Here is a 121,896-nt window from a genome sequence, read left to right on the forward strand (position 1 = left end):
GCTAAGGAGCAGTAAGATAGCTGAACTTAGATAAGGCAGGATGGAAAAGAAAAGAGCCAGGGTAATGTAAAATAAGCAATTTTCAGTGGTTGCCCAAGAGTAAAAGTTGGGGGTAGAGTGACTACAAAGGCTTATCAAGAGGGAGTTTTTTGTGGGGAGAGGGATGAATTGTTCTATACCTTGACTATTACGGTAGTTACATGACTCTCTTTTTAACTGAAGTATAGTTGACTTACAATGTTGTGTTAGTTTCTGATGTTCAGCAAGAATATATATACATATCTTCTTTTTCGTATTCTTTTTTCAATTACAGTTTATTACAGGTTACCGAATATAGTTCCCTGTGCTATATAGTAGGACCTTGTTGTTTATCTATTTTATATATAGTAGCTTGTATCTGCTAATCCCAAACTCCTAATTTATCCCTCCCTCACTCCCTTTCCCTGTTGGTAACTGTAAGTTTGTTTTCTATGTCTGTGAGTCTGTATCTGTTTTGTAAATAAGTTCTTCTGTATATTTTAGATTCCACATATAAGTGATATCATATGGTATTTGTCTTTCCCTGTCTGACTTATTTCACTTAGTATGAAAATCTCTAGGTCCATCCATGTTGCTGCAAATGACATTATTTCTTTCTTTATTACAGCTGAGTAATATTCCATTGTATATATGTACCACATCTGCTTTATCTATTCCTCTGCCAATGGACATTTAGGTTGCTTCCATGTCTTGGCTACTGTAAATAGTGTTGCTATGAACATTCGGGTGAATGTATCTTTTTGAATTAGAGTTTTCTCTGGATGTATGCCCAGGAGTGGGGTTGCTGGATCATAAGGCAACTCTATTTTTAGTTTTTTAAGAAACCTTCATACTGTTTTCCATAGTGGCTGCACCAATTTACATTCCCACCCACAATGCAGGAGGATTCCCTTTTCTCCACACCTTCTCCAGCATTTGTTATTTGTAGACTTTTTAATGATGGCCATTCTGACCAGTATGAGGTGATACCTCACTGTATTTTTGACTTGCACTTCTCCAATAATTAGTGATGGTGAGCATCTTTTTATGTGCCTATTGGCCATCTGTATGTCTTTTTTGGAGGACTGTCTATTTAGGTCTTCTGCCCATTTTTTGGTTGGGTTGACTTTTTTGTTACTGAGTTGTATGAGCTGTTTGGATATTTTGGAAATTAAGCCTGTGTAAGTTGCACATGGCTCTTTACTTTTGTAAAAACTCATAGACCTATATACCAAAAAGAATAAATTTTACTATATGTAACTTTTTTTAATTGGAGGGAAAGGCAAAAAAAGTATGCAATTCTCAAAGATAAATCAGTTTATAACAACATGAGAAGGGAAACTTACTTACTCTTGGACATTCATTCATTGATTCAACAAATAAACATTGAGCACATACTCCATGCCAGAAACAATGCTACGTGTTGGAGACATGGTGAGAAACAGGCCGCATGCAGCCTACAGTCTAGTGGAAAAGACACCTATTAAATAAATATTTCTATAAATTCAATTACAATAGTGATAGGAAGAAATAAAGAATAACATATTATGAAAGCATGTAACAAATCATCCTTGAAGCAGTGATATTGAAGTTAAACCCTGAAGGATAAGATTGAGTTGACTGAAGGTGAAGAGGGGTAGTCAAGGGAAAGAACAGCATTTTGGAAGACCCTGAGATAGGAACCCTCACATACCCACACACACTCTCACATGCTCACACGTGCTCACAAACACCCTCACAAACTCACCTATTCATTTACACTTTAAGACACTTGGTGTTTCTATGAAATTGAGTTGTTTGTAGTGAGGTGGATGGACTTAGAGTCTGTCATACAGAGTGAAGTAAGTCAGAAAGAGAAAAACAAATACCGTATGCTAACACATACATGTGGAATCTTAAAAAAAAAAAAAAAAAAGGTCCTGAAGAACCTAGGGGCAAGACAGGAATAAAGATGCAGACGTAGAAAATGGACTTGAGGACATGGGGAGGGGGAAGGGTAAGCTGAGACGAAGTGAGAGTGGCATGGACGTATATACACTACCAAATGTAAAATAGATAGCTAGTGGGAAGCAGCTGCATAGCACAGGGAGATCAGCTCAGTGCTTTGTGACCATCTAGAGGGGTGGGATAGGGAGGGTGGGAGGGAGACGCAAGACAGAGGGGATATGGGGATATATGTATACATACAGCTGATTCACTTTGCTATACAGCAGCAAATAACGCAACAATGTAAAGCAATTATACTCCAATAAAGATGTTAAAAAAGAAAAAAAAGACACAGTGTTTCTAAGATCCTATATGCTGTGTAACATTTCTATGATAGAAACTGGCAAAGGCTTTCTATAGACCTCCCATATCTACCACTTACCAGATGTGTCACCTCAGGAAAGTTTTTTAACCTATTAGTACTTCAATTTTCTAATCTCCAAACAAGATTAGTAATTATAATATTCAGGTAGTAATTAGTACTTGAAGATTGGGTTATTATAAAAAATAAATTGGTTAATAAAAATAAATCCTTAAGAACACCATTTAGGGACTTCCCTGGTGGTCCAGTGGTTAAGACTTCACCTTCCAATGCAGGGGGGGCAGGTTCGATCTCCTATTGGGGAGTTAAGATCCCACATGGCTCTCAGCCAAAAAACCAAAACATAAAAGAGAAACAATATTGTAACAAATTCAATAAAGACTTTAAAAATGGTCCACATTAAAAAAAAAGTTTTTAATAAAAAAAGAACACCTAGAACATTAAGTACTCAATAACAGTAATTTATTATTACCAAAACTACTACTACACAATTATTTTTAGAGACCCTCTTTCAATTTCTTAGAGAGAATAGATGGCTCTTAGACTCAATTTTTGGAAACAACATAGAGAAACTACACTCGACCCCACCATACTAACTTCCTATGAATAGGGCCAGTGTCCTGAGCCATATGACGGGGTTCATGACTACTAAAAATGCTTTTTCAGTCCAAACAGAAGCTTTGGGGTCCCTTTGGGGATAAATCCATTCGTCTTTACCTAACTGAATCCTTAAGAGCACATCTTGTAAACTTTCACTTCCAGATGTGGAGCAACTGGTATTGGACTAACCCTTCTGTTATAAACAATAAAATTAGAGATAGTGCATGGGGCAATTGTTTTTAAACATTGGACAATAGGAAACACAATGTTGTGACCCTTGAGAGAGGAGAAATTCATAAAGTGAGCCCCATGATTTCCCTGGATCTCTACCTGGGCACAATTATCCAACCATGACATAGCAAGCTAGAATCCAAGCAGAGCACAATGATCCCGCTGAGCTGAAGAGGCAGAGGTCAGAGTCCAGGAAAGCGGAAGCAATCAGAATCTGCAGGGCAAAGCATCAGAAAAGAAAGCAGGTATGTAGGGGCCAGAGAGAAGGGAGAAACCCAGAAGTTGTGCAGGAGGTTGGTTCTCTGTGAATCCTAAGATGCACGTGTCCCTGGCAAGAGTACCTGAGGTTGGTAGTAACTATACAGAACAGTCACCATAGAGACAAGAACAGAATAAAGATACTAGATACCAAACAGTGCTAGAAGACATGGAAGTTCTGGCCAAGCCAGAATGGCAAGACCTTGTTAGCAATTTGTTAACACAAAAGGCATGTATCTAGGATACCAGAGAAGACTAGAAACATGCTTCAGGGTAAGGTCCACTCCATGCCCACCCTAACAAGGTCTAAAACCAAGCCTTTAAAAGATCTTCAGTGAAAGCTGAATTTAGAGGTTGAGACCTGCAAAGGTAGAAGGCCTTGGGAAACATGTTGAATTTTCCAATAGGTGTCCCCTAGCAAAGCATAAAGACAAGCCTACAGAGTGCAAGGTAATCAACCAGTAAATGAGCTCCCTAATAGAAGAAATGGTAACACTTCTCAAAGGAAGACAACAAAAGTACAGAGCCTATACAATGCACCACCAACAACGTGCAGTACACAATTTTAAAAATTACTACACATAAAAAAGAGTCGTGTACCACAATGTTCACTGCAGCTCTATTTACAATAGCCAGGACATGAAAGCAACCTCAGTGTCCATCGACAGATGAATGGATAAAGAAGATGTGGCACATATATACAATGCAATATTACTCAGCCATAAAAAGAAACGAAATTGAGTTATTTGTAGTGAGGTGGATGGACCTAGAGTCTGTCATACAGAGTGAAGTAAGTCAGAATGAGAAAAGCAAATACCGTATGCTAACACATATATATGGAATCTTTAAAAAAAAAAGGTCATGAAGAACCTAAGGGCAGGATGGGAATAAAGACGCAGACCTACTAGAGATTGGACTTGAGGACACGGGCAGGGGGAAGGGTAAGCTGGGACAAAATGAGAGAGTGGCATGGACATATATACACTACCAAATGTAAAACCAATAGCTAGTGGGAAGCAGCTGCATAGCACAGGGAGATCAGCTCGGTGCTTTGTGACCACCTAGAGGGGTGGGATAGGGAGGGTGAGAGGGAGGGAGAAGCAAGAGGGAGGAGACATGGGGACATATGTATATGTATAGCTGATTCACTTTGTTATAAAGCAGAAACTAACACACCATTGTAAAGCAATTATACTCCAATAAAGATGTTTTAAAAAATTTCTAGACATGCACAAAACAAAAACAAAAAAAGGCAAAATGACCCATAGTTAAGGGAAAAACACCAGTCCCAACATTACTGAGATGATGGATTTAGAAGATACGGGCTTTAAAGCAACTACTATAAATATGTTCAAAGAATTAAGAAAATAGGGACATCATGAGTTAAAAAATAGGGACTCTCAGCATAGAAATGTAAACAATAAAAAAGAGATAATGGAAATTTTAGAACTGAAAAATTACCATGACAAAAAAAATAGCAGTAGATCAGAGATGAGAGGAAAAAAGTCACTGGTGAATTTGAACTTAAGAAGGCAAATCTATAGCAATTATCCAAGCTAATGAATAGAGAGAAAATAGATTGAAGAAAAATAAACAGATCCTTAGAGACCTGTAGGACAGCAGAAAATGGCCTAAATATATGTAATTAGAGACCTGAAGGAGAAGGAGGTGAGAAGTAGGGCAAAATAGACTTTTTTAAGAAATGACAAAATGGCAAGCTACAGACTGAGAGAAGTTTTAGTAATATCAATGCGTATATGACACTGGGCTTATAGCCAGAATATAGTTTAAAATTTTTACAACTCAATAATAATAATACAATCTAATTATTTTTTGATGGGCAGAAGACTTGAACAGACACTTCACCAAAGAAGATACATGCGTGGCTAATAAGCACAAGAAGAGATGTTAAACATCATAGTTATAAGGAACTTGCAAATCAAAGCTAAGATCAGATACCACTACATATTCATTAGATAGATACCACTCCACATCCTTTTAAAAGGCTGACAATACCAAGTATTGAAGAAGATTGAGAACAGTTAGTTATCTTGCTATTGAGGGTGGAAAATAGTACAAGCACTTTGGAAAACAGTTTGACAGTTTCTTTTAAAGTTAAACATACTTATCATATGAATCAGCTACTCCACTCCCAGGTATTTACCAAAATGAAAAAAGAACATATATCCACCCAAAGACTGTTCATAGCAACTTTGTTCATAATAGCCCGGAACTGGGACAACCCAAGTATCCACCAATAGGCTAACAAATTGTGTTATTAACACAGTTAAATATTATTCGGCAATAAAAACATAAATTACTGATAAAGGCAACAATGTGGATGAGTCTCAAAAACCTCATGCTGAGTGAAAGGAACCCAACACAAAAAATATGCATACTGTCTGATTCCATTTATATGAATACTAGAAGAGGAAAAACTAATCTATAGTGATAAAAATGAGATCAATTGTTGCCTGGAGCAGTAGTTGGAAGCAGAGACTGACTGCAAAGGATGTACATGAGGGAGCTTTCTGGTGTGAGGAAATGTGCTATATCTTGACTATGATGATGGTGATGTGAGTGTATACATTTGTTGAACTGTACACTTGAAATATATGTATTTTATTATATGTAAATTATACCTCACAAGGTTGACTTTTAAAAGAATATTTGCATAACTCTTTAAATTAGGAGGCTTATTTTCATCATCATCCTGTAATGAGTCATTTAACAATAAATTTTATAAGGAACAAGTTCTTTTTGAATCATACACAAGCCCCCCAAATGAATGTCTAACCATTCATTTTTGTTAAAGGTGTGTGGCTGGAGAAACGGAAGCCCGTAAAACTAAGGAAGCTCCTGCCCATCATCTCTGATTCTAAGCTGCAGAAGAAACTGTAACCTCAGTACTCATCTTTCTAAGCACCCTCAGTAACTATTTGTTGACCGATTCCGAAAGTGAGTGTCTGGATTTATTTTATAAACAAGTTCCACCATCTGAAATCTTGGCTGCTGCAGAGTTTAGGGGAACATTTCCTACAAAATCTGCGCCAGTCTCATAACAGAGGTAAATAGTCAGAGTCTGCATAGTGAACCAGTTCTACTGCTGGTCAGATAGGCTGTCCTAGTCACCCTCCTCAAGGACCCTCTTATAGGACCCTCTTATAGAATTTTTTGCACAAGGACCTTCTTATACACTTTTTTGAAAACATAGGCAATAGGGAAGCTGGACTTTCCTTTTCTTGAAATTTTCCTATTTGTAGTGGGAAATTGAGGGACAAGAGAGAGGTGTCATAAACTAAGGGCACTGCTAGCCTGTGCAGTGACCATGTGTGTTAAGACGAGTGCCTCAGTTTACTGGAAAACCTCTCTTACTGATTTGGAGCCTTAATAAAAATAGCAGGATGCTCACTTCAGCAGCACATATACTAAAGTTGGAACAATACGGAGAAGATTCGCATGGCCCCCACACCAGGATGACGCACAAATACATGTAGTGTTCCATAGTTTTATATATGAAGGCTAAAAAAACCCCAGACTCATAGAAAAAGAGAACAGGTTTGTGTTTACCAGAGGCAAAGTGGTGGGAGGTAAGAGAATTGGGTGAAGTTGGTCAAAAATTACAAACTTCCAGTTACAAGATAATTAAGTACTAAGGATGCAATGTACGACATGATGACTATAGTTAACACTGCTGTGTGATATATTTTAAAGCTGCTAAGAGCGTAGATCTCAAAAGTTCTTATCTCAAGGGAAACCAAAAATTTTTTATCACTATATGAGGTGATGGATGTTAACTAATCTTACTGTGATAATCATTTCCCAATATACGTACGTCTTAGTCAGTATACTGTACACGTTAAACTTATATAGTGCTGTATACCAATTATACCCCAATAAAACTAAAACCAAAAAAGAAAGAATAGCAGGAAATGTGTAAAATTTCACTACAAGCTCAAACCCTGTGTTACCTACTGTATTAGTTTTCTATTGCTGCGTAACAAATTACCACAAACTTAGAAGCTTATACCACCCCCCATTTATTATCTCACAGGTCAGACGTCTGGGTGGGCTTGGCTGTGTTCTCTGCATGGAGTATCACAAAGACAAATTCAAGTGTCGACTGGGATGAGCTCTTATCTGAGGCTCTGGGGAAGAGCTGCTTCCAAGCTTATTCAGGTTGTTGGCAGAATTCATGTCCTTGGGCATGCAGAACTGAGATCCCGTTTTATTTCTGGCTATCTAGAAACTATCTGGATTTCTCGGCTTATGGGCGCCTTCCTCCATCTTCAAAGCCAATAATTGTGGGTTGAATCCTTCTTAGACTTAGAATCTCTCTGACTCCCTCGTCTATAACCAGCCAAAGAAAACTCCCTGCTTTTATAGGGCTCATGTGATTAGATCAGGTGCACCTGGATAGTCTCCTTAGCTTAAGGTCAACTGACTAGCAATCTTAATTACAACTGAAAAATTACTTTTGCCATGTAACATAATATAATCACAGGAGTAACACCAGGGGCAGAGGTCATGGGCATCTAGAATTCTGTCTACCATACTGATGCTTCATCTCTCCAGCACCACTAACCTTCCTTGTTTCCCTAGTGATACTATTCACCCAAACATTGTAAAGTTGTCTTTAAAAACAAATGCTGCTAGTCAGTGATTCCGAGTTCACTTTCCAGGTTACAGTAATTAAGACTGGGATACCATAAAAATATCATATTTAAAGTTATAGGAACTGAGTTTAAATTCCAAGAGTTCAGAGAAGAGAGAAGTCAGTATGAACTGGGGAAAACTTCATAAAGGAAGTGGCAGCCAAGCAGAGCTTTCAAGAATGCACATAATTTGGGGAGGCCAGAGCATGACTAGAGACAGGAATAAAAAGTGCATCTATTGAGCAGTGAGGAGACCCACCTGATAGCTTGTTGAGGAATAACGGAAGGTAAGGTTAAACAGCTGAGGGAAGCTAAAGTAAGATGGCTTTGTGAACCAGGACAAGTGTGTGCACTTGATTCAACGAGAAATACTGAGCCTTTGAAAACCCTTTTAGGTTTCTGTAGGAGTATGCTAAATGGTTGGAAATTTTTGGATTGGAGAGAAAAATGAGATTACAGAAAGAATAATTAGAAAGCTATGGGGGACACAAATTTCTTACCTATTAGAGACACACACTGACATTCTATGATGAGTGGGTTGGGCTTTAACATATTCCAGAAAGAAAACAAGGGGGAAGAATGGCAAGATGTTTATAATTGTTGAAGCTTTATGCCAGGTACATGAGCATTCAGTATAATATTCTCTCTACTTTTGAATATGTTTGAATTTTTCCATAATAAAATGGGGTTTTTTTAAAGCCAATTGTAGTAATCTGGAAAAACCTAGACATGGGTGGTGACAGGAAATATAGAAAGAAAAAAAAAGACTGGCTAATTCAGCATACATTTGACCTTGATAACAGATTTGATATAACAACTTCAGCTGAGGGAAGAAACAAAACTGACTGATTTCTATAGCCTTGGAAACAGAATAATGTCATAAAAGAGAACCTGTCAACTGTCTATAAATTCCTGAACTTTAAACAATGTACCTCATTGGACTGTATGATTGGAATGTGTATGGAAATTAATAAACTATGTAAGTTAAATTTCTGTCTATGGACCTCTTACTCTGTCTAGTGCACCACATGAAAAAACTGGACAGATTTTCATCAAATTTAGAGGGTCTGTTTGGAAAAATCTACCTAATATAGCCCCATTTGCTCTATACAAAAAATCATTTTGTGGGACCCTAGGTGTGTCTCATTCATTTATTTTTATTCTTAAGGTAATATAGTATATTATTTTTCAATTTTCTACAAGTTGAGTCCAGGAATTTACCTTTTTAAAAAGTTTTCCAGGGCTTCCCTGCTGGCTCAGTGGTTGCGAGTCCGCCTGCCAATTCAGGTGACATGGGTTCGTGCCCCGGTCCGGGAAGATCCCACATGCCGCGAAGAAGCTGGGCCCGTGAGCCATGGTCGCTGAGCCTGCGCGTCCGGAGCCTGTGCTCCGCAACGGGAGAGGCCACAACAGTGAGAGGCCCGCGTACCGCAAAAAAAAAAAAAAATAATAATTTTCCAAGGAATTCTCTGGTGGTCCAGTGGCTAAGACTCTGCACTCCCAATGCAGGGGGCCTGTGTTTGATCCCTGGTCAGGGAACTAGATCCCACATGCCGCAACTAAGAGTTCTCATGCCACAACTAAAGATCCCACATGCCACAACAAAGATCCCATATGCAGCAACAAAGATCCCGCATGCTGCGACTAAGACCTGGCATAGTCAAATTAATTAATTAATTAATTTTAAAAATAAATAAATAAATAATAAAAATTTTCCAGGAACCTGGAAAGATTTGAGTAGAAGCACCCAAAAGGTTCAAATCCTTGCTTGTTTTCCCAAGTGATATATTTTAAATTTTTTTAGATAGACATAAGAAGTTACACCAGACAAAATTGCTATCCTGAAGATTAATAATTCTTATTTCCATATATGCAAGAGCCTAACAAGGATAATTTTTTGACAATTTTAAAGTAATTCTGGAAGGAATACTTCTTAGGAGCAGAAAGGGAGAGAGAGACTTTTTAAAAAATGAATGAAAGTGATATCTAATGTAAAAAATATTTGGAGCTGATTTGGAAAGAGAGCCAATTTGGAAAGAGACAGGTCTCTTGGGGAGGATCCCACTGAGATGACTGCCCAAACTAAAGAAACTTAAGTCCACAGAGAGAGGAGCAGTTCACTTGCAGAGCAGTGAGTCCCCAGAGACTTCCAGGAAAGCCAGTCAGGAGGGACTCCACACTCTCATACAAGTACTTGAAACTAAAATCCTGCCTGAGAGATATTGGCTGCAAATACAGAGAAGGACATGTGAATTAAGATACCATGAACTAAGAAAATAAATAGCAATTTCAAGCTTAAGCCCCAAATCAATTAAGCTAAGGAATCTAGTAGTATTTCACAGTCTGAAATGTGTCCCTATTGTCAAGCCCAAAGATACTAAGCTGTTGCAAAAGGAAGTACATGCTGGATCTAATTACCACATCCACAGAACTACTGAAATCTTTATTCAGATTAATAGGCAGAATCCTTTTCACTTAGAAAAGTAATATCTAGGCCTAAAAAAGTATATTTTAATGGAACTTGGCAAAATGGATCAATATGTATTGTCTGAAACCGTGGATTTCCTTGATACTTTTCACTTCCAAGCTTCTGCAGTTTCCAGTAAGTGCTTACACTGGTGTTATCATTACAAGGTCAGATGGTCTAAAATGCAGGCATTTCATCTGTGATCATGTTGCTTCCCACATGGGCAACTCTAGATAGTGTGATCCAAGGTGAAGAGTAGCAGGTTTATTCATATGTGTGCCAGAGAGTAAAATGACTAATGATCATCAAAGATTTGTTATAAGTTTCAAACAATTAAAGCTCTTTAAATCATTATGGTAATTTTTAAAATTTTATCTGAATAATTATTTTATTGTTTCTATTAAAGTTTATCAATGGTATATGAGTCTCCTGGTCAATGCCAGGTGTTACAGGTGATAAATGAAATGGAGATGACATATCATACATTAAATCAAAAATTATGTATAAGAGATGCTCATAGATTCTGAAGACAGACTACAGGATTGCTCAAAAAGAAGTAGTCATCTTAATCACTTTGAGAGAAATAATAGTAGCAGAAATGATGATAAAGGCTCTTTCCCTAGGGGTTAAATGGTACCCCCCCCAAAAAAAGATATAGTCATGTCCTAATCCTCAGAACCTGTCAATGTGATCTCAGTTGGAAAAAGGGTCTTAGCACGTGTAATTAAGAATCTCAAAATGAGGTCATCGTGGATTATCTAGGTGGGCCCTAAGTCCAATGACAAGTGTCCTTATAAGAGACACAACAATGGAGGGACTTCCCCGGTGGTCCAGTGGTTAAGACTCAGGGCTTCCACTGCCAGGGCACAGGTTCCATTGCACATGCTGCACGGTGCAGACTAAAAGAGAAAAAAAGAGAGACACAGTGGAAAAAAACAGGGAGAGGAGGAGAAGGCCATATGAAAATGGAGACAGAGATTGGAGTTATAATACTACAAGCCAAGGGATGCCTGGGGCTGCCAGAAACTGAAAGAGGCAAAGAAGGATTCTCCCCTATAGCATTTGGAGACAGCACGGTTCTGACACACCTTGATTTCAGATGGCTGGCCTCCAGAACTGTTAAGAGAATAAATTTCTCTGTTTTAGGCCACCAAGTTTGTGGTAATTTATTACATAGTCCTAGGACACTAGGACTAAAACCTGTGGATTAAAAGCCTGATGACCTTAGAAAAGTGTTTTCTGAGAGAAAAAAAAAAAACAGCTTAGGTGACTCATGATCTCTCCTTCACAGCTAGTTTCTATAACACAGGATCAAACATGTCTGGCACGTAGCAGGCATTCATCAGTTTGCCGCCTCATCCCCATGGGCATTTCAGCAACCCATTCTGTTACCACCATACAGCTACCGCCCAGCCGCAGGTACTCTCCAAAGTCTGCATTTCCTAATTAATTTAGACTAAACTGTGCACTAGAATCATCTTCACATGTACCTGTTGGAAGCCCTAAAAACCCTGGAGATTCTGATTCAGGGCATCTGGGGTGGAGCCAAGGCATTTGCACAATTAACAAGCTTCACAAAAGCTTGGACTAGCTGTCTAGCTACTCTACCCCAAAATCTTCTTGGGCTGATAGGCAAAGGGAATAGTGTGATGGAGGAAGCAGGGGGCAAGGGGTTGGAGGAAAAAGGACACACATAGGAAAGCTAGACACACTGAGAGAAATCTCCACTTAGTCCTCCTGGAAATGTGCCACCCATGCAATGTTTCTGAGTCTGCAAAAGTAGAGTGAGGGGACTGAGAAGATAAAGTGAAACCAGACTTGGTGTATAGCTGAAGATAAGTCTTCTGGGATTAAATCATAAACTCCATGTGAATGATAAAGTGTTTATACATTGAGGTATAAAATATACTGTGAAAATATAAATTAAAAAGGAAGTCATGAAATTAAATTCAATTTAAGAAATGTTTATTGAACATCTCCTATGTGTCAGATACTGTGTTAGGTGCGGAGCCTCTGATGAATAAGACGGCCATTCGCCTCCTCTCAAGGACAAGTCCAGGGCACTAGCAGGAAAACCAAAAACCCAGTAACCTGGTTCTAACTAATGTAAAGCCTTGTACCCAGGCCTGATCTCAGAGACACAAACAAGAACTTAGTCATTGAAGTTGATTTCTTCATGGAGTCGTGTTCAATACAGAACTGATGTTAGAAAATGAAAGTCGGTGGTACTGAGTTTAAGAAGTTGACATTTACTAAAGGTTAGAGGAATTTGAGGAAATTCTCCACTCCTGATTAAGTAAGAATATAGAAAGGATATTAAATGTGACTGATTTGATTAACAAATAGAGCTGAAGATTTGGTTTCTGACACTTGAGGGAATTCCTTAGTGAAACACCAAACTACATTATTAGAATTAATCCTTTGCACAGAAGGACTACCTGATTTTTTTTAAAAAAGAGTGCCAGCTATGCCACTTTTCATTAACATATCATTGATATCATTCTTATATGGCTGAGTTAAATTAGAACCATGATAGTCATTAACTCATTAGTACTTTATAGTATATCTCTGGCTTGAAACACCACTTGCCCCAAAACCAATGATCCCAACCAGGATTGGCATACATTCATTCACTCATTTAACCAGTATTTTATAAGTTCCTACTCTATGCTAGGCACTGATGTTGCAGCAATGAGCTTGTAGTCTTGGCTTCTATGAGGGTCATTTTTTTCCTTTTTTTTAATAAATGTATTTATTTTATTTATTTATTTTTGGCTGCTTTGGTTCTTTGTTGCTGTGCACGGCTTTCACTAGTTGTGGTGAACGGGGACTACTCTTCGATGCGGTGCACAGGCTTCTCATTGTGGTGGCTTCTCTTGTTGCGGAGCACAGTCTCTAGGTGCGCAGCTTCAGTAGTTGTGGCACGCGGGCTCAGTAGTTGTGGCTCGTGGGCTCTAGAGCGCAGGCTCAGTAGTTGTGGCACATGGGCTTAGTTACTCCGTGGCATGTGGGATCCTCCCAGACCAGGGCTCGAACCTGTATCCCCTGCATTGGCAAGTGGGTTCTCAACCACTGCACCACCAGGGAAGCCCTATGGGGGTCATTCTTTAAGGAACATTCCATCAAGAACCACCCTCTATACCCACACAGCAGATATTCGCTAATCAATTACAGTACCCTCTCCTGCCAAACCCCTAGACTCCCTGAAGATCTTTCTCAACGTGCTACTCATGAGAGTATTACCAGTTAGAGGTAGAACACAAGATGAAACTTACTGGCCGTCCAAATGCTAACCAAGCTACAATGAATCACTTGTGGTTTCTCCCAGAATACTATTGCCTTGGTTCATGTCGTTTTCTGTTTCATTCACCTCCCTCTCTGCTTGTATGAATATTCAAATTGACTCTTCTGAAGATACAGCTCAAATGCTCTACCTTGAAGTCTCCCTAGTGCTCCCCTTTCAGATATAGTCTTCCTCTTTAGAGTCTTTATATTTCTTCCTCTTTTTTTCTAATATAGTACATGCCATGTCTCCCACATATGCATCTTAAGGATGAGAAATATGCCTTTTATGTCTTCGAATACCTCATACTATCTATCAGACAGCTTTGCATGCACATACACACACACACACGCACACAATCACATACTTGCTAAGCACTGGTTCAGTTAATTAATTATGAGAGAATTTGAGATTAAGAGAGAACATGTAAGCTCACTTGGGAAAAAGCTCACAGTATATCTATGTTCAATGGAGGTATATCATTTCCACTGTTCTGGTAATCAGGTTGCATTTGCAATACAAACTGCTCTTGAGATTTCATTTATATGAGAGAAGAAAAATTATACTTGATGTACAGAAATACAACTACAGTACATTCTTTTTTTTTTAATAAATTTATTTATTTTATTTATTTATTTTTGGCTGCACTGGGTCTCTGTTGCTGCATACGGGCTTTCTCTAGTTGCGGCAAGCGGGGGCTACTCTTTGTTGTGGTGCACGGGCTTCTCACTGTGGTGGCTTCTCTTGTTGCGGAGCACAGGCTCTAGGCATGCAGGCTTCAGTAGTTGTGGCGCACAGGCTTAGTTGCTCCGCAGCATGTGGGATCCTCGCGGACCAGGGCTCGAACCCGTGTCCCCTGCACTGGCAGGCCGATTCTTAACCACTGTGCCACCAGGGAAGCCCTACAGTACATTCTCAACCTGTGAGTCATGGGCCCCTGGTGGTTGTGAAACCCCTGATATCGTAAACAGCATTTGTGCGTATACACACACCAGATTCTCAAAAGAGTTTACAGGAACTAGAATACATGTGCAGTGATTGACTGATGTTGACAGATGTTGATGTGTTTATTCTCACTTGTCAAAATGGCATGTTGGGAAATGGAGGGACCCCATTTACTGCTCTTCCCAGGTTTACATCTCTCGGAATGATCCTGGTAATCTCTAAATCGTTTTTTCTAAGTTCACTGCTCCCGCAAAATAAAGTATGAAAAATACAGTCATAAACATAAAGACATCTTTTTTAGCACATAAACTTCTATAGATCAACAATAGCTTTTAAACTTCCATGATATTTTCAGAACCTAGTAAATCTCTACTAAAGAACTTGGCAAAGAGTTTTTTCATGTTAAATCTTATATAACTTCAGGAAACTCATTCTCAAAAAAACCCAAATTAATATATATTGGCTAATTTAAAGGATTTAGATTAGTAATTAATAGCACTTTTCAACCTTGTGAAACATAAATAAGGGACTAGGAAAAGAAAATGCATATCCTTAAGAAGAATAGTATTACTGAATTAATGTTTATTTAAAGCCATGCATGAGTTTTTCCATGAGTGTGAATGGACAGTTTCACATCACAGCCATACTTTCAGATACCAAATAACTATAACTAACTTTTGTCCACAAGACATACTGGGTCAAACAATGTGATCGGTCGAAAGGTTATCTTTTTTTCAAAGGATTTAAGCACTTAGCTACAAAGATGATTAGTCAGTAAATTGCTTATGAGACTTCTCATTTAAAAGAAAAAAAGGAAGGTTGAGGAAGATGGCAGAAGAGTAAGACGCGGAGACCAACTTCCTCCCCACAGATACACCAGAAATACATCTACACGTGGAACAACTCCTACAGAACACCTACTGAGGGCTGGCAGAAGACCTCAGACCTCCCAAAGGCAAGAAACATCCCCCCACCCCACGTACCTGGGTAGGGCAAAAGAAAAAAGAAAAAGCAGAGACAAAAGAATAGCGACAGGACCTGCACCAGAGGGAGGGAGCTGTGAAGGAGGAAAGGTTTCCACACACTAGAAGCCCCTTCGCGGGCAGAGACTGCGGGTGGCTGAAGGGGGAAGCTTCAGAGCCACGGAGGAGAGCGCAGCAACAGGGGTGCGGGGGTCAAAGCGGAGAGATTCCCACACAGAGGATCGGTGCTGCCAGCACTCACCAGCCCGAGAGGCCTGTCTGCTCACCCCCCGGGGCGGGCGAGGTTGGGAGCTGAGGCTCGGGCTTTGGTCGGAACACAGGGAGAGGACGGGTTGGCGGCGTGAACACAGCCTGAAGGGGTTAGTGCACTACAGCTAGCCGGGAGGGAGTCCGGGTAAAAGGTCTGGAGCTGCCGAAGAGGCAAGAGACTTTCTCCTGCCTCTGCTTCCTGGTGCACGAGGAGAGGGGATTAAGAGCACTGCTTAAAGGAGCTCCAGAGACGGGCGCGAGCCGCGGCTAACAGCGCGGACCCCAGAGACGGGCAGGAGACGCTAAGGCTGCTGCTGCCGCCACTAAGAAGCCTGTGTGCGAGCACAGGTCAATATCCACACCCCCCTTCCGCGGAGCCTGTGCAGCATGCCACTGCCAGGGTCCCGTGATCCAGGGACAACTTCCCCCGGAGAACACACGGTGTGCCTCAGCCTGGTGCAATTTCACGCCGGCCTCTGCCGCCACAGGCTCGCCACGCAACCGTGCCCCTCCCTACCCCCGGCCTGAGTAAGCCAGAGCCCCTGAGTCAGCTGCTCGTTTAACCCTGTCCTGTCTGAGCGAAGAACAGACGCCCTCAGGCGACTTACACGCAGAGGCGGGGCCAGATCCAAAGCTGAACCCCGGGAGCTCTGCGAACAGAGAAAGGGAAATCTCTCCCAGCAGCCTCAGGAGCAGCGGATTAAATCTCCACAATCAACTTGATGTACCCTGCATCAGTGGAATACCTGAAGAGACAACGAATCATCCCAAATTGAGGAGGTGGACTTTGGGAGCAAGATATATTATTTTTCCCCTTTTCCTCTTTTTGTGAGTGTGTATGTGTATGATTCTGTGTGAGATTTTGTCTGTATAGCTTTGCTTTCACCATTTGTCCTAGGGTTCTATCCGTCCGATTTGTTTTTGTTCTTTTTTTTTACTTTTAAAAAAAATTATTTTCTTAATAATTATTTTTTATTTAAATAACTATTTTATCTTTATTTTATCCTCTTTATTTCTTTCCTTCTATATTTTTTCCCTTTTATTCTGAGCCGTGTGGATGAAAGGCTCTTGGTACTCCAGCCAGGAGTCAGTGCTGTGGCTCTGAGGTGGGAGAGCCAACTTCAGGACACTGGTCCACAAAAGACCTCCCCACTCCACATAATATCAAACAGTGAAAATCTCCCAGAGATTTCCATCTCAACACCAGCACCCAGCTTCAATCAACAACCAGCAAGCTATAGTGCTGGACACCCTATGCCAAACTAGCAAGACAGGAACGCAACCCACCCATTAGCAGAGAGGCTGCCTAAAATCATAAAAAGGCCACAGACACCCCAAAACACATCACCAGACATGGACCTACCTACCAGAAAGACAAGATCCAGCTTCATCCACTAGAACACAGGCACTAGTCCCCTCCACCAGAAAGCCTACACAACCCACTGAACCAACCTTAGCCACTGGGGACAGACACCAAAAACAACAGGAACTATGAACTTGCACCTGCAAAAAGGAGACCCCAAACACAGTAAGATAAGCAAACTGAGAAGACAGAAAAACACACAGCAGATGAAGGAGCAAGGTAACAACACACCAGACCTAACAAATGAAGAGGAAATAAGCAGTCTACCTGAAAAAGAATTCAGAATAATGATAGTAAAGATGATCCAAAATCTTGGAAATAGAATACATAAAATGCAAGAAACATTTAACAAGGACCTAGAAGAACTAAAGAGGAAACAAGCAATGATGAACAACACAATAAATGAAATTAAAAATACTCTAGAAGGGATCAATAGCAGTATAACTGAGGCAGAAGAATGGATAAGTGACCTGGAAGATAAAATAGTGGAAATAACTACCACAGAGCAGACTAAAGAAAAAAGAATGAAAAGAACTGAGGACAGTCTCAGAGACCTCTGGGACAACATAAAACACACCAACATTTGAATTATAGGGGTCCCAGAAGAAGAGAAAAAGAAAAGGACTGAGAAAATATTTTAAGAGATTATAGTTGAAAACTTCCCTAATATGGGAAAGGAAATAGTTAATCAAGTCCAGGAAGCACAGAGAGTCCCATACAGGATAAATCCAAGGAGAAACACAGCATGATACATATTAATCAAACTGTCAAAAATTAAATACAAAGAAAACATATTAAAAGCAGCAAGGGAAAATCAACAAATAACACACAAGGGAATCCCCATAAGGTTAACAGCTGATCTTTCAGCAGAAACTCTGCAAGCCAGAAGGGAGTGGCAGGACATATTTAAAGTGATAAAGGAGAAACACCTACAACCAAGATTACTTTACCCAGCAAGGATCTCATTCAGATTTGATGAAGAAATTAAAACCTTTACAGACAAGCAAAAGTTGAGAGAGTTCAGCACCACCAAACCAGCTTTACAACAAATGCTAAAGGAAATTCTCTAGGCAAGAAACACAAGAGAAGGAAAAGACCTACAAACACAAACCCAAAACAATTAAGAAAATGGAAATAGGAACATACATATTGATAACTATCTTAAATGTAAATGGATTAAATGCTCCCACCAAAAGACACAGACTGGCTGAATGGATACAAAAACAAGACCCACATATATGCTGTCTACAAGAGACCCACTTCAGCCCTAGGGACACATACAGACTGAAAGTGAGGGGATGGAAAAAGATATTTGATGCAAATGGAAATCAAAAGAAAGCTGGAGTAGCAATTCTCTTATCAGACACAATAGACTTTAAAATAAAGACTATTACAAGAGACAAAGAAGGACACTACAGAATGATCAAGGGATCGATCCAAGAAGAAGATATAACAATTGTAAATATTTATGCACCCAACATAGGAGCACCTCAATACATAAGGCAAATGCTAAGCATCATAAAAAGGGAAATCGACAGTAACACAATCATAGTACACGACTTCAACACCCCACTTTCACCAATGGAAAGATCATCCAAAATGAAAATAAAGAAGTAAACACAAGCTTTAAATGATACATTAAACATTATGGACTTAATTGATATTTATAGGACATTCCATCCAAAAATAACAGAATACACTTTCTTCTCAAGTGCTAATGGAACATTCTCCAGGACGTATCCTATCTTGGCTCACAAATCAAGCCTTGGTAAATTTAAGAAAATTGAAATCGTATCAAGTATCTTTTCCGACCACAATGCTATGAGACTAGATATCAATTACAGGAAAAGATCTGTAAAAAATACAAACAAATGGAGGCTAAACAATACACTACTTAATAACCAAATGATCACTGAATAAATCAAAGAGGAAATCAAAAAATGCCTAAAAACAAATGACAATGGGGACACAATGACCCAAAACCTATGGGATGCAGCAAAAGCAGTTCTAAGAGGGAAGTTTATAGCAATACAATCATACCTTAAGAAACAGGACACATCTCAAATAAACAACCTAACCTTGCACCTAAAGCAATTAGAGAAAGAAGAACCAAAAATCCCCAAAGTTAGCAGAAGGAAAGAAATCATAAAGATCAGATCAGAAATAAATGAAAAAGAAATGAACGAAACGATAGCAAAGATCAATAAAAGCAAAAGCTGGTTCTTTGAGAAGATAAACAAAATTGATAAACCATTAGCCAGACTCATCAAGAAAAAAAGGAAGAAAACTCAAATCAATAGAGTTAGAAATGAAAAAGGAGAAGTAACAACTGACAGTGCAGAAATACAAAGGAACATCAGAGATTACTATAAGCAACTCTATGCCAAAAAAATGGACAACCTGGAAGAAATGGACAAATTCTTAGAAATGCACAACCTGCTGAGACTGAATGAGGAAGAAATAGAATATATGAACCGACCAATCACAAGCACTGAAATTGAAACTGTGATTAAAAATCTTCCAACAAACAAAAGCCCAGGACCAGATGGCTTCACAGGTGAATTCAATCAGAGAAGAAAAAGAAATAAAAGGAATCCAGATCGGAAAAGAAGAAGTAAAGCTGTCACTGTGTGCAGATGACATGATACTCTACATATAGAATCCTAAAGATGCTACCAGAAAACTACTAGAGCTAATCAATGAATTTGGTAAAGTAGCAGGATTCAAAATTAATGTACAGAAATCTCTGGCATTCCTATACACTAATGATGAAAAATCTGAAAGTGAAATTAAGAAAACACTCCCATTTACCATTGCAACAAAAAGAATAAAATATCTAGGAATAAACCTACCCAAGGAGACAAAAGACCTGTATGCAGAAAATTATAAGACACTGATGAAAGAAATTAAAGATGATACAGATAGATGGGAGAGATATACCACGTTCTTGGATTGGAAGAATCAACATTGTGAAAATGAGTCTACTACCCAAAGCAATCTACAGATTCAATGCAATCCCTATCAAACTACCATTGGCATTTTTCACAGAACTAGAACAACAAATTTCACAATTTGTATGGAAACACAAAAGATTCCGAATAGCCAAAGCAATCTTGACAAAGAAAAATGGAGCTGGAGGAATCGGGCTCCCTGACTTCAGACTATACTACAAAGCTGCAGTAATCAAGACAGTATAGTACTGGCACAAAAACAGAAATATAGATCAATGGAACAGGAAAGAAACCCCAGAGATAAACCCACACACATATTGTCACCTTATCTTTGATAAAGGAGGCAAGAATATACAGTGGAGAAAAGACAGCCTCTTCAATAAGTGGTGCTGGGGAAACTGGACAGGTACATGTAAAAGTATGAGATTAGATCACTTCCTAACACCATAGACAAAAATAAGCTCAAAATGGATTAAAGACCTAAATGTAAGGCCAGACACTATCAAACTCTTAGAGGAAAACATAGGCAGAACACTCTATGACATAAATCACAGCAAGATCCTTTTTGACCCACCTCCTAGACAAATGGAAATAAAAATAAAAGTAAACAAATGGGACTAAATGAAACTTAAAAGCTTTTTCACAGCAAAGGAAACCATAAACAAGACCAAAAGACAACCCTCAGAATGGGAGAAAATATTTTCAAATGAAGTAACTGACAAAGGATTAATCTCCAACATTTACAAGCATCTCATGCACCTCAATAACAAAGAAACAAACAACCCAATCCAAAAATGGGCAGAAGACCTAAATAGACATTTGTTCAAAGAAGATATACAGACTGCCAACAAACACATGAAAGAATGCTCAACATCATTAATCATTAGAGAAATGCAAATCAAAACTACAATGTGATATCATCTCACACCAGTCAGAATGGCCATCATCAAAAAATCTAGAAACAATAAATGGATAAAGAAGATGTGGCACATATATACAATGGACTATTACTCAGCCATAAAAAGAAACGAAATTGAGTTATTTGTAATGAGGTGGATAGACCTAGAGTCTGTCATACAGAGTGAAGTCAGAAAGAGAACGACAAATACCGTACGCTAACACATATATATGGAATTTAAGAAAAAAAATGTCATGAAGAACCTAGGGGTAAGAGAGGAATAAAGACACAGACCTACTGGAGAACGGACCTGAGGATATGGGGAAGGGCAAGGGTGAGCTGTGACAAAGCGAGAGAGCGGCATGGACATATATACACTACCAAACGTAAGGTAGATAGCTAGTGGGAAGCAGCCGCATAGCACAGGGATATCAGCTTGGTGCTTTGTGACCGCCTGGAGGGGTGGGATAGGGAAGATGGGAGGGAGGGAGATGCAGGAGGAAGGAGATATGGGAACATATGTATATGTATGGCTGATTCACTTTGTTATAAAGCAGAAAGTAACACACCATTGTAAAGCAAGTATACCCCAATAAAGATGTTTAAAAAAAAATCTAGAAACAATAAATGCTGGAGAGGATACGAAGAAAAGGGAACACTCTTGCACTGCTGGTGGGAATGTGAATTGGTACAGACACTATGGAGAACAGTATGGAGGTTCCTTAAAAAACTAAAACTAGAACTACCATATGACCCAGCAATCCCACTACTGGGCATATACCCTGAGGAAACCATAATTCAAAAAGAGCCATGTACCAAAATGTTCATTGCAGCTCTATTTACAAGAGCCAGGACATGGAAGCAACCTAAGTGTCCATCAACAGATGAATGGATAAAGAAGATGTGGCACACATATACAATGGAATATTACTCAGCCATAAAAAGAAATGAAATTGAGTTATTTGTAGTGACGTGGATGGACCTAGAGTCTGTCATACAGAGTGAAGTAAGTCAGAAAGAGGAAAACAAATACCGTATGCTAACACATATATATGGAATCTTAAAAAAAAAAAAAATGATCATGAAGAACCTAGGGGCAAGATGGGAATAAAGACACAGACCTACTAGAGAATGGACTTGAGGATATGGGGAGGGGGAAGGGTAAGCTGTGACAAAGTGAGAGAGTGGCATGGACATATATACACTACCAAACGTAAAATAGATAGCTAGTGGGAAGCAGCCACATAGCACAGGGAGATCAGCTCAGTGGTTTGTGACCATCTATAGGGGTGGGATAGGGAGGGTGGGAGGGAGACACAAGAGGGAAGAGATATGGGAACATATGTATATGTATAACTGATTCACTTTTTTATAAAGCAGAACCTAACACACCATTGTAAAGCAATTATACTCCAATAAAGATGTTAAAAAAATTTTTTTAAAGAAAAGAAATAAAGAAGGGTTTTTCATGAATCAAATTTATTTCAAAGAATTAATGTACAATCAAAGCCAAATACATTCCTCGGGGTATGCCAGAAATAAGCAAAATAATATTATTAGAATTAAAGTTACTAAAAAATTAGGCATTTTTTTTCTGAATGGTAATATGAAACATCATGGTACGTTATCATTATTTGACAACAGAAAACCAGTAAAACATGTTTCAATATTGACTTTTTGTTGTTCTTATAAAGGTAAAACAAACATTCCAACAGAGCAAGTAAATCATAAACTCTAGAAAGTGAGTCATAAAAAGGTGTTCTCTTTAACAGCATGCAATTCCCTACAAATAATGTATCTCATCTCAAAGCATATTTACAATTCAAACAGAGCTCTGCCAGCCACTAAAGGAACAACTCTCCACCCGTTTCATCCACAGAGATGGTGATTACACAGCTCCTCTGTATGCATATGATTTTTAAAAATAGTGAAAATCCACTTGTTCTTTTCTGGTTTATTGATTTACACATTTCAAATTTGGCCATGTTAATGACCAATGTACAAATATTTGTATAAATATTTTAAAAGACAAAAATAACAATTATATACAGTTTGCAAAGATCAAACTTTAACCGTGGTACCCTCCATCTAGTCCAACGACTAGAGACTTTCCAACACCAATAACTATCAGGTACTGCACCAGGCCAAACGAAGCCTCAACACTACGTCCAGATTTATTTTTTAACTTCCAAATGCTTTCATTTTTCTTTAAAGAAAAAGTTTACAATTCACCTCCTTTTAAACTGGCAATAGCTACATAAGCAATGCCTTATGCCACAAATCAAAGCCTTCTCCTACCCAAAAGCTACTGTTAAATTGAAGTCAATTTTACCACTCAGATTAAATTCAGATGTCTAGATCCCAGATACCTGGGTATGAAATATTAAAATCTGCCAAGAGGAATTAGATATTTTTCTTCTTTTCTTTTAACATAACCCACTATATAATAGTGAACTAAATATGTTTGTTTCATAGAAACAACTTACATTTGCCAATACAGAGCAAATGGTCTATGTACAGATACATTAGGACTGCCTAACTGACAGTGAGTATTGCTGACCAGGCTCCCAGCCAATGGAGCTAATACGGTGGAGCTCTCTGCTGAATGGACTTTCCCTTCAGGATACGTCGGATCTGGAAAGGAAACCAATAGGATTTGTAAGGGTTTTTTTTTTTCTACAACCAAAGTACCACATCTCCTTCAGTTTCTTTGTAAGTAAGTATATGAAGAAATATGCAACAGTATGTGTCAAGATTTTAAGGGGACAAATAAAAATACTACAACTCCTTTTAAAGTTTACTACAGACCTGCTATAATGATCTTTGAGTAAAAGAAAGTAAAGCATCTCCATTAAAAATTATCTGAGGCCGGGCTTCCCTGGTGGTGCAGTGGTTGAGAGTCCGCCTGCCGATGCAGGGTACACGGGTTCGTGCCCCAGTCTGGAAAGATCCCACATGCCGCAGAGCGGCTAGGCCCATGAGCCACGGCCACTGAGCCTGCGTGTCCGGAGCCTGTGCTCCGCAACGGGAGAGGCCACAACAGTGAGAGGCCTGCGTACGGCAAAAAATAAAAAATAATCTGAGGTTGAAAATCTCCAAAAGTTTAACTAAGACCTATATTCTTTTCCTAATCTTTACTGTTATTTGTGAGAACATTTAATATAATGCAGTAATCATGGTTATTATAATATCTCACCTACCTTGATGTCAGCCTCAACCAAGAACCAAGAGCCCACGTTACACACACAAGTAAACTATAATGCCCTTCGAGTCAAGATAGCTGTGACATCCAAGAATTAAAGCATCTGTGCATGACTATATGGATCACAGGAAACCCCCAGGCTCATTCAGAGTCTAGTAATTGATTTTATACCCCAGCCTGACAAATTTTATGGTCTGTCTCTCAGCCCACAGCAGATAAGAAGTAACAAATTAGAAGAAAGAAGACTGGAGTAGGGGAAACAACTGACAGCTGCTAGAAGGAGACACAATGACCATGGTCTGACAATAAAAGCAAAGGAAAAGACCCTCCCTCCACACACAGAGACACAAAAAATACAAAAGCAGGAAGGAGAGTAATCCAAGAACATTTAGCAAAGAGTCAAGCAGCTCTCCATGCTCAGTACTCCCTGAGAACATCACTCTATGACTGCACACCACAAACAGCAAACCAGAAGTGAACAGTGCGCTTAGGACTCTGCCATTTACTATTTAATGATGGTCCCTATGGCTGGACCCACTCTGAGTCTCAGTCTTCCCAGGTGAACCTTCACCCTGCAAAGTTTTCCTAACTATTAAGTGGTATAATATACAGGAAAACTCTACAAATCATCAAGTGATTCGTTTTAAGCTATAAAGAGCTCCACAAATATGAGTTACTATAATATTATGGTCATAGCGAGGGCTGTAAATCAAAGGCAAGGCTAAACTGCATTCCATATATTTTATTTTGTGATTATTAAAGTATGTAACGACCCACAGCCACAATCTCTTGTTTCCTCCAGGGAAAGAGTTTCATCAAAAATATTTTAAGTTCTTCCAAACGTATGGACACCAAGGGGGAAACTGGCGGTGGGGGGTTGGTGGTGGTGGGATGAATTGGGAGATCGGGATTGACATATATACACTAATAAGCATAAAATGGATAACTAATAAGAACCTGCTGCTTAAAAAAATAAATTAAAAATATATAAGTTCTTAAAAAGAGTCAGTTCTTGTTATCAAGAAAAGTTTATAGTCATATGAAACTGTTCAATCCCCAAATATAATATATTGGGTTGGCCAAAAAGTTCATTCAACTTTTTCGGAACAGCTTACAGTGGAAACTGAACGAACTTTCTGGCCAATCCAGTAGAACCATATGATGAGAAAAGCATAATTTTATTTAAAGTATAAAATATTTCTAGGTTCTAAATTATATAAATAACCTTCCCATTTTTTATTTAGGATCAGTTAGTAGATAGAAATCATTGTTAACAGCTAATGTTTACTGAGCAGCACCCACTTATGTGCCTGGGACTATTCTGAATACTCTATAAATACTGACTCATTTAATATGCACAATATTTGAAGGCTCATCACTTACTCACAAAACTAAGATTCTCTTTCTTTAGTGTGTGCAGGAACCTTGGTTCCTCCTCTTTCATCAACTTCCAAATGTCAAACCATTCTGACTTAGCCCAAACCCAAGTTTGTGTCCTGGAAGAAAAAGAAAGACTACCTGACTTCTGACCATTTGGGGTCCATGGATAAACTCTCAAATTTCTTACTTTTCCTCTGGAGACAAAGCAACTGACTCTAAAGGGCTACAGTGACCACTGTTGAGACACAGATGTTGATAAAGCCCACCTGAAGAGTGCCAGCTGGCCCCTGCCCCTTATGTTTCAGAACAATGCCTCAAAGTATTTCTTCTCCCTTCTGTGGCCCTCACCTGTTCTCCCACAGGGCCATCAGGAACCAAATGTACTGGCTGTTCATTCTCCAAGTTCCGAGTACTTGGGTCTGCTCCCTTCCTCATCAACAGGCGGACTGCATCCAACTGTGTCACCCGATATTGCAGGCTGGCAGCAACATGGAGGGCGGTGTTTCCATTGTAAGCCTAAAGACAAAGAGACAAAACGACACCCATCAGGAAGGGAGACTTTCATGAAAGCAGCTCAAAAGCTTGAAGAAGGTATAAAGAAGGTTATTCCAAATCTTGTGCAGTTCTTGAACACTTCTAAAAGTACCTTTGCATTCACAAAAGACAGGTAACTGGGCAGTTCCAAAAAGAGGCGAATGAGTTCCAGATTTGCTTCTTCAGCTGCCAAATGCAGGGCTGTGCGGCCACTTTTACGATCCTTGTCAAAGGCAAGAGGGGGAAAAAAATGAACATCCAGAAACCATGCCCTGGATATGCTTCTCACCCAGTCTCTCATATGTCTGGTTCACCCTTGGAGACTCACTCGGAGTGCCCCCTTCTCCACAAACCCTTACTGCAACCCAAGTTCCATGGAATCTCTCAGTCCTCCTAATTCCCTTTTATCACATCTACGCTTGTATACCGGGTGGCCATAAAATATAGAAACATAGACTATGCTGTTTTATCATGTGCTGTAATATAAGAAATCATTTACTGTGTATTCGCCTATGTTTCCAGACTTGGTGGCCACCCTGTAGACTTAAAATTAGCTATATCTCTCACCATTTCTACTAGACAGTAAGCTTCCCAAGGACCCAAGTGGCTTATGATTTAGGTATTTTCCCCTAGGGCCCCTAACTCAGTACCTCAGCCTTGTACACAGCAAATACTCAGCAAATAAACCTCAAATTTAAAGATAGTAAAATATTTTCCAGTTTAAAAAACAGAAGATTAAGTCCAGATCCAACAACAATGAAGAAACCCTTACAAAATGCACTACCTTTAGTATCTGTGTATAACAATGGAAGCAAAATGAAAATATCAATTTCAAGCACTTTCTTTTCCTTGCAAATAAAGACATTCGTTTCACAGCTAAATGATCTTTTGAATAATAATCCATAGATTAAAAGCAAATCAAGAAAGCAGATGAGGTGATCTTTTAAAATCTAAGCTTAACTATCCATACATTGCTACTCCATTAATTTAAAAAGATGGCAGAAATAAAATAAAAAGGGGGAAAAGTTTTAATCTACACTTGGGAAGAAGGTCTTCGGCTATAACCACGTCTCTCCCACATTCTATTTCCAAACTCTTCTGTGAATTTTACCTTAGCTTCCACTGCGGCTCCCATTTGAATCAGACACTTAATTGTATCAACTAGACTCTTATTCTTCAGCAAAAGCTCCTGAACTTCAGGTGAATGGGGCTGTTGATTTCTCTGGAGTTCGTGAACCACAGCATTGTGCGCCACAACTGCACAGTGTAGAGGGGTCAGGCCTAGAAAAAAGCATAAGAAAGCAGTGGTCAAGCATCCCATCAATTCTTTTAGTTGTTCTATAATTACAAACCTTGAGGGTGGCCTCTCACATGACCTACATATGGGCTCCACAAGAACTAGTAAGGTAATCTGAGTAATCCCTCCATTGGGTCTTAGTGCTAATTTTATCTATAGAATATTTTAGCTTTAATTACCTCCCTTCCTTATTGGTATTGAACTTAATACCCTTAGAATTAATGGGCCCCTCTCTCTGAATGTTTCTTCACCCAATAATGCATCAATCACTTACCATCATAGTTAGTTGACTCCAGATCCACAAACTGATTGCTCCCCGCTGCTCCCTTCTGAATTGCCTGCAGAATTTAAAAACAGACATCTATCAGCAAAAGACAAACTACACAAATACTTATCTACTACTGTTCCAAGAAAGGAGTAAGTCAACTCAAAAGAGAGCATTGCAACAGGCAATCTACATCCAACCCCTAATATCCAAGCTGTACCCCTTTGGCTCTATGGTAATGGGAGCCTGGCTCTCTGCCTCCTACCTGAAGCACCTGGGAGTGGCCCTTCTCAGCACAAACATGCAGGGGGGTTCTTCCCCAGCAGTCAGTCGTATTCACCTGGGCCCCAAGGTTCACCAGATCCTGCACGATGAGGTGCTGATTGGCAGCCACTGCCACCTGAAAGGCACTCTGTGGACATTCAGAGGAAAAAAATATTTTTTAAAACCCATAACACTATAGTAACAAAGAATATGAACCTAAACTAAGACTGAGGGGAGAAAACCCCACATAGAGAGAATAAATCCTGTTAATAAGCAATAAGATACTGTAACACAAGGAAACTAAAATAAGCTTAGGGTGCAGCTTTATTATACCCAGTTAGTCTTTGGTCAAATAACTACAAAGTTAAAGTTAATAACTTCAAGGTTGGCAGTGACAAAGAGTCAACATCCAGAAGTTAATATTAACTAAACTCTCTTGGTCTGGAACTCTGAAATGATCTACACATAAATATGAGACCGGCCGTCATCTTGTCCCCATGACCACACTTTGCCATTTCCCTCTGTCAAGATCCTCACCTGTCCATTGTGCTCTTTAATATCCAGCATGTGAAGCGCATTCATCTTTCTTGCAAGGACATAGGAAAGTGCCCTTCTCCCCTGGGCAACAGCAATATGGAGGAACCTGGGGAAAAACAAAAGGAAAAGAAAAGAAGTGAATTATTTATTTCACTAAGTTCATCCTTTTTTAAAAAAAATTCTTCCTTTAGCCCCTTTCTTGATATGTTGGTGTACTCAAATCAAACAGTACAGAGCATAATTTGTCTTTTCTGCTATGCTGACAATACATCTGAGTTGCAACAAGATGAATTAGGTTACCAGAAAAAAGAAGTACGCCAGGCACCATGCTGATTGCTTTAAATCCATTATTCTTAATGTTCATAAAAACCCACTGAGGGAGGTATTATCATTTTACATGCCCAGAGACTGAGGCATAGAGAGGTTAAACAATTTGCCCAGGGCTTCCCTGGTGGCGCAGTGGTTGCGAGTCCGCCTGCCGATACAGAGGACACGGGTTCGTGCCCCGGTCCGGGAAGATCCCACATGCCGCAGAGTGGCTGGGCCCGTGAGCCATGGCCGCTGAGCCTGCATGTCCAGAGCCTGTACTCCGCAACGGGAGAGGCCACAACAGTGAGAGGCCCGTGTACCGCAAAAAAACAAAAACAAATACAAAAACAAAAACAACTTGCCCAACACCACAAAGATGTCAGAACAGATCAGTATTCAATCTACAAATCAACTCACAGTTGATCATGACCAACTAACCATGATCTAACTGATTTTGCTCTACAGACACAATCTATGCTAATCTTTCAAAACCAATTATTCAAAGACATGTACATTTTTATTAATTTAGAACAGGTAATTTGTTCAGCCAGAAAAAAAAAAGAAAGGAAAACTCTCGCTTGAAATATGAGCTATCATTCTACGCCCACTAGTCATCTTGTTTAGCCAACCACTTACTCAGATCTAAGCTGGCATCCCCTAGAGAAATTCTGTGCCCACTATGTCCAGCAAGCATGGCTTACCAAATCAGCTCAATGAGATAAAGGGACATACTCACGTGTCACCATCTGCATCCTTTGAAAGAAACTGGTCTTGGGAGATATGTGCCAATTTGCTTTCTTCCTGCTCTACTTGCCACTGAAAAAATGACTTCCCTAACTGTGTGGTGTTCATTGGATTTCCGACGATGTTCGGGAAGGGCAGTGGTGTGTTTAAAGGGGCAGAGCCTGCATCATGCCTCGCCAGGGCCTCACAGGCACTGTGTGACATCATGTTGAAGTTCTGCACGTGGGCATCATTTTGCTGCTGAACGCTGGGGGCAGTCTGTGGGGGAACAGCAATATTCTCAGATTCCCTGGGACCACTTAGAAGGGATGCAAAACTTTGGTTCAGGCAGAACTGTGGTTCTTGATGTTTGAACTGTGGTTCAAAGATGTTTGGTTCGTAGCTGGGGGACTGGGAAGTTCTGGAATAAGGACTGTATTCCAGAGCTGGGCTGTGGGTGTAGTGCTGTTGCGGCAGCTCCTGCACGTTCTGGTCCTGTGAAGAATACTCATACATGGAAGCCTGATCCATCATGTGTGGGGAGCTGCTGACTTGGAAGGGTTGGTATTTCTGAGGTGGAGAGAAGACCTGCCCTCCGTGGAAGTCCTGACACTGCTCATGGGGGGAGCTTGGAGGGACCCCCACAGGGCGCATCCAGCTAACTTGGACGGTGTTCAGGGAAACCAGGCTGCATTCATTCTTAATGTTGATAATGCTCTGAAGCAGATCAGCACTGCTGTCCTGTTTGGATTCATTGTGATGGACATCTTCCATGCTTTCCGCGGGTGTGGGCGTTTGAGGTGGCGTCTGGAAAGGGAGAAAAAATAAGTTGCGCACTTCCTTCCAAAATTATTCCAGGAATAATTTCCAATGGGTATTCAGAGGAAAATAGTGAGATACGTACCAAAAACTGGGTATGTAACAAAGCTGGTCTTTTGCAAGCTGGTCCATCAGATGATAAATCAGGGCCTTTCCTTTTCCCACTATATGATACTGTGTTCTTCAATTCTATACCCAAGAAAGGAATATGGAATCTGTGATAATTTTATTTCACAAATTTTTACCCATAATCACACTACACTGTTTTACCCTACAGCCCCCATGATATTATAAATAGAGGTAACTCTTACCTGTGAATTGCTCTCTGTTCACACCTTGTGTCTATAAGGAAAAAAAGTTTCCAATTTAGTGTGTGATAAATGGTTTCCTGATTAACATACATCAACAAACAGACTTATCTCTACCCCTCTTTACAGTTCACCATAAACCTTTGACATAGCTATTCTAGCAATATTTATTTCCATCCTATCTTGCAACTTCCCCCATTTGCACTTTCACCTTAGTTCAACTCAGGTTAAGATAAAATTAATAAGGCCACTTGAGTTTTCCCTTTCTAGTCAAAATGTTCCAATTTAACTGAACCACATTAATTTCCTTGCCCCCAACTTGCCTTCATTTATTTATTCATTAAATTTCTCTTGCACACCTGCCAAGTACCTAGCAGTGGGCCAAGTGACAGCAATATAGCAGACAGCAGGACAAATATGTTCTCTGTACTATGGACTTTGTGGTCTACAAAAGACTTGCCCAACCTAGGTTAGCAGAGTAATAACACTGACAGGCTAACCTCCCTATCCCCCAACCCAAAACAAATAAATTAGGTGCCACCTTAAAATCATCGACGGCTTGTCCGGAAGCCTTCTGTTTATGACTTCGGATGTGCAACAGGAGTTCCTTCACCGAGTTCTTCACGCGAACACCTTGAAAGGGTCCTCTCTGCTGCCTTCCAACCCCCATATGGGGCTCAACTGTTCAAAAAACAAAACAAAACAAAACATATCCCAATTAAGTGTCTTCACAGACATGAATATTAATAATCTCAAAAGCATAGCTATCCAACATGATAAACTTCCCAACTAACAGACCGCAAAGCCTCTTCAACTCTCTTGCCTCATACCTTTCCCCACCAGGAAGCCTAATGAATTAAAGCTCATAAAAATATTGTTTCAGGGAACCCCAGAGCCGAGAGATAAACCCAAATTAATTCTCTGTCTCTCGGCCCTATCCACCCATGAGACAGGATCACAGATTTTGCCACCCTGACTCTCATAAATCTGTAATTATTCTAGACTTTTGAAAAACCTTGGGGGAGCAAGGAATAAATGATGAATTTTTAGCTTTTCAAACCAAAGGCTTTATGTCCACATAGAAATTTTAAAGTCTATCAATTCCACTCACCTAAGAAGGTACAAAACAAACTTCTCCCAAAGATCTCAATGTACCAAAGCCTAACATTTAACAATGTCTCAGTTTATTATTTCCCTCAGTTCAGCTACGCCAAGAAAGCTACCTAAATTCACTGAGCTTAAACGCCTTTCCACATATGCACACAGGATTTCCCCTCACTGACTGTTTTTGATCACATAGGCCTTCTAAGTAGAAAGGAAATAATCTCATTTCATATTTAAGCTTTAAAATACACTTTAAAATGCAGTACATGAGGGCTTCCCTGGTGGTGCAATGGTTGAGAGTCCGCCTGCCGATGCAGGGTACACGGGTTCGTGCCCCGGTCTGGGAGGATCCCCCATGCCACGGAGCAGCTGGGCCCATGAGCCATGGCCGCTGAGCCTGCGCGTCCGGAGCCTGTGCTCCGCAATGGGAGAGGCCACAACAGTGAGAGGCCCGTGTACCGCAAAAAAAAAAAAAAAAAAATGCAGTACATGAGTACAGCATTCTACTCTGACCACTACTATGTCACAACCTCTTGGGATGAGCTGAACACAAAGTAAACACACAAAGAGTCAGGAAATGAATAATTCAGCAACCCCATTGAGAATGGAAAAAAATAAGATGGGACAAAAAACAAGGCATAATTTTAAATATATAGATATATACACACATATATATATATATAATCAAATACATGAGAGAAACAACTCAATGATAGAGCAAACTAAACACTAGTTAGGTTTATGTTTAAGTCTAAGAATATCTTGCCAGAATCTAACACGGCATTTCTCTGGAATGACAGTAGTTAATAACTCAACGTCACAGGGAGAAAAATTCAGTTTCAGAAATCCCCTACGGTAAACCAAAGAACTAACAAAATAGTTTCAGCCAGATGAAGGCCAAATGTGGAGGGAAAAAAGGGTCTAAATACACACACAATTTTGGCATTTGCTACACACTTAACATACAGGAAGCATGTTATACAACCGAGTGGTTTAAATCACTTTTTTAAATAAAAATGACAAATCACATTTTAAACTAAACGCAAGCAAAAAACAGGAGTGGCCAGCCGTGGGGAATACCTGAAAGAGAACGCTCTTTAAAATCATGCTGAATAGATTTTCCAAAATTTGAGATTATCTAGACGTTCGTTGGTTCACCTACAGCGGCATCCTGTTTTCCCCCTAATTATGCAACTCCGTTCATTAAGAAAAGAAGCTAACAATTCACAGCCGCAGAACGGAAACGTTACGCCTTTCTCTGCTACAGACGGTTCAACCATTCTAAAGCACACAAAACAAAAACCGAAGAAATTCTGGGCAGACTTCGGAAAATCACAGACTCAAGGTATAAACCGGTTTTCAGTCCAGCTTCACCTTACATCTTAATAATATCGGCTTCTTTTCTTTATAAAGTCCTTTTACTTAAAATTTCCACAAATACGTACTTAGAAAGAAATAAATCACGACCTTCAACCCAGTACCCAAACCCTTATCGCCGGCTACAGCCTTTCACTAAAACAGCCACAAGAAAAAGGTACACCTACATCAGATCCAAAATCTCGCCATAGTATGTGAATTATACCTTAAGAAAAGTGTTTTTTTAAAAAAAGAGAAAACCCAACGTGGTCCATTCCCCCCCACCCGAAGTTAGAGCTGTGTGTTTCAAGTTACCAGGCCAGCTAAAGGCGCCCAGATTTCACAGACGGTCAAAGGGCATCGAGTGATATTCAACGCCCAGCACGGGGCAAGGGATCCAGTAGTGGCCTAATAATAATGGCCAGTGTGATTATGTACCTCCGCTAAAGCAGGCGCCGAGGCCACCTAACACCTGGCCGAGGTACTTCGCTTCTGGGCGGCCCAGATCCCCCCCCTCCCCGCGGGTGGGCCGCCCCCAAACAGGGGTCCTGGGGCCGCCCCGCCGGGGCCGGTGGGTACCTTGCAGCCGCTCGGCACGGGCGCCGCCTCTCGGCCGGGACTCTACCGCCCCGCAGGAGGACACGGACGAGGCAGAAGAGAAGTCGGACGAGTCGGAGCCGGGCGAGCCGGGCGCCGAGGGCCCAGACGACGAGCAGCCGGCGTCGCAGGCGCCGGGGGCGGCGGCGGGTGGCGACGCGCCGTAGAAGTAGGCCAGGTTGAGTGGGCTAGTCATGAGGCGGCAGTCGCCGGCCGCGTCCAGCAGCCCCTCTCCGCCGCGGCTGTCGTCCAGCAGCTTGTCCACGATCATACTCCCGGGCTCGGTGCTCGGGGACCCCAGACACCTGCGCCACCGGTTCGCTGCGCGCGGCTGCCTCCCGACTGCGGCTGTGGCTGTGGCTGTGTTGGGTTCGGGGACCTATCGGCTGGAGGACTGCGCGGGCACGGGCGTGGCCCCGGGCTGCCCGACTATTTAACCGGCCTTCGAGGCCAGGGGCGGAGAAAAGAGGCCTCCGCCTTGCCAGCCTCCCCCGCGCCCGGCCGCGCCATTGGCGGCGTCTGGGCAGCCTCCCGGCCCCTCCTCCGGATGCGCCCCGTTTCCAGTAAAATGTACAGGATGAGGCAATGTGCCCTCCGCCCTCGCTCCGCCCTCCCGGCCCCGGCCAGACCGACCGGTTGTTTTCCTGCCCTTCACCTAGAAACCCCGATGGAACGCGGCCTCCTGGCCCTCGGACCCCCGACCCGGCCGCCAGCCGACGGATGTCGGGGCCGGCGCAGCCTCGGCGCGCTCCCAGCCTGGCCTAGGCGCCCGGGAAGAGGGCGCGTGGCGTGGGCCTCGCCCTCATTGGGCGGCGAGGAGGCGGGAGGCGGCGGTGGGAACAGGTTGGCCTGGTTCCGTGGCGTAGGAAAGTGCTGGAAGGTGCGCGCCGCGCAGCCCTCCCGCCGCCGTGCGCCGAGCTTCTCGCCAGCCCCAGCCAAGGCGTCTCCCAGCCAAGGCGTCTCCCAGCCAAGGCGTCTCCCAGCCAAGGCGTCTCCCAGCCAAGGCGTCTCCCAGCCAAGGAATCTCCGGGAGGTTCTTAAAGGCCCGGCTCCTCTCAGTTTAGTAAGCGTTTGCCAACGTACCTTTTGGCCAAATCCCAAACTGAAAGAGATGTTGAAGCCATTTTTTTCTGTCCTCAAATTATAATCCGGGCAACAATTTTTTTTGTTTTTTGGATGCAGCCCAGGAATAAAAAGCGGTGTCCTGTAAAGTTCCATACTGAAACAAATACGTCTTAGCAAAATGACAAGTATACATACATGTATGTGTCTATTTACATATATGTAATTTCTTTATGCTGCATAACTGTCCATTGTGTCGGATAAGCACAGGAATTTTGCTCTTTCCTATCTTAAATACTTTAATGGAGTTACACAATTTTTGTAGTGAAGTCCAATTACTTGCTAAAACCGTGGCTAGGAGTTAGCAGGAACTAAAGATGAATGATCATGTCTGTCCTTTCAAGTACATTATAATCTTTTAAGAATGATAAGGTAAGTACACACATGCTATATTAAAAGAAACCAATTATAATTAAATACCATGAGGGATACAAAGTTCAGTGAGTGTCCTAAAAAGAACGTCTAGTGAAGGGCAAGATGAGGTCATGAGGAAAATCTTTGCAAAGAAGGTGACATCTGAGGTTGACCCCAAAGAATGGGTGAGGTTTCAATCCACAGCATTTATAGGAAGAGGGAACAACAATGAGCAAAGAATTAAAGAAAAGGTGTCAGATAAAAGCTTACAGTCCCTTCTAGGATAGTCAAGGGAAGACCATAACATTAAATGTGAAAGGTAACTTGGTGTTTTGGGGTGGAGCACCTCCAGTAACAAGCTGACACACTGGTCTTTAATAAACATTGAGTGAACATGAAAGAATTTGGGGCAGGCAAAATTAATCCGGAAGCAGCTCAAAGGAGGAGAGAAACCACTGTAATGGCCCAAGAGAGAACTGACGTGACCCTGGGGCAGAGGCAGTGGGGAAGAAGAAAGTAAGCAGAAAGAAAACAGGCCTGCGCAGCATTGCTAAAGCAGAATGCGCAGGTCGCACCGGGTTGGAGGTGGGCAGCAATGAAGGGGTCCCCAACCAGGCTATGGTTTGGGGCTGGATGACCATGTGAATAGGGATGCCAACTTCAGATCACAGAGAAATCAGGGAAAGTAGACTGTTAGGGTCCCAAGAGGAAGAAATGAGGGAGGCAGGGGAGGAGGGAGACAAAGAGCTTGAACTGTTATTCAGTATTGATAGGTGGTACAAGACCCTGGTGCAGGTGCTAAAGTAAATATTTCCTTGTTTCTCACAAATGTTGTATTGCCCTAAGAACTTCTTGCTGCCTTTCCCTCCTGCCAGTTTTTGAGTTTTGGTAAATTTTTTTAAAAATAAAAAGAAAACAGCTCCCTTGATGTATCTGCAGAAAACAAGGCTCCAGTAATTGCAGTTCCTCAGAAACCAAAATCACTTAAAAGATGCTCCAAATGAGATACTAGGCTTTCTCAATAAAATCTATTTGGATTTTTTTTTCCTTCCCACTAACATTTTATGTATAATAAAGGCCTTAAATGGCCATCCAAATAAATTCACGGCCAATATTTTTTTTTACGAAATTAATTCTTGGGCTTCCCTGGTGGTGCAGTGGTTGAGAGTCCGTCTGCCGATGCAGGGGATGCGGGTTCGTGCCCCGGTCCGGGAAGATTCCCACATGCCACAGAGCCGCTGGGCCCATGAGCCATGGCCGCTGAGCCTGTGCGTCTGGAGCCTGTGCTCCGCAACGGGAGAGGCCACAACAGTGAGTGCAAGGCCTGCGTACCGCAAAAAAAAAAAATTAATTCTCCCCCTAAAATTATTTCCTGTTTCACTTGGTATATAAAAATTCAAACTTCAAAATCATGGCTTCTGAAGAACTTAATAAAGATAAATACAGTCAGTAGACTAATGTTTCAAAATAAAGTTTTCTACGAAATATCAAAGCAATCATACTGTTTTAAAAGACCACAAACCACCCCCCCCTTGGGCTTCCCTGGTGGCGCAGTGGTTGGGAGTCCGCCTGCCGATGCTGGGGACACGGGTTCATGTCCCAGTCCAGGAGGATTCCACATGCTGCGGAGTGCCTGGGCCCGTGAGCCATGGCCGCTGAGCCTGCGCGTCCGTAGTCTGGGCTCCGCAACGGGAGAGGCCACAGCAGTGAGAGGCCCGTGTATCGCCAAAAAAAAAAAAAAAAAAAAAAAAAAAAAAAAGACCACAACACACAGTCAAGAATGGTTATTTGTTAATATCACTACAAAAATTAACTTTAAATGCTCATTTAAATGTTGAAATATAAACTCAGTGTGGTCTATTAGGTTGAGTGATATGACACTGCCACTGTTCTAATCAAACATTGTGTACCATTCACTCTGTGGAGATAGCTAACCATGTTATGAGGACTCTCTGGAAAAGTCCACTGAGGCCAACAGTTAGCACTAACTTGCTAGCCATGTGAGTGAGCCATTCCAAAAGCAGATCCTCCAGCTCCACATCTGGCCTTCAGATGGCTGCAGCACTGACCAGCATCTTGAAGGTAGTAGTATGAGTAACCTTGAGTTAGAAACCCCTTTCAAAGCCACTCCCAGATTCCTGACCACAGAAACAGTATTTGAAAAATGAGCCTTTGAGAATTTACACAGTTTACACTGCTCATCATAGGTGGAGAAGAGATTAAAATCCTTATCTGTCTGAGTCTGGAGCCCAATCTTTTGCTTTAGAAAGGGAGATCAGAAGACTCATTTCCTCAAGGCTCAGATGCACGGTCTACATCTAAAGATATAGAAAAAGATGAAAATGACAGATCAGAGAGTTCCCTGATTCATGAAAGGAAGAAAACTATTCCAAAACAATTGGAAGGAACTGTAAGTATAAAATAAAAATATGATGATGCTCTTTTCCTTGGCTTTATAGATGCTAATAATTTACCTTATTGTGTCTTATGCAATAGAACATTTCTGCATAGTAATATGATGTCAGTTAAGTTGCAACACCATTTTGAGACCAGTCATTCAGAGTTTTTAAAAAGGAACTGACGTTTTTTTTTTTTTTTTAGGAACTGACGTTTTAAATGAAGATGTAATGAACTTTTGAGAAGCCAAAAATTATTTGGTGCAGCTTTTCAAACCTGAGGAGAAAAATCCAGTGAAGTATCTTACAGCATAACTGGCTGAAGAAGTGAACATCATAGGTGAGAGAACAGTAAAGCCTGACAGAGTTTATCTTGCTGAATGCCTTCTAGAGGAAAAGTCAGCAAAAGAAACCATGGCACTGCCACTTTTCAATGTTATAGTAACTCATCAAATTAAAGATTTGACTGCAAACTTTAAAACTGATCTTTTCTGCAGAACTGCACTTTTGCCTTAGAAATGGATAGATCTGCTGACTGTCTGGACTTGCTATTCTGGTTGTATTCATCAGGTATCAGCACCAACTAATTATCAAAGATCTTTCATATGAATGTTTGACAACAAACATAGAGGTGCTGAATCGGGGCTTCCCTGGTGGTGCAGTGGTTAGGGATCCGCCTGCCAATGCAGGGGATACGGGTTCGAGCCCTGGTCCGGGAAGATCCCACATGCCGCGGAGCATCTAAGCCCGTGTGCCACAACTACTGAGCCCACGCTCTAGAGCCCACGAGCCACAACTACTGAAGCCTGTGCACCTAGAGCCCGTGCTCCGCAACGAGAAGCCACAGCAATGAGAAGCCCGCGCACCACAACAAAGAGTAGCCCCTGCTCCCTGCAACTAGAGAAGGCCCGCTTGCAGCTACAAAGACCCAACGCAGCCAAAAATAAATAAAATAAAATAAATTTTTTTTAAAAGAGGTGCTGAATCATTTGAAGTATACAATATTTTTTTTGAATCTCATCATTTATCCTGGAACAGTTGTGTTGACATTTGCACTGATGGTACTAAAACAAAGGTGGGTAAAATTGCTGGTGCCTTACAACAAGTGAAGGCAATGGCAACAAAATGAACTAGTCATCATTGTATTCTTTACCACTACCCATTTGCAGAAGAAAGGAAAAAAAAGAGAGAGAAGCCAGTTTCACTTAAGAAAGTCATAGATGAAACAGTAATAATTACTAACTTTATTAAGACTTGACCCTTGAAATATATATATCTTTAATATTTTATGACAATTGTCTGGAAAGGCATTTGGTCTACTAGGTTGAATGATATGATATGACATTGCCATTTGTTCTAATCAAATACTGTTTGAGTTGTGAGCTGAACTAGTCTCTATTTTTTATGGAATACCAATTTTACTTGACTGACAAACTGGTTCTTCAGATTTGGGTATTTGTCAGTTTTGGGGTTTTGCTTTTTTTTTAACACATGCAAATCATTTATTTCATTTCATTCTCACCATGATTCTATGATGTGGGAATTGTTCCCTACATTTGATAGGTGAAGATATGAAAACTAAAACAGATAGCACCACTTGTCCAGGATCCCATAGCTGGAGCTCACATATGAATGCAGTGGATCATCACTTGTTTTTTTTTGTTTGTTTGTTTGTTTGTTTTAACATCTTTATTGGGATATAATTGCTTTACAATGGTGTGTTAGTTTCTGCTTTAAAACAAAGTGAATCAGCCATACATATACATATGTTCCCATATCTCCTCCCTCCTGCATCTCCCTCCCTCCCACCCTCCCTATCCCACCCCTCCAGGCGGTCACAAAGCACCAAGCTGATATCCCTGTGCTATGCGGCTGCTTCCCACTAGCTATCTACCTTACGTTTGGTAGTGTATATATGTCCATGCCGCTCTCTCGCTTTGTCACAGCTCACCCTTGCCCCTCCCCATATCCTCAGGTCCGTTCTCCAGTAGGTCTGTGTCTTTATTCCTGTCTTACCCCTAGGTTCTTCATGACATTTTTTTTTCTTAAATTCCATATATATGTGTTAGCGTACGGTATTTGTCTTTCTCTTTCTGACTTACTTCACTCTGTATGACAGACTCTAGGTCTATCCACCTCATTACAAATAGCTCAATCTCATTTCTTTTTATGGCTGAGTAATATTCCATTGTATATATGTGCCACATCTTCTTTATCCATTCATCCGATGATGGACACTTAGGTCAAACATGGATTGTTGTGAATTGAAAGGAGAATTTAACATTGGAATTCATTAATGAGGAAATCTGAACTCTCAGTTACTAAAAGACTATGCAAATTTCATATAACATTAATGGCAATTATTCATTCAAACAATCACCTCACCTCCCCCAAAATCGATTTTGCTTACTACTATGGCCTGCAGGACAAATCTGGCCTATTGCACAGCCTATCTCTTGAGAATGGTTTCTACATTTTTTAAAAGTTACATTTTAAATGGTTATATAAGTGCTTACATAATATCCTCTATCTTGTCTCTTAGTCCACAAAACCTAAAATATTTACTGTTTGGCTCATTACAGAAAAAGTTTACGAACCCTTGCTTTAAGCAAAAGTGCTCAGAAGCACTGCAATGTCATGGCTTTGAAGCCTGCAAACTCAGCTCTAGCACTGACCAGCTATGTGTTTTGGGGCAAGTCCTTCATCTCTGAGCCTCACTTTACTCACATATAAAGTGGACTATTAGTATCTAAATCAAATTGCTAAGACCACATGAGGTAATGTACAACGTGTGTAAAGTATCTGACACATCCTAGACACTTCATGTTAGTTCCCTTCCAGTTCCCATAAATTATTTTGACCATTGAGTGAATCTCCAACCTACTTGTATGAGTGTGGCTGAGAGAAGCAGGGAGAATAGATTACATATTGAACAAAAACTTTTCATACCTTTTGTCTGCATAGCATTTCCCCCCAGAGCACTTTCCCACTTGTGCAATCCAACTGTTAGGAAGAAACGCAATGTATTTTTTTTTAAATCATAACTGTAGAAGTTGTAGGTCAGAAAACTATTATAATGAACAAAGATGCACTAAATTAGACATGAGGTTCATAGACAGATTCTCCTGTTAACATCCTTCCACTTTTCTCTATTTCCAACAACCATGCTCAAATTTCATCTCTTAACCTCATTCTGGATTACATGTTGCCCTGCAGAGTTTCCTCTTCCCATCAGCCTACATCATCCTATACAGTTTAAACGTTCCATAAATGCTAGCAAACAGGGTCTAGGGGACCAAAAGACCAACCTGTGATAAAGAGTAGAGAATAGATAGAAACAAAGTCATCTTTTAGTTTCATGTGTTCTGTTCTAACTCTCAGAATCTTTGACCAGTGATTCTCAACCCCTTTCTTCCCCCAGCACACCTGAGAGGTATGATACACTCCCACCAGTAAGGTTTTCTCTGGCCACTACGATCTTCAAAATGGGGTTGTATGGCCCTTGAAAACACCTCCCCAGTGATTGTGATAGACCATTAAGGAGGAATTCCGGATCTGTTTGACAACTATTGCTTTAAATTACTTTACCCAATAATTCTAGTGCCATAGAACACTCTATGACATAAATCACAGCAGGATCATTTTTGACCCACCTTCTAGAGAAATGGAAATAAAAGCAAACAAATGGGACCTAATGAAACTTTAAAACTTTTGCACAGCAAAGGAAACCATAATCAAGACCAAAAGACAACCCTCAGAATGGGAGAAAACATTTGCAAATGAAGCAACTGACAAAGGATTAATCTCCAAAATTTACAAGCAGCTCATGCAGCTCAATAACAAAAAAACAAACAACCCCATCCAAAAATGGGCAGAAGACCTAAATAGACATTTCTCCAAAGAAGATATACAGAATGCCAACAAACACATGAAAGAATGCTCAACATCATTAATCATTAGAGAAATGCAAATCAAAACTACAATGAGATATCATCTCACACCAGTCAGAATGGCCATCATCAAAAAATCTAGAAACAATAAATGCTGGAGAGGGTGTGGAGAAAAGGGGACACTCTTGCACTGCTGGTGGGAATGTGAATTGGTTCAGCCACTATGGAGAACAGTATGGAGATTCCTTAAAAAACTACAAATAGAATTACCATATGACCCAGCAATCCCACTACTGGGCATATCCCCTGAGAAAACCAAAATTCAAAAAGAGTCATGTACCAAAATGTTCATTGCAGCTCTATTTACAATAGCCCGGAGATGGAAAGAACCTAAGCGCCCATCATCAGATGAATGGATAAAGAAGATGTGGCACATATACACAATGGAATATTACTCAGCCGACAATTAACCTTAATGAAAATTACAACAAAAAGAGTAGATGCAAACAGATAATCCGATAAGAGTAACCAGATTGCTAAAACACCTGGATTTTTCAAGAAAGTCACACCTACTTTCTCATAACGAGATTCTATTGCAGAGAAGGGACTATGTGATCATGATTTGTGGAAAGCAGAATTTAAGGAAAAACAGAAACAAAACTAAGTTTTTAGCCTGTATATTTCAAGAGTCTCAAATACACGCGTCTGTGTGTTCAGTTATCTAAAGATATTTGTTAAGGAAAAAATTTTTATTATAAGAGAAGATAAAAATGCAATATCCAGCAATCTATCATCAGTTTAAATTCTATCGGACAGCGCTTCCCTGGTGGCACAGTGGTTAAGAATCTGCCTGCAAGTGCAGGGGACACGGGTTTGAGCCCTGTTCCAAGAAGAACCCACATGCCACAGTGCAACTAATCCCATGTGCCACAACTATTGAACAAAAACAGTCTATGCCCTCATGGAGCTTACATTCTACTTGGAAAGACAGACAATAATAAAATAGCTATACAAATATAAACGGGAATTCCCTGGTGGTCCAGTGGTTAGGACTCCACGCTTCCACTGCCGGTGGCCAGGGTTCTATCTCTGGTCAGGGAACTAAGATCCCACAAGCCACATGGCACAGCCAAAAACAAAATAAAGAAAAAGAAAAAGAACATTTAAAATTTAAAAATATATAATAAAGCCAGGTTGTGATAATGTGCTGTGAAGAAAAACAAAGCAAGGCAAAGGGAGACAGCCAGAGATTCTATTTTAGCCAAAGAGGTCCTGGAAAACTTCTGTATTATCTTCCAAACCTATGTGATGGCAAAGCAGTTTGAGACCTGAGAGTTCTTGTCTCCTGTCTGTTTTGAACTCTGAGCAAGCTTCCCCACTCCCACAGGTTCAACTCTGACCTGTATTAAAAACTCCAAATTCCTATCTCCAGCTCTGACCTTTTCTCTGAGTTCTAATTCCATGATGCCAAGAGTATAATAGACAGAACTAAAACCACACTAGCTCCCCCTTGGCTCCTTTACCCCCCACCAAAAGACTATCTTCATTTTTCTAGAACTGTCTAGAGGACTTAATGTTTTGTCTCTTTCTGCTCCTTTATTCCACTGTAAAAAAAAAAAAAAGTACTAAAAGTTCCTTATCCAAAATGCTTCCCACATATCCTGTAGTCCTCATTCTCAAAAGCATCACATTTAAGAACAGCTGGAAGTTTGTTTGGGAAAGCCCTGCTCGACCACAATTGGACCCTAGGACCTCCCATATCAAAACTAAATCTCTATGCCTCGTTTTCATACCCTTCAAAATCCAGCTGCCTCAGATCTGTTATGGGCTGAATTGTGTACCCCCAAAATTCATATGTTGAAGCCCTGGTCCCCAGTATCTCAGAGTGTGATTGTATTTGGAGATAAGAGCCTTTAAAGAAATAATTAAGTTAAAATGAGGCCATTAGGATGTGCCCTAATCCAATCTGACTTATGTCCTTATTAAAAGAGAGACACCAGGGACATATGTGCAGAGGAAAGGCCATATGTGCACACGTGGGAAGGCAGCCATCTGCCAGCTAAGGAGAGAGGCTTCAGGAGAAACCTACTGGCCCTTTGATCTTGGACTTCCAGCCTCCAGAACTGTGAGAAAACAAATTTCTGTTATTTAAGCCACCCAGTCTGTAATATTGTCACGGCAGCCCTAGCAGACTAATGCACTATCCCTTCATAGTTCTATCTACTACTCAACATGCAGTCTTACAAACAATCCTGGAAAACACTACACTAATTCTTGTCCCAAACTTCTATCCAAGCTAGAACTCTTGCCTGTAATATTCTTCATCCCTTCTTAAAAGCACAGGGTTTTGAAGTCAAACAAACTAGATTCAAATCCCAGCTTCATTCACTTAACAGCCATGTGGCTTTAATTAACTTCTCTAAGACTCTGTTTTCTCATCCATAAAATGGGTACATCACTGAATTCAGTCAGTATGTAGGTTAAATGAGGTAGTGTACATGACATGCCCAACACAACACCTGGTACACAGCATACATTCAATGGTGATAGTTGTAGTTGATATTCATTTTTCAAAGCTCCATTTAATACCAGATTGTTAAGCATTCTGGCCTCTTTGGACCACCAGCCCAACCTGAAGAGAACATAGAAGAGGAGAATCATGGAGAGAAGCTTGGAGCCCTACCCTACAGGGCCTGATGCCACCTGAGAACATTGGAGTTAATGTGATAAGCCACGGGGAGCCAGTCAGGGTTTTTGAACCGAGGAAAAGCATGATCAAAGCCATGCTTTAGGAAGGATAAAGTGACAGCTGCATGTAGATGATCAGGACAGACACCATGCAATACTAGAGGTGACAGGTCATAAAGAACTAAACTTGAGTGGTGCTTATAGGAACGTAAAGAGGGGAGAATTGTTTAGAGAAATATTTCAGACATGTAGTCTACAAGACTGAACACTGAAAGGGCGGACAGAGTCAGAGGTCTCCCCAAGGAAGGCCTTGAGATTGCTTCAGTGCTAGCACCATGAACAGAAACATGGAGGCTGGGTGAAGATGCAGGAGCACAGGGGAGGCATCAAGCTTGATTTTAACCCTCACATTTCATTCCCTGTGCTGCTCCTGCCACTGCATCTCACCCCATATCTGCAATCTGATCAGGTGCCTTCTTTTCCAGTAAAACTGCAAGAAGGGATTTCAAAATTAATTTACACAAAGATATAAACAGTAACCTTTCTTAAGGGCTACTCTTCATTTTAAGAAAGCCCCTGCTCCAAAGATGAACAACAAGAAACGTGGATAATTGACAAACATAAGTGAGGTATGGGATGGAGACAGCATGTCCTTTAGCAAATATTATCATTACACATTCCACCTCCTGCTGCTACGAACACTTTGGCTGCAGTCTGGTGCCATCCCTAGATTTTGACATTAGTGTTGTGTTTAAGAACCACTTTCTTATCTTAATGCTGGATGCTGTTCAACACTGCAAAAAAACAAAATTGTTTTCGTTGGCTGTTTAAAAGCTGAGACAGCACAGAACAGCAGGGCTGGGAAGGTCCATGATACATCACATCAGCCATCCTTCAGATAGTTCCAGTTCTTCTACCCTGACACTAGAGATGCCAAGGGTAAATTCAGCAGCCTTACCCAGTGCTCGTTTTCCATCTCTCCAAACCTTGTCTTCCACCGCTAATTAAACCCACCTCCTTTACCCTGGACAGAGGTATAAAATAGAAATTTCTTACAGTCTTCAAAATAGCTTTTCACACATTAGAAAACAAACAATTCTTTCACTTCTTTTTTCCACTCTGGGTTATTTATTCAATCAAAATTCATGGAGTGACCATGCACATACACTGCAGAGGTGAGGGAAAGAGATGGAGGAAAGGAAAGGAGGATGAAAATCCAAACTCCTGCAATTCTTACCCTCAACATGTTCTCGGTTCGGTTAATCTTCACTCACATCTGTGGATCACCTTTGTAGCTCTGACCCCTTTAAATCTCCCACAAGCCTTTCTAGGTTTCTTTTAAATGTGGGATTCCATGGTAAATAGTTCACATTTTCAAAAGGATCTGACCCATATTTTCTAAATTCCCAGCCATGAACTTGTTTGAAAAGTGCATACATTGTAATATGTGGGTATGCAAGGGTGAGTGTGTAGGAGAGGCTGATTTAATAGTCATGGTGCTGAATCATTCAGCAGATTATTTACCCTGAACTTCATATCACTTTCTGTCATATATTCACTGCACTCGGCCAAACACTGCACAAAATGTATTAAAAAGAAATCAACCTGGTACTGCTGCTATAGAAAATGGTAATATTAAACATCGAATTACCATATGATCTAACTCCACTTCTGGGTATACACCCAAAAGAATTGAAAGCAGAGACTAAAAACAGGTTATTTATACACCTATGTTCACTGCAGCATTATTCACAGTAGCCAAAAGGTGGAAGCAACCCAAGTGTCCATCGAGGGAAGAATGCATACACAGAACAGGGTATGTACATAAATGGAACATCATTCAGCCTTAGAAGGAATTTCTGACACATGCTACAACTTGGATGAAACCTGAGGATATTATGCTAAGTGAAATTAGCAAGTCACAAAAGGACAAATATTATATGATTCCACTTATATAAAGCACGTAGAGTTGTCAACTTCATAGAGACAGAAAGTAGAACAGTGGTTGCCAAGGGCCGGGGAAGGGATGAATGGAGAGTCATTTTTCGATGGATGTGAAGCTTCAGTTTGAGAAGATGAAAAATGTCTAAAGATGAACAGTAATGATGATTGCACAACAATGTGAATGTACTTAATGCCATTGAACTGTATACTTAAAAATGGTTAAGATGGGGCTTCCCTGGTGGCGCAGTGGTTGAGAGTCCGCCTGCCGATGCAGGGAACACGGGTTCGTGCCCCGGTCCGGGAAGATCCCACATGCCGCGGAGCAGCTAGGCCCGTGAGCCATGGCCGCTGAGCCTGCGCGTCCAGAACCTGTGCTCCGCAGCGGGAGAAGCCACAACAGTGAGAGGCCCGTGTACCACAAAAAAAAAAAAATGGTTAAGATGGTAAATTTCATGTTCTGTATACTTTATCACAATTTCTTAAAATATTAAAAACATTTAAGGATATAATAGAAGAAAATGTTCCTGAAATAAAGAAATATGAAAAAAAAGGAATCAGCCCTCTTCTAGAAGCAGGTGCTTTAAAAATCCATGGCAATGATGCAGACACAAAGCAAAACACAAAGAGACAACAGGCCAGGGGAAAATCTTTTTGACCTCAATTGAATAAGTATGTGTAAGAGCATTTACAGCTGTGTGTTTCAACCTTTCTTTCATTATCATACCCACTAAGGAAGTTTGTAGATATTTTTTTCCCTAATTGTCTCCTGATGAAAGTTTAAAACCACAGATAGGGACTTCCCTGGTAGCGCAGTCCTTAAGAATCCGCCTGCCAATGCAGGGGACACGGGTTCCATCCCTGGTCCGGGAAGATCCCACATGCTGCGGAGCAACTAGGCCCGTGCACCACAACTACTGAGCCTTCACTCTAGAGCCTGTGAGCCACAACTACTGAGCCCGCGTGCCCCAACTACTGAAGCCCATGCCCCTAGAGCCCGTGCTCCACAGCAAGAGAAGCCACTGCAATGAGAAGCCCGCGCACCAAAACCAAGAGTAGCCCCCACTCACAGCAACTAGAGAAAGCCCATGCGCAGCAACGAAGACACAGCGCAGCCAAAAAAATAAATAAATAAAACCACAGATATACTATATATCTGTTTATGTACAATGGTCCTTTAGAGGACCACAAACCATTGTGATATCTGAGACATTGCCCCCCAAGAACCAATTTTGCCCTCTTGTATGCAATATCACCCTCTTTGAGAAGGCATGACTTGCAGTATTAGCCACTCCAAAAAATGGGTGCCATGACAAATAGCAAATCTGACCGAAATAGAGAGCTGGGAATGCACACATACTAACCAACACTAAAATGTGTCCAAAAGTCTATCGCCAATATTAAAAGTATCTGCACACCACTAAACATCTGAACAAAAAGTGAGAAATTCATTTTTAGTGTCTCCAAGTATCCAGAAATTGCCATTGTAGAGATGATATAACATCTAATTGATTAACAGGTTTTTGAGAAATTTAATTCAGATATTTGATATCATGTATAGAGAATGCAGCATTACCATTGTAATGGTAACATAACCATGACATAGTTTATTTTTCTACCTGGTAAAATGACATATGCAGATTTTATAGAAAAATTCCATAATTTTTCTTATTACCTGGAATTTAAGGAGCCTTATAATTTTGCTACTCAGAGTGTGGACCTTGCAACATCAGCATCACATGGAAGTTTATTAAAAGTGCAGAATTAGGGCTTCCCTGGTGGTGCAGTGGTTGAGAGTCCACTTGCCGATGCAGGGGACACGGGTTTGTGCCCCAGTCCGGGAAGATCCCACATGCCGCGGAGCGGCTGGGCCCGTGAGCCATGGCCGCTGAGCCTGCGCGTCCGGAGCCTGTGCTCCGCAGCGGGAGAGGCCACGACAGTGAGAGGCCTGCGTACCACAAATAACTGAATAAATAAATGCAGAATTACAAGCTCCACCCCAGATTGACTGAAACAGAATCTGTAGTTCAATGAGATCGCCAGGTAATTCTTATGCACATTAAAGTTTGAGAAACACTGCCTTAAAAGACAAATACCATCCAAGTACATTTATTTATTACTCCACTCATCCTATACTACGGAGCCTTTAGGAAGTGCAAACTGGAAAAGAATCATGCAAAAATTTAAAAAAATCACCAGATACAAAACACGCAAATTTCTATCCTGGGGCCTACCCCCTCAAAGAAGTTAGTTCAGGTAGTTAACTCACTCTTCAATAGCAGGGATGGGGCTTCCCTAGTGGCGCAGTGGTTGAGAGTCCACCTGCCGACGCAGGGAACACGGGTTCGTACCCGGGTCCGGGAAGATCCCACATGCCGCAGAGCGGCTGGGCCCGTGAGCCATGGCCGCTGAGCCTGCGCATCCGGAGCCTGTGCTCCGCAATGGGAGAGGCCACAACAGTGAGAGGCCCGCGTACTGCAAAAAAAAAAAAAAAATAGCAGGGATGGTTGAGAGCAGGTGAACGGGTTTGCCAGATGCCCGCAGCTCCTCTCTTCAGAAGCAACAGCAGACGGCCCTTCACCAGAGGTGTGATTAGGAATGCTCTTCCAAGCCTTAGCTTTTCAGCATGGAAGAAAACATCCTGCGAGGAGCAATGTGAGCAAGCAGCAGGATTCCCCTTTCTTTATAATCCCAGCTGTTGTGTCCAAAACTGACTCAATAACTAAGAGGCTTCCTCTCCCCAAACATTAGCCCAACCACTCCCATTAATTCCACCATATAGCTTCACTCTTTGGTCTGAAAGATTTTCCCTGTGGTCTTCTTAAAATATGAAGAGTTACGGTGGTTATTAACTACCCTAACTAACTACCAGTTAAAACTGAACAGGGAGTAGATGGTAGCCAGGTGTGAGCTAGGGAAAAGGAAGGACCCTAGGGAAATCAGAGCCCTGGAAAGAGGTTGACCTCTCCCCATTGTACCTCCGCTAATATCCCAGTGGCCTGGTGGCAAGGGCACTGGCTATGGGGACACGGCCCCTCAGATTCAAATCCAAGCTCTGCCACTTACGATCTGGGGGATCTTGAACCAGCTGTCAACCCCCCTGAGCCTCAATTTCCTCACCTATAAAATAAGACTAATTATGCCTGCCTCAGATGCCATTATGAGGGCTGAATGAGATCTTGCTGGTCAACTCGCAAAACAAGTGTTTAATAAATGTTAATTCCCTATCCACTAACTCCCCCAGGAAGCAGTAGCGTATTTTCATCCACTTAGTTTGGAAAGAAATTGTTTTACCTCACAGACAGTCCCAAATTAAAGGAACAGGAAGTGCTTTAATCAGAAACCACGTATGCAAGCTTTAATGACGGGCTTCACCAAAACTGTAGAGGGCATGATGCTCTCTGAGCCTGTTAGAGATTACATAACCCCGAAACTGCCAGTCAGCAGAGAGCTGAATTCCCCTCTTAGATGTATGCATGCGTCCTCTTCTCATGGAAAATAGTGGAAATTCAAAATGGTTAAAAAGATGCTAAACCATCAAAAAAATCTTAGTTCATAAGAAATCACAGTACAATGCCTATAAAGTTCACAGTAACTTTGAGGCAACTTCAAAAATTGATTAAGGGATCCAAGAACCATAGAAATTGTAGAAACATCCCACTGCCCACTTTGACGACATCAGTCAAGGCCCAGGTAACATCTGGAATTAGGAATATCCACCTTTCACACCATCAGGAGTTCAGCATCAGGCCAAGAAAGCCAAAAGGTGAAGTCAGCCTCCTGATCTTCCTATTAACCTGGGAGGGAAAATCAAGAGGCCACCAGATCAATGTCAGCTAAGAGCCAAAAGTAAATGGTTTTCTCAGGAGCAGTTCACTGTGCATCTCAGAATAATTAGAAAATCTTCCCTCTCAGTAGTGCTCTCCACAGCTCTTTAACTTCTGAGAGGGTTTCCTTTGGTTCCAGACTTCTCTCAGGACAAAGTAGAAATGAGAGAGGTTTGCCTCAACTTCCTCAATGAGGAAAAGTCTGTAGCTGGACAACTAAATTATACTTAGCATGGTCATCACCTCCATGCTGGGAAGGACAGCGCTAAATGTTTAACACGAGGTTTTTTGTGCGCCCACTTTTTTTTTTTTTTTTTTGGCCACGCTGCATGCCTTGCCGGATTTCAGTTCCCCGACCAGGGATTGAACCCAGACCCCAGCATTAAAAGCCTGGAATCCTAACCACTAGGCTACCAGGGGACTCCCGTGCACCCAGCTCTTGTGCTAACTCTTCCCAGACTGTCTCTCTTATAGCCTCTGTACCCTATCCAACTGTGTCTTTAACCAAAGCAAATTGATGTTATAATGAAGAGAGGTGGTAGATCATACACTGTACTCTGAAGCCAAATAAAAAGACTTTAGGGTTATCTGAATGTTTAGATGATCTGTGTGGTTGATCTCTATCAGGGATTGTTGAGGGGAATGAATAAGCCTTTGAAATTTTTCTCTTCTTTTATTGTCTAAACAACCTACTGACAGGAGAGGCCAAAAAAAAAAAAAATTATTCCACCTGATCAATAATGTGTTTCTTTAGATGCCAGATTTAAAGTGAAGGAATATATATTACAAAGTGCTTAAAATTTACATAATAAATGTCATCCTCTGAGACACCTCCACCCCATACATCAGTTCCCTAATCCTCCTGGAGACAATCTCAATCCATCCTACCTAGAAATGCACTTTTATTCACACAAAATCCCAGATTGTAATAGATCTGGGGGTTCAGCCAAGTCATCAAACTTCAAGATTTCCTTTGTTCATACAATGGTCTTGTAATACATGTCTTTCATTTTACAAAGGTAATATAAGAACTACATGCTATACAACATTTTGATCTACTCAGATATATTTTTCCATAAAGATATAGTTCTATGCCTACCCTTGGTGAGAAAGTATACCTCTAAGCCCACACTCAAACTTCCTGGGAGATTTCTAACTAGGAGTATCAAAGGCTACTTCACTGGCTAAATAAAAGTTTTTACATTAGATTTATGATACTTTCATCACCCATCCTACCAACCTTTCCCATCAGCATCTTAGTCTTTCCTGGGCCTTCAAGGCGAACAGAAACAATTCATAGTCGTTACCAAACTATAAAAACATCCCAAATTTTCCTTCCCCAAAATACTGCCCCCTAATATTTTGCCCCAAAACAAATATGATCAGCCAAATATCAGAAAGTGACTCCAAAGTAAAGAATCTGAATATGGGAAAAGAAAAAAAAAGCTTTTAAGATACTTTTTCATACTAAATATAAAATAATAAAAATATACCTTTGTGTTTGAAGAGTCAAGTCATACAAATACGTAAAGGCAAATCAACTGTTTCCAGCTGTAATCAGCGATAATAACCCAAGTACGTGAGAGCACGAGAAAGATGATCAGTTTCCTTTTGAGGTTACATGATAAGCAGCAGCGACAGTCAAGCAGCCTTTTTCTCTAAGAACTCGCCGGCGTCTGACCTCTTGGCAAGAGAAGGCCAGGCCCTCTCCCTGGCCCCCTTTATAGCGTTCGCTTGCTGCTCACCGCTCTAGAAAGAGATGGGGGCGGGGGACGCTAAGGACCTGTTTCCTAAAATACAGAATACGGTCCAACACTCATTCGAAAGGGGCTGCGTGGGCACAGAGGAGGGGCGGAGACGGCGGGAAGGGAGTAGCGAGGACTTTGTTCGTGGACTTTTTTTTCTGCACCCTGGAAATTCCCAGGCCAGAAAGGTACCGACCCTAGTCCCGGACATTCCCCTCAAGGGTCGGCTCCAAGACCTGGACTGGAACCGCGCAGAGGAATCAGAAGCAAATCTGTAAGCAAAACTTTTTTTTTAGGGATACCTTTTTTAAACGTCTCAGTGAACTTACTGCCTGCATTGGCCTTGCCCCCTCCTTAGATTCACCTTCTCTGCTTCTTTCGCTTTTTCTGTACAGCCTTTAAGTGCGGGGGCTGAGGAGGGGGATGCTTTCTACAGCAAGGCTTTTCAAATATGGCAATCAGAAAGTAGTGTCCCCATCGTGTGCCTTCACTGACAAACTAAAGGACAAGGAATCTGCGATGTAAGTAAAGCAGTGGTCCTGTAACATGAAGGTTACATTATTTTCATGTGGGGTGAATTTAAACAGAGAATGAACCATTGCGCAACAGTGAAAGGATACCTTCTACGACATTAGGTTTCACTGTGGCTTCTTTTTCTTTTGGGACACTTTCGACTGTCATCTCTGTACTGCTTCCCGCCCCCCCGCCTCCCCAAGGCAGTCTTACAATCCAGCTTTAGAATTAGACAGGAAATATCTGCTTCTCCAATAGGAATGGGCATCTACACCTAAACACCAGAAGATCCTTAAAACTTTAAGACAGCAGACCGTCCTTCTTATAAGAAGCCTGACTTCCTCTCATTTCACGCAGGATACTGAAGAGCAAAATGTAACACATGTAAGTTCACACGTTTTCTAAAAAGCTGTAAGTGCACTTCTGAGACAAAGTGAACTTGAAGTGCATTTTGTGCCCTTCTACCTCCTGCGTCCTATAAACTGATGCCCTCAACAACCCTCTGATTTTCCACCCTCACCCCCGTCCTCCCCCAGGATTCCTAGGCACCCCTAGCACTCTGGGACTGTGGTCTCACTTTCTAAGAGGAAAAGAACACTTTCCAGAACTTATTTATTTATTGCACACTGAGGAGTCAGGCAAATGCACTCCACTGAAGACATAAACCCTGGAGAGAATAATGTTTAACACTAGAGAATGTATACACTTGGATTTCTGGCATGAGCGACTAGCTAATCTTTAAAAGCTGAATTTACCCAGATCTACAAAGATAATGCTGAGCACCTTTTTTTTCAGGGGGGAAGGGAGGGGGGTGGGAACGGAGTTGGGAGGTCTTATTTCTGTTGTTTCCCTTGGAGATTTATTTCCTAGTACTTTCTGGGTAACTGCTATTTCCTTTAATAGGGCCCAGAAGCAGACTCACCTCTGGCTTGCAACACACAGATATAAAGGCTTACCATACACGTTCTTGGCAAGTGCCCAGATGGATCAATCTGAAACTTAATACCTGAAGCTGGGAAGTATCAGTCAGTTGGTATTTAACAAAATGATGGTTGTTCAGAAAGGTAAAATGGATCATATTGGAACAACAAACTTGTATTTGCTAAAGAAAAGTTACTCTTAACTTTTATAAAATATAATTTTCACAGAAGAGCCTTATTATGGATTCTCCCTTTCACAAGTAGCATCAAATCAATCATTTGAGTTCTAGAATATGAGGAGATCCACTAAATGAAGTTAATGCTGTCATTCCAAAATAAAAATCGATATTTTAACCCAATGAAATTATATATTAATCACCATTTTAATATTTTATTATAAATCTAAATGGCCAACCTATGTAAATAATGATATCACTTAGCTAAACTGTTGGGCAGACTTTTATAATTAAGTCATGAAAACATAGAAAAATATTTGTATGTTAAATTTAAAAACACAGATAAAAATTACATGTTCTCTGTGATTACAGCTGTGTGATTTAAAAAACCTAGAAGAAAATAAACCAAACTGCTAACGCTCATCACAGATGATAGAATTAGATATGGATTCTATCCATAGATTTTCTTTTTCTAGATTTTACAATATGTTTATTCAATATCCTTTACATTTATAATGGAAACACAACTCTGTGGTATTGGCTTAAAATAAACTTTTCAGAAGAAATTAAAATTGTTCTGAGAATGATTTAGGTAATATTCCAAACTCTACACTTAGTCATTTTTTTTAACTTCCACACGAGCATAGAAAGACACATTAGGACAGAGTGAAAGAGAATACTTTAAGAAACTGTGTCATCAGATCTTTAGGACATGTCACTAAATCAAAAATTAACGGGATGGGGCTTCCCTGGTGGTGCAGTGGTTAAGAGTCCGCCTGCCGATGCAGGGGACACGGGTTCGTGCCCCGGTCCAGGAAGATTCCACATGCCGCGGAGCGGCTGGGTCCGTGAGCCATGGTCGCTGAGCCTGTGCGTCCGGAGCCTGTGCTCCGCAACGGGAGAGGCCACAACAGTGAGAGGCCCGCGTACCGCAAAAAAAAAAAAAATTAACGGGATGAGATCGTGAGAAATCATTTGCACAAACAAGTAGTACCACTCCGAAGCTCTGGAGAGGCAGTAAAAATTGAAATTCTCCTGGGAAGACATGACTCAGCCTCCTCCAATGATCCTTGAGTAAATGCTCAAAAGTTCTTTCATAAAAAATAAAACCTCTTTACAAAATCCAAAAAATTCTAGTTGAAAAGGGCTATGGACTCTCCCATACCTTAGTTCAAATCTAAACTCAAGTTCCTCATCTATAAAATGGAACTATTATCTGCACTACTAGACCATGATCAGAATTAAATGTTATGGGAAAAGTTCCTAAAATAATAGACAAAAAAATATTATTTCCTTAGTTCTATCTTCCCTCTGTGTTTCTCAAAACATAGAACACCACCATTGCATCAGAACTCCTGGGCATTTGTCACTAAGGTTGATTCCACAATTCCCAGAGGCATAGCCCCTAATTCTGCATTTTTATCAAATATTCCAAGTGAGGGACTTCCCTAGTGGCGCAGTGGTTAAGAATCCGCCTGTCAGTGCAGGGGACACGGGTTCGAGCCCTGGTCCAGGAAGATCCCATGTGTCACAGAGCAACTAAGCCCATGCGCCACAACTACAGAGCCTGCGCTCTAGAGCCCGCAAGCCACAACTACTGAGCCTATGTGCCACAACTAATGAAGCCCACACACCCAGAGCCTACGCTGAGCAACAAGAGAAGCCACCACAGTGAGAAGCCCGTGCACCGCAACAAAGAGTAGCCACCGCTCACCGCAACGAGAGAAAACTCGCACGCAGCAACGAAGGCCCTACGCAGCCAAAAAAACCTAATTTAAAAAAAAATATTCAGAGTGATCCTTAGACATTCTAAAGGTTAAAGGCCATTAAAATTAAGCCATCTTAATATATTTAACTACCTGCTCCACTTCAGACTCAGAAAATAATTTTAAATCATATTTATTTATTTTATAACCTTGAAGGTGGCCCTCAAGGCTAGGAAAGAAAGATCTTAAACTCTCTGTTTTAAGTTAAAAACACAGATTCTTTTTTTTTTTTTTGCGGTACGCAGGCCCCTCACTGTTGTGGCCTCTCCCGTCGCGGAGCGCAGGCTCAGCGGCCACGGCTCACGGGCCCAGCCTCTCTGCGGCATGTGGGATCTTCCTGGACCGGGGCACGAACCCGCGTCCCCTGCATCGGCAGGCAGACTCCCAACCACTGCGCCACCAGAGAAGCCCAAAACCCAGATTCTCTGACCCATTCTTCTAAGGGTGTATCTTTTCATGCTTTAGGCATCTGTCTTCATCTCTAAAGCCTCCCCAGTTTCTTCACATGTTCACTTAGGGATAAACAAAACTATATTGTAGCTCAAAAAGAAAAGAGTACTTACTAAAATGGCACAAATTAATTTAAACTTATTTAAAATTAATAAGGTAAAGACAGTCAAGTAAAATTGATAATTCAATTATTTTAAGAGAGCCAATAGGAACAGCACCTTTTACTTCCAAGCATGACAGAATGTGTGTACCTTATGCCCAAATCAACCCATCACAGATTTCAATATCTAAATTTAATTTTTAATTAGATTTTAATTTCTAATTTGGGTATGCAATTCAAAATAACAACCAAAAAAGAAATACTCAAAATTGATGGAAATAATTTCTACAACTTTATAACAAACAATAGCAATCTTTACATAAAAGTCAATTCTTAAAACCCTCAAACTTCAGAACACAAAAATAAATTTTCCTTTATAGATTTTCCCCTTCCAGCTCCAAAAGTGGTTATTTTAGAATAAGTATTCATCCTGTAAAATTTAGCTGAATCAGATAAGTAGCAATTACCCAATGCAAATATCAATTCAATGCACAGATTTTATATATACTGCTTTCATATTTCCCCTTTGCTTCTTTTCTAGATAAAAGCCAGACACTGTAAATATTCTCATTAGAAAGTTCTGACCAAGGACACTGGCCTTTTCAAGTAATCCAGAAAAAACTGGATCATCAAGATAAACTTCTAAGACACAGCAGTCTTCAGTGTGTTACGGGAGCCACTGACTAAAAGCCTTGGGGTTAATTCACTTCCCGCTGAAGATGTACCAATTATGCTATTCATGTAGATGTGCTCAATTTCCTTTACCAGACAAGATACAAACACTCCACTGCCAACCAAACTTGTCCCTTCCACTTAGGTCACAACATTTTTCACACTTTTTAGCACAGTATCCCCTCCCCTCCCAGGAGAAGCTAGTTCAAACACACTCATTAGTATCTTTGGTTACGAGGGCAATATAGTGTGTAAATGCTGTTAATAATCGTTCCCCCATAGATAAGTCAAGATAGGAAAAAATCCTATAGGTAGGTATAAATGTAATCCGCATTTTCTAAGCTCCTTACAAGTCATTATATAAAGTCCATCTCTTTTTTAAAAATTTTAAATACATATCAATGGCAGCCATCTCTCCATAGGGCCACCCATAAACTTTCCGTAGTGCAGGTGATAGAGAAGGTCACTGAATGTGATTTCTCCAGTCTCCTGCAGGGCAGACTAGCTCTCCAAGGGGCACACAAAGGACAAGAACATGTCCAGCTGGTTCTTCACAATAACTTCATCTGGATGTAGCTTGTGGGGCAGATAATGGGCCAGGGTCATCTCCCAGGCATCAACGAGATATACCCCAACTCCCGAGAACATCTTCCGAAGGATGGTGTCCAGCTGAAAGTTATACCAGTCGCTGTTGAAAAGGCTCACTTCAGGTCCCAGCTCTTGGGCGTTGGCTGTCCGGATGACTACCACAGTCTTAGGGCTTCGATCCAAGAGCTGGACCACGGCTCGACGGATGTTCCTGAGCCGCCGGATATACACTTCCAAGGGGAAGGTGCTGAAATGAGACCACACAGCTATGGCAACGACTGTGTTCTTCCCTCCCACGATGCCATTCAGCTCATTCGCCACATAACGGAGGTCATTGCTAAAGACGGTCGTGAAGCGGATCGGTGGACCGTGGCAGCGGTATTTGAGCAGGATATTGTGCTTCTGGTCCACCGCAAGGAAGGGACCCACGTTCTTCGGGCTACCCAAGTTAAACTCCACTAAATCTGAAACAAGGGAAACTCAGATTCATAAGAATGTTTAAACCAAGCGATATATTTTGATTATTCTTTAGTTAGTGGCTTCAAAGAACAACTTTTTAAAATAAAACAACAAAAAGGTACAATACAAATGTAAAGGAAACACCTACTTCACGTCACTTTGGCCCCCTTGGCTTCAATGGACCTTTATATTTTAACATATTTATTACTTAAATCACTCCATAAGCATGACATTACAAGTAATACCATCAGCAATTGATTCTAGACCTGAGAAGCAAAATAACCTGTTTACCTCTAATTATTAGGCCAAGAAATCTTCCTGTTTGCACTGACTGTTGAATATCTAAACATCGATTTGGCATTTACACATTACTGTTCTAACAGATCAAAATTATTTCTTCCAGGTCAAGAACTATATAACTTCTGCTTTTTTACAAACACATAATAGTAACCAAATACCTCTTTTTGAAATAAGCAAAAGAAAGAAGCAACCATGCTTCTTTTGACTTTCAATTTCACCCTATGGATGGAAAACCCTGTTTATGTCTTAGAAAACTTCTCTCTCTCTGTCATAACAAACACAGCAGCACAAGTTAGAATTCCCTTCTCTCCCTCTACTTTATCTAGGTTGTGTTTCCAAGTCCTGATCCTCTGAAGATCCCAGGAATCAATGATTATTCTCCCTTATTACTCCTCAAAAAGGCTGTACAATTCATCACTGAACATTCACCCCATGAGGAAAGAGGGTCTATGTCATATCCCTAAATATTCCTATAAGTGCCTTACACAGACCAGATTAAGTAACCCTTGGCAGCCAAACTGAATTCACATTTCCTAAGCACCTCTTCCGTGCCAGCACTATTGTGCTATAAGCCAGCAATGCAGGACTTTGCTGGCGGTCCAGTGGTTAAGACTCCACACTTCCACTGCAGGGGGCATGGGTTCAATCCCTGGTCAGGGAATTAAGATCCCTCATGGCACGGCCAAAAAGAAAAAAAAATAGAATAAAAAAATAATAAAGTAAATTAGAATAGTTTCCCAGCTTTAAAAAAAAAGCCAGCAATGCTCAGATGGGTAAGTCACAGTCCTTGCCCTCAAGGAGTTTATAGTCAATTCTGAAGGAGTACCATCAAACTATAATTGTCCCATATTATTTACTCTTAAGGGTTAAAGTCAAGGTTTCACTTTTTTCTCCATGAGTTCCCAGGCTCCTCTTCTAAATTCTCATACCTAATTCATTACTACTTAGCATGTGGCCCCACTTAAATTGAATAGAAGCTCAATTAACCATTCTTTCTTTTGATTAAGATCAAGCCCAACACAAGGCTTTATCGGGTAAAGATCTGTCTGCAAAGAATAGGGTGGAAAATGCTCAAGACATGCAATGTGATCATTGCTATGAAAGGAAATACCAAGCTACGTCATTAGAACTTAAGAATCAAGCAACTGGGGCTTCCCTGGTGGCAGAGTGGTTAAGAATCCGCCTGCCAATGCAGGGGACACGGGTTCGAGCCCTGGTCCGGGAAGATCCCATATGCCGCAGAGCAACTAAGCCTGTGCGCCACAACTACTGAGCCTGCGCTCTAGAGCCCATGAGCACAACTACCGAAGCCCGTGTGCCACAACTACTGAAGCCCATGTGCCTAGAGCCTGTGCTCTGCAACAAGAGAAGCCACCGCAATGAGAAGCCCTCGCACGGCAACAAAGAGTAGTCCCCACTCACCGCAACTAGAGGAAGCCCACACACAGCAACGGAAGACCCAACGCACCCAAAAAAAATAAATAAAATAAATTTATTTAAAAAAAAGAAAAGAATCAAGCAACTGCAGGCTCCTGGAGGGCCCTGCCTGGTCAACACCGAACTGTGCCTAGCATCATGTCATACAAATGATTTCCCTTCTCCTGCTTTTGAACTTACGCTTCATCAATTAGAACTCTGCTATGTCTGTTTCAATTTAAAAAAGCAAGCAAATCAAAACCGGAATTAACTTTCTATTTTGGGGAGTCATATCTACTTCCTCCTTTCCTTCCTTCTAAAAATTAAATTTGAAACTAAGTTCATGTAATAAATAAAAGAGAAAAAAGAAAAACACAACCACTCCCAACTGTGGGAAGTTGCTTTATGAAAAGCCCTGTCCATAAACAGCCATCAGAAACAGTTCCCTCTGCTCAATGTTATGTGGCAGCCTGGATGGGAAGGGAGTTTGGGGGAGAATGGATACATGTATATGTATGTCAGAGTCGCTTTGCGGTACACCTGAAACTATCACAACATTGTTAATCGGCTATACTCCAAAAATAAAAAGTTTAAAAAAAAATTGTAAACACACAAACAAACAAAAAAACCCAGTTCCCACAGAACTATTCATCAGCTCTCTAAACTCTAAGTGGGGCCTTTAGTCCTGCTGCCCCAAATCCATCCCTCCTCACTCCATCCACACTACTTCCAGGAAGAGGAAAAGGCCCACTGTGAATAAGGAATGGCCCTCCCATGAGTGGGGTTTTATTCCAAGTCTGGAGAGCTTCCCCAGAGCCCAGCAGGGAGACCAAGAAGCTAAGAAGACTGGGACTGACCAGAATCTCCCTTGCTGGGAGGCAGCTCCACCTCAGAGTCACACCAATGGACGGCCCAAGGGGTGAGCAGGGATGGCTCTGCTGCATGGATGCATTAAAATGCGCGACAGTTTCGCTGCCTCCTTCCACTTAAATCTGTGATAGACTTGGAGTTGGACTGAACAGAACTAGAAGAGAAACAACTGGAAATGTTCACTTCTATCTCACAGCCCAGAATGCTAGAAGTGAAAGACACCTGTGAGGTGATAGTGTCCCGCTGCCTCAGCTCACACTTGGAGAAGTGAAGCCCTGTGAAGTAGATGACTCGTCCAGGGTCACACAGCTCATGAGTGGTATGAACTTCAACAAGCAGCCAGTGCTTTCATCGATGCGTCACAGCCCCACTATTGATCAGAAACTATCACTCATCTCTCCAAGGTTAGGACACCTCTTCAGTCCTACAGAGAAATAACTGCTTCCTCACCTGATGCCTTTCTTCAGGCACCAGACTGGGTCTGCTTATTTCAAAGCTGAATTTTGTATGTGTGGGAAAGAGTTAAGAAACAAAAAGCAAAGTACCAACCTGGAACAAATGTAGTGAGGTATTCAAACCATTGCCTGATTGTCGAGTCACCAAATAAATACACCACTTTTCTCTGTAAGCATTCTGTAATGTTGTCAGGGTCATTAAACTGGCGCATCTTAAACTTTCTGGGCCTCCACTGATTTTTGTAATAATAGCCAGAAGGAAAAGTTCCTAAGCCTTGAGATAGTTCTAGGTTGTTGGTTTCTGGAAAAAAAAAAAAAAAAAAAAAGATATTCTGAAATTCTCCTCCAACAAACCATACCTAAAAAATGTTCCAAGAAACACAATTATGCCCCTATGTTTGTTAGCTTGCTGGCTACGGATAACATTTCCTGCCATCACATCTCAAAGAAATCCCAGACTTCCCCCCTCCTACAAAAAGTTCTCCTTTGCACAAAAATAGGAAGATCTGAAGTGGGTGTGAGGGTGTTTGTGGACACGCTCAAAGGGGAAAGGGGACGTTGATCATTCCCTCTGATTACACATGTTTTTCTCAAAACCAAAAATAAAGGCAGGCCAAAACCAAGGAAATGTGTAGATGTAAGCATTGTCCAGCATTATCCCAGAACAGGAGAAGAACTTCTCATCCAAATGCCTGTGAGGCAAGTAAAAATTTAAATTCATATTTTACATATGCATAATAATATTAGTCCACACTGTTACTCAGCCCATTAAAAAGAAAAGTTTCAATCCATGGGTCCTACAATCAAATATTAACTCGGAAAACCACCACTGAATACAGAAAACAAACCAATGACACACATTCTAAAGATTTACTGCCCACAACACAAAAGGTTCAGAAGTCTTTATGCACAATGAACAATATTAAAATTGTATCAGCAGTGTGTACTCATGGTTGTAGCCTAGCTACACATGATAACACAAGTGCCAGGATACCTTTCACAGAGAAAGTCAACACCTTTCTGCCCTAACACCTCCCTCAGAAAATGCCACTGCAAAAATGGCACGCTTTACATGCTTCAACAGGGATGCCTAATATTTCTTGCAGGTTTACTCTGCACCAGACACTGTTCTGAGCAATTAAATTTATTATCTCATGGGATGCTCACAATAACTCTTTAAGGTAGGTCCTATTATCCCTACCTTTCAAAACATTTAAGCAACTTGATCCAGAGATCGTATGTAGCAAAGCCAGGATCTAATCCAAGCCGGTGAGCCCCCAAGCCCATGCTCTTAACCACTGTGTTACATCGCCTCTCAAATAGAGATGTTAATAGATATCTTTCTTTTTGGCTTTTTTCCTGAAAGAGTACATTTATTCATTTCTAACATTTATTATTCAAACCTGCAATCTTCAAAAAACCACCAATCATTTTATATCACTCCCTTACACAGCCCAAAGTTGAAATCTTGATCATATTCCAGTAATTTTAGAGTCTCACCTGTTAAACCACAATTTAAAATCCAAATGCTAAGAAATTTAAATTTAAATATGACTCAGAAATTTAAATTTAAGTGAGTCTCCTATTTGTGACTATTTTCAGCTTCTTTGACTTCTTGATATTATCTCTATACTAAAAATTATTTTGGAAGGAGACCTTCAAGATGGCGGAGGAGTAAGACATGGAGGTCACCTTCCTCCCCACAAATACATCAGAAATACATCTACACGTGGAACCACTCCTACAGAATACCTACTGAACGCTGGCAGAAGACCTCAGACCTCCCAAAAGGCAAGAAACTCCCCACGTACCTGGGTAGGGCAAAAGAAAAAATAAAAAACAGAGGCAAAAGAACAGGGACGTGACCGGCACCAGTGGGAGGGAGCTGTGAAGGAGGCAAGGTTTCCACACACTAGGAAGGCCCTTCGCGGGCAGAGACTGCGGGAGGCGGAGTGGGGAGCTACGGAACCGCGGAGGAGAGCGCAGCAACAGGGGTGCGGAAGGCAAAGCAGAGAGTTTCCCGCACATAGGATCGGTGCTGACCGGCACTCACCAGCCCAAGAGGCTTGTCTGCTCCCCCGCCGCGGCAGGCGGGGTCTGGAGCTGAGGCTCGGGCTTCGGAGGTAGGTTCCCAGGGGGAGGACTGGGGTTGGCTGCGTGAAGACAGCCTGAAGGGGGCTACTGCACCACAGCTAGCTGGGAGGGAGTCCAGGAAAAAGTCTAGAACTGCCTAAGGGGCAAGAGACCATTGTTTGGGGTGCACGAGGAGAGGGGATTCAGAGCACCACCTAAACGAGCTCCAGAGATGACCGTGAGCCACGGCTCTCAGCGCGGACCCCAGAGACGGGCAGGAGACGCTAAGGCTGCTGCTGCCGCCACCAAGAAGCCTGTGTGCGAGCACAGGTCACTATCCACACCTCCCCTCTCGGGAGCCTGTGCAGCCCATCACTGCCAGGGTCCCGTGATCCAGGGACAACTCCCCCGGGAGAATGCACGGCACACCTCAGGCTGGTGCAATGTCATGCCAGCCTCTGCCGCCGCAGGTTCACCCCGCATTCTGTACCCCTCCTTCCCCCAGGCCTGAGTGAGCCAGAGCCCCCTAATCAGCTGCTCTTTTAACTCTGTCCTGTCTGAACGAAGAACAGACGCCCTCAGGTGACGTACACGCACAGGTGGAGCCAAATCCAAAGCTGGACCCCAGGAGCTGTGTGTACAAAGAAGAGAAACGGAAATCTCTCCCAGCAGCCTCAGGAGCAGCGGATTAAATCTCCACAATCAACGTGATGTACCCTGCATCTCTGGAATACCTGAACAGACAACAAATCATCCCAAAATTGAGGTGGTGGACTCCGGGAGCAACTGTAGACTAGGGGTTTGCTTTCTGCATCTAATTTGTTTCTGGCTTTATGTTTATCTTAGTTTAGCATTTAGAGATTACTATTATTGGTAGATTTATTGATTGATTTGATTGCTCTCTTCCTCTTTTTTTTTAATATATATATATTTTTTCCTTTTTCTCTTTTTGTGAGTGTGTATGTGTATGCTTCTTTGTGTGATTCTGCCTGTATAGCTTTGCTTTTACCATTTGTCCTAGAGTTCTGTCCATTTTTCTGTTGTTTTTCTTTTTTAGTATAATTTTTAGCACTTATCATCATTGGTGGATTTGTTTTTTGGTTTGGTTGCTCCCTTCTTTCTTTCTTTTTATTACTTTTTAATTTTTTTATTTTTAATAATTACTTTTTAATTTTTTATTTTAATTCTTCCTTCCTTTCTTCCTCCCTTCCTTCCTTCCTTCCTTTCTTCTTCCGTCCATCCTTCCTTTCTCTCTCTCTCTCTCTCTCTCTTTCTCTTTCTTTCTTTCTTTCTCCCTTTTCTTCTGAGCCGTGTGGCTCACAGGTTCTCAGTGCTCCAGCTGGGTGTCAGGCCTGAGCCTCTGAGGTGGGAGAGCCGAGTTCACGACATTGGTCCACAAGAGACCACCCAGCCCCACGTAATATCATCAGTCACTGAGAGCTCTCCCAGAGATCTCCATCTCAACGCTAAGACCCAGCTCCACTCAACGACCAGCAAGCTACAGTGCTGGACACCCTATGCCAAACAACTAGCAAGACAGGAACACAACCCCACCCATTAGCAGAGAGGCTGCCTAAAATCATAATAAGGTCACAGACACCCCAAAACACACCACCGGACACGGTCCTGCCCATTAGAAAGACAAGATCCAGCTTCAACCACCAGAACACAGGCACTAGTCCCCTCCACCAGGAAGCCTACACAATGTACTGAACCAATCTTACCCACGGCGGGCCAACACCAAAAACAACGGGAACTACGAACTTGCAGCCTGTGAATAAGAGACCCCAAACAGAGTAAGTTAGGCAAAATGAGAAGACAGACAAACACACAGCAGATAAAGGAGCAAGCTAAAAACACATCAGACCAAACAAACGAAGAGGAAATAGTCAGTCTACCTGAAAAAGAATTGAGAGTAATGATAGTAAAGATGATCCAAAGTCTTGGAAGTAAAATGGAGAAAATTCAAGAAAGGTTTAACAAGGACCTAGAAGAACTAAAGAGCAAAAAAACAACGATGAACAACACAATAAATGAAATTAAAAATTCTCTAGAAGGAATCAACAGCAGAATAACTGACACAGGAGAACAGATAAGTGACCTGGAAGATAAAATAGTGGAAATAACTACTGCAGAGCAGAATAAAGAAAAAACAATGAAAAGAATTGAGGACAGTCTTAGAGACCTCTGGGACAACAGTAAACACACCAACATTCGAAATATAGGGGTCCCAGAAGAAGAAGAGAAAAAGAAAGGGACTGAGAAAATATTTGAAGAGATTATAGTTAAAAACTTCTCTAATATGGGAAAGGAAATAGATGATCAACTCCAGGAAGCATAGAGAGTTCCATACAGGATAAATCCAAGGAGAAACATGCCAAGACACATATTAATCAAACTATCAAAAATTAAATACAAAGAAAAAATATTAAAAGCAGCAAGGGAAAAACAACAAATAACATACAAGGGAATCCCCATAAGGTTAACAGCTGATCTTTCAGCTGAAACTCTACAAGGCAGAAGGGAGTGGCAGGACATACTTAAAGTGATGTAAGGGAAAAACCTACAACCAAGATTACTCTACCCAGCAAGGATCTCATTCAGATTCAACAGAAATTAAAACCTTTATAAACAAGCAAAAGCCAAGAAAATTCAGCACCACCAAAACAGCTTTACAACAAATGCTAAAGGAACTTCTCTAGGCAGGAAACACAAGAGAAGGAAAAGACCTACAATAACAAACCCAAAACAATTAAGACAATGGTAATAGGAATATATATATCGATAATTACCTTAAATGTAAATGGATTAAATATTCCAAGCAAAACACATAGAAGTGGCTGAATGGATACAGAAACAAGACCCATATATATGCTATCTACAAGAGACTCACTTCAGACCTAGGGACACATACAGAATGTAAGTGAGGGGATGGAAAAAGATATTCCATGTAAATGGAAATAAAAAGAAAGTTGGAGTAGCAATTCTCATATCAGACAAAAGAGACTTTAAAATAAAGACTATTACAAGAGACAAAGAAGGACACTACATAATAATCAAGGGGTCAAACCAAGAAGAAGATATAACAATTGTAAATATGCATGCACCCAACACAGGAGCACCTCAATACATAAGGCAAATGCTAACAGCCATAAAACGGGAAAGCGACAGTAACACAATCATAGTAGGGGAGTTTAACACTCCACTTTCACCAATGGACAGATTATCCAAAATGAAAATAAATAAGGAAACACAAGCTTTAAATGATACATTAAACAAGATGGACTTAATTGATATTTTGAGGACATTCCATCCAAAAACAACAGAATACACTTTCTTTTCAAGTGCTAATGGAACATTCTCCAGGACATATCCTATCCTGGCTCACAAATCAAGCCTTGGTAAATTTAAGAAAATTGAAATTGTACCAAGTTTCTTTTCTGACCACAACACTATCACACTACATATCAATTACAGGAAAAAAATCTGTAAAAAGTACAAACACATGGAGCCTAAACAGTACACAACTTAATAACCAAGAGATCACTGAAGAAATCAAAGAGGAAATCAAAAAATACCTAGAAACAAATGACAATGAAAACATGATGACCCAAAACCTATGGGATGCAGCAAAACCAGTTCTAAGAGGGAAGTTTATAGCTATACAAGCCTACCTCAAGAAACAGGAAACATCTTGAGTAAACAACCTAACTTTACAGGTAAAGCAATTAGAGAAAGCAGAACAACAACAACAACAAAAAAAAAACCCAAGTTAGCAGAAGGAAAGAAATCATAAAGATCAGATCAGAAAAAAATGAAAAAGAAATGAAGGAAACAATAGCAAAGATCAGTAAAAGTAAAAGCTGGTTCTTTGAGAAGATAAACAAATTGATAAACCATTAGCCAGACTCACCAAGAAAAAAGGGAGAAGACTCAAAGCAACAGAATTAGGATTGAAAAAAGGAGAAGTAACAACTGACACTGCAGAAATACAAAGGATCATGAGAGATAACTACAAGCAACTCTATGCCAATAAAATGGATAACCTGGAAGAAATGGACAAATTCTTAAAAAAGCACAACCTTCTGAGACTGAACCAGGAAGAAATAGAAAATATAAACAGACCAATCACAAGCACTGAAATTGCGACTGTCATTAAAATCTTCCAACAAACAAAAGCCCATGATGAGATGGCTACACAGGCGAATTCTATCAAATATTTAGAGAAGAGCTAACACCTATCCTTCTCAAACTCTTCCAAAATATAGCAGAGGGAGGAACACTCCCAAACTCATTCTATGAGGCCACCATCACCCTGATACCAAAACCAAACAAAGATGTCACAAAGTAAGAAAACTACAGGCCAATATCACTGATGAACATAGATGCAAAAATCCTCAACAAAATACTAGCAAACAGAACCCAACAGCACATTAAAAGGATCACACACCATGACTAAGTGGGGTTTATCCCAGGAATGCAAGGATTCTTCAATATATGCAAATCAGTCAATGTGATAGGGACTTTCCTGGTGGTGCAGTGGTTAAGAATCTGCCTGCCAATACAGGGGACACAGGTTCGAGCCCTGGTCCAGGAAGATCCCACATGCCGCAGTGCAACTAAGCCCGTGCATCACAACTACTGAGCCAGCACTCTAGAGCCCGTGAGCCACAACTACTGAGCCTGCGTGCCACAACTACTGAAGCCCACACACCTAGAGCCCATGCTCTGCAACAAGAGAAGCCAATGCTGCAATGAGAAGCCCGTGCACCACAACGAAGAGTAGCCACCGCTCACCACAACTAGAGAAACCCATGCCCAGCAATGAAAATCCAACGCAGCCAAAATCAATCAATCAATCAATCAATGAGATAAACCATATTAACAAATTGAAGGAGAAAAACCACATGATCATCTCAACAGATGCAGAAAAAGCTTTGGACAAAATTCAACACCCATGGGCTTCCCTGGTAGCGCAGTGGTTGAGAATCTGCCTGATAATGCAGGGGACAGCGGTTCAAGCCCTGTTCTGCGAGGATCCCACATGCCGCGGAGCAACTAGGCCTGTGTGCCACAACTACTGAGCCTGTGCGTCTGGAGCCTGTGCTCCGCAACAAGAGAGGCCGTGACAGTGAGAGGCCTGCGCACTGCGATGAAGAGTGGCCCCCACTTGCCACAATTAGAGAAAGCCCTCGCACAGAAACGAAGACCCAACACAGCAAAAAAATAAATAAATTACTAAACTCCTTCCCCCAACATCTTTAAAAAAAAAAAAAAATTCAACACCCATTTACGATAAAAACGCTCCAGAAAGTAGGCATAGAGAGAACTTACCTCAACATAATAAACGCTATATATGACGAACCCACAGCTAACATTGTTCTCAATGGTGAAAAGCTGAAACCATTTCCTCTAAGATCAGGAACAAGACAAGGTTGTCCACTCTCACCACTGTTATTCAACATAGTTTTGGAAGTTTTAGCCACAGCAATCAGAGAAGAAAAAGAAATAAAAGGAATCCAAATCGGAAAAGAAGAAGTAAAGCTGTTCCTATTTGCAGATGACATGATACTATTCATAGAGAATCCTAAAGATGCTACCAGAAAATGACTAGAGCTAATCAATGAATTTGGTAAAGCAGCAGGATACAAAATTAATGCACAGAAATCTCTTGCATTCCTATATACTAAGGATGAAAAATCTGACAGAGAAACTAAGGAAACATTCCCATTTACCACTGCAACAAAAAGAATAAAATACTTAGGAATAAACCTACCTAAGGAGACAAGACCTGTATGCAGAAAACTAAAAGACACTAAGGAAAGAAATTAAAGATGATACACATAGATGGAGAGATATACCATGTTCTTGGATTGGAAGAATCAACATTTTGAAAATGACTCTACTACCCAAAGCAATCTACAGATTCAATGCAATCCCTATCAAACTACCATTGGCATTTTTCACAGAACTAGAACAAAAAATTTCACAATTTGTATGGAAACACAAAAGACCCCAAATAGCCAAAGCAATCTTGACAAAGAAAAATGGAGCTGGAGGAATCAGGCTCCCTGACTTCAGACTATACTACAAAGCTACAGTATTCTAGACAGTATGGCACTGGCACAAAAACAGAAATATAGATCAATGGGACAGGATAGAAAGCCCAGAGATAAACCCATGCACATATAGTCACCTTATTTTTGATAAATGAGGCAAAAATAAACGAAGGAGAAAAGACAGCCTCTTCAATAAGTGGTGCTGGGAAAACTGGACAGCTATATGTAAAAGAATGAAACTAGAACACTCCCTAACACCATACACAAAAATAAACTCAAAATGGATTAAAGACCTAAATGTAGGCCAGACCCTATAAAACTCTTAGAGGAAAACATAGGCAGAAGACTCTATGACATAAATCACAGCAAAATCCGTTTTGACCCACCTCCTAGAGAAATGGAAATAAAAACAAAAATAAACAAGTTGGACCTAATGAAACTTAAAAGCTTTTGCACAGCAAAGGAAACTATAAACAAGACGAAAAGACAACCCTCTGAATGGGAGAAAATATTTGCAAATGAAACAACTGACAAAGGATTAATCTCCAAAATATATAAACAGCTCATGTAGCTCAATATAAAAAAAAAAAAACCCAATCAAATATTTGTCAGAAGACCTAAATAGACATTTTTCCAAAGAAGGTATACAGATTGTCAACAAACACATGAAAGAATGCTCAACATCACTATAATCATTAGAGAAATGCAAATCAAAACTGCAAGGAGGAAAAAAAAAACAAAACAACAACAACAAAAAAAAACTGCAAGGAGGTATCACCTCACACCAGTGAAATTGGCCATCATCAAAAAATCTACAAACAATAAATGCTGGAGAGGGTGTGGAGAAAAGGGGACCCTCTTGCACTGTTGGTGGGAATGTAAATTGATACAGCCACTATAGAGAACAGTAGGGAGGTTCCTTAAAAAACTAAAAATTGAACTACCATATGACCCAGCAATCCCACTACTGGGCATATACCCTGAGAAAACCATAATTCAAAGAGTCATGTACCACAATGTCCATTGCAGCTCTATTTACAATAGCCAGGACATGGAAGCAACCTAAGTGTCCATCGACAGATGAATGGATAAAAAAGATGTGGCACATATATACAATGGAGTATTAGCCATATAAAGAAACAAAATTGAGTTATGTGTAGTGAGGTGGATGGGCATAGAGTCTGTCATACACAGTGAATTAAGTCAGAAAGAGAAAAACAAATACCGCATATATAACACATATATATGGATTCTAAAAATAAAGGTTCTGAAGAACCTAGGGGCAGGACAGGAATAAAGATGCAGACGCAGAGAATGGCCTTGCGGACACTGGGAGGGGGAAGAGTAAGCTGAGACAAAGTGAGAGAGTGGCATGGACTTATATATACTACCAAATGTAAAACAGAGAGCTATTGGGAAATAGGGAGATCAGCTCCATGCTTTGTGACCACCTAGAGGGGTGGATAGGGAGGGTGGGAGGGATACGCAAGAGGGAGGAGATATGCGGATATATGTATATGTTTAGCTGATTCACTTTGTTATAAAGCAGAAACTAACACACCGTTGTAAAGCAATTATAATCCTAAAGGTGTTAAAAAAGAAACAAAATTATTTTGGTTTTACTCCCTTCAAAGAAGATGCCCTATTTGACAGTGCATACTTAATCTTTTTTCTTAGGTATCTGCTAATGCTTTGCAGGTTCAGGGTCTAAATTGAAAAGTAAACAGAATTGTAAATGCTCTTTTGGCCAATGTGATTATCAAAGAAAAATGAGGGTTAGGGTAAACACTTGCTTGGCTTATTCAAAAGCAATTTCTCAACATGCCACCAAGTGTGGCTTTACCATGTCACCACACCTTGCCCAAAGCTCCTCACTGTATCATCACATCAAGGCTGCACAGGCCAGAGAGCTCCTGAGCAGACACCTGGGGCATAAAGAAAACATTTACTGGAATGGGAATTAACAGTGATTTTGAAGTCACAATATTTACCACAGTTAAGTCTGTAGACTCAGTAGCTGAGTCTGCTGTCAAATAAGGGTCATAAAGAAACGGGTATATCATACAGGAAACAATTACCATTTCCATTCAAATGTTAATTATATTTACTATCAGAGTTAAGTCAAGCAAAGCAAATCAATTACTGAACCTTACATTAATTCTTTAAACATGCAGCGCTAGATAACAGAACATAATTTTAAAGTGAAATGTGTTTACCTACATTGCCCTCTTATGGTCAACTGGGACAAAAACATTTCCTGACTCATGATTTCAAGCAGTCTGAAGTTGTTTAAAAAGTCAGTGTTGCTTGGAGCTCAGAATGCATTTTCACGTAAGATATCTGAGATATGAAAGCCCCTTAAATCAATAATATAATTCTTAATGTACTGTACAAGTGGAATGAAAATAATTAAAAAACAAAAATGAGTTATTACTCAATTTTATGGTTGTCTTGAACATTGATGGTGAAGGAAGTTTACAGGCAGGCGATTGTAAGAGCAGATATAAAGATCTTTATGCAAAATCAGGAGGGACAGTTTTGATTATTTGCAAGTAAGGTCCCTGCTTCTCTAAAATGTCCTGGCTTAAAAAAATTAAAATAAAATAAAATAAAATATCCTGGCTTCTCTTTAAAAGTCCACAGCTTACACTTTCCTCCAAAGGGCATCATCCCATATCATTCATGAGCCATAATAAGGGCTATTTGGACCACAAATGTGACAAAACGAGAGAGAAAAAGGCAGAGATAAATTTTTCTAAATGATCTAGAAAGAGCTGGATGAGAGGGATACTGTGTGAATTAAAGGTTGGAGGTGTGAACACAGGTCCCTTAATTTTCTGGCATGGAGTTAGAAGAACAGTGAAAGGCTGGCCAAAGGGAGCACGTGGTTCATGAGGGGAAGGAAAGACAAGTCAGAGAAGAAATGGAGGCAAACAATTCCCTGACCAGGGAACATGAGCACAGGAGTGCCGGGCACCACCTCGGGGAGGTAAGGAGTGAGGATAGCATGCCAAGCTCTGGGCACACCCCGTCCAGTGCTGGGAACGTGAGGAGGTCCTAGCTACTCAGCCACCATACTGGCTTGAGTTTCCCCCCACAAAACCTTGGGAAATTGATTTTTTTCCATTCTATCTTAGTCCCCTAAAAGCTATGCATTTTACAAAGGAAAGATAAAAATGCTGTGTGAGGTAGAAATACCTGTAGATTCAGAGAATGTTGAAAGGGACCTCAGAGAATAGCTAGTCCAAATATCTTTTAGAGGTAAAGAAAGCAAGTCAGAGTGACTTGCCAAAGTTTCTCAGAGTTGAAGAGACAGGAGGTAGCAGAGATGGGACCATTTACAGAGACCTACATTTATTATTGAAACGGCTGTGGGCTTCCTTTCCCCAAATGCTATCAGTTTGCTGGATGTTATGTGTAGGATGTGAGTCCTTTGATTTCCTAAGTTAACTGGACCTGGACCTTGGTTTCATTATCTGTAAAGCGGACAAACTACTAGTTACTCTGAAGGGCTGTTGTGAAAATTCGATACTGTAATAGTGTGAAAGTGCAGTTGTCACAATAAGGGGCCATACTGGAACGCTGGAAATATTCTATACACTGTAAACATTCTATATCTTGATCTGGGTGGTAGTTAATTAGTTTTCTATTGCTGTGTAACAAATCACCACAAACTTAACGGCTTAAAAACAAGGGGCATTTATTTTCCCACAGTTCTGCACGTCAGGAATCTGCACGTGGCATGGCTAGGTTCTCTGCTCAGGATCTCACAGGTGGAAATCAGGATGTTAGCAGGGCTGTGTTCCTTTCTGAAGGCTCTGGAGAAAAATCTGCTTCCAAGTTTGTTCAAGTTGTTAGCCAAATTCAGTTCCTTGTGGTTATAAGATTGAGTTTCTCATTTCCTTGCTTGTCGTCAGCCCTTCAGCTCCTAGAAGCTGCCTACATTCCCTGCCCCATGGCCTCCTTCATCTTGAAAGCCAGCAATGAAGTATCTCCCTCACATGGAATCCTTTTCACACTTTCAATCTCTTTCTTCTGGAAGAACCTGGTCCCTGTTAAGGACTTATCTGGTTAGGTCAGATCCACCCAGGAAAATCTCTTTTTTTTTTTTTTTTTTTTTTTTTGCGGTATGTGGGCCTCTCACTGTTGTGGCCTCTCCCGTTGCGGAGCACAGGCTCCGGACGCGCAGGCTCAGCGGCCATGGCTCACGGGCCCAGCCGGTCCACAGCATGTGGGATCCTCCCGGACCGGGGCACGAACCCGCGTCCCCTGCATCGGCAGGCGGACTCTCAACCACTGCGCCACCAGGGAAGCCCAATCTATCTTTTTTTAAAGTCAACTTTGTCATATAATTGAAGGGACGGGTTTATATAAGGGCATGGATCATTGGGAGTCATCTTAGAATTCACCCTACAAAGATATGTACACATGTAAAACTCTGTCGTACTGTATGCTTATGATCTGTGTGTTCTATTGCATATGAGATAAATTTCAATAAACAGAGAAAACAGCAAAAAGCTATAAAGATGTTGATATTTATTCTATTGCTCTTAAATCTAGTCCTATCCTAAACTTTCAGTAAACTCCCCCAAAAATATGAGCTCTAGTTTAGTTGCTGATGAGGTTAGAAGCCATCAAGGTCCCACACCATTAGGCTATAATGGTCTGAGGACCACACTGCAGATGCTCATGAAAATTCAGTAGTAATTCTGACACTGGAAAAGCCTGTCAGAAACCAGATGCTTGCCTTTGATAAGATAGTCTAGTCTAATTGAAAGCTGTGTTTCTTTGCTTTTGACTGGAATTATGTGTGCATGGGGGTAGCACTGGCAACCTCAAGCAATCCACCAGACTCTAAACATGCACCTGAGAAGAGTTTTACCTTGTACGAAAATCAATTAACTAATATATAAATTATGAAGTGTCATAGGGAAAATAAAACCTTCAAAATACAGGATTCATAAGTGAAATAATGTAAGTGTAAATATTAAGAACACTTCCAAGGCCTGGGCAAAGAAAATATAAGATGGACCTGAAATATCCTGTGGTACCATAAAGTAAGGAAGTACTAAAAAAAAATAAGTTAATTAGTTAAAAGAATGAGAGCATGTCATTGGGAGGGGGAAGGGTGAGCTGTGACAAAGCGAGAGAGAGGCATGGACATATATACACTACCAAACGTAAGGTAGATAGCTAGTGGGAAGCAGCTGCATAGCACAGGGAGATCAGCTCGGTGCTTTGTGACCGCCTGGAGGGGTGGGATAGGGAGGGTGGGAGGGAGGGAGACACAAGAGGGAAGAGATATGGGAACATATGTATATATATAACTGATTCACTTTGTTATAAAGCAGAAACTAACACACAATTGTAAAGCAATTATACCCCAATAAAGATGTAAAAATAAAATAAAATAAAATGGAAATAACAATCCCTGTCCTACCTATCACATTGAAAATAAAATTATAAGTGATAGATAAATGTAAGTTATTTGCATTGAATTAAAACATATGTGAATGAAAAAAAAAAAAAAAAAAGAATGAGAGCATGTCAAAAGGGCACAGAAGCCAAACTAAAAAAGTTCTCAACTACCAAAAGTGGAACAATTTGAACAACTGAATTGGATTATAATCCAAAGAATGAAACAGTCAGGAGTCTATGCTGATAAAACTAAATTAATGGTAAAGAAGGGACAACTCTTACAGAAAAATTTCAATTAATAAATGTCTTAAAAATGAGAGACAGAGCAAGTCACCATTAGAACACCACAGAAATAACTGCTGCAGGGAAGATCGAATGATGAATGCTAAAATTAGTAGATGGTAGTTTAAGCAGAATGTTTACATAGTCTCTGTATTAGTTTCCTGTAGCTGCTGTAACAGATTACCACAAATTTAGTGGCTTAAAACAACACAACTTTATTCTCTTACAGTTCTGAGGCCAGGAGTCCAAAATCAGTATCGCTGGGCCAACACCAAGGTGTTAGGAGAGTCACGCTCTCTCTGGAGGATCTAGGGAAGAATTTGTTCCCTTGCCTTTTCTAGAGCTATATTCTTTGGCTCATGGCCCCTTTCTCCATTTCTAAAGCCAATGTCATGGCATCCTCAAATCTCTCTCTGCTTCCATCTTCACATGGCTTTCTGTCTTCTGTATGAAATCTCCCTCTGCCTCCCTCCTAAAAGGACACTTGTGATTGCATTTAGTGCCCACTCAGATAATCCAGATAATCTCCCCCCCAGCTCAAAACTCTTAACTTAATCACACCTGTAAAGTTTCTTTTGCCATATAAGGTAACATTCACAAATTCAACGGATTAGGATCTGTATATATTTAGGGGCCATTATTCAGCCTACCACAGTCTCAAAGTACCTCCCCAGAATACTGAGTAAATACAAAGATAAAAATAATTAGTTTAGGGAATTCCCTGGCAGTCCAGTGGTTAGGACTCCATGCTATCACTGCTGAGGGCCTGGGTTCAATCCCTCATCAGGGAACTAAGATCCCACAAGCCAAGAGGCACAGCCAAAAAAACAAAAAAGGGAAAGAAAGAAGGAAAAATAATTAGTTTACAGTGGAAAACCGAGGTAGACACCACTTTAACCAAGTGATCAAGGTTAACATTGTTAGCAATACATATCAACATCATGTACCCCCTCAAAAGGATACAACATCATTTCTGTCCTATTCTTTCCAAAAATGCATAACCTCATTCCAATCAAAAGAAAACACTAGACAAACCCAAGTTTAGAGAGATTCTAAAAACTATCTGACCAATGCTCTTCAAAAGTGTCAAAGTCATGGAAGACAATAAGAGCCTGAGGATCTGTCACAGAGGAAAGACTAAGGAAACATGCAACTAAATGCAATGTGAGATCTGCACTGGATTCTGAAACAAAAAAGGACATTAGTGGAAAAACTGATGAAATCCAAATAAACTCTATAGTTTAGTTAATAACATTATATGGATGTTAAATTCTTGGTTTTTATAAGTGTTCTGTGATTTCTTAAGAAGTTAGCATAAGGGGGGACTTCCCTGGTGGTCCAGTGGTTAAGACTCCACACTCCCAGTGCAGGGGGCCTGGGTTCGATCCCTGGTCAGGAACTAAGATCCCACATACCTCAGCTAGAGAGCCCGCATGCCACAATGAAGACCCAGCACAGCCAAGCAATCAATCGATTAATCAGAAATTAGCATACGGGAAACTTGGTGAAGGCTATATGGGAACTTTGTACTATTTCCACAACTCTTCCTTAAGTCTAAAATTATCTGAAAACAAAAGATTTTAAAAAGAGAACAAAAAAAAAAAAAAAAAAAAGAGAACAAAGGGAATGAAGGAATTAAGAGAGGAAGGCAGGGAGAGAGGGAAGAAGGAAGGAATTAAGGAAGGAAGAATGTGAGCCCTTCGTTTAGCATCTTTGAGTGCCCCCTGCTGGTCACTAAGGTGAATTTAGGTGAAGTTTCCCCAAGCCGGACTTCGTTGATTTATAAAGTAATTGTCCTCTTTTCTTTCCGATTATTTACCTGCTCCAAGACAGTTTTATCAAAGCCAGGCTACCCTGCTCCTACTGATTCACGGTTTCTTTCTTCCTCTAAAAATCCTACAAAAGCCCCACTAGTTACTGAATCTTTCTTCTCTCTAAACAGAATGTACATCTTACAAACCCACAACCACTTCCTGGCTGAATCCCAAGACCTGTCAGGTGCAAGTAAACCATCCAAAGCTCCTCCCACTGGACAGCCAGGGAATCACAAGGTGGGTGAGCCAGACAACCAGGGCTGTGGAAGAGGGGGATAGATCTGGTAGTGGGACGGGGCCTCCGGAGGTGTCAGATGTGAGCATATGAAGGGTTGAGCACTACTGGGTGATCCCATGTTTACTGATATCTCAGCTGTGGGGTTGAGGGCCAAGCAGATAAAAGGTAAGCAATTTCTATTAACGATGTTTCGCATATGTACCCTCTAAAATTAGTAACTCACTGGGTTCAAGTAAATCAAATACAGCTCTTCACTAGGAAAAGATCGGGATTTCTTGTGGCACATGACAGTGAACACCAGAGATACAGACTGACAGTGTCCTGCCTGCATCTGGGCCTCAAATTTTATTTAGCCCACACAATAGTTTTAAAGTTTTTAACTGGATGCCAATGTTTTGAAATCTGGAGATATTAACATTCAAAAATTGATTTCTGGTTTTTCATGGAAAAAAATCTATAGATCTGGCTATGCTGGGTCTACATTTTTGCATAGCAACAATGTTTGCATAGCAACATAGGAACTGAGGGGACATCCCCTTTAGATGGTCCTTGCTCTGTAGTTCCCCCTTTAGATGGTCCTTGCTCTGCAGTTCCCCCTTTAGATGGTCCTTGCTCTGCAGTTCCAGTGTGGGTCAATACCCACACTGGTGGGTTCATATGTGTTATATACCTCATCCCTGTGGCGTTGGTGTTTGCACTATCTGCTCTGTAGGATACTACATACATGCTTTCAACAGCTAAAAGGACCTCGACTGCCATCTGCACTTTATCTTAGCCAAAAGGCCAAGGAGTGATCACCTTCCATCTGCATAACCTCCTTAATAATGTTCATCCTTTCTTTCTACAAGTCACTATAGCTCATTATACCTATTATGCAAAAACAAAACACATACATTTACTCTTCTAAATTTCATTCTTTTACTCTTAATAGTATCCTATACAATGGATCAGAATCACCTGGAACGTTTGTTAAAACAGTTAAAACCGTGCCCAGCAGTAACCGGGACATGTTAAAAAAGGAAAAAAAAAAAGGGCTTTGTAACATCAGTGTAACTACAGAGCCTCAACACACTTAGCAGGAAAAACAACAAATCATCAAGCTCATTCCTTTTTACCTTTTATACTGCTGGGAATCACAGTCACCCAATCAGGTCCACTGGAGTTGATTGGCATTTTGATATTGACACCACTTGAAAGAGGAATAAAAAGAGTACAAGCTTAGATTCAGGAACATTTATTTTCTAATATGTATCTTTATTTTCAAATTTTTAAATGGACAGGATTTCACAAAGCTTTACTAAGATGAAATATTCTTATAAATGTTACTCAATAAAATTGATAATTAATAAACTAGGTGTATTATAATAAGCAGGTTATATGGATACATAAACTGAATAAGAATTAAACAAGTTTTTAATTTTTCACTGCTTCACCCTTAGAGTGCAAACTCCAAAATGACAAATTCTGTTTGAATTACTTACTTCCCTTGGACTCAGAGAATGGCTCACACTGATGAGAATGTCTATTTTGTCACTACTTAGTTTTCAGGCTGCAAGACTACGGAGCATTAAGTCATACGTCAGATTCCTTAGGCCTTGCCCAGAGCTGAGTCCTACCTGGGGACATGTGTCCCCAGATACGTGCTCATGCATGTACTCTGTTCATCATTACTATGGCTCTGTAGTGTCTGTTCCCCTTAATAAAACATGTACTCCTCAAAGACATGGATTATGTCCCACTCATCTTTCATCTTCAGTACTTAGCACAGGCCCTGGACTAGAGTCCATGCTCAGAAAATACCTGATAGAGGGCTGTGTGAAAAGGTGGGGGACAGTGGAGTCCAGGAAAAGTATACTGAGAACATGTTGTAACTATTCCAGAAACTGGCTCATAATAATTAGGCCTCTTGCACTTAGACCAAAAACAAACAAAAAAATAAAATGCTAACTTTCCAAACTCGATATGGGAACTTGCAGTCACGATATTTCATTTCATCAAAAATCAATTCAAAACAGATTTGTTCTTAAATAATTCTTAAGCTTCTACTATGTGCCAGGCACTATCCTAGCTACTAGGAATATGACAGTAAACAAAGCACACAGCATCGGGAATTCCCTGGAGGTCCAGTGGTTAGGAAGCTAGGCTTTCACTGCCAAGGGCCCAGGTTCGATCCCTGGTTGGGGAACTAAGATCCCACACGCCAAACAAAAAAAAAAAACCAGCATCTCCTCCTTCATGGCACTGACATTCTAATGAATGAGGGAGACAGACAACAAGGAAGGAAGGAATTATAGGGGGCTATGTTAGAGAATAACAGCATTTCGTGGATTATAAAAGTGACAATTAATATACATGACTTTAAGAGAGCACATAAAAAAAAAAAGAGAGCACATATAAACTACTTTCATGAGTTTAAAGCTTTAAGGTAAGGAAAAGAAGAAACCTTCACCACTGTAATTTGCTTGTAAAAATGTTTACTCTCAATCTAATCACGCAGAAACAATAAAGCAGCAAATCCAATTTAAGCAATATTCTACAAAAAGAGCAACATCAAAATTGTCAATGTCGTAAAAACCAAAATAAGTTAGAGAACTCTTCTGGACTAAAAGATTAAAGAGACAACTAAAAAGATTGTGTGTGATCAGAGACTCAGTTAAAATAAAAGAGATAGCAATAAAGGATATTATTGGGACAACTGGATAAACTTGAATATAGACTGCATATTAAATAACAATGTTGTGTCAATGATAAAAGGCCCAAGTGTGATCACTGTGTCATGGTTATACGTTGGAGAAAGTCCTAGGAGATGCATACGCCTGGGGTGCAGTGCCATGATGTCTGCACCTTACTCTCAAATGGTCTGAGGGGAAAGAATTATACACAAATACACACATATAAACACATAGAAAGAGAGAAAGCAAATGCGGCAAAACATAACAATGGTGAGTCTAAGTTAAAGGTATATGGGTGCTCACTGTTGTTATTCCTGCAGGGTTTCTACAGATTTGAACTTTTTTAATACAAAGTTAGAAAGAAAAAAAAAGTATAAATCATGCTAAAATAAAAGGGAAGCTTTTAATGTGATAAGCTCATTCTTTCAAAAGATGTCCTCTTACTATCAGAATCTTTTAAGCAAAGTATTATGGTTCTTTCTAAAACCAACACTTTTTTTTTTTCCTTGAGAGATTAGATCACCTTAATTGTCCAACTGTCATTTGGGAACCAAAGACCAAGGCTAAGCTTCTTAATCCTATCTGAATTAAGCAACATTACGAGCCACCAAGGAAGAGAGGTAAAAATGAGCGTAGCTTAACATATTCAGGCCATGAGCTCAAAATACTACACTCAAAGATCCCTCAAATGATCAATTTCAATCTTTCTCTTTTTCTTTTCAGTTAGCCTAATGCAAAATTTCAGATTTTTAACTGAGCAAACAATGCAAAAAAAAATCTGTAACAGGACTCTGTCAAATGTTTGGTTTCCAAAAACTTATGCCACCTCAAACGCTTTCCCGGAAAACTTCCAGGTAAGTAGAATCTTTTTTAATGATTCTACTACAAAGTACCCTCAGCCAGCCTCATCCAGGATATGCAAGTAAAGGCAGGGGCAGACATTATTTTATCCTTCTGGATTCACAGGTGTTCTTTGGTTTTAATGGTAGGATTTAGTGTTAGGAACATTTTAAATTTTACACGAACTTAATTCTCTAACCTTTTTTCCACGTGGAATTTCAGTAAATTACATGCTATGCTTCCTCCTCTTTGCTAAGCCACTAAGTAGACTGACAACACAACTCTAAAAGGGAGTAAGACTTTAAAAAATGGTCCACATAAAAAAAAAAAATCTTAAAAAAAAAGTTATTTAAAATAAAATAAAAGGGGGTAACTGAACAGTCTTCATACATAGGCAAAAAGTACACAGAAATAAAATCATCTGCTCATAGTCATTGATAAATAATGTGCCTAAGATCTGAACCCAAGAATAAACCTAAAGTCCTTTTGTACTGAGCCACAAATAACTAGGCAGTCCCCTCAAGAAGAGTGCAGTGAATACACTGGGAGTAGTGCTCCCTCTGCTGGCCTTCTGAAAGCATGGCATCAAATATGTACTTACTGTTACCACCAAAAGCTGACTCAGAAAGTAAAAAATCAGAGTTTTATTTTAGAAGCTCATAAAGACCACACATCTTATGTGATCCCTCTCTACAAGGGAATATTTTTTTATATAAATTTATTTATTTTTAATTTTTATTTCATTTTTGGCTGCGTCAGGTCTTTGCTGCTGCATGCGGGCTTTCTCTACTTGCAGCAAGCGGGGGCTACTCTTCGTTGCAGTGCGCCGGCTTCTCTTTGCGGTGGCTTCTCTTGTGCAGCATGGGCTCTAGAGCGCAGGCTCAGTAGTTGTGGCGCACGGGCTTAGTTTCTCCGCGGCATGTGGGATCTTCCCAGACCAGGGCTCGAACCTGTGTTCCCTGCACTGGCAGGCAGATTCTTAACCACTGCGCCACCAGGGAAGCCCAAGGGAATATTTTTAAAGTATAGATTTCATTTAAAAATAAAAAATGTTTTACATTCTCTCAAGTAATTGTACTTTCTATGTTATTTTTCTTTTTATTCCTTAAGAATGTTATTTTATTTCAGAACAATATGGAATGCAATAATTTTAACTACTAACCTGCAAAAATACAGTTTGCTGTGGTATTCCTGGCTTCCCATGCTTATCATTATATCAGTCCAGCAATGTTACCATATTCATAGTCTTTTTCCTATCAATTAATGTTTATATGATTTTAACAACTAATAATATGTCACTTAAAACTTTTTTCAGTTTATTAGACATGAAGCTAAAACACTACCCTGACTATAAGACCTCTAGCAGCCCTGTTCTTGGATGATTTTTTTTATCTGTTCTGTGAATAAGTGATCTTGCTTATACAGATATACTATGCAATTCTGAAGTTAAAGATATCAGGGTAAAAGAACAAAAATTTAAGGTCATTAATTTGAACTGAAATAAGCACACTAATCACAAAATATAAATATTTATTTTCTTACCACCTCTCCTGAATTGGGCCAAGTTCAGAAAGATATAAGAAGCACATAAGCAAAACAAGAAAGTCTCCTAAGTAGGACAAAGACAATGCAAAGGGACCTCTTAAATTACCCCCTAAGGCCAGGAGCATGTACCTCTGGAAGAAAGCATTCTCTGCAGCAGTTAGGAGGCCCTTCAGGTATCCGCCCTTGAAATGGTTAATTCTGCTGCTGCAAGGGAGCTTCTTTGGTTTGAAGCAGAACCAGGGTTCTCCGGTATAGAGATCTGTAAAGTTGCACAGAGGAAGACTCCCAGGAAGACACACATTACACTCTGTAGTTTCAGAAATTCTTCCTGAACGGAAGAGGCTCTTGAAATAGACCCTGTCTGGTTTCTCTTCCTGTAGATTCTGAAGAACTCTGATCCCTTCACTGGGGTGGACCAGAGATATGGACACTTTAACTCTGCCTGGCCAGAGCAGAGTAAAAAAGACCTTGTAAAACCCATTCTGGTAGTCTACCACTCTACCCACGGCCCCTGCCTGCAGCTTAGGGGAGTGGATTCTGGCCTGCAGGTAGTCTCCACCATACTTCTTGGGCTTTCCTTGAAAATCCTGTACATGAACCAGCACCTCTAGCTGGCTTCCCACCTTGAAGAAGGCTGCAGAGTTCAAGATGACAAAGTAGCTGGAAGAAGGGTCAGTGCTCTTCAAAAAGGGGACTGGGCCCACATCAGGCACCTGCCACTGTAAGGCGGCCAACAAGGAGTCCTCCTCCAGGCGCTCCCGGCTGGACAGAGTCTGGTGCTCATAGCCACAGTAAGGATTCCGGCTAATTCCTGTCACCTGGGAGAAAACAAACTGTCCACCACTGTCGATGAATGTGGCTGATGCAGTCTCATGGTCCAAGTACTGAAGAGAAAGACACAAACAACAGAAACCACAGCTACAATAAATCTCCTTATAGTCAACAAATAAATCCCTGCTTCAGCTTAAATTTTAATAAAACTTACTTGAGATGACATTGTTTCAAAAACCACAGCTCACCAGTTTTACAGATTCCCACAGCAAATATCAGAGAAAAATCCCTTTGGTGCTTCCAGAAGGAGAAAGGGAAAAGGAATCATTTTGAAGGACAGTAGTCCCCCTTTATCCACAGGAGATACTTCCAAGACCCCCAGTGGATGCCTGAAACTGTGCGTCACATCAAACCCTATATATACTGCTTTTTCCTATACATATATACCTATGATAAAGTTTAATTTATAAATTAGGCACAGTAAGAAATTAACAATAATAATAAAATAGAACAATTATAATAATATACTAGAATAAAAGTTATGTGAATGAGATCTCTCTCAAAATATCTTTTTTTTTAAATTTATTTGGCAGCACTGGGTCTTAGTTGCGGCATGCAGGATCTTTGTTGCCGTGTGCGGGGTCCTCGTTGCCATGTGCAGGATCTTTCAGTTGCAGCATGTAAACTCTTAGTTGCAGCAGGCGAAGTCTTCGTTGCAGCATGCATGTGGGATCTAGCTCCCCAACCAGGGATCGAACCCGGGCCCCCTGCACTTGGAGCACAGAGTCTTAGCCACTGGACCACCAGGGAAGTCCCTCTCTCAAAATTTCTTATTGGTGTACTGTCCTTCTTCTTGTTGTGATGATGTAAAAGGATAAAAGGCCTACGTGATGAGATGAAGTGAGGTGAATGATGCAGGCATTGTGACGTAGTGTTAGGCTACTACTGACCTTCTGATAACACGTCAGAAGAAGGATCATCTGTGTCAGGTGATCGTGGATTGAGCTACAGTGATGTCAGTGGTTGAGGATCCTGGGTGGGAAACAGCAGGATGGCACAAGATTTCATCACGCTACTCAGAACAATGCACAATTTCAAACTGGTAAATTGTTTATTTCTGGAATTTTCCATATAATATTTTCAGATCATGGTTGACCATGGGTAAATGACACCACAGAAAGCCAGACAGTGGATGGAGGGGGTACCGAATACCAGAGTATTCCATTCTTCTTAAGAAGGCCTGCCCTCAAGCCAAACTATTTTACCAGAGCCTAACCTACTGAGGTTTTATCAGAGCCTAACCAAACTGAGGTAAGGGACATACCCAACTCCAGCCCACTCTAACCATTCTATCCAATTTAAGGGTTGGGGGTAAGACTAAGAAACAATTCTGAAGTTCACAGACTCACTAAAGGACTGAGGATCATAGGACTATAAAATGTTTCACCTCCCTTACACCTCACCCCCACACCACTAAAAGCCTATTTATTGGAGTTCGTTTTACGAACATGTCCAGCTTTCAACAAAAATTACAAGACATACTAAAAGGAAAAAAATACAGCAATTATCAAGGGACAGGAGGGAGGAATTAGGAATATTTTGTTATTAATAATGTACCTGCACTACCCATGAAGCAGTATGGTGTTATTTGATAGTGGACTTGAGTTGCTTGTAAATGCATACTGAAAACTCTAGGGCAACCACTTAAAGTAAAATGAGAAGTATAACTGATACACTAAGAAAGGAGACAAAATGGAATATACAAAATGTTCAATTAGGGACTTCCCTGGTGGTCCAGTGGTTAAGATTCCGCCTTCCAATGCAGGGGACACAGGTTCCATCCCTGGCCGGGGAACTAAGATCCCACATGCTGCGGGGCAACTAAGCCCAAGGCCACAACTACTGAGCCCAAGAACCTCAACTAGAGAGCCTGCAGGCCACACTACAGAGCCCACACACTCTGGACCCTGCGCACCACAACTAGAGAAGCCCGTGTGCCACAACTAGAGAGAAGCCCGCATGCACGCCACAACAAGAGAGTAGCCCGCATGCCACAACTAGAGAGTAGCCCTCATGCTGCATGAAGAGCCTGTGCGCAGCAACAAAAGATCCCTCATGCCACAACTAAGACCCCATGCAACCAAAAATAAAAATAAATAAATAAAATAAGTATTTTTTTTAAAAATGCTCAATTAAAACCACAAGAGTCAGAAAAAGAGCAGAAGACAAAAATAGGAACAAAGAACAAGGACAATGAATAGAAAACAGTAACAACTATGGTAGATATTAATCCAACTATATCAATAATCACCTTGAACACCAATGGACTAAAGACACCAGTTAGAAGACAGAGGTTGTCAGACTCAATTATATGTTGTCTCTAAGAAACTTACTTTAAATATAAAAACTTATATAGATTAAAAGTAAGTGGATGGAGAAAGATATACCAGGCTAGCACTAATCAAAAGAAAGCAGGAATAGTAATATTAACTTCAGACAGAGTAGACTTCAGAACGAGGAAAGTCATCAGAGATAAAGAAGGATATTATATAATAATAAAAGGGTCAATTCTCCAAGAAGACATAACAATCTTTAACATGTATGTGCCTAACAACAGAAAGTCAAATATGTGAGGCAAACACTGATAGAACTGCAAGAAAAAATAGATAAATTCACTATTGTAGTTAAAGACTTCAATACCCCACCATCAGAAATGGATGGATCCAGCAAGCAGAAAGTCAGTGAGGACACAGTTGAACTGAACAGCACCACCAATCAACTAGATATGATGGGCATCTATAAACTACTTACCTGGCAACAGCAGAATACACATTCTTCTCAAGCTCACATGAAAGATGCAGAAAAACAGATCATATTCTGGGCCATAAAACATACCATGAAAAATTGAAAAGAACAGAAACCATACAATGTCTGCTCTCAGACTACAATGGCATTAAAGTAGAAATTAACAACAGAACGATAGCTAGGAAATCCCAAAATACCTGGAGATTAAACAACACACTTCTGGGAATTCCCTGGCGGTCCAGTGCTTAATACACCACGCTCTCACTGCTGAGGGCCCAGGTTCAATCTCTGGTCGGGGAACTTAAAAAACCCCACAAGCCACGAGGGGTGCCCAATAAATAAATAAATAATAAAACAAACTAAACAACACACTTCTAAATAAAACAAGGGTCAAAGAAGAAATATCAATAGAAAATTTAAATCTTTTTAGTTAAATGAAAATGAAAACACAACTTATCAAAATTTACGGGATGCCATAAAAGTAGGTCTAAATAAAACAAGGGTCAAAGAAGAAATATCAATAGAAAATTTAAATCTTTTTAGTTAAATGAAAATGAAAACACAACTTATCAAAATTTATGGGATGCCATAAAAGTAGGTCTTAGAGGGAAATTTACAGCACTGAATGCACATTATTAGAAAAGAGGAAAGATCTAAAGTCAATCATCTAAACTCCAACCTTAGGAAACTAGAAAAAGAAAAACAAATCAACTCCAAAGTAAGGAGAAGAAAAGAAATTAGAGCAGAAATCAATGAAACTGAAAATAGGAAATCAATAGAGGAAAGACAATGAGGCCAAAAGCTGGTTCTTTGAAAAGATCAATAAAATCAATAAGCCTGCAGCAAGGCTAACTATGGAAAACAGACAGGACACAAATTACCATTATCAGAAATGAAAGAAGAGACATCACTACAGATCCCATAGACATTAAAAGGATAATCAAGGGACTTCTCTGGTGGTGCAGTGGTTAAGAATCCGCCTGCCGGGGCTTCCCTGGTGGCGCAGTGGTTGACAGTCCGCCTGCCGATGCAAGGGACACAGGTTCATGCCCCAGTCCGGGAAGATCCCACATGCCGCAGAGCAGCTGGGCCCATGAGCCATGGCCGCTGAGCCTGCGCGTCCGGAGCCTGTGCTCCACAACAGGAGAGGCCACAACAGTGAGAGCCCCGCGTACCGCAAAAAAAAAAAAAAAAAAAAGAATCCGCCTGCCAATGCAGGGGACATGGGTTCAAGCCCTGGTCAGGGAAGATCCCACATGCTGCGGAGCAACTAAGCCCATGCACCACAACTACTGAGCCTGCACTCTAGAGCCCGCGAGCCACAACTACTGAAGCTTGCACGTCTAGAGCCCATGCTTCGCAACAAGAGAAGCCACTGCAGTGAGAAGCCCGCGCACCGCAACCAAGAGTAGTCCCAGCTCACCACAACTAGAGAAAGCCCGTGTGCAGCAACAAAGACCCAACACGGCCAAAAATAAATAGGTAAATAAATAAATTAATTTTTTAAAAAAGGATAATCAAGGAATACCACGAACAGCTCTATACCCACAAATTTGATAACTGAGATGAAATGCACCAATTCCTTGAAAGATACACTCTGCCAAAACTCATGCTAGAAGAAACAGATCATCTGAAGAGGCCTATAATCTCTAGTAAAGAATCTGGATCAATAATTAATGACCTTTCAAAACAGACACCACCAGGTCCAGGTGGGATTCATTGATGAATTCTACCAAATATTTAAGGAAGAAATTGTATCAATTCTCTACACTCTCTGTCAGAATATAGAAGCAGAGGGAATACTTCCTAACTCTTTCTATAAAGCCAGCATTACCCTAATACCAAAACTAGACAACGACATTACAAGAAAACTACAAATTTTCCTCATAAACACAGATGTAAAATCATCAACAAAATATTAACAAATCAAATCCAACAATGTGTAAAAAGAATTATATACCATGACCAAGTGGGATTTATCCCAGGTATGCAAGAAAGTGCCTTAATAGAACTCCAGTGCTTTCCAAAGACCATGTTTTACACCCTCTTAGAACTGGTCCTTAATCTTCACTTTGGCCTTTCTGCTTAGAAGACGACCTTATAAGGACTTCAGTCTTTTTTAGTTTGGACATTAATTGCTATTTATATTGTGGCATTTTGCTCTATATACCGTACAACACAATGCCTTTCTAATATTTTGTATCTCAAAATTTTATACTCTGTCTCTAAATTTCAGATGTTTAAGCTCTTTTCTTATTAGTGAGCAGATCTGCCTATTTGACAATAAAGTTTTCTACCAAAAAAAAAAAAAAAACTCACCTTAGAGCCTTGTAAAATTTCACAGGTAAAGAAAAGGTCCTAATAGCTTCCAGAAAGAAGAACAATGTTACCAATAAAAAAACAAGAATTAGATTGGCATTAGCCTTGTCTTTTGCTACACTGGACACTAGAAGACAGTAGAGCAAAGTTGTAAGGTTCTGAGGGAAAAGGATTTTGAATACAGTGTTCTAAATACAAATACAAATCATTTATGAGGGCAAAATAAAGAGTTTCAGACATGTAAGCTTTGTTCCCATGTGCTCTTTCAGAAAAACATTATTTGAAGATTTAACCCAGTAAAATGGAAAGAAAAATCCAAGGAAGTGAAAGACATGAGCAAGAGTGAAACCAACCCAGGAATTCAATGAAAAGCAAACTCAGAATAACAGCTGGGCAACAGGTCAAGACAATAATCAGTGAACAGTGAAACAGGAAGACAGAGGGCTCTGAGGAAAAAGAACCAAAATGCCTTGAAGAAGCAAGGGGAGGGACTTCCCTGGCAGTGCAGTGGTTAAGACTTTGCCTTCCAATGCAGGGGGTGAGGGTTCGATCCCTGGTCAGGGAACTGGGACTCCTCATACCTCGCAGCCAAAAAACCAAAACATGAAACAGAAGCAATATTGTGGCAAATTCAATAAAGACTTTAAAAATGGTCCACATCAGGGGCTTCCCTGGTGGCGCAGTGGTTGAGAGTCCGCCTGCTGATGCAGGGGACACGGGTTCGTGCCCCGGTCCGGGAAGATCCCACATGCCGCGGAGCGGCTGGGCCCGTGAGCCATGGCCGCTGAGCCTGCGCGTCCGGAGCCTGTGCTCCGCAACGGGAGAGGCCACAACAGTGAGAGGCCCGCGTACCGCAAAATAAAAAAAAAAAGTCCACATCAAAAACATCTTTAAAAAAAAAAAAAGGAGAAGCAGCAAGTGGATTCAATTCAACAAATCATATGAAGGAAAATCCTCATGACACGTTACAGAAGGTGGTACTTTCTCTCAACAGAAAAAAAGGCAATTAGCACTCCAGAAAAAAAAAAAAAACAAGAAGAGGTACAAGAAAGTCATCATTAAAATATGAAGCAAATTAAAATGCAGCATGATTAAGCAACTGAGGTACTGTATAAAAAAGATCCGTTTGACCTTGCTGTTTGGGAAATTCTCCATCAAGAGATATAGATTTGGTTTCAAAGGATCATGTTCTATATTGACTAACATTTACATGATATTCATAATGTTATTGTTTTTAAGTATAAGAATCGATCCAGGGCTTCCCTGGTGGTGCAGTGGTTGAGAATCTGCCTGCCAATGCAGGGGACACAGGTTCAATCCCTGGTCTGGGAAGATCCCACATACCATGGAGCAACTAAGCCCGTGCGCCGCAACTACTGAGCCTGTGCTCCAGAGCCCATGAACCACAGCTACTGAGCCCGTGTGCCACAACTACTGAAGCCTGCACGCCTAGAGCCCGTGCTCCACAACGAGAGAAGCCACCGTAATGAGAAGACCGCGCATCGCAACAAAGAGTAGCCCCCCACTAGCCACAACTAGAAAAAGCCCGTTTGCAGCAACAAAGACCCAAGGCAGCCAAAAATAAATAAATTAAATAAATAAGTTTTTTTAAAAAAGAATCAATCCATAAAGATTGATATAATTAAGGCTACACGTTAGCCTTAATCATAGTTAGAGCAATAAAACTAAAGATTATAAAGCCTGATGATGCAAAAGTTATACGCTAGCTAATGGAAGTCAAATGTAAAATAATGCAGAAATGATTTTCTTCCTCACTTACAGGAGGAAGTTAAAATGTGCTATCTAATGCTATTAGGGAAAGAAAAGGTCTAAATACATTATTTTAATGCACAGAAATAAAGATAATTTTATAAAGTTTAGAAAAGAGTGACAGAAAGTGTGAGTCAGCAGAAGACCTCATCTTTCATTTTCTTAACAGGAACAGCAGTATCAACCAACATCTACTAAGCACCTATGTGCCGGACACTCTTTCGAAGACTTTACATAAATCTTTTAATACAATGTTTAAATTATCCCATGATATAAGTCCTATTATTATGCCATATGATAGACAAGGAAACTGAGGCAGTGAATGGCTTGATAATTTGCCCAAGGTCACATAGGTTAGAAGCAGCAAACCTGGACTAGAACGTACGCAGTCTGAGTTCAGTCTGTGTTTTAACTTAACCATCCATGCTGTACTGCCTGATGTGGAAAGGTCAGAAGGTACAGTGTAAAGCTGACAAAACAAGATATAACTGTGTAATGTGTAATTAGCACTAACTAAGCAAATAATTAAAAACAAGCAGTTACATCCAAGAAACAACATTGAGAGCGACGACTGGGGAGGGAATTCATTTATGTACTTAATACCACTCTCTATTCTTTCAAGTGTTTTATACTTTTCATTAATTATTTTCTTAATAGACAGAAGGACAGATGAACACATGGATGGGAAAAATAGCTATGTACCTGCAATGCTGTGATTTGTAAGAAATATACATTTGGTCTTCATCCACAGTTCCGGGCTCACAGCTCCCAAAATCCTTGGCAGCGATAAGAGCAATGGGAGCATCTTTTGCTGTAATATTTGGTTTCGTGCCCTCAGTTCCTGAAAACACTTCAGAGTCATAAAGGGGAAATGGGTTCCTTGTTCTTCGTTACAAGCCCCTTTCCACCACAGCAGGGTGTATGTTACCATGGTGGCTTTTGGAAAGCACCTGAGGATGGGGGCTGGTTGGGTTGTCAGGAGAACCAACCATGATTAGAGGGTTGGAACCTTCAGTGCCACCCTGGACACCCACCCCTGGAGGCTGAATCAATAACACCTATGGAATAAAGCCTCCATAAAAACCCAAAAGGATGGGGTTTGGAGAGCTTCCGGGTTGGTGAACACATGGAGATTCAAGGAGAATGGTGCACTCAGAGCATGGAAGCTCTATGTCCTTCCCATATACCCTGCCCTATGCATCTCCTCCTTCTGGCTATTCCTGAGTTATAATTGGTTATAATAAACCAGTAATCCTGTACGTAAAATGTTTCTCTGATTTCTGTGAGCTGCTCTAGCAAATCAACTGAAGCCAAGGCAGAGACCACTGGAACTTCTGATCTATAGTCAGTCTGAAGCACAGGTGACAACCTGGACTTGTGACTGGCATCTGAAGTTGGGCTTGGGGGAGAGTCTTATAGGACTGAGCCCTTAACCTGTGGGATTTGATGCTATCTTCAGATAGACAGTGTTGTTACCAAACCAAACTTGGGTCCACTTGCCTGCCCACAGTAAAGCCAATCTACTGACACCAGGTTGTGGGGAAGTAAAGTGCAGCGTTTATCATAAAGCGCCCAACTAGGAGTCCAGGGCAGCTAGTGCTCAGAAACACCCCAACTCCCGAATGGGTTTCAGGGAAGCATTTTTAAAGGGAAGGTGAGGGAGGGGAGTCACAGAGTATATGATCAGCTCGTGCACGATTCTCTGATCGTGATGGTGTGGTAGCAAGGCGGTGTCACAGGGGTTAACGTTACCAATCTTCAGGTTCCAGATGGTCTGGGGGCTATGTGCTCATGATCATCGAATAGTTAACTTCTTCCATTTGGTGGGGGTTTTAGCATCTGTGAAGCAGCTCAGGAATGTGGATCAGATACTGTTATCTATGTATTTCAGGGAGGAACTATGGATACTGTGACTGCCTTGTGGCTGATTTACTGTTTCAATTGTTACCAGTTCTCCTGGCCCAACTGCTACTTTTGTCACTATATTGTCCTTTCAATCATTAATTCTTGGGCCAGGCTTTTGTGACTCTCGGGAGGCCTGAGAAACTACAGCTTTTCTACAAAGGAGAGGCAGGCGGAGGACCTGGGGGAGGGGATCTGTCCAGGAAGGGCCCATAGGGTCCTGCTCAGTTACAGTGTCAGAATTGATTTGAACTGTAGGTCACCCTGCTGGTGTCCAAGAGTTGCCTGGTGGTATGGAAAAATTCCCTCTACCCACATTGGAAATTGGGTGTAGGACCTTTTTAGTACCTAACCCAGGGAACTGCATCTGACATTATGCAATAAGTCAAATTGCAAGGGAAAACAACAACAGCAAAGCAAAACTGAAAATCACTCTCCTCAATAGCTAGTATTACCTGTTATAAACCACTTAAACAAGGCCTCAGGCTCCCCATGACCCCCTGGAGGGGTGGGATAGGGAGGGTGGGAGGGAGGGAGACGCAAGAGGGATATGGGAACATACGTATATGTATAACTGATTCACTTTGTTATGAAGCAGAAATTAACACACCGTTGAAAAGCAATTATACTCCAATAAAGATGTAAAAAAAAAAAATCCTATACGAGGTAAACATAATGCCAAACAAGGTAAAAATAATCCCAAAATACAAAAGGATTTTTAATGATCTTCTTAGATTCTGTATTTTTTCCCTTTCATTTTACACTTGTATCCAGACACTCTCAACTGGAAGAATTTCATTGGGCTCCTTCATTTTAAAGGAACACACAGTATTATTTGTTCATTAAAAAGGGTAATAATGACTTTGAAAATTTTTCCCTGGCAGAGTTGACATCAGCGCCATGACATGGCATAAGACATTCCTCCTTTTTTGTCCTCCTTTTTAACAACAAATTAGGCACCCATCCAAAAAACAAAAGTGCTTCTGTGGGAATTGAGGGATCCAGTACCACATGCCAAGGGACCTAGGAGGAGTCTCGACCACATGTGTATCTGGTAATAGGCAGATACACCTCAGTAAAGACAGCATAGCCAGTGAACTTGTCCCAATCCCTCTTGGCCATAGTCAGGGAAAACCTGGAGCGTGCTGACCCAGGCAGATACCAACAGATGAGAAAGAATTTGTAGAAATCCAGTCTTCCCAAGGGGAAGGAACTTTGCCAGCACTGTCCCTCCCCACACATAACAAGCCCAGGGCTGAACAACCCAGGAGCGCCCTCTTCCAAGAGGGAAAAGGAGAGTGGCAAGTTAGTGCCCAGCTACCCCCACTGTGAGAGAAACCCACTTAACTCAGCAGCACCCCAAGTACTGAGGTGGGATCTCCATGACTGGAGGGGGGAAGGGATCAGGAAAGAGGCAGATAAGAATACCAAAGGGCACTGAAGGGATGCAGTTCCTGGTAACTGTGCTCAGGACTTTAGCAGGGAGTCCGCCCATGAGCCCATGGGAGACCCTCACCCGACAATCTTTCCACAGAGCCCGCGGGCACTCCCAATGCCCTGAGTGCTAAACCCACACCTCCCCACACTCTGCATGCTCCCAAATGAGGCAGTGAGACTCTGCTAAAGAGGACACTATCAGTCTCTGTGGACAAGGCAGAAATACAAACTTAAGCCATAGTGCCTCCTTCTGGAAAACAAAAGCTTAACAGCAGCTAGCCTGGCGGATTGTAAGAAAAGGTGAAGAACTGCGCCACAAGAAGAAGCAAGACATGGGAAGCAAGCGTACCCGTACCAGGGCAGAAACAACCACAGATAAAACAGGACTAATGAACATTTTATCCCATCCAAAGGCAACTAGTAAGACAAGAGGAGGTATCTGCTATTTCAAGTGTGAAAGCAGCAATGCAAATGTACAAGGAACATAAAGAATCAAGGAACCATGTCATCACCAAAAGACAACAATAATCCTCCAATAACCAAGCTCAAAGGCACAGAATTAACAACCTAGAAGATAAAGAATTCAAAATAGCTGTTTGAGGAAACTCAATGAGCTACAATAAAACATAGACAAACAAATCAAAATATACATGAACAAAATCAGAAACTTACAAAGAGACAGAAATCATAAAGAAGAAGCAAATGGAAATTTTGGAGCTGAAAAATTCCATGAATAAAATGAAAAAAATGCAATAGAGAGCATCTATAGCAAAGGAGATCAAATGGAAGACTGAATAAGGGAGCCACAGGACAGGAACTTTGAAATAAACCAATCAGAAGAGAACGCAGGAAAAAAAAGAATGAAAAAGAGCATAGAAAGCTTACATGATCTATGCGATGCCACCAAATGTACAAATATTAGAATAATCAGGGTTTGAGAGAGAGGAGAGAGGGAAAAGGGGGCAGAGTTTATTTAAAGAAATAATAGCTGAGAACTTCCCAAACCTAGGGATATACTTGGACAACCAAGTTCAAGAAGCTAATAGATCACCCTATTATCTCTATGCAAAAAGACCTTCTCCAAATACATTATAATGAAACTGTCAAAAGACAAGCATAAAGAGAGAATCCTAAACACAGCCAAAGGAAAAAATATTGTAATCTACAAAAGAATGTCCATTCAGCGCTCAGTGGATTTCTAAGCAGAAAACCTACAGGCCAGGAGAGAGTGGATGACATATCCAAAGTGTTGAAAGAAAAAAATTGCCAGCCAAGAATACCCAGAAAAGTTATCCTTCAGATGTGAAGGAAAAATAAAGACTTTCCTTGACAGACAAAAGCAGAGGGAGTTCATCACCACTAGACCTGCCTTGCAAGAAATGCTGAAAGGAGTTCTTCAAGCTGAAATGAAAAGATGCTAGTGATATGAAAACATACAAAAGTATACAACACACTGGTGAAGATAAATATACAGATTTAGAAAACTCTAATTCTGTAATAGGATGGTGTGTTAACCACTTAACTATAGTATAAAGGTTAAAGAAAATAACTACAGCTACTATAACTTGTTAACAAATACACAGTACAAAAAGAGGTAAACTGTGACATCAAAAATATAAAAGGGAGGAAATAAAACGGTGGAGCTTTGTGTGCAATTGAAGTTATGCTGTTATCAGCCTAAAATGGTCTGCTTTATCTATGAAATGTTTTATGTAACCACAAAACAAAAACATAAAGAAAATTCACAAAAGCGAAAGAAATGAAAACAGAGCAACCACCATGGAAAATCACTAATTTACAAAAAAAGGAAGGCACAAACAGAGCAGAAAATAAACAATGAAAACGCAAAACAAATAGAAAGCAATTAATAAGATAGCATTAATAAGTCCTTATGTATCAATAAATACTCTAAATGTAAGTGGATTGAATTCACCAAAAGGCACAGAGTGGCTGAATGAATAAAAAAATAAGACCCAACTACATGCAGCCTAGATTCACTTTAGATTTCGTGACACAAAAAGACTCAACATGAAGGGATGGAAAAAGACATTACATGCAAATAGAAACCAAAAGAAAGGGGGTTGTCTATACTTATATGAGACAAAATAGGCTTTAAACCAAAACCAGTAACAAGAGATAAAGAAGATCATTATATGATGTTTTGACCAATGTCAAAACACCTAAATCTATTACGCAAATACCAACAAAACTGAAGGGAAAAACACACATGAATATAGTAATAGTAGGGGGTTTCAATACCCCAGTTTCAGCAATGGATGGATCCCCCAGACAGATAATCAATAAAGAAGCATTGGACTGGAACCATATATTAGATCAAATGAACCTAAGAGACGTTTATAGAACATTCAATCACAGCAGTAGAATACACATTCTTCTCAAGTGCACATGGAACATGCCCCACTTTAGATCACATGATAGGCCACAAAGCAAGTCTTAGCAAATTTAAGAAGAATGAAATCATACCAACTATCCTTTTTGACCACAGTGGTATGAAACTAGACATCAACAACAAGAGGAAAGCTGGAAAATCTACAAGTATGTAGAAATTAAACAACGTACTCCTGAACAACCAATAGATCAAAGAGTAAGTTGAAAAAGAATATTTTTAAATATCTCAAAACAAATGAAGCTGGAAATAACATACTAAAGCCTATGGAAAACCTACCACAAAAGCAGTTCTGAGAGGGATGTTCATAGCAACAAATGTATATATTAAGAAAACAGATCTATCTCATGCAACCTAACTTTACACCTCAGGAAAGAAGAATGGCCAAGTGGGATTTACCTCTGGGATGCAAGTATGATTCAGCATACACAAAACAATAAATGTGATACACCATATTAATAGAATGAAAATGTATTTGATAAAATACAACATCCTTTCATGATAAAAACATCGCAACAAACTGGGTATAGAAGGTAAATTTAATAAAGGCTATTTACAACAAACCCACAGCTAATATCACACTCAATGGTGAAAGATTAAAAGCTTTTATTCTAAAATCAAGAACAAGACAAGGATGTCCACAGTCACCACTCTGATTCAACATAGTACTATAAGTGTCAGCTAGAGTAATTAGGCAAGACAAAGAAATAAAAGGCATCCAAATCAGAAATGAAGAAGTAAAATTGTCATTATTTGAAGATGATATCATCTCATACAGTTGACCCTTGAACAATGCAGAGGTTAGGGACACTTACCCTCCACACAGTCGAAAATCTGCATATAACTTAGACGCCCTCCTTATACACGGTGTCTCCATATCTGTAGTTCCACATTCATAGATTCAACCAACTGTGGATTATGTAGTACTGTAGTATTTACTACTGAAAAAAATCCATGTATAAGTGAACCCATACAGTTTAAACCCATCTTGTTCAAGGGTCACCTGTATTTAGAAAATCCTAAAGACTCAATCAAAAACCTGTTGTAACTAATCAACAAATTCAGTAAAGCTGCAGGATATAAAATCAACATACAGAAATAAATTGCATTTCTATACACTAATAACAAAACATCTGGAAAAAAATAAAGAAAACTATCCCATTCACAGTAGCATCAAAAACAATAAAATAATTAGGAATAAATTTAACCAAGGAAGTGAAAGATCTATACAATGAAAACTTCGATGAAAGAAACTGAAGTAGACATAAACAAATGGAAAGAGAGCCCATGTTCATAGATTGGAAGAATTAATATTGTTAAAACACCTATACTAACAGAGTCATCTATAGATCCAGTGAAAACCCTATCAAAATTCCAATGGCATTTTCCACAGTAATAGAAAAAACAATCCTAAAATTTATGTGGAACGACAAAAGATCCCAAATAGCCAAAGCAATCCTGAGAAAAAAGAACAAATCTAAAGGTATCACATGTCCTGATTTCAAACTGCACTACAAAGCTATAGTAATCAAAACAGTATGGTACTGGCATAAATACAGACATATAGACCAATGGAATACAATCAAGAGTTCAGAAATAAACCTCCACATAAACAGTCAACTAATATTTCATAAGGGAGCAAACAAATACTCAATGAGGAAAGCATAGTCTCTTCAAAAATGGTGCTGGGAAGACTGGTTAACCACAAATAAACAAATGAAATTGAACCCCTATCTTACACCACTCACAAAAATGAACTCAAAATGGATTAAAAACAAACATAAGATCTGATACTGTAAAATACTAGAAGAAGAAGTGTCTTGGCATCGGTCTTGGCAATGATTTTTTTAGATATGACACCAAAAGCACAAGCAACAAAAGCAAAAATCAACAAGGGGTATTATATCAAACTAGAAAGCTTCTGCATTGCAATAGATAGCTCCAATAAAATGAAAAGATAACCTATGGAATGGGAGAAATATTTGCAACCTATATATCAGATAAAGGGTGACTATCTAAAATATATAGAGAACTCATACAACTCAATAAGAATAACAACAAAATCCAATTTTAAAAATGGGCAGAGGGTGACTTCCCTGGTGGCACAGTGGTTAAGAATCCACCTGCCAATGCAGGGGACACAGGTTCAAGCCCTGGTCCAGGAAGATTCCACACACCATGGAATTCCACATGCCGTGGAGCAACTAAGCCCATGCACCACAACTACTGAGCCTGTGCTCTAGAGCCCACGAGCCACAACTACTGAGCCCACGTGCCTAGAGCCTGTGCTCCGCAACAAGAGAAGCCACCACAATGAGAAGCCCATGCACTGCAACAAAGAGTAGTCCCCACTTGCCACAATTAGAGAAAGCCTGTGCACAGCAACAAAAACCCAACACAGCCAAAAATACATAAATAAATAAACGGGCAGAGGAACTAAATAGACATTTTTTCCAAAGAAGATATCCAAATGGTGAACAGGTACATGAAAAGATGATCAACATCACTAATCATCAGGGAAATACAAATCAATACCATGATAAGATATCACATCACACCTATTAGAATGGCTACCATAAGGAAAATAAAGAAGATAGGGAGAGGAGGGAACCCTTATCCCCTTATACACTTGTTAGGAATGTAAATTAGTTCAGCTGCTACAGAAAACAGCATGAAGGTTCCTCAAAAAATTAAAAATTGAACTATCATATGATCCAGCAATCCCATTTCTGGGTGTATATCCTAAGGAAATGAAAAAAGGTATAAAAAAAGATATCTGCACACCCCTGTTTACTGTAGCATTATTCACAATAGCCAAGATATGGAAAGAACCTAAGTCCACTGATGGATGAATAAAGAAAATGCAGTGTGTGTGTATATATATATATACACACACACACACAATGGAATATTATGCTAAGTGAGATGAGTCAGACAGAGAAAGACAAATACCCCATATCACTTATATGTGAAATCTAAACAAACTGAACTCCGCAATTCCCTGGCAGTCCAGTGGTTAGGACTCCATGCTTTCACTGCCAAGGGCCCGGGTTCAATCCCTGGTTGGGGAACTAAGATCCCACAAGCCATGTGGTGCGGCCAAAAAAAAAAAAGGAATAAAATGTTAAAAAAAAAAAAGCTGAACTCGTGAAAACAAAGAATAAAATGATTACCAGGGGCTAGGGGATTGGGGAATTAGGGAGATATTGTTTAAGGGTACAAGCTTGCAACTAGTAGATAAATAAGTCCTAGAGATCAAACGCATAGCATAGTGACTGTAGTCAACAATAGTGTATTATTGTATTAATATAAATATAATAAGTTTATGTAACAAACTTCAAAGTTGCTAACAAACAAGATCTTAATTGTTCTCACCATAAAAAGAAATGATAATTATGTGACATGATAGAAGTGCTAGCTAACACTATAGTGGTAATCATATTACAATATATAAATGTATCAAATCAACACATCACACACCTTAAACTTACACAACGTTATATGTAAATTATATCTCAATTTTTTAAAAACAGAAAAATTTCCCTTACCTACTGATTACGTTTTAGGAAATATTCCAGCCTCCCTCTCTTTTTAGTTGTTGTGAGGCTATGACAAACCACTAAGGACCAAACCATGCACTGTGTGCTCACAGCATGCCTCCTTCTCCTTTCTTTTTCCTCTCTTCCTCTCCCATGGCCACTCTTGTTCCTTGGGTAGCCACCAGCTACCAACTTAAGGCCAGTAAACTGACCCATACAGCCCAATCCAAGAATCACCAGATGCTTGGTGCTAAGTCACCTGAATTTTACTTAAAAATGAAAAAGAATGCAAAAATGTCAATTTACTTAATTTTCCCAAATGATAACCCTATTCTAGGCCAGTAACAAGGGCAGCTTCAAGGTCTGCCATCTTTTTAGATTCAGAGCCAAGAGGAAACACTAATGGTCACTCCTGGAGCCACAGTAAGGTGTGGACTGGAATGAACACTATGCTTGCCTGTCCCACAGGCCTGTTTTACTCCTGTCTACTGAAACACAACACTGCCGTTTACTGACCTGTCAGCTCAGGGGCGGGCCTGACTGATCAAAGAATAATCCCAAGTGACTGATTCAGGAATGGGCCTGTGACCCAATTCTGTTCTATGAAAAGCTGCTGCATGTTTCTGATGGACTCATGCACCCAAATCCAGACACCACCAGTACTCTGGGAACAGCTCTCCGAATTTTACTTGCCAATGAAAAAAATGCAAGTAACTCTTGAGAATATTTTTGGGGAAAAAATTGTATCTCAAGCTGGACATGTACAAGAAAGCAACCACCTGTTGCTGTGGCAGCAACCTAAAATCCAACCATGAAAGAGGATGCCACAGACAAAGCTAATGCACAGAGGGCACAGCTGAGAGACTTACAGAGAAATGGAGCCTGAACTATGCTCAACATAGCAAAATGAATTATGCCCAACTATACCTGCTGACTTCTACTCTAAATGAATATTATGCCTTAATATTAAAGCCAGATTGAATCAGCTTTATTTGCAGCCAAAAGCCCTAATACACTGGTATTGTTTTCATAATCAGAAAACATATATATTTAAAATATCAATGAATAAGGAAAAAACACATAAATACAGGCCATGCTCAATGAGAGGTTATCAGAGAACTAACAGAGAATTCTCCCTACAAACTTTTGCTAGATATTGATATACATCTCCTTCTCATATGTGATATTGTTTCTCCCATGGTTTCTACCTGCATCATTCTAATCTCCACTTCCATCATCATATCACCTCCACCTTCTTGCCACTCTCTTATAAAGACCCATGTGATTATATTGGGCCCACCCAAATAATCCTGAATAATATCCTTATCTCAAGATTCTTAACTTAAACTTGTCTGCAAAGTCTCTTTTATCAGATAACATATTCACAGGTTCTGAGAGTTCAAACACTGACATCTTTGGGGGCTTTATTCAGCCTACCGTATATACCAACATGATAATAAGTCCTTTACATTCAGAGACGTCTAGAAATTCAGAAATCTGAGAATTCACTATAGTAGTTGCTCTACTCACAATCACCTAACTAGAGAGGTTTTGCTAGTTTGTGGATCTTATTTGTTCCTCTATTTGTTTAACTGAATTTGGCCAAATCTTAGGAAATGTGGGGATTTTGGTGTGATACATCTGAGATGGAGCAGACGGGATGCCCTAGGATTTGTATTTTTTAAACACCCATGAATTATTTCGAATTTATTCAACTTTCATTCAATAAATCTTTATTAATGTTTCAGAAGCTGAAGAATTTAAAGTATCTAACCACAATGTATGTTGGAAAACTAAGTAAAAATGTAATAGTCGTGACAAAGGAAATATTCTTTTCTTAAATTTCAAAAAACTCCGCATATACAATATAAGGGAGACTAACTTGAGCATGAGATGAGGAAACAAAAACATGAAAGAGACCTGTTACCAATGGAAAGAATATTTGCTGCATTTAGTGTTGTTTGTTTGTTTTGTTTGTTTATCTTAACCAACTCTGAATTTGGCATATTTGAAAATGCTTTTTCTCCCCTTACCACCTGTGATGGTTAATTTTCTTATGTGATATTTTTAATTAAGATTGAATCTGTGCTTTTTAGAAAATACTCAGATACTCTAATTGCAAGGAGAGTACAATCAGGATCAGAAGCCTAGGACAGACCAGGGATTAAGGGACAGGAGACGGCCAAGGATCAGAGCCTTTCCCACTCCCCACTCCCCACTCCCCACTCCCCACCCCAAGCTTCTTTAAAAATTATCATCATAGTAATAAATTGAACAGTTTAAAAGTCATAACAATACTCTCAGCCTGGACAAGATAACCTCTTTAGACGAGGGGAAGTGTCTCACCCCACTCCACTAAAAGATTTATTTATATTTTCAATATTAGAGTTGTCCTACATCATTTATATTACTGGCACCTCCCTTCTCCATTATTGTTCAGTTTGTGTTCGTGCAGATAGCTACAGCTGTTAGCGGACATTCTCCAGAAGTTTCCAAGAACTACAGCAGGGCTATTAGGGGAATTTCCTAACAATAATTCCTAACATTTCTTCCTGAGTATAATGACAATAAAGATGTGGGACTATGGCCTAACCTCTCAAGTCTCTCTTTCTCCTACCTCCTCGGCCATCCTAGACCTACACAACTATCCTCTCTTTTCTTACACCCAGGCTATTGAACGTGGAAAAACAAAACACACACTCACAAAACCAATGCAAGTAAGCGCCATGCACACATATGATCTTGAAAGTTATTGCCCCTCTATCATCGTGCAGGGTCAGCTCCATCTTCCACCCCCATTCTTTCAAGCCCCTACGTACCAACCTCCTGGGCTCCACCCTCCTTCCACCTTCCGCCTCCTGTCTAAGCAAGAACTCCCTCAATGTCTTACCTTCCAGCAGCAAATGTATCTACATTGCCAACCATTATGATATTTTTCCCTCTTAGGTCAGAGGAAGGAGCATGGCTCCTCCTACATAATTAATAATAAAATGATAACAAGAACACTCACAATGTACCATGTCCCTCATTCTACATAGTTATTGCTCCATCTGTACTCTAGGTCCCATCCTCTCCTCCTCCCCTTGGTCCATTAATCCTTCTCTCCAGCTCCTCTATTAACTCTTTCCCCTCAAATGCAAGTCCCTCAGACTTCCACTTGCAGCCAAGATACAGAAACAGTGAGATCCACTCCTCCACATGAAACAGTGGTTTTCCAGACACTGCACATCAGACAACAAAAGACATGATGCCTGAAAGATGGGAAATAAAGGAAGTGATCCCTATGACTGATTGCCCTTTGCTTACAGCCTTGAGAGCATCTCCAGGCTGCAGCAGCAAGAGGGGAACGCAGGTGGAGCCTGGAGAACCCCCTAAATTGAGGAGATGAGCTGAGAGTCTTAAAAGACCAAGCTGATTAGAATCCACAGGACAGTAACAGTAGGAGACAGCTGCACACAGAACTCAGGAGATCTACAGAGAGTCCTAATTAAGTATTCAGCAGAGTACTGAAGAGCGCATGTGTGTAAGGAAACTCCTGGAGGCTGGGGAAAGAACCACACGAAACCATGAGAGAAAACAGTAACCTGAGCTCCCACAGGGCCGGGATGTTTGAGAGACACAAACATTCAGTTTACAGCAAAATCCAAAAACCAAAAAAATACCGTAATTAAGTTCGACCTATAACCTGAGAAGTACCACAAGCCAACAAAATTAAAAGTACAGCATCAGTTTAGATAAAAAATACTCCATAAATTTTGGTGATATGTGAGTTCATGAAGGGAATGGAAGAGAGGGGGAGAGGCGACTACTACTAAGTACCTCCTCGGTGCCAGACACTTGTGAGGGTTCAATAAGACATGGTCCCTGTCCTGAGCACCACACCCAGTCTTCAAAACAGACTCATCGGACTTCCCTGCTGGCGCAGTGGTTAAGAATTCGCCTGCCAGTGCAGGGGACACAGGTTCGAGCCCTGGTCTGGGAAGATCCCACATGCCGCAGGGCAACTAAGCCCGTGTGCCACAACTATTGAGCCTGCACTCTAGAGCCTGTGAGCCACATCTACTGAGCCCGCATGCCACAACAACTGAAGCCCGCACGCCTAGAGCCCGTGCTCCGCAACAAGAGAAGCCGTCGCAATGAGAAGCCCGCGTACCGCAAGGAAGAGTAGCCCCTGCTCGCCGTAACTAGAGAAAGCCTGCACGCAGCAACAAAGACCCAAAGCAGCCAAAAATAAATTAATTAATTTAAAAAAAAAAAAAGACATCATCATCTCCCTCCCCTGAAATACTCCTTCAGCTTTCTGCCAGGAGCCAGCTAAAAGGTCCCCTCCTTGAAAAGACTTTCTTTCATCACTCTAAAGCTACTCTAGAGAACCCACTTTCTTTTCTCTACAGTACCTCTCACAATTTCTAATTATCATTTATTATTATATTCTATGATTACTTATTACTCTTACTTTCTCCCATGCACATTTAGAATACAAACTCCATAGTGAAGAAACCACCGCACCTTTGGTGACTAGCACAGTATATAACCATTGAAGGCACTCAAACACTTATTGAATGAATGAAAACAGGAACTGTGACTGAGATAAGTTTCCGGATGATCAACATTTTCCAGGCCAGTTAGCCCCAAATCCCTCGACTTCGTTCCCTTAGTTATGCTGAGTACTCACCTCCACCTGAGTGACATTGATGACCAGCACTACCACCATCAATACTGCAAGCAGACAGCAGAAAAAACGTAGTTTGAAGAAACTGATCCACATTGTCTGGCTGTGTCTTGATCACCCATGGCCGACACCATGCTTCCTTCACTCCTTAAAACGCCATGTCTTTGTTTTTCTGAGCTGCAGATGAGCTTTCAGCTTGACTTGCTTCTTTTCTGCTAGTTTACTTACGAGTTCTTTGTATAAAAGAGCAACTGGGGTTGATTTAAGAAGCACATTTTTCTCCAAAGGATTCCTTTGAAGAGGGGAGATGAGAAAACAGATTACCAATTACAACAGCTTAGAGTGGAGTAAAAGGAAAGACACCGTATTTCCTCTTCCTTAACCTTACTGAAGACCCAAAGTCATAAGAGAAAGCAAAGAAACAGAGCACAGTAACATCTATTCCATATCTGGACAATTTACTTAAACCCAGCTCCAGGCTTCTGTGTAAATACAGAGATATTTGTCCTACGACCTATTATTTAGGTTTTAACTTTTAAGAGAGCAAAGAAGAATATCTTCAAACCCTTAGAAATTACAAAATTCAAGTGTTAGTTTTCTAAAGAGGTCTAAGTAAATAAAACCACTTCCCTTCCCTTACAGTTTAAGTTCTATTACATTACTAGAGTAATTATATTTAAAGAGCAGTAAGAAGAAAACCTGTGATTTTATGAGAAGATCTGGGATTAGGTGCAAACCATTCTGATAACCTCTGGAAAACAGGGATGCCATCCCTCTGTACGGCAGGAGACAGGAAACACCCTTCGGGTTTCTGGCTCCCTCATCACACATGTGGTTCTGATGCTCCCTCAGCTGAGTAACAAGGCACAGGAGGAAAGACACCTGCCCTGAAGATGTAGGAGAGGAAAGCTAAGCTTCAGGAGTAACAGCTCACCCAAATCCTTCATCACACCTGCTAGAGGCAGAAGACTTGAGAGTATATGGCTCCTAACTGTTCTTCCACGTAATTATTTTAAAATGCTCTCCCCAGCTGCTTTTATGATATAGGTAAGCAGTGAAAATGTTAGTGTTTAGTTCCCAGTGAGGCTTTCCATGCAAGGCAGGATAGAGAGGTAAAGGTGAAAAGGGTGCATAACCACAGTGCAGAGGACCTCAGACTCCCTCAGCTGCACCAATACTCCTACAGTTGTGTTGGACCTGGCAAGCCCCCTCTTCCCTCACTCCTCCACTCTTCTGGTCTAATACGTTCCCATACCACAAGTCCCATACCACAAGGACATACAACAACACTTCCTCACCCCAGCTTCATAAAGGAGACAAGGCTAAGCTATTCCAGTATGCTCTCCATCCTCAGAATTCCCACAACACTTATGTTTTTCACTTCTCAGCTGATCTCTGTATTTCTATGCATTTCTCATCTCCCCAACTACTCTATACCAATTAAGACTATATTTAAAAAACAAAAACAAAAACAGAAACTATATATCAGAGAAAAGCAACTTAAGGATAACAATGTATCATACTTTTTCATTCCTTCCCAGTACTTAGCTCTTTACATGATATACCAAAGATAATACTCCACTGCACCACGGTAGCTGTGGTCTACGTACTGTGGAAAGGCCAGCAGCTCAGAGGACGTCAGTGTGGTTCAGAGCTGTTCAGTAGCAGCACAGCAATGGTCAGTGGCGCAGAAGGACGGCACAAGGGCAGCAGACTTCAGAGCTAAAGGAACGAAAGGCCTTATAGGCAGCAATGCAAACATGCAAGAAGCCCCTCACAGCCAGGGACTTCTTATAAAAATCATTATGGAAGGTCATGCCAGGAAAAGATCTGACTTCCTGCTACAAGTAGGTGGAACACTGAGATTGAGAGATCCATCTGTACACCTAAGTAGATACAGCCTGAGGTGTACTAGACAGACCTCTCTTTGAAAAGACACATACTAAAATGTTGATAGTTGTCACCTCTGGGTGGTTTTTGTTTTTCTCCTTCATCTTCACCAGGAAATAAAACTCACAAATATAAAGAAAAAAGCCGGTTTCTAAAAGTAACAATTAAAGATGAGCTTATAAGGAGAAACAAGGCATTAAATCAGATATGAGAAAACAAATTTAAAATGAAAGATTCCAAAGTGAAAAAAGAAATCTGTAACAGATTTCTGGGTTTTTCCTACAAAAATAAAACCTAGGCATTATAGCAAGAAATCTATTTGCAAAGAGAGCAGGAAAATATCATTTGGTATCTCAAATTGCCTTAGAATTGAGTAAGAACAATAGTGCTAGATAGGAATGACTCTAAAAAAAAGTTTCCTAGATCAACCAAAAAATATAATTGAAATTAATTTACCTTTTTTTTTTTTTTGGAAATTTCCAGTTCCCAAGAAGAGATACTTATTAGAACTAAGAAATTAGGGTTTACATCTAACTTTCCTTCCAGTGTAAAATCTGAACTCAAGCAATTGTGAGAGCCCTTATTCTTTTCTTGTCACATTCGAAGCACATGTTGAAGTTTTTCATTTTTATACCATTCTTCCTGCTGCAACAGAGACAAGCACATGAAATACAGGTTAAAGATACTGAAAATGAAGCAAAGGAAAATATATTTGAAATCAAGAATACAATTTATAGCAAAGAGATGTACATAGATTTCAGTACAAAGTAGTGGGCAGAGTAAGGATAGGAACATTTCCTTTCCTAGTAATAAATAAAAAAAAAACCCAACAATAAGTGGCTATTTATATTCATGAACTTACATAGGGCAAATCATTCTCAGATCTGAGCTAAAGGTCAAAACCTTATAAATAGCAACATAACTGGAAAAAATATAAACCACAGATAAAAGCTCCATATGTTATTTTTCTTTTTTTTTTAATTTTTATTGGAGTATAGTTGATTTACAATGCTGTGCTGATTTCAGGGGTACAGCAAAGTGAATCAATTATACATATACATGTATCCACTCCTTTTTAGATTCTTTTCCCATATAGGCCATTACCGAGTATTGAGTAGAGTTCCCTGTGCTATACAGTAGGTCCTTATTTTCTTATAGACTAGAATAATCATTTAGTTCAATGATCCATCCTACCACTAGAGAAAACAAGAAGTATCTGGACACATCTAAAAGTTGTGATCACTCCATGAGGAATCTCAACTTGAGCAGTCTTGTTTTCAAATCTTTCTGAAATGTTAGAGCACCACTTACTCATGCTTTATATTTATGTTCAAATGACAAGCAAAAAGTAAAATCCATGGTCTGCTGGGTCTGTTTTGCCAAATTTTGATTAAGACTATTTACCAGCCAATCTAAATTCTTTATGGCCTGTGGCAACAGCCCTATACTGCCATTAGGTACCTGACCTCCTACCCCCATCTCACAAGAGAATTACAAAGTGATTGCTTATATCACTTGGAATTACAATTGTCAGTAACACAGATGAAATACTTGAGTTCAGTACTAAAAAGAAAATTAGGGGCTTCCCAGGTGGCACAGTGGTTAAGAATCTACCTGCCAATGCAGGGGACATGGGTTCCAGCCCTGGTCCGGGAAGATCCCACATGCCACGGAGCAATTAAGCCCGTGTGCCACAATTACTGAGCCTGCGCTCTAGAGCCCGCGTGCTAAACTACTGAAGCCCGCTCGCCGCAACTAGAGAAAGCCCGCGCGCAGCAACACAGACCCAACGCTGCCAAAAATAAGTAAAAATTAGGCAGCAACCCCACCCCCTGGGGGAGCTAACGTTCTTAGACAACCACTACACAAACACAAGACATTATTGAACAACCACATACCTAGTTTCTGGAACGGTCCCCATCCTAAATACTCTGACCTGCCAGCCACATAGATGTACTTGTCAGAGCAAGTATCTAGAATTTTAATTCAGAATACAAGGACCCCACACATAAAAGACAAAAGCACAGATTTACATGGAATATATCCCGACTTAAACGTTCATATCTCGAACTTTCCAAAGATCAGCTGTATTTCATAGGGTGCTGAGTAAAACCTTGAAACTTAACAGGGGAATGTGTAGGGAAGGAACTGGAGACTCATCCAAGACCATGATGATGATGGGTCAACCAAATAAGATCAATCCTTGGATAAAAATGAAGCAGGGACAGAAGTGTACACAGGGACAGAAGTCTACAGGACTTGTTTCCCCATATTCCATTCCATTTCTCTTTCATGTACCCCCATCTCACATGCCCAAAATGCTGACTCACCTAGGCCTTCTCTTCTTTCAAAGCAGCACCCCAATGCTTTCATAATACCTGGGGGCAGTAGGGTAGAGAAGTAAACAAATCAGTTAAATAAGTCACAAAGCAATAAGTGCTATAAGAAAAAAATAGGGCATGTTGATAGGCGGTGGTCTTTAACCTTGCATGCCCATTAATTATCATCCCAGAAGCTTATAAAAATACCAATGCCTGCATTCCACTCAACCAACTGGATCAGAATCCATAGGAGTAGGGCCCGAGAAACAGTTTTTATTTAAGGTCTGCAGATAATTATAATACACTGCCAGGTAGGAGAACCAATGGTATAGAGTGACCAGAGGGTCTTATTTGTACAAATTGCTCAGGGATGGCCTTTCAGAAATGATGCTTGAATTGTAACTTACATTGTCCCTCCAGGACAACCCGATTCTGGGTCAATGGGGATAGCCAACCCTACTTCAGGGATCTATCCCTTCGTTTCCTTTCTCAGTAACAAATAACTGCACTGTATCAGGCCCAGAGAGATTGTGAGGATGAAAGACACAAAAGATGTTAAACACAGTCAGGGAAAGCGGAGCCCAAACACTATGGAGGAACAGTGTGCTGTTCTACTGCGTGGACTGAGACAGTTACCAGGGTCTGGGAGTGCCGCCAGCTTCAAGAGCACGCTGATGTTCCAAATGATAATTAACCACAGTGAGAAGGGGAGAGATCCATCAGAGCAGCGTGATCCTTTATTCTTTAGAAAATGTGGCAACAATCCTCCTTTAGAATAAATAATGAAAGCAAGGAAAATTTTACAATTACAAATTTCGTATAAATCCTGTGAATCCCTCTTACCACCACACTAGCGGTCTTTGATCAAGTGGAGATGAGCGACAGGCCAGGCAGAGTCTCCACATCACACCCTGTAGAATCACACTTTACCCAAGTGACCTCAATCTGATGTCCCAAAACGACAGCTCAGTAAAACCAAAATAGTCCAACGCATTAGAGGACCGCCAGCCAAGAGGCAGCTGGGTCTCGGAGCAGCGATGAGACTGGAGATGCGGGCAGAGGAGGGAGGCGTCTCCAAGTGCCCCGCACTCGCTTAGAAAAGGTGTTAGGGGAAGGGGTCTTTAGCGGCCCGAAAGTCTGGGCTCCGCCGCGCTGCGGCTGCTCCTGCGGGTGTTGCAGCAAGTCGAGAAAGCTGAGGATGGAGATGCTCGCGCCCAGCCCCGCCCAGGGACCGGCTACAGCTCGGGCTACTCCGGACCAAGGCTGCGGCAGCCGGTGGCTTTAACTCTGCCCCGCCTTGGGCCGGAGCCTCCCGTTCCAGGTTCAGATGCCCCAGCCATGACCCCGGGGCTGCAGCTCCTCTGCACCGGGCCGGGAGCTCGGGAGCCGAAGCGCGGAGGAAGGGGCTTAGCAGCCGAGAGGCGCCCGGGAGGAGCCAGGCAATGGTTCGCTCGGGCGGCAGAGGCTCGGCCCGGCCCGGCCCTGGAGCACAAGCCGCAGGCTGGCACTCACCTCCGCTCTGGCCTCCCGACGTGCGCTCTCCGGCTGCCGGGCACCCCAACGCTCGCCGCCGCTGCACCAGGCCGCCTGGCCCCTGCTTCCGGGACCAGCTGTGTCGCCTCACCCCCGACCCCCGGCTGCGATTGGTTAAGCTCTGGGAGGGGCGGACCGAGGGCGCTGACTGACAGCCGCGGGCTTGGAGCGCAAGCGTCCTCCGGAGTAAGGACGCAGAGTTGGCGCCTGTCGAGCTCCGCACCACTAGGCTCACGCGCGAAGGTGTCCTGCTGCTGTCGCCCTGTGGTCTGAGCTCTGGCCCCTATCAGGACCCCAGCTCTTGTCGCCTTCAGACATCAGGGTTTCCCCAGGGAGCATCCATTTCGAAGCTTTTGTCTTCTCTGCCTAAGTGACCAAACCCCAGATGCCCCTACTTGGGCCGTCTTTCCGCTCAGTGGCGCAATGTTTTGTTCCCTGAACCAGAGACATAAGATTTGCCAAGCTGGGGCTTCCCTGGTGGCGCAGTGGTTAAGAATCCACCTGCCAATGCAGGGGACAACGGTTCCAGCCCTGGTCCGGGAAGATCCCACATGCCGCAGAGCAACTAAGCCCGTGCACCACAACTATTGTGCCTGTGCTCTAGAGCCTGTGAGCCACAACTACTGAGCCCGCGTGCTGCAACTACTGAAGCCTGCGTGCCTAGAGCCCATGCTCCACAACAAAGAGAAGCCACTGCAATGAGAAGCCTGCACACCGCAATGAAGACCCCAGGCAGCCAAAATTAATTAATTAAAAAAAAAAAAAGATTTGCCAAGCTCCAGCAGAGAGCCATTGGGTCCTTGAATCTTTCCTTGCTTGAAATTAGTGGACATATTCTGTTAGCCCTTAAAACAACTCTTTTGCTTTTACTCGCCCTGTACGTGACATGGGTCTTCCAGCAAAAAGACCTGAATACTCGCCCCACACACACCCAAATTCTAGGCAATCCTATTTTGGACTTTCTTCTAAGCAGTAAAACGTCTGTAGCAACTATGTGAAATTCAGGAACTGAGAGTCCTTCGAAGACAGAAGCACTTGCTCAGGAAACCGGAAGAGATGGCAGGGGTGCTCCGTGTTCCTCAGGGCTGGGAACACAGTGGGGTTAACCCCAGTTTATCCCAGCAAAACGCAGCCTCTAAAAGTAGACTGCCTCACCCATGCGCTCTAGGGCCCTCCCTTGCCAACTGCTGAGCAGGTGTGCTGCAACTACTGAAGCCCTGGCCCTAGCCAATGGTCCACAACAAGAGAAGGCACCACAGCAAGAAACCCGACACCACAACGAAGAGTAGCCCCTGCTCGCTGCAACTAGAGAAAGCCTGCTCACAGCAACGAAGACCCAACACAGCGAAAAAGACAAACAACAACAACAAAAAAAAAACAAAAGTAGACTGCCCAAGACTATTGTTCCAAGGTCAAAATATTTGACATTTACTGACCACAATGGACTCTATGTGCTCATTCAGAAGTTTTCATGTCAGACCTGCATGCATGGGTGACCCATATGACTGGAATAAAAGGAGGTTCTACATGGGGCAGTCTCTTCTGGAGTAATCATTTCATTCTTCTTTCTCGAGGATCAGCCTTTTGGACTCATAAAAGGTGGTTTCCATTGCCTCTGTGCCTAACGATCAACAGCCCCATATAATAGGCTTCTGCTCTAAGTCCCATCTTCCAGTAGGTGGACTCCCTGCCACCTGTCTTTCACAGTTTGGCAAGTGGCTAATACTTAAATAGGACATGCTGGCTCCTAGTCATAATTTTGGACCATTGGTGAGCCTTATTAACCCCCATTCACACAGGCACTCAGAACCCTAAGGCATTTCAGTGATCTTATATTTTACAGTTATTACAGACACAAACAAGAGTGGCAGGGACCAGAGATGCCTGTCCATCACTACTAGATTCTTAAAAGATCTCTGACCGCAAAGTCACCACACTCCCAGTGGAGAGTACTACTGTACAAAAATAACATGCACTTTGGATCCTAGCCTGACTCAGTCTAATTCACAGCTTTGTCTCTTATTAGCAGCGCCATCCCAAACAAAGTACTTAACTTCTCTGAGTTCATTTCCCCAACTGTAAATTAGGGGCAACACCACCTGCACTTAGGAATAAGTGAGAAGACAAATGAAAAGTACCTAAAAGAGTGTCCCAAATCTCTTCCTCTTGAATTCCCTATCTAGGTTATGACATAGCATAAGGAATTTCTAAATGTTGCATTTATGATAACCTAACTTTGAGCTGGGAGAAAAAAATGAGAACATAGGTTTGTATATTTTGTTATGAAACCAAAGGTACTGGTCATTTCTGACCTGTCTGCAGAAATGGTTTAGATGCTAATGTTAACTAAATTTTATTTCTCTAAGTAAAACAAAGATGGACCCTAAGTTTAGATAAACAAAAGCAAATTAAGCTTGTTTATGATGCAGCTCACTTGAGGGGCATTCACCAGCAAGTCTGGCTCCATCTCTGATGGCAGAAGCTTGCTGCATAAGCACTCCTGAGTCCATGTCAGCTCCTGATTCAGTTCCTTTGCTTCCTCTTTTTGAACAAGTGACTGAAATTTGGGCCAGAAGAACCATCGAGCCATTGTTCAAAATAAGTGACTGCTGTCACATGGGATACCAACCACCTTATTCCAAAACACCACAGACAGTGAGAGGACGCTGCCAAGGGTGGAGACTAGAAGAGGTATTTGGTGCCTGTATTGGTCTGCTCAGGGTGCCATAATAAAATACCATGGGCTGAGTGGCTTAAACAACAGAAATTTATTTTCTCACAGTTCTGGAGGATGGAAGCCCCAGTTCAAGATGCCAGCTGATTCAGTTCCTGGTGAGAGTTCCCTTCCTGGCTTGTAGATAAGCCTTCTCAATGTGTCCTTACATGGCAGAGAGAATGACAACTCTCTGGTGTCTCTGCCTCCTCTTGTAAAGACACCATTCTCATCAGGTTAGGGCCACAGCCTTATGATCTCATTTAACCTTAATTGCCTCTTGTTGGGAAAGGCAGTCTTTCAGGCATGAGGCTTTGGCTTGGAACACTTCCTGACCAAGAGATAAAAGCTTGTGGCTTGTGCTGAGCTTGTTACCTTGTTTGGGAATATTTTTCCCTGTTTCAGACTTAATGCGTATTCCTTTGCTCCACTCTCCCCAGAGGGTTCCTTCACCCCTTCTACCATATGATGACACAGTGAGAAAATGACCATCTATGAAACAGGAAGTTGGCCCTCACCAGACACTGAATGCCTTGTTCTTGGATTTCCAGCCTTCAGAGCTGTGAAAAATAAATTTCTGTTGTTTATAAGCCACCCAGTCTATGGTATTCTGTTATAGCAGCCCAAACGGACTGACACTTACAGTATACAGTCAAAACAATTTTCCAAAGTTACTTGGGTCATCTCCCTTTTTCCTATCCCCTTCAGTGAGTTTATGTCATACATCTGTAAAACATATTCATTTGGGGCTTCCCTGGTGGCGCAGTGGTTGAGAGTCCACCTGCCGATGCAGGGGACACGGGTTCGTGCCCTGGTCCGGGAAGATCCTACATGCCGCAGAGCGGCTGGGCCCGTGAGCTTTGGCCGCTGAGCCTGCGCGTCCGGAGCCTGTGCTCCGCAACGGGAGAGGCCACAACAGTAAGAGGACCGTGTACCGCAAAAAAAAAAAAAAAAAAAAAAATTCATTTGTCATAGTCCTCATTCCATCTTGAGATCCCCTGATATCCTAGTTAAGATGGGGGGTAAATTTTACATATAGTAAAACTTCAGTCTTTGTGTACTGTTGCATAGGTTTTGACAAATATCTAGAATCATGTATCCACAGCCACAGTACTGTATAGAATAGTTTCATCACCTAAAAATTCCCACGAGCAGCCTCACCTGCCCTCAACACTCGGCCACCATTAATCCTGTTTTCTCTCCCTATAGTGTTGCCTTTTTCCAGAATGTCATATAAATGGAATCATGTAATATGTACTCCCAATATTTTGATTAGCAAAAAGTTTGGAAACGATTACTCTTGCTGATTCAGATATATCTAAAACAATTACCAATATCCACCTAATCACCAAATTGGGAGTCAGCTTCAATTTACAGCCTTTTAAAAGGACTCTTCTCTCGGCTCTGTATGTTAAATTATCTAAATTTGGAAGAATCTTTTTTTTTGGCCGCACCATGTGGCATGCAGGATCTTGGTTCCCCAACCAGAGATCGAACCTGTGCCCCCTGCAGTTGAAGTGTGGAGTCTTAACCACTGGACCACCAGGGAAGCCCCTGGAAGAATCTTTTTTGAGGTGCTAAAAGATTTTCTTTTCCTTCAAAGACAAAAGAGAAAGTACACAGAAAGCCGTGTTATTCGGCTGACTTGATTTCAATCCCCTCTGTTTTTTTTCTTTGGCTGTGTTGGTTCTTCGTTGCTGCATGTGGGCTTTCTCTAGTTGTAGTGAGCGGGGGCTACTCTTTGTTGCAGTGCATGGGCTTCTCATTGTGGTGGCTTCTCTTGTTGCGGAGCACAGGCTCTAGACACGTGGGCTTCAGCAGTTGCAGCGTGTGGGCTCAGTAGTTGCAGTGCACGGGCTCTAGGGCTCATGAGCTTCAGTAGCTGTGGTGCACAGGCTCAGTAGTTGTGGCGCACGGGCTTAGTTGCTCCATGACATGTGGGATCTGTGTAGGCTGCGGTCCTCTGACCCCCGAGGCCCTCCTGGTTCACTCATTGCTAGGCTCCTAACTTTTACCATGGGCCCTTGTTATCTGGACCTGTTCCCCCTGGTCACCAGTCTCCCCTTAGATATCCACAGGATATCACGCAGCTGCATCCATAGATAAGAGACCTTGCACCCTGCCTGTTGGGTAGCCCAAGGGATGCACAAAGTTCAGCCTGAGGCTGCACAATCCCCTCCCCAAGGCAGTAGGATTCATTACTTCCACTTTGGCCAGATTAGGCTTCTCAGTCTTCTCTGATAAGCTGTGAATTTTCCCCACTGCGTCATCCAGTGGCTGTTGTGTCATCCTTCCCTGGGCTGTCAGAGCACATGGCCTGAGCCTCTCTTTGGTCCTTATCACAGGCTTGCCTGTGTTATTGTCCATGTTCCGACCTAGCCCGGGCCTCTGCTAGGCTGTGAACTCCTTGAGGGCCAAGTTTGTCTGACTCCTTTCTGCATCCTTTTTACCTTGAATCACGACAACTTATTTATAAATATATTTTTCTATTATATTCTGAATTCCCTGCAAGTAAGGACTGTGTCCGATTCCTCTCTTTGTCCACTGCACCCGGCACAGGGCCTGGCACAGAGTAGACAGCAGTAAAGTTATGCTGAATGAACAAAGGCGTCAAAGGCCCCTGGCCTTCTGGAGCTGAGAGGCCAGGGCAAGTCTCCCCACGGGAGAAGCAAGTTGTGTCCCTCTGTGGCTTGCACTCTCAGCCTGCTGAATACTCCTAAATGAGTCTTCTCTGTGGGGGCCTGTATCCAGGCCAGTCACAGTACCTCCTGGGAATGAGCTGCTCTCTGGCTTGAGCTTGGTCCTGCCTGGGTATCCCAGGATCACAGCCCAAGTCTAAAGCCAAGCCTTGACCTAGGGTTCTCATTTCACTGGCATTTCCCCTCTGTCCCTGTTTGGATTTTCTGTAACTGACCGCCTCCAGGGAGATGCTGGGGCTCAGCGTGTTTGAGCGTGCCTTGGCTCTGTGCTACCATGTGCCAGAAATGATGTCTGTACTGTAAGAACTACCATGACTCTTTGAAACAAGGAAGATGAATAAAGAGCTTTATTCTGATGGCAATAAATAAATAAATAACCTGGTTTCAAGACTTAGTGTAAAGCTATAGTAATCAATATAGTGTATTACTGATATAAACAAATAAATAATGGAACAGAATGGAATCTAGTTATATTTTAAAAACAAAAAAACAAACTCATGGAAAAGGAGATCAGATTTGCAGTTACCAGAGGTGGGAGGTCAGGGGAGGGGGTGTTGGATAAAGATGGTCTAGTTATAACATAAATAAGTACCAGGGATGTAATGTGAACACTGCTGTATGTTATGTACGAAAGTGGTTAAAGGAGTAAATCCTGAGTTCTCATCACAAGGAAAAAATTTTTTCTTTAAGTTTGTATCTATATGGATGTTCACCAAACTTATTGTAACAATCATTTCACGATAAATGTAAGTCAAATTCTTATGCTGTATACCTTAAACTTATACAGTGTTATATGTCAATTATATTTCAATAAAACTGGGAAAAATTTTTTTCCAGACAAGCAAAAGGTGTGTGAGTTCATCCCCACGAGATCTGCCTTACCAGAAATAGTAAAGGGTGTTCTTCAAGCAGAAGCAAAAGGATGCTGACATCGTAAGAACATGAATGTGTAAAACTCACTGGTAATGCTATAGTCAAAATAAGATTCTCTAATATTTCAATGTTGTTGTGTAATTTACTTACAACTGTAGTTTAAAAGTTAAAAAGGAGGGAATTCCCTGGTGGTCCAGTGTTTAGGACTCAGCACATTCACTGCCATGGCCTGGGTTCAATCCCTGGTCAGGGAAATAAGATCCCACAAATTGAGTGGTACAGCCAAAAAAAAAAAAAAAAGTTAAAAAGGAAATGTACTAAAAATGACCATAATGACAAAACAAAAAGACAATCCACTGAATGGGAGAAAATATTTGCAAATGATATGACCAATAAGGGATTAATATCCAACTCAACATCAAAAAACAAACAAATAAACCAATTAAAACATGGGCAGAAGAACTGAATAGACATTTTTCCAAAGAGGAGATGCAGATGGCCAACAGGCATATAAAAAGATGCTCAAGGTCACTAATCATCAGAGAAATAAAACCACAATGAGATTATCACCTCTCAGCTGTCAGAATGGGTATCATCAAAAAGAACACAAACAACAAATGTTGGTGAGGATATGGAGAAAAGGGAACCCTCCTACACTGTTGGTGAGAATGTAAATTGGTGCAGCCACTGTGGAAAACAGTATGGAGGTTTCTCAAAAAACTAAAAATAGAACAACCATATGACCCAGCAATTCCACTCCTGGGTATATATCTGAAAAAAACAAAAACACTAATTCGAAAAGATACATGCACCCCGATGTTCATAGCAGCATTATTTACAATTGCAAAGATATAGAAGCAACCTAAGTGTCCATCAACAGATAAGCGGATAAAGAAGTTTATATATACATACACACACACACACACACACACACACACACACATACACTGGAATACTTAGCCATAAAAAATGAAATTTTGCCATTTACAGCAACATGGATGGACTTGGAGGGCATTATGTTAAGTGAAATAAGTCAGACAAAGAAAGATATATACTGTATGATATCGCTTATATATGGAATCTAAAAAATACAACAAACTAAGTGAATATAACAAAAAAGAAGCAGATTCACAGAGAACAAACTAGTGGCTCCCAGTGGGGAGAGGGAAGGTGGGAGGGGCAATATAGGGGTAGGGGATTAAGAGGTACAAACTATTAAGTATAAAATAAGCCACAGGATATTGTACAACATGGGGAATATAGCGATATAGACTATATAGATATAGTTATATATAATAACTATAAATGAAGTATAACCTTTAAAAATTGTGAATCACTATATTGTACACCTGCAACTTATATAATATTGTATATCAACTATACGTCAATAAAAAATTAAGTAAATTTTAAAAATAAATAAATGAAAAAGAATGCATTACTAAAAATGATAATGGTAACTTAATCCAGAAGAAAATTCAGAATATTTAAATTCTCATGGTTAGAGAAAATTAAAAATTTAAATTTAAACTTATATGCATATATTGTTACAGATAAGCATGATATGATGATCAACAAAATATTTTCAAACACAAAATATATTATTCACGGATAAATATCTTTGGGAGTATAGTGGAATAGAAATATGAGTTAATAAAAAAGGAACAATGGAAATTTTCTAATTCTTATGGAAGAGTGTACTAATGTATTTTAAATGGATTATGGTAGTTATAAAATTATAGCATTTGATTTCTCATGAGACATTTAGAAAAAGTTGTAATAATTTCATTTTTAAATGTCAATTCTTACAATGTGCCAGAAATTAAATGCTTTGTAACAAAGAAAAAATACAAAAACTGTAACTACCAAAATTTCTTATTGGATATACAATGTTAAAAATGTATCATCAATAACCTAAATGTGAGGTTACCTAAAAGTATACTAAAAGTATAAAGTTTCTATATGCTATCAAAATGGTTATCAGCTTATAACAGAATGTTAAAAATATAAGACACTTTATGTAAGCTTCATAGTAATCACACACAAAAGAAAACCTGTAGTAAACACAAAAAAGATTACAATAAAGGAGTTAAAGCACACCACTACAAAAAAAGTCATCAAATCACAAAGGAAGATAGAAAGACAAAGCAAGGAAAAAAGAATCTACAAAACAGTTAGAAAACAATTAATAAAATGGCAATAATAAGTCCTTATCTATCAATAATTACTTTAAATATAAATGGTTTAATTCTCTAATCAAAAGACAGAGAATGGGGCTTCCCTGGCGGTCCAGTGTTAAGACTCCACGCTTCCACTGCAGGGGGAACAGGTTCAATCTCTGGTCGGGCAAGTTCCACATGCCGCGAGGTGCGGCCAAAAAAACAAAAGACCAAGAATGGCTGAATGGATTAAAAAACAAGATTCAATGACATGCTGCCTACAAGAGACTCACTTTAGTTTTGAGGACACACACAGTGTGAAGGAATGGAAAAAGATATTTCAAGCAAATGGTAACCAAAAGAAAGCACAAGTAGCTATACTTAAGACAAAATAGACTTTAAGATAAAAATGGTCAAAAGAGAAAAAGGTGGTCATTATATGATGATAAAGGGGTCAATTCCTCACCAAGACATAACTATAATTAATATTTATGCATCTAACTTCGTGGTACCTAAATATATAAAGCAAATACAAATAAAACTAAAAAGAGAAATAAAGAATAGTACAATGATAGTTGGAAATTTTAATACTCTACTCTGAACAATGCATAAATCATGCATGGAAAGAATCAATAAGGAAACAGCAGATTTGAACAACACTATAGACCAAATAGATCTAACAGACATAGAGAACATTCCATCCAACAGTGGCAGAACACACGTTCCTCTCAAGTGCACGTGGAACATTTTCTAGGATAGATCGTATGTTAGGTCACAAAACAATTCTCAACAAATTAAATAAGATAGAAATTATATCAAGTATTTTTTCCAACCACAGTAAAATGAAACTAGAAATCAAGCACAGGAGTAAAGCCGGAAAATTCACAAATATATAGAAATTAAACAACACACTCCTGAAAAGGTACATTAAAAAATATCTTGAGACAAATGAAAATGAAAAGGCAAAATACCAAAACTTATTACAACTGATACCACACAAATACAAAGGATCATAGAGACTAAAATGAACAATTATACACCAACAAATTAGACAACCTAGAAGAAATGGAGAAATTCCTAGAAACACAAAATCTAGCAGGAGTGGATTAAGAAGACATCTGAGAAGACCAAAAATGAGTAAGGAGATTGAATCAGTAATCAAAAACCTCCCAACAAAGAAAAGTCTAGGACCAGATGGTTTCACTGGTGAATTCTATCAAACATTTAAATAATTAATTCCAATCCTTCTCAAACTCTTCCAAAAAGTTGAAGAAGAGAAGACACTCCTAAGCTCACTTTATGAAGCCAGATTTGTGCTGATATCAAATCCAGATAAGAATACAAGCAAAGAAAACTACAGGCCAATATCCCTAATGAATATAGGTGAAAATTTCCTCAACAAAATACCAGCAAACTGAATTCAAAAGTACAATAAGAGGATCATACACCATGCAAGGATGATCTTTCAACAAACACAAATATATATAATTTATATATAATAGATATTTATTTATATATTATATAAATATTACATAAATATAATTATATAACATACAAATATATATGTATGTATATATACCTGACATTATTATAATTATATATTATAAAATAATTATATGTGTTATATAATGTATAATATATAATTACATGATATATGCAAATATATAATTTATATACACTATATAATTTAAAATACAAATATAAGAGATTTCCCTGGTGGTCCAGTGGTTAAGACTCTGCGCTTCCACTGCAGGGGGCATGGGTTTGACCACTGGTCGGGGAACTAAGATCCTGCATGCTGCACACTGCAGCCAAAAAAATAAAAATAGAATAGAATAGAATAAAATACAAATATGATACTTCACATTTATATATACAGTTGACCCTTGAACAACACGGGTTTAGACTGCATACGTCCATCCACTTATACACAGGATTTTTACAATAAATACATACTACAGTATTACACAATCCTCAGTTAGTTGAACCCTCCGAGGTGGAACTGTGGATACAAAGGGCTGACTGTAAAGTTATACCAGGATTTTTGCCTTTGCAGGGGGTTGGCACCTCTAACTCCTGTGTTGTTCAAGTGTCAACTATATATAATAATTATATATTACATATGATATACATAATAATTATATATAAATATATACAAATATATATAATTTATATATAAACATATATAATTTAAAATATAAATGTGATACATCACATTAATAGAATGACAGACAAAAATCAGATGATCATTGAAGCAGAAAAAGCAGTTGACAAAATCAACATCTATTCATGACAAAAAACTCTCAACCAACTGAGTATAAAAGGAATATACCTCAGGACTTCCCTGGTGGGGCAGTGGTTAAGAATCTGCCTGCCAATGCAAGGGACTCGGGCTTGAGCTCTGGTCCTGGAAGATCCCACATGCCACAGAGCAACTAAGCCTGTGCGCCACAACTACTGAGCCTGAGCTCTAGAGCCCGTGAGCCACAACTACTGAGCCCACGTGCTGCAACTACTGAAGGCTGCATGCCTAGAGTCTGTGCTCCACAAGAGAAGCCACCGTGATGAGAAGCCCACGCACTGCAACGAAGATTAGCCCACGCTCACCGCAACTGAAGAAAGCCCACGTGCAGCAAGGAAGACCCAATGCAGCCAAAAATTAAATAAATTAATAAATTTATTTTTTAAAAAAGGAACATACCTCAACACAATAAATGCTACGTATGACAAGCCCACATCCAACATCATACTCAATAGTGAAAAGCTCAAAGCTTTTCCTCTAACATCAGGAATAAGGGTGCCGACTCTCACCACTCCTATTCAACATAATACTGAAGTCCTAGCCAACGCAGTCATGCAAGAAAAAGGAAATAAAAAGTATCCAAATCAGGAAAAAGTAAAACAGTCTGTTTGCAGATGACATTATCCTATACAAAAAAAAAAAACCCTAAAGATGCTACCAAAAAGCCATTAGAACTAATCAATGAATACAAGTGAAAAGTTGCAGGATACAAAATCAATATACAAAAATCAGCTGCATTTCTATACACTAATAACATACTCTCTGAAAAAGAAAAAAACAATCCCATCACAATAGCATCAAAAACAATACAATGGGGCTCCCCTGGTGGCGCAGTGGTTGGGAGTCTGCCTGCCGATGCAGGGGACACGGGTTCGTGCCCCGGTCCGGGAGGATCCTGCATGCCACGGAGCAGCTGGGCCCGTGAGCCATGGCCGGAGCCTGTGCTCTGCAACGGGAGAGGCCACAACAGTGAGAGGCCTGCGTACCGCAAAAAAAAAAAAAAAAAAAACACGATGGTGTTGTTAGTTTTTGCTGTAAAGCAAAGTGAATCAACTACACACATACATACACTTTGGAATAAATTTAACCAAGGAGGTGAACTTCTTTACACTGGAAACTGTAAGGAATTCCCTGGTGGCACAGTGGTTAAGAATCTGCCTGCCAATGCAGGGGACACAGGTTCAAGCCCTGGTCTGGGAAGATCCCACATGCCGTGGAGCAACTAAGCCTGTGTGCCACAACTACTGAGCCTGCACTCTAGAGCCTGTGAGCCACAACTACTAAGCCCACATGCCACAACTACTGAAGCCTACGTGCCTAGAGCCTGTGCTCCACAACAAGAGAAGCCACCATAATGAGAAGCCTATGCACCACAACGAAGAGTAGCTTCCACTCGCCGCAACTAGAGAAAGCCCATGCGCAGCAACAAAGACCCAATGCAGCCAGAAATTTAAAAAATTAAAAAAAAAGAAACTGTAAGACATTGATGAAAGAACTTGAGGAAGACACAAATAAATGGAAAGATATCCTGTGTTCATAGATTAGAAGGTTAATATTGTTAAACGTCTAAATTACCCAGAGCCATCTATAGATTGCAAGCCCTAACGAGATTCCAATGGCATCATTTTACAGAAGTAGAAAAAACAATCCTAAAAGTCATATGGAACGACAAAAGAACCCAAAAAGCCAAAACTGAGAAAAAAGAACAAAGTAGGAGGCATCACACTTCCTGATTACAAAGCGACAGTAATCAAAACAGTATGGGGCTTCCCTGGTGGCGCAGTGGTTGGGAGTCTGCCTGCCGATGCAGGGGACGCGGGTTCGTGCCCCGGTCCGGGAGGACCCCACATGCCGCGGAGCAGCTGGGCCCGTGAGCCATGGCTGCTGGGCTTGCGCGCCCGGAGCCTGTGCTCCGCGACGGGAGAGGCCACAACAGTGAGAGGCCCACGTACCACAAAAAAAAAAAAAAAAAAAAAAAAAACAGTATGGCACTGGCATAAAAACAGACACATAGACCAATGGAACAGAATTGAGAGCCCAGAAATAAACCTTTGCATATACAGTCAACTAATATTTGACAAGAGCCAAGAATACTCAATAGGGAAAGTATAGTCTCTTCAATAAATGATGTTGGGAAAACTGGATATCCATAAGCCAAAGAATGAAACCAGACCCCTATCTTATGCCACTCACAAAAATTAACTCAAAATGAGATTTAAACATAAGACATGATACCATAAAACTCTTTTGACAATTGCTAAAAGAATAGATCTTAGAAGTTCTCAACACATACA

The 121,896-nt window shown here is 40.8% G+C and overlaps 2 protein-coding genes, 2 long non-coding RNA genes and 1 other non-coding gene across 17 annotated transcripts; 2 read left to right on the top strand and 3 right to left on the bottom strand.

Annotated features, from left to right (window-relative positions):
- The first annotated feature begins 6,819 nt into the window (after positions 1-6,819).
- LOC116753766 lies at positions 6,820-6,926 on the top strand. The gene has a single exon (XR_004349865.1). It is a non-coding gene; the product is annotated as a U6 spliceosomal RNA (small nuclear RNA).
- Positions 6,927-22,671: 15,745 nt separating this feature from the next.
- On the bottom strand, positions 22,672-34,823 carry NFKBIZ (NFKB inhibitor zeta). Of its 4 annotated transcripts, XM_032630392.1 has the most exons (13): positions 33,887-34,767; positions 33,032-33,232; positions 31,389-31,528; positions 30,851-30,881; positions 30,625-30,728; positions 29,734-30,527; positions 28,689-28,794; positions 28,153-28,299; positions 27,897-27,960; positions 27,437-27,606; positions 26,438-26,548; positions 26,140-26,307; positions 22,672-23,843 (listed from the first exon to the last, which is right to left on the bottom strand). In XM_032630392.1, the coding sequence occupies exons 3-13, from the start codon at positions 31,515-31,517 to the stop codon at positions 23,790-23,792; spliced, it is 1,878 nt and encodes a 625-aa protein (XP_032486283.1). In that variant the 5' UTR covers positions 31,518-31,528; positions 33,032-33,232; positions 33,887-34,767; the 3' UTR covers positions 22,672-23,789. The 4 variants fall into 4 exon arrangements, with proteins under 4 accessions (XP_032486283.1, XP_032486281.1, XP_032486282.1 ...); XM_032630390.1 differs by lacking the exon at positions 33,032-33,232 and having other exon boundaries at positions 33,887-34,823; XM_032630391.1 differs by lacking the exon at positions 33,032-33,232 and having other exon boundaries at positions 28,228-28,299; positions 33,887-34,772.
- Positions 34,824-49,638: 14,815 nt separating this feature from the next.
- LOC116753010 lies at positions 49,639-51,738 on the bottom strand. Its single transcript, XR_004349674.1, has 2 exons — positions 51,616-51,738; positions 49,639-50,092 (listed from the first exon to the last, which is right to left on the bottom strand). It is a non-coding gene; the product is annotated as an uncharacterized LOC116753010 (long non-coding RNA).
- A 296-nt stretch (positions 51,739-52,034) lies between these two features.
- On the top strand, positions 52,035-54,215 carry LOC116753009. The gene is made up of 3 exons (XR_004349673.1): positions 52,035-52,141; positions 52,263-52,388; positions 53,284-54,215. It is a non-coding gene; the product is annotated as an uncharacterized LOC116753009 (long non-coding RNA).
- Positions 54,216-55,984: 1,769 nt separating this feature from the next.
- NXPE3 (neurexophilin and PC-esterase domain family member 3) lies at positions 55,985-108,942 on the bottom strand. 10 transcript variants are annotated; one of them, XM_032630940.1, is made up of 11 exons: positions 108,839-108,942; positions 107,963-108,094; positions 107,336-107,383; positions 105,462-105,650; positions 103,815-104,002; positions 103,119-103,407; positions 83,215-83,296; positions 81,623-82,377; positions 77,552-77,625; positions 60,647-60,853; positions 55,985-57,516 (listed from the first exon to the last, which is right to left on the bottom strand). In XM_032630940.1, the coding sequence occupies exons 7-11, from the start codon at positions 83,242-83,244 to the stop codon at positions 56,966-56,968; spliced, it is 1,617 nt and encodes a 538-aa protein (XP_032486831.1). In that variant the 5' UTR covers positions 83,245-83,296; positions 103,119-103,407; positions 103,815-104,002; positions 105,462-105,650; positions 107,336-107,383; positions 107,963-108,094; positions 108,839-108,942; the 3' UTR covers positions 55,985-56,965. The 10 variants fall into 10 exon arrangements, with proteins under 10 accessions (XP_032486831.1, XP_032486829.1, XP_032486823.1 ...); XM_032630938.1 differs by lacking the exon at positions 83,215-83,296 and having other exon boundaries at positions 108,839-108,941; XM_032630932.1 differs by lacking the exons at positions 83,215-83,296; positions 103,815-104,002 and adding an exon at positions 104,726-104,837 and having other exon boundaries at positions 108,839-108,940.
- Positions 108,943-121,896: the final 12,954 nt, after the last annotated feature.

This window comes from Phocoena sinus, chromosome 4 (assembly GCF_008692025.1).
Source record: "Phocoena sinus isolate mPhoSin1 chromosome 4, mPhoSin1.pri, whole genome shotgun sequence".
Taxonomy (NCBI): domain Eukaryota; kingdom Metazoa; phylum Chordata; class Mammalia; order Artiodactyla; family Phocoenidae; genus Phocoena; species Phocoena sinus.

Coding starts and splice junctions, on each gene's coding strand:
- NFKBIZ (XM_032630390.1), bottom strand. CDS start 34,175: ATGATCGTGGACAAGCTGCTGGACGACAGCCGCGGCGGAGAGGGGCTG. Junction 30,729..30,850: donor GAACAGAGAGCAATTCACAG/GTAAGAGTTACC, acceptor TCTTGGGTATAG/AATTGAAGAACACAGTATCA. Junction 27,607..27,896: donor GGAGTCAACTAACTATGATG/GTAAGTGATTGA, acceptor GCTTTTTTCTAG/GCCTGACCCCTCTACACTGT.
- NXPE3 (XM_032630938.1), bottom strand. CDS start 103,211: ATGTGGATCAGTTTCTTCAAACTACGTTTTTTCTGCTGTCTGCTTGCA. Junction 77,626..81,622: donor GAGAATGCTTTCTTCCAGAG/GTACATGCTCCT, acceptor TCCTCTTTCAAG/TGGTGTCAATATCAAAATGC. Junction 60,854..77,551: donor GATTCCCAGCAGTATAAAAG/GTAAAAAGGAAT, acceptor TTTTTTTTCCAG/AAACCAACAACCTAGAACTA.